Genomic DNA, 144,179 nt, shown 5'->3' with positions numbered 1-144,179 from the left:
CCCGCCTTACCCTCTCCCAAGGTGGCTTCCGCCAGCTCCCTCTCCCTGATGATGCCCTCCTCCCCTCCATATACCCCTCCTACCAACTTTGATCCTCCCTCCCTCTTCCTGTGTTTGCTCCTTTGGGCACCTTCCCACCTTTCTCTTCCTCTTCCCTCCCTCCGCCATTTCTCCCCACTCCTCCCCCGGGCTTCCCCTCCCCTGTCCCTCTCCTCCTCTCCCCATCACCTCAGCCATCCTTGTTCTCCCCTCTCCCCCACCTCACCCTTCTTCCCCTCTTGGCAGGTCGCCGGACTCGCAAACACTAAGTGGACATTCGCGCGCCGGAGATCACCGCCTTCTGTGTCTCGTGTGTGGCGTCGTGTTTAGTGTTCAGTGTTCACTGTCACACTCCATTGTTCATCAGTGCCATTGACATCTTCAGTATTTGTGCTTCGTGTCAACAGTTTGTAGTGTGGATTGTCATCGAGTGTGAACGGCTTCATGTTTTTTATGTTCATGTGTCTACTGTTTTTTTTCCAACTCATGTGTCTTCTCTGTTTTATCATTGTACTATCTTTGGCTGAAGAGCGGCGTATTGTGCTGCTGCCAGCCGACTTGTTATACGGGTATTAAAATCACAATAAAGAAAAAAAAAGTGTGATGCCTCAAATGCAATCGGACTCTTCGTTCACCTTTTAGCAGGATGGGGCTCCACCCCAGTTTCATCGTGAAGTTCATGGGTACCTGAACACGGAGCTGCCGCATTGATGGACCGGTCGTGCTACGGAAGGGGACAGCTGTTTCATGAAATGGCCTCCTCAATCAACAGATCTCAGCCCGTGTGACTTTTTTCTGTCGGGACACATTAAAGATTTGGTGCATGTACCGGCTCGTGATGTAGCAGAGCTCTGCGAGAGAACACGGGAAGCGACTGCCACAGTCGACGATGCCATCCTGGGAAGGGTATGGCAAGAATTCGAGTACCATATTGACGTCTGTCCGGTCACTCATGGTTCTCATATCGAATGTTTGTAAAAATAGACTTTCAGAGTTTCTCTTCAAAATGCAATTGTATGACATCTGTACAGTGTGTAGTTCTTGTGCAATAAATAATTGAAAGTGTTCCCGGACTTTATGTACACGCTGTATAGATGTAGACGTAGAATTATATCTGGATACGCAAAAAAAGGAATTAGATCTTGGATGGGGCTTCGCAGAGGCGTCGCTTGGTTTTCTTTCCTTTAAAAGTATTCATTTATTCAAATGTAATACTATAGTAGTCTACGAAAGTTTCCATTACAGAAATAACAAAATATCTAGCTCTGCAGTTAACTGCGAAATCAAATACTAGAGAGAATGTCTCTGTGGCTACGGCAGGCTCGGCTTGATACGTGTGGACACATTTCAGATAATCTGTCATGTTGTTGTGCAAAACGTGCCATTCTTTAATGCAAACATGTTTTATTGTCATTGGAACGGTACAATGTCCTACCTGAAGTGAAAATACGACAGTTCGTCTTTTGTTCGTATTTGCCAGGTATATGGAGAAACACCATTTACAACAGAATAAATGATTAATTAACTACTGTAATTTTCAAAGTATTTTGAATTTCCTTGCTTTACTGTTGCGGCTAATTTCGCGTCAGTTATTACTGGATGAAAATATCTATTTGATAAGTACTTACTGAAAGCTTCTTTGACCAGATCAAGAAGACAGTTAAACTGGGAAATATTTAACGTGAATAACTCACAAACCAGCGTCACCGTTTAATAAATGACGATTGATAAGTGTCGTAAGCGAAATTCTTATCAAACCTTTTCTCAAGGACAGGTTATGTTTCAACTTTTGTATTATGCAACTGGTAGAGTAGAATACCTTCGTCGCCGGCCGGAGTGGCCGTGCGTTTCTAGGCGCTACAGTCTGGAGCCGAGCGACCGCTACGGTCGCAGGTTCGAATCCTGCCTCGGGCATGGATGTGTGTGATGTCCTTAGGTTAGTTAGGTTTAATTAGTTCTAAGTTCTAGGCGACAGATGACCTCAGAAGTTAAGTCGCATAGTGCTCAGAGCCATTTGAACCAATACCTTCGTCCTCATTCCAGTAGTAAGTACAACAATAATTTGAAATCATTAAATTGAAAATGGTCACGACTGAGCTGCAAGCTATGGTACTTGGCCGTGAAGCTCTCAGGCAGAGCACGCGCATATAGAGTACTTTAACATCTATTTTCTCCATATTGCATTGAGATATGGCTTTCATTCCAATTTTAAACACAATTTCAATATATTCCGTTCGCAGAAACATATCACTTAAAACGAACGAAACGTAAAATAACCAACGACCACATTTTTCACTGCAAACGTTTCAAAATCTATGCTGCATAATACTTGGAAAGTAGGTACACAGGAACTATGACCAACATCGACAAAATAGATGCTTCAGCATCAAGCTATAATGTGAAACTATAAGATACGCAAATATCAACTTTTTGTGGCAATTAGTGTCTTCGAAATCATATGAGAAGTATTTTATAGTGAAAAAAAATGTACGATCCGAAATAAGTGCTTTTAATTTTATTAAAGAGGGAGAGAATCTCTACCGAAAAACTATCTGCAGGAGTTGAAGTAGTTGAGATTAATTTACATACAGTATTACATACAGCAAGAAACTCGGAAAACTCATTTTTCTCTTGTAGAGAATCAGCCGCTCTATGCGAACCGCTTCCAGAGTGGCTTCTACGCCGCTGAAATACTGTGCCAACCACCGTGGCTTAAACCGCATCGCCAGACACCTTCCTCTTTGGCTAGGCCTTTATCTACGATCATGCGTGTACTATGCTGTTAGCTTACCCCCATTCCCATTTCCTTAATTCATTATTAGACCTATTCTTGCATTAAGTATTTACAACCTCCTACTCTCCAATCCATGAGACCTTTTCCTCGTGCCGCCGAAATTTACCAAATCCTACTACATCTAACTTCAATCTATACATTCCCCTTTTTAATTTTTCTGACCTACCTGGAAGAATACGGGATCTAACACTCCACGCTCCGATCCGTATATTACAAGCTTGTTTTCCCTGACGATGAAAACCTGTTGAGCAGTCAACGCCCGGGAATCCAGATGAGCGACTGTTTTCCCTCCGAAATATTTTACCCGAGAGGATGAAGTCACCAATTAACCATACAGTAGAGCTGTATGCCGTCGGCATAATAACGGCTGCAGTTCTCCTTTGCTTTCAGCCGTTCGCAGTACCAGCATAGCAAGACCATTTTGGTTGATGTTACGGGACCACGTCAGTCAATCATCCTGGCTGTTGCCACTGTAACTACCGCAAAGGCTGCTAGCCTTCTTCAGGAGGCACACTTTTATCTGGCCTCACTACAGACCCCTCGTTGTGGTTGTACCTACGGTACGGCTACTTGTATATCTGAGGCACACAAGCCGCTCTTCCATGGCAACGTCTGTGGTACATGGCGTAATTTGTCCGTTATTTTTTCAATGTTTTTTATTCTCAGGATAATGTAGTAGAGGGAGACAAGTAGAGTTCCAGAAAAATTAATCGGAACATTAATCACGTAGATCGGCGTATCATCCTTTTCCTGACAGTTAATGCTTGTCTCGCGGTATGAGCAATAACCGTTACAGAAGACACAAATACAAATCTGCAGCTAAAATATCACTCTGTAGAGAATTCAACAAGTCTATTCCACTCTGACGATATGAACATTATGCAACACCCTGATATACAGGGTGGTCAGAAAATGTGTGAAATGCTTGTAGGGATGTTATAGGGCAGGTTGTACTGAGACATAAATGTTAGGAAAGAAATTCGATACGTTGCGCCGTTTCCGAGTTATTTATTATTGAAGTTAGCCAATCAGATCGTCGCGCGCGTAAATTCAAGTTTCAGCTAACGAGTCAAAGCACTCGTTGGGCAAGACCGCCCCTGGCAGGCCGCTTGAATGTGAGCGCGCGACGCTCCGATTGGCTAAATTCTATGCTAAATAACTCAGAAACGGAGCAACGTACCGAATTTCTTTCTTAATATTTACTTCTCAGTACAACCGGCTCTGTAACATCCCTACAAGCATTTCACACATTTTCTGACCCCCCCTGTATATAATAGGAACGGGGAGAACAAACAGAGTAATTCACGCGTCACTTACACCCAACGCCCTTTTTGCCCATTATATGGTATCATTAATGTACTCCATGCTCATCGCCAGCGAAAAAATTTTCTTAAAACTTTCCGGAATCATGTAGATGTTAGGTATGATGCCCCTCTAAAAGTTCGGTTGAGGTATTCCATGGCAGGATAATAGCTCTGATCCAGCTTTAGCCTAAAATTACGTATGCTGTTTAGGTTTATATGTTGGTAACGCCACGTAGCGCTCTATATGATAATCGCTGGCTGTGCTGTGTGCAGTCTGTGGCTGGTTGGACTCATTGTTGGAATAGTCGCTATTGTAGTGTTGGGCATTGGATGTGAACATCGCGTAGCGTTGGGCAGTTGGAGTTGAGCCGCCAGCAGTGGTGGATTTGGGGAGAGAGTTTTGAGCGGAGTTTTGAGCGGACGATCTGGACGTGTGTCCATCAGAAAAAGAACATTTGTTTAGTTGGATGTCACAAAATATATATATATATATATATATATATATATATATATATATATATATATATATATATATATATATAACGCTATTAAGGTAAATACATTGTTTGTTCTCTAGCAAAATCTTTCATTTGCTAACTATGCCTATCAGTAGTTAGTGCCTTCAGTAGTTAGAATCTTTTATTTAGCTGGCAGTATTCGCTCTCACTCTATTGCAGTATCTCGAGTCACAAAGATTTTTGTGAGATAAGAGATTCATGAAAGGTATAGGTTATTGTTAGTCAGGGCCATTATTTTGTAAGGATTATTGAAAGTCAAATTGCGTTGCGCTAAAATATTGTTTGTCAGTTTAGTGATGATCAGAATAAGTAAAGAAAAAACTGTGTGAGTACTTTGAGTTTTGCTCAGCTGTTTGAAAATCAAATAACGCAGAAGTTTAGCAGCACAGTTATACTTAATTTTTCTAAGGGGATGTTTCAGTAGGGTTACTGAAATTTGTAACAAGTTCGTCTCTCAAACTTTCTGTCAGAGTAATGAGATCTCTCGCTCCATGGTCGGTTTCTGAATTACGAATGATAATGAACGATGAAGACACTAAAAGTAGTAAATGAAACAAAATCAAACGCATTTTATTTATTAAGAATACACTATGCTCGGAAACACAGCGAAGCAAAACGTACACAAATTCAAAACCAGACACGCTAGCTCTGGTCTATGCAGTGAATCGAATCATCTGGAAAAGAAGCTGATCTGAAAGCAATCATGAGGACCTCTGTGAGCGCAGTACCCAAGTACAATCAGCGAAAGTCGTGAGGCTACTATTACACTAATGAGCGTATCAGCCATAGTATTTACTGACTTTGAGTACATTGTTCATGAAACGTTGACGGACGACATTACAACTTGTAACATCTACCACAAATATCTGTTATGTTCCTCAAATCGTAATATGACACCACCTGCATTAATCTGACATGCGGTGGGGAGAATTGGCCACTTTTTACGTTCTTGATGTCCACGAGGCTTTCGATAACTTTTATTTCGATGTATTACATTATGAAAATTAAATAGCTGAAGTTCTCCCACAGTGAAATACTGCGTGACGACATCTGCCTCATAAAAATAGTCATCGCGTTGTTTGTGGATCGGACAATTCGTGGTGGAAACATGTAATCTCTGGAGTCCCCAGGATTCAGTCCTTTGTCAGCACCTAGCAGACTCAGGCAGAAATGGAAGACAATCATTCCTAATTATCACGATGGCCCCAAACCTTGGTCTTATACTAAACCCAAAGTAGTCACAGGTTATCCTCCTAGCACACGGAAGGTTAATTAGCCGATATTTTTCTGAAACGATTCAATACTTCCTGACGGTATATAATAATACTATTAAAAATCTGAAAAAGGTCTAAGCATAAAATTGGTTTATCATCAGAACTGGGAAGAACAAGCAGTAACGTCGGGAAGAAAATATACGTGCAAGCATAGTATGTAGGAAAATATTTCTACCTGAAATAAACCAAATAATATTGCAATCTTTGTCATGCCTAATCATAACGACTGTGATGCACTTTAGCAAGGCTAAATTTGTGAAAACTGCAGAGATCTCGAGCTTGCCATGAGTGCTTGGGTAAGATACGTGTGTAGTAATCGGCTCTTTCATTAAATCAGTCCTTCTTGTGCTCAGTTAGAGTGGACGTGAGTGGATGTATGGCTTGATTTTAAAGCACTCTGTACTCTTCATGCAGTCACTTAGTCACTGGCGTACTCACTTCTCCTCCTCTCATATCAAGTACCAATAGCAAACAACAACTGGAATATCAGGGCGGATATGACAAGCATCTTGGCTGTACCTTTTCGTAATACTCCTTCTCCATCTCCTTCATTTCACCAATACGACTCTGGAACTCACTACCGTGAACCTGTATCTTACCAACAAGCAATCTTCGTTCAAGACGAAATTGCTTTTGTCAGCTATCATTGCCGTTGCTTTCCTCTCCACATACGGCTGCTGCTTCCCACACATATATTAATGAGCGCTATATCTATCATACTGTCCAGTCTGTGTATGCCTTCTAGTGTCTGTCTGTATTTCTGTTTTCTTTCTTGCATCTGATCTGCTAACCTTACGTATTTCTTGCTCCTCCAGCGAGTAGACGGCGTTCTGCACTTCGATTCCCCTTTTTTTTCATTTTGACATACATTACTTTTAGATGTCGTTACATTCCTTAAGACGGAACGGGGAATTGTTTAATACAGTAAAAATACGAGAGTACGAGTAACATTTCTTATACACCAAATACTTGCAGGTGTATCTAGCTACATTCTCCTATTGAACTTCTTCTTCCTCCTTTCCTTCTTCTTTATTATTGTTACTAATATTATTACTGGGCACTGTTCATGTACACTCATGTTCGGAAAGAAACGGAACACCTTGAACGATTAGTGATAGAACGTTCATATTCACAGGAAATGTACATAATATGTTCTGCATAAATGATTAGTCTCATAGCGGCCCCTTATTGTTAGAGGGCCAGCAGAACCGACACGCAAGATGGGTTGCTAACCGCCTTTCAGCAGCTCGGCGAGAAAACTCGCCAGCGGACAGAAACACTAAAAGACTTTCCAAATTAACACGGAACTACTTCACCAGACAACATGTGACCGTGTGCCACCAATCGGAACTCATATGACTGCTATTGCAGTCCGTCGACATGGCTTTACATGCACTCCTAGACCGTCAGACCGGCAGTGTTTACCAAGCGCTAGGAACAGCTGCGACCAGTAGTTAAGCCGGCCCTAGACTTGCATTCACTCGCCGTAGTCTTGTAGTAGCACATTGTATTTTTTAGAGTAGTTTTGGTCAGTATTTTCTTCCATTGTCTTTCTCCTTATCTGTTTTGCTATCACAAAGTTGGCTTTTTTTATTTTTTATTTTTGTTTGTTCTGAATTTAAAACTCAGTGTATACCAAGAAGGCATTTTTTTCTTTAATTGTAATAAAGTGTGTTCAAACTGACTGTAAGTTCTTCCTTGCCGACTGCAGGACACTACAACTAGCATTTCGGTCACCTCAGTCCAACATGTGCCCTGCTATGTAGTAGGCACAGCGTCCGCCATGGGAACAGGTAACTTATTCCACGCGTGATGGCATCGACGAGTATAAGGCACGAATGACGTCCTGGGTTACAGCCATCCACGGTGCATTCATTTGGTTCCAAATTTCATCTGTGGTGGTTGGCATTGGGTTACAGCGTTTCAGCCATTGTTTCACCATATGGTGACAATTCTGGTGATCTGGCGGGCCAGTGACACCAAGAAGATACGTGTTCGCGCAGAAACATGTGCTCGTGCGTTGTGTACCTAAAAAATGTGTCTGGGGTGTTGTGCAAGAACGGTACGGCTACGGGGCGCAGGATGTCATTCACGTGGGCCACAGCGCCCAAACTACGCACCACCAGTGATTTACGGTTATACCCAATAGTAACATACACCGTAAGGCCTTGAGTTGGTGCCGCATGTCTTGCGTAAATACAGTCACTGTGATGCCGCTCTCCCTGTCTGCGGCGAACTAATATGCGGTCATCATATTCCAAGAAACAAAACTTGGATGTGTCCTAAAACATTATCAGCTGCCATTCCTGTCCCTAGTGACGTCGTTCCGTACACCATTGCCGTCTAGCACGTTTCTGCACATTCGTCAAATGTAGACGTAGAAATGGACAACAGGCACGGAATCCATGCCGCAATAAACGGCAACGAACTGTCACCACTGATAGTGTACGATGTGTTACACTGTTCCATCAGAGAAGAGGAGGATGCAGATCAGTTCTGTTGTACCCAATGCCGGCCGAAGTGGCCGTGCGGTTAAAGGCGCTGCAGTCTGGAACCGCAAGACCGCTACGGTCGCAGGTTCGAATCCTGCCTCGGGCATGGCTGTTTGTGATGTCCTTAGGTTGGTTAGGTTTAACTAGTTCTAAGTTCTACGGGACTAATAACCTCAGCTGTTGAGTCCCATAGTGCTCAGAGCCATTTGAACCATTTTTTTCTGTTATACCATACGGATGAGGTGACGATCATCTCGGGGGTCTGTCTGCGTGGTGCGATGTGGCTTATTTCAGCGTGTTCTACGGCCTTTAGAGAACATTCTGTACACACCCCTTTCACTGAAGAAACACTTTGTCCCACACGAGCAGCAGTTTCCGAATGGCTGCATCACGTTCTCTCATACCAATAATTCGCCCTCTTTCAAAACCACTGATTTGACGGTACGATTCGCGCAGGTATCTGCCAGGCTTTCTGTACATCTGCGGAAGTCACAATTATCCATTATCTCCGTTTTATAATGACAACGAGAGCCGCCGGCACATTTTACCGGTGTGTGGTGTTGCGCCGCGATATCGATGTTGACGCTGAACTCGCGGGTTGATATCGTTGAAATGCTTATCACTTCTGCAGAACATGCTAATGTACGTGTCCTGTGAATATGAACGTCCTATCGGTAGTCATTTAAAGTGTTATGCTTTGTATAAACATGAGTGCACTATACACATAGTCATGTTGACTCACTAAGGATATCTGGTTACATATACACTGAAGAGCCAAAGAAACTAGTATACCTATGCGTATTCAAGTACAGAGATATATACACGAGCGAAATACGGTGCTGGTATCGGCAACGCCTATATAAGACAAGTGTCTGGCGCAGTTTTTAGATTAGTGACTGCTGCTATAATGACAAGTTATCAAGATTTAAGTGAGTTTGAAGGTGGTGTTATAGTCTGCGAACGAGCGATGGGACACAGAATCTCCGAGTTAGCGATGAAATGGGGATTTTGCGGCATAACCATTTAACGAGTGTACCGCGAATATCAGGTATCCGGTAAATCATGAAATCTCTGACATCGCTGCGGCCGGAAAAAGATCCTGCAAGAACCGGACCAAGGGAATTGTTCAACGTGACATAAGGGCGCCCTTCCGCAAATTGCTGCAGATTTCAATGCTGGGGTATAAACAAGTGTCAGCATGCGAACCATTCAATTAAACATCATCGATATGGGCTTCTGGAGCCGAAGGCCCACTTTTGTACCCTTCATGGCTGCACGGCACAAAGCTTTACGCCTTTCCTGGGCCCGTCGATACCAACATTGGACTCTTGATGACTAGAAACGTGTTGCCTGGTCGGACGAGTCTTGTTTCAAATTGTATCGAGCAGATGGATGTGTAGAACCTCATGAATCCTAAAACCCTGCATGTCAGCAGGGGACTTTACAAGCTGGTGGAGGCTCTGAAATGGTGTGGGGCGTCAGCAGTTGAAGAGAAATGGAACCCCTGATACGTCTAGATGCAACTCTGACAGGTGACACGTATGTAAGCATTGTGACTGAGCATCTGCATACATTCATGTCTATTGTGCATTCCGACTTACTTGGGCAATTACAGCAGGACAATGCGACGCCACACACGTCCAGAAATGCTAGAGAGTGGCTCCAGGATCACTCTTCTGAGTTTAAACACTTCCGCTGGCCAGCAAACGTCTCAAACATGAGCATATCTGGGATGCCTTTCACCTTGCTGTTCAGAAGATTTCTCCGCCCCCTCGTACTCTTATGGATTTATGAACAGGCCTACAGGATCCGTGGTGTCAGTTCCCTCCAGCACTACTTCAACCATTAGTTGAGTCCAAGTCACGTCGTGTTGCGGCACTTCTGCGTGCTCGAGAGAGCCCTACACGATTTTATGCAGGTGTAGCAGTGTCTTTGACTCTTCAGAGTAAGAGAGATTATGACGCTGTAATTGTGGCAAATAAAATAAATGTATAAATAAACAAGTGAATAAAATCTAGTCTGTCCTTTTCCTAGCGTATGAAGACGCGGACTCATACAATTCATGTCCTGTACCTACATCCAACTTACACTGTTGACTGTTTTAGTCACTAGCAGTTACGCCTCTTTTTATTTCTCCAAATTGTCCGCCTTTATACAGATTGAAACACTCACTTAAAAATACGTAGCACCTACAATATATCATCTTTTTAAATGGTTTCTCATTCGAAAGCGTTAGTCCTACTGCAATAGTTCCATTGGCACCTGCGCTGAATGCACTTGCTTTGAGCTGTACTCACTTGTCGCTGTGTTTGAGAACGTACCTTGCTGAACCATGCCCTTTTTTGCAGTGATCCTTCCGTCGCTGTACTGGAAATTCTAGCGCACACACCGTCCCCTTCGCGTAGTCCTCCGGTTCGCCAATAGCTCCTAAGGACCACGGGGTGAACCCTTTCGTCACTTATGTCCACCCGACTGTTACTCACTGTTGCCTCGTAAGGTAGATCCAGCATTACAGTTATTGAATGACACTGTAGGGGTTCCACTTCAGTAGTTTCGTAATCAGGAAGTGTTTCCTTGATTCTGTTTCGCGAGACTGGCCAATTTCGGTGTTACAAGCCATTCTCTGTACGATATTTGCCAATATGACGAAATAATCCGGTTATTATTAGCGGACGTGGCAGTTTCGAAAGCGCGAAAGTACATATAAAAGCCTTATTTAATTGACTGTTCAACCGAAATTTGTACAAAGGGCCTAGCAGTGTTCAGAAAGGATAGATGAAATACAGTTGGTGGCGGAACGCTTGCTGGTGTCAGAAGTTGTTTATCTTGTAGTGACACGGAAGTAGATAGTTCTTGTGAGAACTAGTTCCTTTTATCGACTCCTCGACTCAAATGATACGGTGGATGCATAGTTCAGAGAAGACATGAGTATCATTTCACACTGGTACTCCACCTATACGATTATAATTGGTGGTGACTACACTCTACTCTCGATATATGGGTGAAATTACATGTTTAAAGTCGGTGGCAGGCACAAAACGCGATCAGCAGTCGTACTGAATGTTTTCTCAGAAATTTATTTTGAACCTTTATTTCAGAAGAACTCTCGAAATTGACCTCCGAACCGGCGGAGGTTCGAGTCCTCCCTCGGGCATGGGTGTGTGTGTTTGTCCTTAGGATAATTTATGGTAAGTAGTGTGCAAGCTTAGTAACTCATGACCTTAGCAGTTCAGTCCCATAGGATTTCACACACATTTGTTTGTTTGACCTCCGAACAACAAATAATTCGGAGTATATACCGATCATCATGAGAGATACAGGGATTAGTGACCATAAAGTCACTGTAGCAAGACTGAGTATGGTAACAGCCAAATCAACCAAAAATAAACGCAAAAAGTATCTGTTTAAAAGATCGGATAAAAATTCCATTGACGCATTCCTGATAGACAGTCTCAACCCCTCCCATTGTGATCAAGTAAGCGTAGACCAGATGTTGTTTCAGTTTAAATAGCATTGACGTCAGTTGAGGGATATATACCAAATGAGTGAAAAAGGCGAACAATCCTGTCGGCGGAACATCTGCAAATGAGCAATACACTAGAGGTTGAAAATATATTTAGAGTTGTAAGGTTCTTTTATTTTGAACTCGACCAGTTTAGGGCTCTTAAACGCCCATCTTCAGAGTACTCTGCACTCGCTGGTAGCACATCGCTTCTTGCACTCATCCACCGCGACGTTCGTGGTCACAGCACCAAGTTACGACACCTGAGGATGGGCGTATAAGAGCCCGAGCCGGTCGAGTTCCAAACAAAAGAAACTTACAAGTGTAGTGGTATTTTCAACCTCTAGTAAAGGTAATAAGAAGTGGTAGTGATCCCCCATGATACAAAAAACAGGGCAGCAGGCAGTTGCAAACGACCGAGAAAAACATATCAAATCTAAAAGAGCGCCAAATCTCCAAGATTGTCGACTTTTTACAGAACCTCTGAATTTAGTGTGATCTTCAGCGCAAAATGCTTTTATCGGTTTCAGCACCAGAACTCTGGTCTCGAAAAAAATGGTTCAAATGGCTCTGAGGACTATGGGACTTAACATCTATGGTCATCAGTCCCCTAGACCTTAGAACTACTTAAACCTAAGTAACCTAAGGACATCACACAACACCCAATCATCAAGAGGCAGAGAAAATCCCTGACCCCGCCGGGAATCGAACCCGGGAACCCGGGCGCGGGAAGCGAGAACGCTACCGCACGACCACGAGCTGCGGACTCTGGTCTCGAAGTCTGGTAGGAAACCCTAAGCACACTAGCGGAAAGAGTCAGTCAATACTTCCTCTGCGCAATAGCTATGGTTATGTTACAAATGACAGTGCCAGTGAATGAGAGTCACTAAACACGGTTTCCGAAATTCCTTCACAAGAGAAGATGAAGTATGTAATCTAAAATGTGAATTAAGATCAACTGCCAACATCAGCAACTTAGACATCTTAGAGGCAATGAAGCAGGTTAAATCATTCAATAAAGGTAAGGCATCCGGTCCAGATTGTATACCATTTAGTTTCCTATCAGAATATGCTAATACAATAGCTCCATACTTATCGATCGTGTACAACCTTTCGTTCGTCGAAAGATCCGGGCCCAATGTTTCGAAAGTTGTACAGGACACAAGTGCTCAACAAAGGAAGTAGGAGTAATCCGCTAAGTTACGGGCCCACAGCGCTAATGTCGACTTGCAGTAGGATTTTCCAACATACATTGTGTTCGAGGAAAACGATTTATCGACAAATAGCCAACACGGATTCATTAAAATATCGTTCTTATGAAACACAACTAGCTCTTTATTCTCACGAAGGAATGAGAGCAGTCGACAGGGGATGTGAAATTCATTCCATAAGGATTTTGACACCGTTCCTCACAATCTGCTTCTAATCAAATTGCGTGCATATGGAGTGTCGTCTCGTTGTGTGAAAGGATTCGTAATTTGCTGTCATAAAGGTCACAGTTCGTAGTAACTGAAGGAAAGTCGAGTAAAACACAGGTAAGATCTGGCGTTCCACAAGGAAGTAGATATTATAGGCCCTCTTCTATTCCTTACCTGTATAAGCGCTTTAGGACACAATTCGAGCAGCCATCTTAGATTGTTGCACATGCTGCAATTCAGCGTCTGGTAAAGTCATCAGACAATCAAAACTAATTCCAAATCGTTTAGACGAGATAACTGTGGGGTGCAATAGGTAGAGGGACTTTAAATAACAGAAAGAGTAAAGTCATCCACATCAGTACTACAAGGAATCCATTAAATTTCGATTACATGATAAATCACAAAAATCTAATGGCTGTGAATTCAACTATGTACTTAGGAATTACAGTTACGAATAACTAGCGTGTAAGTCCTGTCGGTACCAATCCTTATCCTGGTGGCGGAGACAGTGAATGACCTCTTCATCGTCCTCAAAATATTTATCTTTAGTTTTGTTAACGTGTTGACATGTGCTTCTGAATTAATGGCGCCACACCAATGAGAATAACACCTTCACAGTCCCAGAACCCGATAATGATGATATTACCGGCGTAAGCAGTTGCTTTGAATTGAAGTGGGAATGGTGCCATTCCATCTAATGTTATTTCGTCTCGGGCTCAAAATGGTGGACCGAGGCTTCATCACCTGTCACAATCCGGGACAAGAAGGCCTCCCCCTCAGCCTCAAAATATTGCAACAAACCGAGACAAATGGTTTTTCTGTGCGATTTGTGATCCACTGTTAGACACCGCGGGACCTTTCTTGCTCACACTTTTGAACATCTAAGAGTGCGGACAGCTGCATTCACACTTTCTTTTCTGATTGACAGATGCAGCGCCAACTGCCGAATTGTCAAGCGTCTGTCCTCCGGAATGATAACGCTACCTCGATCCAACATGTCAGATCCGACCGCCGTGGATGGGTCTCCCCGACCGCTGCAAATCGTGGAGCTCCACCGAACGGCCTTCTGATGTGCTCAGCGACTAACTGTACTTCTGTCGACAGCAGATGTCCCATAGACTTTGCACAAGCGTTTGTGAATGTTCCTCACAGTTTCATTCTCTGCAGTGAGAAATTCACTGACGGCACTTTGCCTGTAAAGTACATCACCTACAGACACCACCTGAAATTGTCCTACTGCTACGCTGTCTATCAGAAGTGGCGGGAACTTGGCACCCTCGCTCAAGAGATTTCAAATAACATACACTATGTGATCAAAAGTATCCGGACACCTGGCTGAAAATGACTTAAAAGTTTGTGGCACCCTCCATCGGTACCGCTGAAATACAATTTGGTGTTGGCCCATCCTTGGGCTTAATTACAGCTTCCACTCTCGCAAGTATACTTCAGTAATGTGCTGGAAGGTTTCTAGGGGAACGGCAGCATATTCTTCACAGAGTGCTCCACTGGAGAGAGGTATAATTTTCGGTCGGTGAGGCCTGGCACGAAGTAGCCATTCCAAAACATCCCAAAGGTGTTCTATAAGTCAGGATTCCGTGCAGGACAATCCATTGCAGAGATGTTATTGTCATGTAACCAATCTGCCACAGGCAGTGCATTATGAACAGGTGCTCGAACATGTTGAAAGATGCAATCGACATCCCCAGTTGCTTTTCAGCAGTGGGAAGCAAGAAGGTGCTTAAAACATCTACGTGGAACTGTGATGTAATAGTGCCACACAAAGCAACAAGGGTTGCAAGCACGCTCCATGCAAAACACGACCACACGATAACGCCACCACCTTCGAATTTTACTGTTAGCACTACACACGATTGCAGATGACGTTCACCGGGCATTCGCCATAAACACAGTCTGCCATTGGATCGCCACATTGTGTACCGCGAGTCGCCACTCCACACAACGTTTTCCACTGTTCAATCGTATAATGTTCACCCTCCTTACGCCAAGCGAGGCGTCGTTTGGCATTTACCGGCGTGATGTGTGGCTTGTGAGCAGTCGCTCGACCATGAAATCCATGTTTTCTCACCTCTCGCCTAACTGTCGAAGTACTTGCAGTGGATCCTCATGCAGTTTGGAATTCCTGTGTGATGGTCTGGATAGATGTCTGCCTATTACACATTACGAACCTCTTCAACTGTCGGCGGTCTCTGTTAGTCAACAGAAGAGGTCGGTCTGCACGCTTTTGTGCTGTTCGTGTCCCTTCACGTTACCACTTCGCTGTCACATCGGAAACAGTGGACCTAGGGATGTTTAGAAGTGTGGAAATCCCTCTTACAGACGTGTGACACAAGTGACACACAATCACCTGAACACTTCCGATGTGCGTGATTTTCGAGGAGCACTCCATTCTGTTCTCTCACGATGTCTAATGAGAAATGAGGTCGCTAATATGGAGTACCTAGCTGTAGGTGGCAGTACAATGCATCTAACGTGAAAAACGTATGTTTTTGGGGGTGTCCAGATACTTTTGATCACATAGTGTATAAATAACGTTTCGGATTCTTAACATTGTTTCCGGCTGAGAAAAAAAATGCGGTGCATATTTTTCTGGACAACCCTCGTAGATAACGTTGGGGGGAAAGCAATCCACACACTGCGACATACTGCCAGAACACTTAAATGATGCAACATTTCTACTTAAGAGACTAGTTATACTACGTTTGTTCATCGTCTTCTGGAGCACAGCAGCGCGGTGTCCGATCAGCATCAGATAAGATTGACAGAAGACATCATAAAAGTTCAAAGAGGGGCAGCTAGTTTCGTATAACATCAAGTTTGCAATGGAGATGGAGAAAAAGAGCTAGCTTCCATTCCTGGACGTGTTGGTGCGGAGAAAAGTAAATGGCACGATGGATCACGCTGTGTGCCGTAAACAATCATACGTGGACGCAGCAGCAAACCAGTTACCGCCACGCTTCGCAACGTTCTGGACAGCATATCACGTTGGTCAGCAGAGCACGAGCCATACCAGTTTCAGACAACTAACTTGCAAAGATGTGCCACCTGCATTTTTCTTCCTGCAAAGTGGTTCCTGCGAAAGGAGTTTTACAGATCCTTACACCCGGCATATGTTAGACAATGCGAGGAGCAGGAAGAAAGTGAACAGCAAAGGGGAATGGTCATTTTTCCCTCATGTCGGCAGTGCATCCTTGAAAATAGGAAGATTGTTGGAGAAACATAACGGTAAATGCGTCTTCTGTCCGCCAAGAAAAATCAGAGCTCTTCTAGGCTCAATTAAGGACAGGTTTTCGTAAAATTTGCATAGGGGCTTAATTAAAAAGAAATAAAATGCAATAATTTTAGTAGCTGTGTGACCGGTTACGAAGTCTCGTAACCGGTTGGCCCTGACTAGTATTAGCACGCAATCTGACTGCATAAAATAAAAATAAAGAATGACAAGGAATTTCCATTAACACAATAGATTAATTAAGTCCCCCGCAACTTTAAAAGCTACGAAATAACAAAGCACAAGTGTAACTGTTCTGTGTGTGGTAGTGTGACTCAACGTACATGTATCTGGCTCGGTTCTTCTTCATGACGACGAGATATTTTAAACAGCATTTACAATGAACTAATTGAAAAACCAGAAATACTATAATTGCACATAGAAACCACAATTACAAGTCTAATACATGAACACGAGCCAGATGCTTCGTTGACTGTACCTGACCAAGAGGCATGGTCATTAAAGAAATCTGTAATACTTTTTTTTTACCTCAATATATATTGACGAAAAATACACTGTGATAATTGCAACATCTTCCATCCATACATTACACCAACCGAACAGCATCTACTCTCTCGCCCAACAGAACAACAACTGCACTCGACATCCTCTGAATTACTGCCCAGTGGACGCGGCGGATCCTTGTGGTAGCCGGAAGTCATACATTGGACAGACTTCTCACACCGTTAAAAACAGGTGCGTCGAACATCGATGACACCGAAGTTTCTACCACTTGTAGAAATCTGCAATGGGCGAGGATTGTCTCAGTACGGTCCACAGTGTAGACTACAAAAATACCAAAATTCTCTCGTCGATGGACAGCGTAATTAGAGAAGCAACGAAAACCTGCATCTCGACATATCTTGTGGAAAGAGATTCCTGCAGAGTACAGAATGGGATACAGCGCTGGCACTATTGAGTTCGCAGCAACCACAAAGAGAAACTACAGCATGAGCCATATGTGATGACGCTTCGGTGGCGAATTAAATATTTGGATGATGATGGCGAGGATGGTCAGACGCCAGCGCGGACGCGTATTTCGGAGGGCGGCTTCCGACAGCGGCAGCTGGGCAGCCTACGACAGCCTATGCGCGAGCGCCGAAGTCTTGGTTCATCGACCGATATTTGTCGTAGCTGCCCTTTCTGCTACTTGTAAGGGGTCCGCAGGCCCTTACTACTAAGTTTGCGCTCACACAGGTCGACAGGGCAACTATCGAGTAGTGTGTGTGCAGGTCGCGAGAGCTAGAGGGGGTTCACCGGAGTGCCGAGTGCTGCTTGGGTAGATTCCCGCGAGGCGGGAAGAACTGGGCGGAGAGCAGTTAGTGTTGAGATGTGCTGAAGTGAGGGTGTGGTAGGTTCCCGCGAGGCGGGCAGAGCTGTGCAGAAGCCAGCAGTTGAATTAATGCAAATTACCGGCAAAGGGAGTGGCCAGCGCCGTGGTTTAACCCCTTTGTGTTAGTATTATACGGGAAAGTAAGAAAGTTTAATTACAGAGTGATTTCAGTGATATTAAGTGCCGCTATTGAACTTCCGCGTCTACCGCGCCGGCATTACTTGGATTACAGTGATTGGATGTTGCGTGTGACGATTAAGAATAACTAAAGAAACCTGTGCTGAGATTAGCCATCATTAACAGTGTATTGACGAAGGCAGTGGCTGTCTCCTTATTTTGTGCTTTTGCTGAGAATATAGATCTTGTTTGTGAAACTGTGTTGTGTCCTTCTTACCACCAAACAGTACGTATTACCATATTTGCGAAGGACAATACGGAATGTAACATCCCCTGAGCAGTCCAACCCGATTGCCAGCCCATTAGGTACACGGTCACATTAATCAATTATCTAAATTTGGGCTGCTATTCAGATCCCGAACGAGCGGATAAATAAAAGGGTTCTGTTACACCCTGATTAGGACATCCTCACTGTGGGCCATCGAATTTGGCTCCTTTATGTCTCTACGTTTCCAGTGCAGCAGTGCTGCAGAGCCGCTGTGCTGTGGGGGAAGACTTTAAAGCAGCATCCAGACAACTGCGTTGCGTAACCCGTTGCTAACACAGCGCGGCTGCTGAAGGATTGGCTGCACTACAAGAGGCGACGCGCCGCGGAGATAGCCGCTGATCGCGTGGCAGTGGCGCCAGGCTGTGGCAGTCATGGAGGTTTCTCCTGGAGGCTTCTCCAATCCAGCAAAAATCGTGCGTGCGACACTGCTGAGCATTTCCCGCAACACACTGACGCTGAATATGACAAAAAAGTACCCCCAGATAATTTATGGAATTAACTGCTTCCAGTTGCTGACCTGCTATATTGTAGCTAAATGATAAGGGATCTTTCTTTCTATGTATTCGCAGCACATTACACTTGTCTACATTGAGATTCAATTGTCATTCCCTGTACCATGCGTCAATTCGCTGCAGATCCTCCTGCATTTCAGTACAATTTTCCATTGTTAAAACCTCTTGATATACCACAGCATCATCCGCAAAAAGCCTCAGTGCACTTCCGATGTCATCCACAAGGTCATTTATGTATATTGTGAATAGCAACGGTCCTACGACACTCCCCTGCGGCACACCTGAAATCACTCTTACTTCGGAAGACTTCTCTCCGTTGAGAATGATATACTGCGTTCTGTTATCTGGGAACAAATCCAACAAATGCGCAGTTTTTCAACCGAAATTGGGCGAGAAAGAAAAGTTGTTGCACTGCTTACTGAAAGACCCTCGTAGATCGAAACTGGACAAGAACTAGATTCTCCGATAAAAAACGGTTTCTTTTTCCTTCTATGCAGACTGATTCCGGATTGTACCGCATATTCAGCACATAACCATTTTTAAGGTGCTACGTTAATTTTTGTATCACTTTCAAAGTTATTTCCAGCATTGTTTTTATGCAAACAACGACACCAACTAAAGAAGCGAGGCAGTAAAAAAGGCGGTATTTGTCCACACGTGTTTTTTATTTTGATTGCAAACTTTTGAAAGCCCTAAAATTTTAAATCCGATGGGAACGACCAGGCGTGTTTGAAGAGACGATTAAATTCAGAAAATAAAAAACAAAATTACAGTTTAACACCCTTTCAGGCGTGAAATTGGACAGGGATAAGTTGAGAAACTGTCTCTGCTCTTTTCAGTTGCATAACCTTGGAATTATTATCGGTAACCGTAGAAGACCTAAATGTTGTAGGCATGACGGTGAATGGTTTCTAGCCTCTCCTGAATGCGAAATCTGAGCACTATCCACAGCGTCACATGACTTGATGGCAGATACACGGGGATATGCGACTGAAACGGAAGAAGCTTTGGCGGATATGGTGGAATAACAGCAATTTGTGTTCACTGAGACACTAGCATGTAAGCTAACATCCCATACTAATTTGTATGTTAAGAAGAAAATAGTTCTCGTCGTCTGAACGGGCGGTGCGAATTCACCAATTTATGAGAACTAAGGATTTCGCACGAGGTCAGATACTGCTGAAGAATGTAAACAGTGAGTGTCTGCTAGATTCTTTGAGTGCTTTCATAATTTTAGTATTTGATTTTCCTGATAGGGCACTGTGTTGCTAATGTACCACAACAACGATAACCAAATCAAATAAGCGATTGGCATCATCCTGGTGAACTATTCCTCCACGAGTTAAAGTTAGAAAATGAAATTCTTTTAAGAATAATGTCAAAAATATTTGCTAAAGCCCGTATTATAGTTCAGTATAAATATTAAGTAGAAAACCTTACAAAGATTTGTGTTGCATGGCATCGCTATGAGCGAACTCATTTCCCAGTTTGTGAAAGTCTCGTACTGAAATAACAACTTTTTGGCTGCTCGTACATTTTCAGGAGATTGATCTAAATAGAATTCATAAGTTGCAGAACTTGCTAAAGAATAACCCTGCGCTCGACGACACTTGCTTTAAAGATAGTTTTCGATGTTGCAACCTCAGTGAATATTATTGCTTTTATCGTAGTCGCTGCCACATGCGAAAGGTTGGGTCGTGTAACCCTTACTTTCACCGCTCAGGATAAATTTAAGTAGTGTTAAGAATAATAGTCACGTAAATGTCAGAAGGATTCTGTCATTACACTATAATGCGTTCTAGTGTTTTTATCTATTAACCCTACACTTACAAAGTAGTCACAATTTTCGGCATCCTATGACAACCAACAAAAATCTATTATATTAATTATTAGATCAACTTTTCTGGCGTATTGGTTTCTTTTACAATGTCTCACACACGTATGAAGCCATCACATGACATGCATCATTTCTGTGTTTACTACTGGAAAGCAACTGCCTGTGTGTGTGTGTGTGAGAGAGAGAGAGAGAGAGAGAGACAGAGAGAGAGAGACAGAGAGAGAGAGAGAGAGGGAGTAGGTGCTTTTATTAGGAAATTATTCAAGAAGATAATTATGGCAAAGAAGGAATTAAGATTAGATGGCATTTCATATTTTCATACAGCTAAAAAATTATAGAATATAAAACAAAATTTTGTCCGTTTTTAGGAGTTTAAAATGTACCCATCAACAATAGGTTGGAAGAACCGGGTCACACAGATAAAAACTGTGCAGCTGATGTACTAAATTAGTTGTATCTTCAGAGGTGTTTTTCAGAAGCGATAAGAAGGACCAGTTTCATACTGATGTGGGAGAGAAGTCTTATTTCTTTGATGCTTCAATAAAGATGAAGTTCAGAAATTTCTTTAATATAATTAATATTCTACACAGGATGCCGAAGACGCTCTTCGAAATTGTGACAAAATCTGTATTTCCCTATATTTATAAATTTAATAATTTTTCGCTTGAATGCCAGATTATACATGTCAGCTACTTTATTCGTTCTCTTAATTTAGTGGGTATAGTCACAATTTTCGGATTTGTAAGTGAGTCCTTAAATGAGAAGTTTCTACACAAAACCGTACCTGAATTTGAAGAAAAGTATTATTCGTTACTTCGTAGCTGGCCCACGTGGTCACCCTGTCGGTGTTGCCATGCTAATCACGAAAGTAAGTTACCATTCACTGTGCTTCATCATTTTATAGTCCGGAGAAACAAATGCTCTTGAACACCGTAAAAATAAGAATTTTTGGCGTACGAACATGTTGCCATCATTAGGTGCACTGTTGACGTGATTGCACATGGATACAGGGGCGCCTTTATCGCCAACCACCGACATTCTCCTACTCGTCTCAAGCGCTCTGTGGCGGGTGGGTATTCACCACGTCAGTGGTTCGTACCTGGGAATGGATCCAGGGACCAATGTGTGAGATCGTGATTTGGCTGCATCTAAATACTTTTCGTTATTTAGAGTTCCGTACCTCAGTCGATAAAAACGGAACCCTTACACTGTCACACTGATGTCCGTCTGTTCACCTGCTAAGACCCTTTTTGGTCAGGAATGGTTGGAGGCATCGAGTTTGAAATAGTCAAGCATTAAAATCTATGGTTCGTGGGCAGTGTAAAAAATTTAAGCCTCTACATCAATGTAATGAAAAGAGTGGCTATTTATGTTACATATTTTTGTACTCTCAAATTCAGATATATTAGCTATCTATGTACATAATTAAGTTTGTTGGGATCTCTCAGAGCTCAAGTCATACTCGCAGATGTCCGATTTTTTTTTTTTTATTATTACAGAATCACTCTGAGACTTTAAATTAATGCTAGTGCATGTTTATTGGTCTTGCATAGTGTCTCACGATGGAGTACATTCAGGATGTCAAATTAAACACCCTTCAGCCGTCTAGTTTCCAACCTTATTGTATTTGGCAACCAGTTTCAGTGTTTTACTGCGCCATCTTGAGGCCCCTGACCGACGTGTAGGAAGATTCCACCTCGGTTGTGATCAAAACAGGGGCCAGCAATAACGGTAGTAGCGCCGGCCGCGGTGGTCTCGCGGTTCTATGAGCGCAGTCCAGAACCGTGCGACTGCTACGGCCGCAGGTTCGAATCCTGCCTCGGGCATGGATGTGTGTGATGTCCTTGGGTTCGTTAGGTTTAGGTAGTTCTAAGTTCTAGGGGACTGATGACCACGGCAGTTGAGTCCCATAGTGCTCAGAGCCATTTGAACCATTTGAATAACGGTAGTAGTAGATTTTTGCTATAGCGACCATTCAACTATCATCTGCCGAGTCAGCAGAGGCTGGACTTGCTGCAAGTCAAATGCAGAAGTTTTACTTCCATGTGGCGACTGCTTCATAAATTTATGGAATGCTCTACCTTTCAGCCAATGAATACGAAGTTCAGTTATTATCTTTACATTTGATTGGACTCTACAGCACTCCGAATTTAATGCCGTCTTCTAAGGCAAAAACTCTTCTATCACTGGTAGAGGAGCCAAAACCCAAATTGAATTTGGAGTTGAAAAGTCTGGTAAGGATTTATTTTTTAATTTTGAGACCAGCTGCTGCTGAGTTTTTGTACAATTTTAAAACATTGTCTATATTTAATTCACAAGAGAGATACACTCCCTGGTTTTGGTTGCTATTGTAACGACACACTTTCTTTTACTTTCAACTTTGCAATCTTATGATCATCCCGTCTTTTAACTGTTATTCCTCTCCAAAATGCAATTGCTTTCGCAATAGTATTTAATCTTGCGTGTCCAATACCAAAGAGTTTCTGAAAAATGCAGCACGTATAGGAATTTTCTCATCCCCTGATTTCGCCTGCAACTTACAAAAATCCATTAACTTTGTGAAATAATAATGTTCTTTGTTTAGACTAGTGCGTTGGAACATTAACTCCAAGTGTTCCAGAGTCCGTTGGATCAATTCCTGTTTAGTATCGGTCCAAAGATACACTTCAGTAAGAAGAAAAATTAAAATGAAAAATAGGGCGAATTTGTACTAAATGCCCAATTTACATGATATTTTACTGTGACAGCTTTTGGTTTTACTTTGTCACTTTCTCCGCGAATGCACCGACGCTTTGGACTGCTTACATCCAGAAGATGTGATCTTCTTTGATCCTTGTGTTTTTTATTTGCTGTATAAAACACATTCTTTTGGTTCTACTTAGGACGTTTATTGGCACAGACCAGCAATTAAAACTGTCCTCTTTATGTTGCCGAGGAAGATCAAAATTCATTAAATGAGCATATCTAGGACAAAAAGAATTAGATAGCGCTACTTATCATCGCAATGTTTACTTATGAATGTTACAGAAACAAATTCTATTTTTCTAATAAGAAGGTATAAACAGAAGACCTACCTGATTTCACTTTCCACTTCTCTTTTTGATTTCTTCTTCATTATTTTCATTGTACCATGATCTTTATGCTCCCTACTACTGTCACACTTTCTCTTCTAAATCCATTGGAGAGATAGAGAAGATGGACCGGAGAGCAGCGTGCTTCGTTACAGGATCATTTAGTAATCGCGAAAGCGTTACGGAGATGATAGATAAACTCCAGTGGAAGACTCTGCAAGAGAGACGCTCAGTAGCTCGGTACGGGCTTTTGCTGAAATTTCGAGAACATACCTTCACCGAAGAGTCAAGCAGTATATTGCTCCCTCCTACGTATATCTCGCGAAGAGACCATGAGGATAAAATCAGAAAGATTAGAGCCCACACAGAGGCATACCGACAATCCTTCTTTCAACGAACAATACGAGACTGGAATATAAGGGAGAACCGATGGAGGTACTCAGGTACCCTCCGCCACACACCGTCAGGTGGCTTGCGGAGTATGGATGTAGATGTAGATGTAGATGTAGATGTAGATGTAGATACCGGGCAATATTCCCGTGACACTGCATGCCACAACACAGTTACAAACAACACAACAGGCAGTAACAATCATACAAGAAACAAAGACCGACACCACGTACTAAGACTCCAGTAATAACGTAACGTCGCTTGCGAGGAGAATGCTCGAAGGGCTTTTATCCCGAGGCTCCTACTCATCAACGACATACTGCATAGTGTTTAAAGTATACTGCACACAAGCAGTAATGTATTGTTCGTCTTAATATGTGTAGATAGAAGCACATTCTCTTCTCTCTTTAAGGCTGCAAAGAATTAATTTTCTACAGCAAATGTATTTTCTGTATGAAGTATGTATAAAACTAAAAATGTAATGTACGGTATTAAGTTATTTAAGGAATAATACACTGAAGTAGCAATGGACCACTCTTTTTCTACCAACAAATTTACAAACATAAGTGTATTTCTCATATAAAGCTAAAATTCATGTGTTCCATGCATCAAATGTTCATTCAGTTTTTAATCTGTATAATACCAGTTGTATGTATCTAAGGTATCATATAGAATATACTGCGACTACCAACAGTTGGACGAACACACAGCTGAAGAATATCACGTAGTATCCTGACTTGCAACACTCCCAGTAATATACAAATACACTCAAACACAGGAAACACATACAGCACAAATCATTTCAGATGAGAACAACTCGAGGTTATACCGAGACCTTCTCACCTGAAACAGATAGGAATAGGCCATTAGTAACCAACATGCTACATAGTCTATATCACACATTCAGATACAGTGTATCACTTCCCTCTACATATTGCAAATTACTTCCATCACACTCACTGTATCACATTTTTCTTTTTCTTTTTCTTTGACATTTGCATGTATAAATCACATTCTCATTAGCTAGGCACGAACAAATTGTATAGAACCATTTTAACATGTGTCAAGCAGTCAATTCGCTGTAGCCTAAGAGAAATTTTTATATTATGTTATTTATATTATTATTTTAAAAAAGCTTCAACAGCTGTATATCAATAACATTCTAATACTGAGAAGAGTTTGCCGTTGGATTCAGAAGCATCCGACCCGACTTACATTTCAAGGCGGTGGGTTACTCTGTACTGTTAATGAAATACACAAATAAATAAAATGAAATTCGCGCTTCAGCCCCTATAGTTTCATCAAGTTACGAAAGATGACAGCGCCACACGTAGTCTTCAAAATGGCGTCTGTAACGGAGGTGCGTTCCAAGCTGAGAGTTATCACTGAGTTTCTTTTGGGCGGGAAAGCAGAGCATCACAAGTATGTATGGGCGCTTGCAGAATGTTTACGGAGACCTAGTAGTGAACAAAAGGACGAGGAGTCGTTGAGTGAGGCGTCTGTCACCATCGCAAGAAGGTCGCACAGACCTGTGCAACTTGTGAAGCGTGCCGACACTCTCATTCGAAGTGATCGACGGATCTCAATCAAACATCTGGCTGCACAACTGGGCGTCAGTGTTAGTAGTGAATATACACTCATCTTCTAGCTGGGGTACTCAAAGGTATGTGTCCTTTTGGGTCCTTGTCGTCTAACAGAAGACCGTATAGAGTAAGGGAGAATCATCTGTGCGGAATTGCTTACATCGTCACAGACGATTAAATATGAGTTCATCACTTAGAACTGGAAACAAAACGCCTTCATTAAGTGGTGCCCCACTATCTCTCCTCCGTAGAAGAAGTTCAAAGCCGCTCTCTCAACCTGCAAAGCCATGGCAACGGCCTTCTGGAGTCTGAAGGGGTTACTCTGTTTGGCATCTTCCCTAATGGTGCGACTGTCAACTGTGAAGTTGTCAGCGTATTGTCATATCGCTGGCTTAGTTGTGGAGTATCTTTGGGGGCAGCCGCGTCTGTAGAGTCGAGCACGGGACACGGAACTGTTATGTTGTGTTCTGTGTAGCTCCGCATGTGAGACGCATTGTTGGTATGGAAATTGAAGTGTTGCTACAAATGCTATTACAGTAAAGTTATAAAATAAGCAAATGATTCAGACCAAAGTGCGTCAAGAAGTAATTTAAAAATGAGCAGTGCTGCTGAAAACGTGTTTGTGTACCCTCTCGTTGCGTGTCCTACCGTACAGTACCAATCATCCGCGCCGTGTTCGGTCTCCCAGAATGAACTAATGTAATCAGAAAAAAATTAGTTACCTCAAAAGAGTGCAGTCAAGTGGCAGTGTCTTGTTGCGAGCGTGAGAACATGCGTTCGGTCATCGCGTTCCACATTATCAACAATCAGCCGCGCCGCGACGGTTACGCGCACGCTTGTACAAGTGAGAACTGAATAGTTAATTCTATAATCAGTGTTATAAAATTACTAGTGTCATGCAGGACTGGTACCAAAAGAAATCTGTGTATGCGTGACGAGCGTAAGAACTTTAGTGCGATCATTCGGCTTCCGCATCATCAACAATCACCCGCGGCGTGTCGGTTACGCGTACGCTCGTCTGAGTGATGTTGTGGACTGGTAATCATTCATCAATTGGGATAAACACTTATGAATTAGAATAAAAACAGCACAACCTACGATTTTCTTTAATCGCCTCAGAATAGAGGGTGTTACAAAAAGGAAACATTCCTCACACACAAAGAAAGAAAATATGTTATGTGGACATGTGTCCGGAAACGCTTACTTTCCATGTTAGAGCTCATTTTATTACTTTTCTTCAAATTACATTAATCATGGAATGGAAACACACAGCAACAGAACGTACCAGCGTGACTTCAAACACTTTGTTACAGGAAATGTTCAAAATGTCCTCCGTTAGCGAGGATACATGCATCCACCCTCCGTCGCATGGAATACTTGATGCGGTGATGCAGCCGGGGAGAATGGCGTATTGTATCACAGCCGTCCACAATACGAGCAGGAAAAGTCTGTACATTTGGTACCGGGGTTGCGTAGACAAGAGCTTTCAGATGCCCCCCATAAATGAAAGTCAAGAGGGTTGAGGTCAGGAGAGCGTGGAGGCCATGGAATTGGTCCGCCTCTACCAATCCATCGGTCACCGAATCTGTTGTTGAGAAGCGTACGAACACTTCGACTGAAATGTGCAGGAGCTCCATCGTGCATGAACCACATGTTGTGTCGTACTTGTAAAGGCACATGTTCTAGCAGCACAGGTAGAATATCCCGTATGAAATCATGATAACGTGCTCCATTGAGCGTAGGTGGAAGAACATACTGACGAAACTAAAGTGAGCTCTAACATGGAAATTAAGCGTTTCCGGACAAATGTCCACATAACATATTTTCTTTATTTGTGTGTGAGGAATGTTTCCTGAAAGTTTGGCCGTACCTTTTTGTAACACCCTGTATAGTTGTTCATACCAGACGTCGAACGGTGTTGTGTTTCAACGTTGAGTGGCTGCCGTATATCCGCTTGCACATTTCGATAGATAATTTCAGGCAAGCCAGCAGCAGTGTGGAGCAGAACAGTACGACCGCAGTGTGGATTATCAGGTTCATGGTGTGGACAGGGCGCACGGTCAAGGAAACCAGAACTGAAAACAGTTTAAAGGTACCCCACCCAATTGTACTACCGGGCGGGTTACGAAGTGCATTGCACTACTCTCAGGAAACTGAAGAAACGATTTGACCGTGCTCGTTGCCACAAAAAAGCAAAGTTCATCTTCCGCCTCACACAAGTCTGCCCACCCGTGAGGAGCTCACAAAACCTCATTGGACTTTCCTTCCTCATCCATCCTACAGCATTCATGTCGTACTTTCTTACTGTATCTGTTTGGTCCAATGAGGGATGCACTCTATGGGAAGCTTATAACACTCCAGCTGCTACTGTTATACCATAACTTTAAAGTTGGAAGCAGGTCGTGAAATAACACTATCTTGTTTAAGCAACTATGGTATAAAGCGACAGAGCAGTGTTACCCTCTGAGAGGAATTTTGTTATGTTGACCGTGTTATTCCTAACGGAGGTGGCTTATCGGAAATGAAAGTCAGAATTACGTAAATATTTGAACAGTAACAAACGAAATTTTGCCTATCTGCACTGTTTAATGGATAAAGAAAACGGTCGCCAGCCTAACTAGGCAGGAGAATGATTAACATTCTCGTTCAAGCAAATAGTTATTAGTAATTTTAGTAGATAAACACAACCTATACTTTGTCACACGGGAGTGCAGTGAACTCTGACACATACATTTGTTTACGGTAAGATTGAAACTAGCAGTTGGAGCAGCACAAACTATTTGCAAAATTATAACAGGTACAGAAAAACACTATCACTTTCAGGGCTTACACAAACTCAGTGGTCTTTATAACACTACCATTAACATTCCCTCTAGGATCATAAATTGGACATAGGTTTAGGTTAAGTCTCTCTCAGTCAAATACTTTACTATTTGAAAGGAAAGTTAGTTGAAATTCACTGACAGCTTACTTATCACTGTTTTTCTAATAAATAGATTATGGTTTTCATAGAGATCTTTCCGTTATTTGTTATCTAGCATTAGCACACTAGACAAACTGTGGATCCTGTTATACTGTTAATATGCACTTATAATACACAAGAGAGACAAACACATAGTAATCATGAACATATAATTTCCTACTATGCAGTTTTCCACTTTTACTACCGTGAGACATAAAATTAACATTTATGTAAGATACTGACTCACTTTCTGCGATTAACAACAGGCTGTAATGTGATCATTTACTAAGCAAAACTTTATAAGCCTCAGTCTTGAGAAATTTTAATTTGAAGTTGGCAACAACACATTAATAAGCAGTTTTACTAGGAAAATTATTTCAGCACGCATCATTAACTTTAACTCACTCTCTTGCCACATTAACTTTACCTTTCTCTTTACTATGTTCAAGAGGCATTAATTAGAAAACTGGGTGTTGATGTACTTTCAGTAAGGACACTCGGTAATCACTTTAGTTCAAACGCAGAGGACCCTGAGAGGTGTTATGATAAGGAGAAAAATCAAGGTAGGTACATAAATTCAGATATAAATTACCTTATATTTCAGCACATTAGCACATCCATTAAGCTGATCCTTCACTGTACATCATTATAGTATTACGTTGCAATGATTGCGCAATGTGGTGGCAACTGCATGTTGGTAGGTGGAATTGCAGGCAGAATTGCTGGACTCTGTCATTTCTTGGTGGCGATGACAGATAGAAATTGCAGAATAATTCCAGCTATTTATCCATCCATCCGAGGCCTTGGAAAGAAGCAGGAAAAACCTCTCTCGGAACCAGCACAATATGCATCTTTTACATGGCAGTGCACGGACTCGTAACTCGTCCCCGACTCGTAGCTCGTCTCCGACCGATAGCTCGTCCCCGACTGACTATCAGTTCCACCTTTTCTACGTAGGCCAACCACAATTTGCGCGCGCTACACAGTTCCGTTCCCGAGGGGAACCACTACACCTTTTACATACAAACTGACTAAGAACCGTAAGTGAGGATCAGCAGTTTATATAACAGTAAACAATCATTTTAAACAAAACAGAACATTTGTACATATAGACATTTCTACCAAAAATTATTCACACAAAATTACAATCATATACAGTAAGTTTTGTTCCCTCCAAATGGGACAAAGTATATAAATTGCAGATACACTACTTTACATTGAACCAAAACATGACGTCAAAGTTTGTACAAAGAAAGGAGTATACAATTTTGTGTTATCTATTCAATCAAACGCATTTACAGAAGCACAGCAATGTAACATTAAAAGAAACAAAAGCAAAATAAATCCATAGAGTATTAGAGCTATGGTGTTACAAGCTGTAAGTGGATTATGGGGAAGTTTTTTATGCAGCAAGACATTTGCTCGACGTCGATCAACGCAAGCAAACAGGCCCTCTCAGTGAGGCGGAGCAAAGCCGTCGCCTTGAACGGATATTATGTTAAAAAGCAGGCTTTCGTACCCAAAAGAATTGGGAGTAATACGGCGTGTTGGAATCACGAATAATAAGAACTTGCTTTCGGAAAAAAGGGGAAAAAGTTGCATTACTTATTGAACGCCCTTCGGAATTATGAACTAGCGTGGAAAAGTTGTTCTATACGAACTAAGCTACCGATTATTATTAACACGAAGGGTATGGCTTATTATTCACAAATGTGCTAACAGAGGTTTGTGGGACAGCTTAAGTACGTAGAATAGCTTCCAGCTCGGTGCGAGAATGGCTGTTGGAACGTAGCTTGAGAACCGCCAGCTGCACGCACGGAGCACACTGCTGACATGCCATGAACAATCGCTGTGCGAACCACGGTCGGGCCGTTTGTCACTTTAGCCTGGACTCTGCGATCAGTGAGCTGCGCCAGAGAGCATTGTACTCTGCATCACAGATGGACCGATACGTCACGTGACTAAGAATTATCGAACGTCCGTCCATTATGTTTCCACGTATGTTTCGATCGTCATTATATAAATATTACTCGAAATCTCAGCTGGAATTTACGGATTGCATTAAGGAAAAGGTATTCCATGTTGAGTGAATATTATAAAGGCTCTACGTCGCTTTCGACAGCAGCCTGGTTTTTCTCTGAAAAATTACAGCACCCACTACAGCTTGCACTAAATAATGTAACACAGATTGTCAAAATGGTCTATTAAAAGTACCGAAACGTTAGTTTCCACGAACATAATGTTTCCTGGGGTGTAAAAGAGAGTTTCAAGGTTTAATTCTCTCCTATCTGAAACTTCCTAGCAGCTTAAAACCATGTGGCGAACCTGATATCTTTGACATTCGCAAGCAAATGTTCCACTTTATCATGGTTAGCTGCAGACCTCATTGATACTAATATTAACTATCAGTGAAATCAACATTATCTGTGTTATTACATTTTTAATGATTGACCACTTGCCTCGGTCTTAGATTATGTTGAGATTGCCGAGATGGAACAAAACCTTTATATACATGTGTGGTTTCCGCTTACAGCGCTAGAGATGAAACATGGAACATTTCCGGCGAGATCAGCAAACAGCGTTCTCACCTGAAAATGGCGGCGAAGTGCGCAACAGAAGACGACTGCATGATCCGGCTGTACACCCGACAAGAGTAACACCAATGTGACTTTGTTTGTCTATGTGTATGTTGCGCACAACTTTTCATCTAGCCATGGAGTAGGTGTCGAGTGTACAGGGTCGGAATTTAGAGAACTGGTACTAGGTAGAACAGAAATGAATACGAAATATAACTGCGGAAAGAAAGTAGGGGTAACGGGAAGAGAAAAGGAACACTTCTTAGTAACACGGATCAGAAAACAGTGTTAAGGAGTTGTTAAAGAAGTAATGTTGCCATTCAGAGAGGCTCTGTGGTTAATGTTGAAAACCGTGTGTGATGATATTACATCGTAAAAGTCTTACTGAGTGGTGCATCAGAATTTACTTGGTTATCATTGGAAAGAATCCATTATTACACTGATATTAGTTAAAATAGTATTGTAACAATATTGTAGTGAGAGCGAACTGGAACTGTTAGGTTTGGAATGCCTGGGAAACTGTTATTTTATTTCTGCATTTCATTCATTCTTATGTACTGAATGTCAAACAACACATATTATTTATTGTAACTTAAACAAATAATAAACAAATAGACTTTCAGTATAAATAAGGACATAGGGTGGTTACAGGACAGATGGTGGCAGTTCTTAACCTTATCGTGTCTGCCCTTGCATTAATGTGGGGTCCTGCCCACTTGTCTCGTACAGGTGGCTAAGCGACGCTATCAACAATTCAAGCAAATCACATTAATAATTTTTATTACAATAAAGAAGATTGACCCGTGTGGAGTTGATAGTCTCCCATCGGGCGCCTCCCCAGGTGGCGGATAGGGGAATGCTCTCCAGATATGGAGGGTACCGGGGAAATAAAATACCCGGGGTGGACCAAAACTATCAACCTGAAATCCACTAACGTCTGCCTGGTATCCAGCGGTTGGGGGTCAGCGTCTGTTCGCCTAGATGGTGCGGCTGCAGCAACCTTCTTGATCTCAACAATCAAGTCGTATTCCTCGTGATCTTTCCTCGGAAGGAACACCACCAAGTTAGTTTTCAACTTGAAAACCAAACATGATGATAACACAAGGAATGAATCCACTACCCCGGGCACCAGTCGCAAGGCTGGCTTTACCTGGTCATCGGATTCCGGGGGACCAGGAGCATCATGTTACGCCTAAGGTTGAGAACCAGACGACGTCCAAATTACTACACACAAAACAAAGACACTTCATCGGTACACTTAATACTAATACTCTTTTCAAACTGGGCAAGATCAAACAACTTACAGACGTGCTGCAAAAATTCCAGATCAAAATCCTTGCAATCCAGGAAACACGATTTACGGATGAAAACCATTTTGATACGGACAACTACAGGATCTACAAAGGAAAACCAGCAGTTAAAACTAATGAGAAAGGACTCAAACAGTTTGGCACAGCATTTGCAGTCCACAAATCTATCAGAGACTCTGTCATTGACTTCCAGTCTGCCTCAGAACGTATATCAACGCTCTCCGTCAAATCGGCCAACAAAGCATATACCTTGATCAACGCACACGCACCCACAAATAACTATAACAAGAAGAACCGCCAGAAAGTGGATGACTTCTGGAATGACCTTGAAGAGACGACAAACAAAATTGCCAAACACCATGTAATAATCTTGTTAGGCGACTTTAACGCACAATTAGGTAAAGAGAAAAAATACAGGAAAATCACCGGAATCCATACAGCTCACAAGAGAACTAACAAGAATGGGGAAAGATTGATAAACTTTTGCGAAAATTTCGGCCTCATAATTATGTCAACACAATTCAAAAAACCCAACAAGAAACTGTATACTTGGAAGTCGCCCAACACAATGTTGGGTGAATTCCAGATAGATCATGTGGCCATCTCCAAGAGTAACACAGCAGAAATTCTGAATGTGAAAACGAGAAGAGGATTTTTTGACTCAGACCACCATCTCCTACAGATAAAGACCAGATTACAACCCAATAGAAAAAAGCCAAAACTAAACAAAGTGCTGAGACCAGACCCCGAATACATAAAACTCAACAAGGAAAACATCTTACAGGAAATTAGTCAGACAAACACCACAAACTGGACAGAACTTGTGGACGTCCTCAAATCCACGATGAAATTGGGTCAACCCCCAAGAAGGAGAAAACACAGGTGGTGGAATGTAATATGTGACCAAGCAATAGAAGAAAGGACCAATGCCTGGAAAAACTTCAATAGTCACAAAACATCAGAAAAATGGCAACAATTTCTAGTAATCCAAAAACAAACATCGAAAACTATTCGGAGGGAAAAAAGAAATTATGACAAACGGCGACTAGATGAGATAGAACAAGATTTTAAGAAGAACAACACCAGGAATTTTTATAAGACGTTTAAAGAACATATTGCAGGATACCAGCCACCCAATCTTTGTTTCAAGAAACCGGATGGTTCACTAGAAACTAACACAAAGAATAACTGCCAAATCCTCGCAGACTATTTCAACAAACTTCTCAACTGCGAAAGACCTACAGAGGATATTCACTACGAGACGTCTACACCAAATCCTGACGCTAAACCGCCAACCATCAACGAAATAGTAGAAATTATCAAGACTCTGAAAAACAATAGAGCCCCAGGAGAAGATGGAATTATTGCAGAACTATGGAAACTAAATGACGAAAGATTAACAGGAAAAATTCACAAAATCATATTAAACATTTGGGAAACAGAACAGATCCCTTCTGAATGGAAATGCGCACTCATCCATCCACTCCACAAAAAAGGGGACAAAACTGAACCAAATAATTACAGGGGTATCTCACTCGTACCGGTCACATATAAAATCCTATCAAAAGTTCTCATGAATAGATTAGAAGAACAAGCTGACCCACAAATAGGAGAATACCAGGCTGGTTTTCGCAAGGGACGATCATGCATAGAGCAGATCTGGAATCTGAAAATGATTCTCCAGATGAGAAACACCCGAAACACAGTGGTTACTTTTGTAGATTTTAAAAAGGCCTACGACTCAATAGACAGAGTAGCGCTCTGCAAGACACTGGAAGAATTCAGCATTGACAGAAAGACAAGAGCAATCATTCGGGAAACATTAACTGACACAATCTCCAAGGTTAAATTTATGGGGGATATCTCGGAACCATTTGAAATCCAAACTGGAGTGCGACAGGGTGACGGACTTTCACCATTACTCTTTAATATCATTCTTGAAAAAATTATCAGGACATGGGAAAAAGGAAGTCAAAGGAATCCAAATTGGCATTAGAAAAGATAATAGATTCAATGTGAAGTGTTTAGCTTTTGCAGATGACCTTGCAATCCTCACAAATAATAGAAAAGAAGCTACTAACGCCATAGAGAAATTACACGAAATTGCACAAAGAACCGGCCTGCAAATCTCATATGAGAAAACCCAGTACATAGAAAGAGTGCCACAAGACAAATTGCCTATTGTGACAACCCATGGGAAAATTGTACAAGTACCACATTTTAAGTACCTGGGAGAAATCATCCAGCCATCAGGGATCAACCTAAAGGCCAATGAGGAAAGAATAAAAAAACTACAGAAAGCATATAAACTCACGTGGAACTATTATAACAAAAAGTCCATATCCATTAACGCAAAATTGAGGCACTACAACACCGTCGTACTTCCGGAGGCACTGTATGCATCTGAAACAACACAAATAGGTGGGCAAACTAAAATCAAAGAAATAGAGAAACAAGAAAGGAAAATTCTCAGGAAAATTTTTGGCCCGATACAAGAGCAAGGAATCTGGAAGAAGAGACCAACATCAGAATTATATAAATACACAGACAAGATTACAGATACAATAAGGAAAAGAAGAATGCAGTTCTACGGACATATCCACAGGATGAATGAAAACAGAATTTCAAAGCGAATTCTTAAAGTCATCAACTCAGGCAGGGGAAAAACAAGATGGATAAAAGAAGTTGAAGAGGACCTCAGACAAGCACGCATAACAGTAAATTATGCAGAAAATAGAACTGAATTCAGGAACATCATCAAAAAACATAAATTTGACACCACAACACAGAAGAGAACAGGATGCAAATGGACAGCGGAGCGAAAGAAACAACACAGTGAACACATGAAGAAAATTTGGGCTCAGAAAAAACATAAACAATCATCATAAAGGAATTCAAGTTCAAACGCTCTCTTAAATGGGAATAATCGAAAATAATAATAATAATAATAAAGAAGATTGACGGTACTTAACTTAGTATTACAAGAACGTGTCGTAAGCGATGGGTGACATGCGCACAGTCAGCATCCGTGCAAGCAAGGATGTGGATCGCTAATAACTGCTACCGTAGTGGTCTCCTAGTGCCCGTCTTCCGACTGTTCTGGTCCGTTAGTGCCTGTGTAGTACTGTGCGACCGAGGCTGGCACGAGCGGCACTTGCATTCTCTTCTTGTGGAGGCCGCTCCTGTTGTGGTGCTGTCCTAGTCAGCGAGCTACTGACTGGCGTCGTCTCACAGCCTTCTCTGCTGTTTTCGTGCCGGCGCTTGTGGTTATGCTGTAACAATTAGCTCCACCAGCAAACTGAACTGATTCCGAGTGGGTTATTTACACTGTGAGACAGCTAATGTCCGCTGGAACAAGGGCAGTAGTGGACATTGAAGTTTACAATTGCTAACTTCACGCCAAAGAAGGAAAAAAATGACCCAGTTAAATTGTTACCAAACATTATTCAAGTGTAAAATTTGTAGCTTTATGATAATCCATAAAGGATATGTGAAACAAAATGCAACCGAATTGTTTGTCTCTTTGAGAAGTCAATTATTCTTTTCCTTCAGTTATTTACTTCGATCCTGTTTCGTCTTATAGTATACGAGCTTCTTGCGTGTTGACATGGAGAAAGCGTGTCACCCAGTAACTAATCAACCATCTGGCCATTTGCCATGACTTCGTCAGAACTGTGTATAATTGCTGTAAATACCTGCGAGTTACAGACCGCCGAAGGGGGACGCCAGTATGTTCCTGTATGGTGTTACCAGCAGCCACTTTGGCTGCAGTCAAAAGTTATACTGTGGCTGAAGTGACTTCCGACGAACACGAAAAATTAATCTTCATATAATGTCTTTCATTTTTACCGCTATTGCAGTGTGTCCACTTCTGACAGGGATGATACGAGCGTGGGAAGCTGTGGGATGGATTCTCAAGTACCTGAGAAAAGAGGGGTTGGAAGCGGTGGTGGGGGGGGGGGGGGGGAAGGAGACGACCTCAAAGTCAAGAACGCTTTGTCAACAGGCACGTAAATATAGTGCGCCACACAATTGAAGAGTCACTTTTTCGAAACCCAGTGACTGTCTCCCTGTGCTACTCAGATGTTTAATATTTGGCTCGAAGGTGCCTACAACCTTCCTCTGTAACGGGAATAATGCGTGGTTCTCTGCGACGTCAACGTCGGGCTCCGTGACGCTTCAAACATAAAGATGTCATCGCATGCGAAGAAATGGTCCGGGCTCGGAAGTTCATGTGAGGTGTAATGTTGGCTGATAATAATTTCACATTGGCAGAAAAATTCTACATCTACATCTACATTTATACTCCGCAAGCCACCCAACGGTGTGTGGCGGAGGGCACTTTACGTGCCACTGTCATTACCTCCCTTTCCTGTTCCAGTCGCGTATGGTTCGCGGGAAGAACGACTGTCTGAAAGCCTCCGTGCGTGCTCTAATCTCTCTAATTTTACATTCGTGATCTCCTCGGGAGGTATAAGTAGGGGGAAGCAATATATTCGATACCTCACCCAGAAACGCACCCTCTCGAAAACTGGCGAGCAAGCTACACCGCGATGCAGAGCGCCTCTCTTGCAGAGTCTGCCACTTGAGTTTATTAAACATCTCCGTAACGCTATCACGATTACCAAATAACCCTGTGACGAAACGCGCCGCTCTTCTTTGGATCTTCTCTATCTCCTCCGTCAACCCGATCTGGTACGGATCCCACACTGATGAGCAATACTCAAGTATTGGTTGAACGAGTGTTTTGTAAGCCACCTCCTTTGTTGATGGACTACATTTTCTAAGCACTCTCCCAATGAATCTCAACCTGGTACCCGCCTTACCAACAATTAATTTTATATGATCATTCCACTTCAAATCGTTCCGCACGCATACTCCCAGATATTTTACAGAAGTAACTGCTACCAGTGTTTGTTCCGCTATCATATAATCATACAATAAAGGATCCTTCTTTCTATGTATTCGCAATACATTACACTTGTCTATGTTAAGGGACAGTTGCCACTCCCTGCACCAAGTGCCTATCCGCTGCAGATCTTCCTGCATTTCGCTACAATTTTCTAATGCTGCAACTTCTCTGTATACTACAGCATTATCCGCGAAAAGCCGCATGGAACTTCCGACACTATCTACTAGGTCATTTACATATATTGTGAAAAGCAATGGTCCCATAACACTCCCCTGTGGCACGCCAGAGGTTACTTTAACGTCTGTAGACGTCTCTCCATTGATAACAACATGCTGTGTTCTGTTTGCTAAAAACTCTTCAATCCAGCCACACAGCTGCTCTGATATTCCGTTCATCCGAACAGTGAACGTGTCACATGATGCGAAGGTCCTCGCAACCCTTCTTACTCACATTTCGTTCCTTCTTCTAACTTCTCTGCTTGTAGGAGGTCAGAACGGCGACGCCTGACGCTGAGGTCGTGCACTTTCGTGTGAGTGGCCGAAGAAAACATTGCAGACATCCCTCAAAACTCCATCGCAGAGGTGTCAAGGGAAGGGATGAAGTGTGGGTAAGAAGAAGTGTGTTACGAACTCGTCCACGGTGGCGACGGGCAGGACTGTGGTGAAATATGGTGCCGATGTGGCATCACTAACCCACCATACACGTCACATGTGCTTCTGAGTTGTGGCCTCTTCTATCACACATGTCGGCAGCTTGTTGTTTGAAGCGTCGCCAATCCAAGGGTGAGGTTGCAGACCGCCACTCCTTTGCACCATTACAGAAAAGTTTGTAGTCTCCTTTGAGGGAAATTTTAAACTATTGCGTCGCAATGGGAGACCACTACGAGTTTTCAAAAAAGTAATCCTTTCACTGTGTCATACACTGTAGTCACCTTTAGCAGAGCACTCTGATGCTAGCAGCCCAGGACGCAGAAAAGTCTAGGTCGCAGCGAATGATGTATACGACAGCAATTGGAGGCAGCAGGAATGTACAGGAGTGGCCCCTAGTTTAACTCAGTACCCCCACCACTTCCCCCTCCTCGACAGTTCCAGTCTAAACGCCAGAACCTTAACGAATAGCTGAGTCATGCAGATAAGTAACTTTACGTAGTTGATGACGCTCATCTTTGACGCTGTTGTGTTGGAGCATTTGGCCGATGCCTGCTGTGGAAGCTGAGCCAGTCGAATGCACAGTGGCAAAGGAATGCTGCTTCCATCTGAGCTCTGAGCATTAACATTCGTTCTAGCCGGGTGCGTTATGAAAGCGGTTAGGCTCTCGTCACATGATAGACCGTGGAAACGCCGTATTCCGCTACGTCAGAATGTAACAGTGCTGGGTGCTGAGCCAGTGATACTGCAGCACATAGCTGCTGCATTACGTCACTGTCTGGCACGTAAACCCCTTGGCTGATTGCGAAGCGCTGCCTAAATCTGCATAAAAATGTTCACGAACTGCTTTTGACGAATGCTGGATTATGGGCAGTAGTAATGTGTTCGACTTCGCAAACGCACAATCGTAATGTTCCCAGACTCGAATTCAGAAGTTGTAAGATAATTTAGAACCCGATGAATTATTAATCTAAGGATCCCCACGAGTGCCTTTGTACCCAAGGTACCTTGTGCTCAGTGTCACCTGACACCTACCTCCTTACCTGTACGTACTAGAGAGTATTCTGGTTAATTATCTGCTCCCACCCTCACCGCCTCAGCGGCAGCTCAGTTACAAGCAACGTAGATAACCAACTTATTACTCGTTTACGCCATTGTACCGCACTCACTATGGCGTGTCATGTCTTGACTTCCACGTCAATTTCTTCATCTCTGACACATGAGTGCTCCTGCCACTATCCACGAAACATCTCACTCTCTTTGCAATGTTCCACAAGTTATATTTTTACTTACATCTTCAATGTGATATTAATTACAATTATGCACACGTTCATAAGCAGTATGACTCTTGTTCTGGTAATAGATATTGATATAATTCGTTCATTACCTATTAACTCATACATTCTTTTATCCAAGTTCTTAATTCTACTTTCAGTTTCCGTTGGGAGATGTTACGACACCTCTCACTCTCTCTCTGTTTCTCTTTACTTAAGATCACATCTACCTTTAATCTAGAGCTGTGTATTAATGTACCTCTCCAGGTAAATCACTCCTTATCTTAGTAATTCGTTTTAACTCATCGCAATATTTTTTACTTAAAATATTACTTCTTCGTTTGTGACATTTCACTGCTCATTTTTCCTTGCTTTTGACATCGCCCTTAAGTCTTTTCTTTCTGCACATAAGAAATGAAGAAGTTCTCCAGAGAATCAGGAGAGGATCAAATGTATTGACTACCAGACCCAAGTAAAGTACATCCATAGTACTAGAGGAAGCAACAGAGAACAGAAGCGTATTGGAAATCAAAGATAAGCATATGTCCAACAAATAATCTAGATCACTGAGTGCTACTCTGAGATAAGGAGGATGACAGCCACACTAAACGAACCAGAAGACTAATAACCGAGGCACTTAACTATCTACTAAGAAACTCATTGCGTTGCTAGCAGTTCCACCGCATTTTTAAAAGGGTTTGCTAGCGCAGTAAAGCAGTCACTTCGTCATACACAGAAATCGTATCCCTCCTTTCACACAATTTACGTTTTTGTGCATCTTCTAATTTCTTAGTGAAAAAATAACAAAGAAATCCTAGGAATACAAATGTCCACAGGCCTGTCTTTTTCCAAGTATTATTCAGCTACGAGGGCTATCCACAAAGTACATTACGTTTTGGAATTAAAAATAAATAAAGTATTGGAATTTTTTTTATTATACACAGATGAAAGCCACACTTAAATACTACTTTTCTACATAGTTGCCATTTAAATTAAGGTACTTATCGTAGCGATGGACGAGCTTGGAAATTCCTTCGTCGTCAAATTCGGCCGCCTGCGCCTTCAACCAAGTGGTTACCTCTTTTGGGACAGAAAAGGTGTGATTTTGTGGATTTCCTGGAAAGAGGCACTACAATAAACTCTCAAAGGTATTGCCAAACTCTGCACAACCTCAGAAGAGCAATACACAACAAGCGCAGGGGAAAGTTGGGCTCAAAGGTCTTGCTGATTCACGACAACGCCCGGGCCCACACGGCAAATGCCACTCGTGAAGTTCTCGAATCTTTTAAGCGGGAGTTGTTTCCTCATCCGCCGTACAGTCCCGACCTGGCACCGAGCGACTTCCACTTATTCCCAGCAATGAAGAAGTGGTTGGCTATGCAGCGTTTTGATGACGACGCACAGCTTCAAGAAGAGGTAACCACGTGGTTGAAGGCGCAGGCGGCCGAATTTTACGACGGGGGAATTTCCAAGATCGTCCATCGCTACGATAAGTGCCTTAATTTAAATGGCAACTATGTAGAAAGGTAGTATTTAAGTGTGGCTTTCATCTGTACATAATAAAAAAAATTTCCAATACTTTACTTATTTTTAATTCCAAAACGTAATGTACTTTGTGGATAGCCCTCGTAAATTGCTGTTTAGCCTCTAATCGCCTCTATTCTACAACGACACGTTACACGCTCTAACAAATTTTGCTTTTTTATTTACTTACTTATTATTATTTTTTTCTTTCATCTGCTATATCGATGAAAAATGATATCATTTCGACTTGTTTCGTCACACAGCGGTATTGTATCTACGACGACTGCAGCTCAGTCTGGCCTTCAAACGTCAGCAGAAGGCTATCAAGATCACATGCATGAGTACTCATAACGTCACAAGCCACGATTAACCTCTCTGTAACGTGACAAATTCTGCCTTCCTTGTCAACGAGGCCGTCATCATCCATCATAGCCACCTGTTCAACCCCCCTCCCTCCGACCCGCTCCTTCTCCCTTCAGCTACCCTCACCGCCAAAAACGGCCAGTATTTTACACACCATTAGAAGGAGACCGCCAATCACAGTATAGTATATCAGCGAGTATTTAAATGTGGTAGCCAATCAGAACGTCGCTGCCAAATTATGTGAGATTCTTGTATAGTGCGTAAAAGTTACGGCAATTTCAAAGATAACGGCGTAAAAGAACGTCAAGTTTAAGGATATTTATCTCAAAATTCCTTAAACTGGCATAACAAACATACACGCACACGCACGGATGCACATGCCTGTATTTGTGAGGGGTAATGAAGGTGAATTAGCAGTCTGGCTGCAGTTCCGTCTAGGTTACCACCATCCTGCCATGGAGCCAAATGATGTCATTTCACACTGTGACCACCATTATCCTCGAATACCCACCTTTCTCCTTGGTTGAGCCGAGATCCCATTGGGTAGTGACCATTCTCCTCCAGAGGGGGGGGGGGGGGGGTGAAGGGGACAGGGGTCTATGATGATCCTCTTACAAGGTTACTATTACGCAGGGTGACCACAAATCAAGAAATAGATGAATGACAACTGCGTCTCTGACGTGCAACAACAACGATGAAACTTATGCAACCAATTTTAGCTTCTATTACGTTCCACCTGAAACGTCCCCTTTGAACAATTATACAAGACTGTGCTTACACTGACACACAATATTTCGCTACAATATTTTTAGCGCAACGCAATCTGACTTTCAATAATCCCTACAAAAGAATGGCCCTGACTAACATTAAACTATACCTTTCACAAATCACTTACCTCACAAAAATCTTCGCTACTCAAGCTAATGCAATACAGCGAGCGCCACTACTGCCAGCTAAATAAAAGATTCAAACTACTGAAGGCACTAACTACTGACAGGCATAGTTAGCAAATGAAAGATTTTAATAGAGAACAAACAATGTATTTACCTTAATAATGTTGAAAACTCATAATATACATAGCAGTTCATGACATCCAAATTTTAAAAATTTCAAAACTCCGCCATCTCTCTCCCCACATCCACCACTGCTGGCGGCTCACCACCAACTACCCAACGCTACGCGCTGTTCACATCCAGCTGCCGCTGCCCAACACTACAATGGCAGAGAACAATGCAAACTAGCCACAGACTGCACACAGCACAGTCAGTGATTTTCATAGAGAGCGCTACGTAACGTTGCCAATAAGAAAACATAAACAGCCTACTTACATAGCCCCCACTCTCCCCACAAAAAATTTTACAAATTGTTTTGGGCACTGGCCAATTATGATATGAAAAAATTTTTCATGATTACAATAACAAAGATATCAAATGCACACACTTATTGATACAATGTTGGTCAAAAGGTAAAATTTTCTCACAGTCAATAAAGACAGTCCTGATCATTCATCATAGTAAAATTACAGTTTTTTTTTTTTTTCAAAGTCTGAGCAGTAAAAGAAAATGCACACAGAAGTAGTGGATTTCCATGCTGTCTTGAAGAAGTAGTGTTGTCCTTCCAACGAAAAGACAGTGCTGACTCTTGAAATGCAGACAGGTATTGGTCCACAACAGAGCAAACCCACAGCAGAGTCAGTCGAAATTTTGAAGAGTATTGGTAGGTAGGTCATCACAGAGCAGACCCACTGTAGTCCTGGTAGAGATTACGGTATTGGTGGGCCACCAGAGGTGCAGACCCACTGCAGTCCTTGTAGAAATAATGGTATTGGTGGGTCATCAAAGATGCAGACCCACTATAGTCCTTGTAGAGATGGCCAGCAGCCATCTGTTGTGACTGTGCAGGTGCACAATCCCCATTGAAGAGTCTTGCGGATAATATAGCAAGTCCATAACCACTACTTGTGCACTCACAAAGTTTTTGGGATTGTCCTTAGAACCAGCAATGCTGTTATCCAGTCCCTTGCTGAATTATTAACACACGTGCAAACACTATCAGTCCCTACTTCTCACATATTGTCCATGTACTTTGACCAACAGAAACGTGTGTAGTGAAATGGAACTTACAAGTTACTTAATTTGATGACCTGGTGTCAATTACAATTTTATAACATAAGAATACAATTACAAAGGTACAAAATACATCATTAAAGAACATAACAATACAGAGAACATTTGTAGTACAGGCTTTACAAAAGAATCGAAATAACATACGTCAGTGTTACAGGAATTATGACATGAGTAAATACATAAAAGATCAGAATAACTTTCGAAAGATCAACTTCACATGTGAGCATTAAAACAAAACAGAATAAATAATGTCTAAACATCTTTACAAAGAAAATAACATATTATCAGAAAAATTCTACAACATAGCTCTTATTAGCTAAACACAATAAAGACAGGAAAAACACAAATACACAAGGGTACACAAACACGTAGAGGGATGACACAAAAGGAAAGGACAGGGTTTGTTTTACTGCAGTATTTTGCATGGAGATCTCCCTTCGTTCATCATTATTCCCAAAAAGTCCTATCTATACCTGCTTTCTGTACTTTTTTCGTTTAACTTCTCAATGCATTTCTTCCAATTCATCGCAACTCATTCTCTTATATAGTCTACCCCCTCTTAAGCTAACTTAAATCTACTGAGCTCATATGCTAAACTAAGGGACGAGGCAATGCAGCAGCACAAAACAAATAACACAAACAGCAATGACAAAAAAATGGACATTGGCAAATCAATTGCAATATTACGACTAATATAAGGCAATGAGCAGCAAACAAGAAAAATAAATCAGTAGTAAACTGGCTTAGCAGAGTAACACAAAGTCAAATTCAGTAACACTATGCCTGGCAAACATCAGCAGCAATGCAAAAACTTATATCTAAACATGACATAGTTCAAGCAGAAAAAATATTACACTAAAAATGGCCATGTCTAATACCTATGTCACATCTTAACACTAGAGTGATGCATCACGAGAACTTACCTTAGCAGATAAGTTACTAAATCGTAAAGAAATTATTTATGCAATTCCTGTGAAGGGAAATGTCTATTTATGTGCCCTCGTTTTCTTGGAAGTAGATCATAAATTTCTTATTGACTGGATCTGTAGGCATAAATTAACTACATTAGTATATATATTAAATTTTATTTTAACCAATGCTGCAGTGCAGCTAGAAACTAGATATTAAAGAAAATAAGCAAATATGTGCAAAGGACGGCATGAAACATCATTCATTAGCCATATGGCATTTCATAAGGCGGTAAAAATTCTCTCAATTCTCGAGAAAGACGCTTGTCATAGTCAGGTGTGCAGATGTAAGTATCTTTCCATGTAATGAGCGTGTCGTATTTTCGGTGCTTTCTACAAAGGAATGTCAATAGCGAGGATAATGGCCTTTTTTTTTTCTCTCCACCTAATGGCTTTCTTCTGTCAGACGACTACCTCTCAGCTGGGCGCCCAAAACGCATTACGTCAAGGTCACTTACCTTTCTAACTGAAATATTTACAACAGCAGTTTCCACTACAGTGACAGTCTCATATAAAAATATTTTCACAGGTTGAGAATTTGCGTTACAAATGTGTAGAAAATAAAATCCTTTAAATATAACAGTGTCCAAAAAATTTTCGCCGGCATTGTGATACATTCACGCTTTTACACACATTTCATAACTCTTAAAGTATGATTCTTGGTTTCCAACATCCTTTTCATAAATCAGAGTCCCTAACCACTACTCATTATTCCTTACCTTATTACACATATAAATATTCGTCGACACTTCTTCAGTATTTCATCATAATAAATACATATCATAATAAACATTCCTCATATAGCATCAGCTTATTGATCATAAACATACCTCAACAGCAAAATACACATGGTCGTCATAATAATAACATCGTAACACCTCAGTCAAATCTCAAAATCGTCGTAGCTTCCTCCAATAATATCAAAACCTAAAGAAAATTCTCTGCTCATTTCAATAGTGTCATCTACCTCAAATGTACTTTAAAATCATGCTCCCTTACCAAATACATCATTCAAAGCTCTCATAGTATCACAATGGTTCCGAAAAAAAAATATGAACAGTTCACACAGTGCAAACAAAATACAATTTCATAAGTGTGAAATTATCCACCTGTGTAATTGCGTAAACATCTGTCACTGATGTAGAAAAAAAAATGTTTGTTTCTCTGTTAAATAATCAGGTAGCTGTGTATTTTGTGTTGGAGAAATATGGTACCGATGTGTAAAGTTGTATAAGCAAATACCATATCAGCTAGGGCTCCTTGTGCTCACCAAACACATGGTACACAAAGTAAGCATGTACCCCCCTGAGGATTAATGTAATTATACACTCAGGTGTGACAGATTACAGCAATGGAATGAAATGTATCACGGAAAACCCTTGTATCATTGCACTTCAAATATCTTAAAAAAATAAAAGTTTTAAGTGCGAAATTAATCACTCAAATACGTGTACTGTAGCGCTAAACTGTGCGTCATGTTGTAAGATAATCTCTGTGGAAGTGTCGTAGTTATCGTCCTCCGAAAACTAAGTTCTGCAGAAGCCAATGTACATACCTCATGATACACCAAATTTCAAGTAAACCAAAATGCTGCATTAAAATCTCATTAGCAGTACTGGTAAATGTTCTAAGTATGTGAGCCTTATAGTCGTTACGTAATCGTGCAGCTAACAAGCAAGAATGTACAAATAACAACATTGTGTTGTCTGTTCACTATAACAATGCATTCATAATTTCTGTTGAAATAAGTTCTCTTGGTTCTTGACTGGATATTTAACCTCAAACATTGTTGCATGTCAACAGTTTCTCAGTGTGACAAGCATACTAGTAATGCAAAGTGAAAAGTTATATGGCAAAGACTAAGTTAAACAGCAGAATATCATTCAATTAACGGTTTTACATGTGAAATGTGGTGTAAACCTTTACTCTTCCTAGTACACAGACTTTCAACTGAAAAGCAATTGTCATGTTTTATACGTCGGTAAGGAATGCTAAATCTTTTCTCAAGGTTAGCGTCTGTGTTATTTTTCTCTGAGCCAGCCGGCGCAGGTGGCTGCCTGCAGTGCGAGTCATTGTCTGTTCCTTTATTGGCGCGTGTCGTTATTGGGATTAGGAGACCTAACTTCTACAAATTCACGTTGTCGAAAGTGCCCTGCTCTCTTTGAATCCCGCCAGTTCTGATGAAATTCAGGTCTGTCGTTATGATTAACTCGTCTGTCGTCATGTCAGTAGATTTCATAATTTCTTTCTTGTCGGTCATGTGGTGGAGAATTTCTTCCTGAATCGTAACTGCGCGAACTGTTGCGTCTGAAGTTATTCTGTCTCCCTTGATAATAATTGTTTTGGTTCCCATATTGTCTGTTTCTAAGGTAATCTCTGTCATATTCATTACTACGAAAATGCGATCTTTCTCTGTAACCATTGTTACTGTGACAGTGGTTGTCATATGGGTGGTGTCTGTTTTGTTCACGATTTGCGTTGTAAGAATAGTCTTGTCGTGTCCAGTTATTATTTCTGTCGTCACGGAATTGTGACGGATGTGACCTGTAGTGATTGTTTTCCTGTTTTCGCATCCCGCGACTGTCTGTGTCAATTTCTAATTCTTGTAAGAGTCCCTGAAAAGCTTCGATGTCGTCTTTGCAACGTCCTGCCAAAATCATATGTCGTAAATGTTCAGGTAATTTGATTAGGCAAATGCGGATGCGTTCTGAGGGGCTGTATGGGTTTGAAAGATACTGATTCTTATGCAACATGTCTTCAAAATATTTCATAAGACTAGAAAATTTAGATTGTTCGAAACGTTTCATCATTATGATGCTATGTTTTACTCGGTCTTGTGTGGCTTGAGACCAATATGCTAAGAGGAAGGCATGGTAAAACTCTCCTTCACTGTGGCAATCGTGAATGACCGACCGCATTCTTACAGCTGGTTCATTCTTTAAGTAGCCACACATAAATTCTAATCTGTGCTCTAATGACCAGTTGGGAGGAAAACAATGAGAGAATTGATGAAGCCACGCTTGTGGATGAATGTCGTTGCCGGAATTCTTAAATGTTTTGAATTTACGTGTAGTAAAGAACAGCTTATAGTCAAAATCATCATGTCGGCGAGTCGCTTGTCGGTCATTATAACGTCGTTTCGGTGGTTCCATCTCAAAATTCGGTGTGCCTTGCCAATTTCTTTCATAATTTCCGAAGTGTCCTGTGTTATTATTTTGTGGTTGTTCCGTATTTCTAAGTCCCTCTTCCCGTATTGGAGCGCGAGAGGCCTCTGAAATACGTAATTCTTGTATTACCTGAGTCAGCTAATCTTGTACTTCCCGGATTTCTCTTTGGTGTTGCGTATTAATTTGATTCTGATTTTGTTTGAATTTCCTAATTTGTTTGCACTCTTCTGTGTCATTAAAGACTACCGGTTTTGTTTCGTTCAGATTATCATCTACCTTCGTAGATAAGTTAGTGAACTGTTCCGAAAGTTCGGCTACTTTCTCCGATAGTGAACACATTTCCTCAGTGTGTTTTTCTGAACCAAGTTTCAGAGTGTCCATTTGTGTTGAAATCGAATCTACTGTGTCCTTTAAGTTTTCTTGAGTTTTTGCAAGTTGCGTAACCGAATCGGTAGATGCAACTGAGTCAATTTTAGCCGACAAGGTCTCATGATTTTAATGAACAATGGTTTGCAGTTCTTTTATGGCTGCTTCGTGATTCTGTAATGCATTTTCATGCCGCGAAAAAATAGGTTGAAAATGCTCACAAATTTGTGTTTTTACGTCATTACAGACTTTTTGACATTTCGATTCAATGTTATGTAACTCAGTAGTTAAATCTTCACGTGTTTGTTCAAGTGTGGTGTCTAACTTCCGAAGATTTTGTTCCATTGCGTCTAACTGTTGCTGTGTTTGTCTCTGGTGTTGATCCATTGTATCTAACTTTTGAAGATTTTGTTCCATTGTGTCTAACTTTTGTAGCTTTTGCTGTGTTTGACTCTGATTTTGTTCCATTGTGTCTAACTGTTGCTGTGTTTGTCTCTCATTTTGTTTCATTTGTTGCATTAATTGCAAAAATAATGTATTAGTGTCTGGAATCTGTTCCTCTATGCTTTTCGACAGTGCATTTGCACCGGCAACATTCTCATTTTGACAAGCAGAAAATGTGTCTTGACTTATTTGAGAAAACGGTGAGGACCCAAAACCTGAATCTACAGTATTTGCGAGATTGTTTCCTGTCATTTCGGATTCCTGAGGCGAGCTGTTGCCGACCGATCGATCGATAATGCTTCCCTGTTCACTAATTGTTTCACTGTGTACACCATTATTTGCAACCCGCTCCATTTCCCTATGCGCAATTACCGAATTACTACTTTGAACATTAGTTAATTCATTACTCTGCGGCGCTAACACACTGCTTTCGTCTTCACTGTCATTTCTCAGTTTACTTTGGAGCCTAGTATTACGTTTTTCACACGCCATAATTGTCACAATATTTCACACGATAACACAGAAAAGCACAATTTGAAGAGCAAAATAAAATAACATAGCAATGGAAATAATGTCTACCTAATTGCAAGCGCAGCTGCGAAATACTTGGTGCAAATCTACATGCATGCCACAACTGTTTTACTGTACAACAGTGAAATACTACAACTACAATGGAAATTCTCTCTATAATTACGCGCTGGCTATAAACAAAAGCTACACTAATCATACAAACTACAAGAAAAAAATCAGAAGATTCCAGTGAGGTATCCTCGGCTAAGGGTCGCCATATGAAACGTCCCCTTAGAAAAATTATACTTGACTGTCCTTAAACTGACACACAATATTTCGCTACAATATTTTTAGCGCAACGCAATCTGACTTTCAATAATCCCTACAAAAGAATGGCCCTGACTAACATTAAACTATACCTTTCACAAATCACTTACCTCACAAAAATCTTCGCTACTCAAGCTACTGCAATACAGCGAGCGCCACTACTGCCAGCTAAATAAAAGATTCAAACTACTGAAGGCACTAACTACTGATAGGCATAGTTAGCAAATGAAAGATTTTAATAGAGAACAAACAATGTATTTACCTTAATAATGTTGAAAACTCATAATATACATAGCAGTTCATGACATCCAAATTTTAAAAATTTCAAAACTCCGCCATCTCTCTCCCCACATCCACCACTGCTGGCGGCTCACCACCAACTACGCAACGCTACGCGCTGTTCACATCCAGCTGCCGCTGCCCAACACTACAATGGCAGAGAACAATGCAAACTAGCCACAGACTGCACACAGCACAGTCAGTGATTTTCATAGAGAGCGCTACGTAACGTTGCCAATAAGAAAACATAAACAGCCTACTTACACACCGTACTGACTCAGTAGTCAAAAAATCTTCCCAGTAAATATTATCCAGTAGCTGAACACTATTCTGTGATAGAAAAAACGTTTTCCACTCTTTAAATGATGCGTAATAATCCTAGACGCTCTCATCTCAGCCACCAAAACATTCGTCCGCCTCTGCTGCAATGCGTTAGCGTCCATCATGAGGAAACATTGCATTATAAATTCCTTATGCGTCCAGTCTGCGGTACTAATACTGATCCTGCGATTCGGACCACATTTTCACTTCTTCTCGGAAACTGAATAAGATCCCTAGTTCTCGATTTCCAGGACTAATACGAAGATCACACAGACTGGTTGATCTACCTGTAAACTGACGTTGTCTGTGATCCATGAAGTTCTGCACATCCATGCTCCACTTGTCTAGTATTGGCAGTGCCGTACTGATGCAAGCAGATGAATCTAACCTTGGATGTGTAAGCAATATGAATAGAGGGGACATCTATTTTTTTTGTCTCCTTTGATGACTTCATATTGCATTGAAACTGAAGCAGCAGAGTGGCGTTCTTATTTTACGTTCCCGTTCGAATCCAAAGGTGATTTAGGTGATTTCCGCGCTAGTAGAAGACTTTTTCATGTCATGAGGTAGTTCAAGCTCACTCTTTTCATATATCCACATCCATCAGCCCACACAACGAAACTAGAAAACTGGGAAAACAAGGTAAATTTCGCTCACAACCCCGTTTCGTCTAAATAGTGACTTTTGGACAAAAGGCAGGCAGGCCCTAGCAGAAAAATCAGAACTACTTACTGCGCAGTGGATGACATCGCAAACCACGCACTGTATCTGGATGTAAGCGAACTCTTAATTAAAAGAGACACAATCGATCCTTCAAATGTTTTCCTGCGTAATTGACTAGCAAATACTTTCGATTTATGTCGACTGCTGTAACGCTTATTGTTATCCCGATGCATAACCCACCATCCTCTATGGTTTAATCACAATGATGGTTGTTGTAATACACACATCATCTCCTGCATGAGGTCTTGTCAATCAGCTAATGCCGTCCCACTGCTGTGTTATCCTCTGCCAACGACATTGCTGGATGTCATCATGGGGAGGCCTTCAAGTCTACATATAGACTTCACATGCTGCAGTACAGTGAATGGCGGAGGGTGCCACATGTCAAGTGCTTCATATGGACGATAGCGAATTCCCGTCCCATTCCATTTGAGAACGTAACTAGAATCATGAGAGCCTATATGATTCGGCGTTGATCCAAATTCTTCTCATCGCCGCGTTATGATATACATAACAAGAAACAGCAGAATGATTGTTCAGTTTTCCTCAAATACCGTTTTTCTAAATTGATGCAGTAGTGTTGCATAATCACCAGCGTATCGAAGACTTCTTCCTAAGTTCTTTGAAAATCTCGGTTATATTTTCAATTGGCTGTACTGACCTTGAGGATCTTACCTTTGCACCTCTGAATTAATTGCATGTAAGTAATACCGATCTGTAATTCAGAGTATATGAGCCATAAATCCTTTCTCACACGTGTGTTATTTCGCAAACGTGTGTTATTATCCAGTGAGGTGGGATTATTCGTTTGCAGGTGTGTTTAAAAGACATGTCGAATACTTTGAAAAGTGGTTGTACTCATCGAAACGATAAATATAAGTCGAATAACATGGATTCAGAAACGCATACTTTCTGAGATAAGTTCAGTAAACATGGGTCCGGAAATGCGTACTTTCTGCGATAAACAGAGGCGTTCAACGTACGTGACATCCATTCATAAGAATCCACCGTTCCTCCTTACGCCGTAAGGAATGACGTACTCTTTGAAATATGCCCGGTTGTTGTACCTGCGGGCACGCACTGAAGACGCGATCCTGTAGTGTCCGCGCATCGTTGATTGGCGTAGCGTAGACCAGTCCCTCCAAATGTCCCGTAATAGAAAGGCTAGGGGATTGAGGTATGGGGAACAAGCAGGCCAATATGTGCCTTTCCCCCCTCTCCCGACCAATTCAGCTGTCCTGAAAAGTCAGCGTCAGGTGTTCGCGCACTGAGGTAAGTGTGCTGGTGCGCCAACATGCAAGTACCAAATTTGTATTCGTTGCTGCACTGGCACAGCCTCCTGCAAGGTAGGCAATCCAATAATGAAAAAGTCCAAATAATGCACACCAGTTAATCTTTTTGGAAGCACATATGGCCCTATTATTCTATCAACAGATATGGCTGCCCATATGTTGATTGAAAATCGGTGTTTAAGCGCTCTTTCCTGAGTTTCTTGGGCATTTACATTTGCCCATACACGCTGGTTATGGAAATTGATAACACCATCTCTTGTACACCCCGCCTTCACAGTAAATAAAATCCTGGATGTGAACAGTGGATCTGCAGCACATTTTTGCAACAGCCATTAACAGAACTGTGGGCTACCATTATGATCCTGTGGCCTTAGGGCCTGTATCCACTGTAGGTGATGTGGGTATGCAATTGTTTATGAAGTACCCCCAAAGTAAAAGACTGTGACATGCTTATCTTGGTGTTAATCTTCGCACCATAGTCTGAGGGGTTTATTCCACCAAACGTAGCACATGCTGTTCCATGTCAAGCATGTGAACTGTGCGGGGTCTTCCACTTCTGAGGTGCATGGGTACCTGTATCTCTCAGAGGCCGGTAAAGTCTGTGGATATTTCTCAGCATCGAGGTCAAGGGTTCGCAGGATATATCCATTTCCTAAACCATAGAAGAATATCATATCAGCATTTTCATTGTTGAGTAGTAGGCTTCCATTGCTAACAAGTTGTAGCAGCACCACCGTTTAGGATAGGGAAAGTTAGTTTTGTGCAATATTCGGAGTACAAGTTACAGCTAGTGTAACCTCCCAACAGAAAAAATTTTAGTAAAGAATAATAATAATAATAATATGATTCTAATTTTTGTGTAACCTCAGAACAAAATGGGTTCCCCTTTATAATCTCCCTACAGAAATTCATTCACATTTAACCTCCACACAAAATTTGTTTCCCATTTAATGTACCCACAAAACTCTTTTCTCATTTAATGTAAGCTCGAAACAGAAAAATTCCTAAACCTCGTAATAAAAAAAAATAAATTCAGTAACCTGGTCAATTTTGGACGACAGCAGTGCTGGGTCATGGCCCTGTAAGATCATTCTGAATAAATATCAAAAATTCTTACCTCAATAAAGTCGCCAACTATCTGCTCTTACAATAGCTTTTTCCGGCACAGCTCTGTGCAACGCTGGCCTATACATTTCTCATTTATGAAAGGAAGCAACAATCGGATTGATCATGGATTGGAGAAATTAGTAAATTCTTTAAGTTGAAATGAATGCTTGTTAGAAATTACTTTATATGACAAAGATTATTATTAGGACATTTTTAAAAGATTTACATGGGAGTTCACATAACATTACTAGATATGCGCGAGGCTGCTTTTACCTTATACTATAGCGCTCAGGCTCCGCCATCGGTGCACCACGACCGGCCCAACCAACACGATACACCAGACTGCTCGCTAGCAACAACTTACTCCTACACAGTTCCTACTGCATACAACACTGCTCTTTGGTCTCAGATTCTCTTATAGCTTACATATCGCAGGCAGCGCGTGAGCAATTACATCTGCTCGAGTTCGCTAGCAACAAATTCCTTAATCATTTAATCATGGACCTCTTACATAACCCTCCACTGGGGGGGGAGGGGGGGGGCAAAAATTTGGCAGCGATGGTGAGTCAATTGGACTTGCCATGAGCAACAAATTTTTCTATAATCTACTTAATTAACTAAGTTTACAGTCACAGAGTATATATATATATATATATATATATATATATATATATATATATATATGTGTGTGTGTGTGTGTGTGTGTGTGTGTGTGTGCAGAACATGAAATTGAGTGCACATGCACTGAGTACAGAACATATCAAGAAATGACAAAATGTATATGCAATGAGTACAAAAGATATTAACAAATGACAAAGTACACACGCACTGTGTAAGTCTTTAGCATTTTTACATAACATATCATGAAGTGAAATAAAGTGCACACGCACTGAATACAAAATATATTAACAAATGACATAAAGTGCACACGCACTGTAGAAGTCTTTAGCATTTTTACATAACATATCATGGAGTGAAATAAAGAGCACACGCACTGTAGAAGTCTTTAGCATTTTTACATATCATGGAGTGAAATAAAGTGCACACGCACTGTAGAAGTCTTTAGCATTTTTACATAACATATCATGGAGTGAAATAAAGTGAACACACACTGTAGAAGTCTTTAGCATATTTAGGACAACTGATCTTGCTAACAAATAAAATGAAGTGCACACTCACTGTATATGTCTTTATCATTTTACAAGAATTTAACCTCACTGTATAAGTCTTTACCATTTTACAAGAGCTAGGAAAGGAATGTGGAGGATTGCATCATGGTTGTAGCACAGTGGGTTGCACGTAGCTGCACTGAAAGTCCATATCTTTCTACAGAAGCACAACACCAAGTGAGACAATCTGAAGTTCTCTTCCTGAAGTATTTATCAGTGTAGCCAAGACACTGAAATGTTGTATTAATATTGCATATTATCATTTTGGTAGTACATTAGGTACACCAAACAGTGGGACCATAATAACATCTCCATTGTTCAAGGTGGTGGACAGCATGATGTTTCAACACCACACTCTTTCATCAACGTAGAATTAGTGCAAAAACCAAATATGGTGCTCCATGATCATAAGGATGGACAGGACAAACGGATATTGCAGTAATTTCTGGTAATTAGGTCAGAAGGTGAAGGACATTAAGTCCTATGCTAGTCATCATTGAGAATTACACTAGTCTATCAACCGATTTGAGTAATTGGTGGCACTCATCGCCTAGTTACTAAACATTTCTGTACTATGTATGAAGTATTACAGAATAATGTTCATAAGTCATCTGATTACAGTGAACATTGGGACTCATTGGCCAGTTACAAACCATTTTCATGCATTATTCAAAAGTGATCACTCAAAACAAGAGTTAATTAATGGCATACCATTTACATAGTTCATCTAGTTATAGTAATCATTGGCACTCATTGGTCAGTTACAAACCATCAGAAGTCATTCAAAACAGGAGCTAATGAGTGTAGCATCAAGCTACTGGTATTTCATATATAATAGCATGTAAGTGACATAATACAAATTTAAACTAAAAGAAACAGTGGCATTCATTGGCCAGTTACTAAACATATAGCAAGTATTGAATATTACAAAACATTTTTCATCAATCAAGTGACATACGACACATTTAAAATAATTATTGGCACTCATTGGCCAGTTACAAACCATCAGAAGTCATCATTCAAAATGAGAGTTAATTATTAGCATAGCATTTATAGAGTATAACAAAAATATTATTTACAGAAATTATTGGCCTAGCATTTATGCATTGTTATAAAACATCATTCAGTATTACTCAGAACTCATCATTCAAGTGACATATCACATATTTAAAATGTAACACTCTATAACTATTACTCAAGGTCTGCGATTAGAAGACATCATTCAGTATTACTCAGAACTCTCTTAAACTGGTAGCATCATTTGGGACTGGTAATACATTTTTTTTTTGTGCTAGCAATGGATTGCGTTGGGATCGATAATTAATTGCTGGGGCATCACAATATTTGCTTTTGACTTATTGCTGCAAATAAGGATTAGTAACGTCATTCGTCATGAGTCAGCTGTAGCAAGGTTATGAAACAAGTAGAGTATATGTGATCACATTCATGAATGACACACACAAATGGGTAAAAAAGTGAAAGTACTAGAACAGGTTTAATGACTAACTGCTTATAGCACATTAATTTCATGAATAACTTCTCCTAGAAAAAATACAAAATGGATTATTAAGCTGAAAGAAGAAACGCATATTATGCTGAAAACTAGTGAACTTTGAATTAACAGGTAATGAAACGTGTACTCAATATGTATGTACTCTAGCTGCCCTTTCCATAACATTCAGTCATTATACAATGCGACATAAGACATACTGTCTAAACGAACTGCAACAAATACTTAAATAACTACATAGCATTTCTTAACTAACAGTAAATATATAAACTTCATCATTATCCTCATCTGCAAAGAAAAACTTAAAAGTGGTTCGTTAAGTGGCCATATAAAATTTATCACCATCATCACCTGCAAAGAAAAACGTAAAAGTGGTTCGTTAAGTGGCCATATAAAATTTATCACTATCATCACCTGCAAAGAAAAACTTCATTATTCATATCACCATAACTTCATTACTATCATCACCTGCAAAGAAAAACTTCATTATTCATAGTACCATATTCTTCATCACTATTCATCATCATTCATTATCATCTGCAAAAAGACACTTCATTATTCATATTACCATTTACTTCATACAACTATTCATAGTATAGAGTTTCTTATTTCTAGCACATTTCATTACTAAAACTAAGCTGTGTAGTTCTGTCTGACAGCCTGCATCAATCGCCTCGTATTCTGAAAGAAAAATAATTAGTTAAGACTGCTATCATACGATGTGTATAGTATATCATTGTTAGTGTTTGTTAATTCTGATCCATTTACTCTTCGTGACGAGGTATTGCATCTTCTTTCGTTCATTCCCAAAGTGAAATTCCCATTTCATAGTAATCCACTGTGGTTTGTTTAATTTATTTCTTTTACACGTTATTGCTTTCTGAAAATGTTGAATAGGGATTAAAATTTTGCATTTCAATCATATACCCATTAAATTTAAACTGGTTTCTAGTGATTTAATTAAGCATACAGCATAGCATGGCAGAAAATGTATTATGTCAAAAACATAGACAGTGTTCAGGTGCAAAAATGTACACAGAGTATCATAATGTAGTAGCAAAAAAAAAATATGTAAAATAGTCACGATGTTCAGATATCATGTGGCAAAATGTCAAAGTCAACTGGTGTTTGTTACATCTTAAACATTTCATAGTGCATACAGACAAAACAGGAAAACCATCATACATACACGAAAAAAATGAAAAATGTACACGGTCTGATGTGTAACGACAAGAAAAGCGACCTGCTAACCTTACCTTGCCGGGCACTTGCCAAGAAAAACTATGATAATCATCAGTAAGTAGTCACATAAATATAATTGCTTAAGTGGTCATAAAATGTGTAAGTTTATCTGGAAATATGTGCACGGTCTGATGTGTAACGACAAGAAAAGCGACCTGCTAACCTTACCTTGCCGGGCACTTGCCAAGAAAAAAATACGATAATCATCAGTAAGTAGTCACATAAATAGAATTGCATAAGTGGTCACATAAAAATCAGGAAATGGCATTACAGTGTGATAAATCATAAAGTATGTTCATTCAATAAAGGGTTTAATATTGGAGACATGGTGATTGCCTTTACTTTTTCTGGTTCTCAAAGTTTCGACGTGTACAACATTGGGGTGAGGAATGCTGCGAATTCGATATGGCCCTGCGTATAGAAGCTCAAATTTACTACACCTACTCTTTCCTCTGTTGGTTAATAATGTGTGCGTAATAATATCTTCTGTCCAATCTGAAAGTCACGGCGTGTACAAACCTTTTTCTGCTGTCTTCTCCGGCGCTCTGCGGCACGTTTCATGTCGTTCAGCGCAATGTCAATTATTTCATGGTGTCATAGTCGACGAGATGTAGGAAAGGTTACTAATTCTTTAATTTTGTTAGGTGGTTCAACATTTTTTAGTATAACAGTCGGAGATAGCATAGTAGATTGATTTGGTATCGAGTTAATTACATCCTGGAATGAGAGTATGTGTGTGTCCCAATCAATATGTCTTTTATGGCAGTATATTCTACATAGGTTACCCATTTCTTTCATTAGTCGCTCACAAGGGTTCGAAGAAGCATGATACTTGGATATATAGATCGGAGAAATGTTTCTAGCTCGTAAAATACGTGTCCATATAGCAGATCGAAACTGTGGTCCATTGTCGGAAATTACTTTCAATACATGCCCTACATGGAATGGAAAATGTTTTATAAATGCTTTCGAAACAGATTTAGCAGTAGCTTTGCGTAACGGAGTGAAGGTAACAAATTTTGAAGTGAGTTCAACAGCGACAAAGATGTAGCAAAAACCTCTATTAGTTCTGGGAATCGGACCAAAAATGTCTACAGCGGCCATGTGTCTCAATTTAACGGGTATAATGGGATGTAACGGAGGAATATGTTAAGTCGTGTCTGATTTAGCTTTCTGGCAGATTTTACATGACGCTAAAACTCGTCGAATACGTTTCTCCATATTGCCAAAATAACAGCTCTGTCTCAGTATAAGAAAACATTTTCTGGCTCCATAATGTGCGTAACTTAAAAGAGTATACCAAATTAATTTGTTAACGAGCTCGTCAGGAATGCATAGTAACCATTTGTTGCTGCCAGGGCGAGAGCGGTGAAACAGAATATTATTGCGTACAGTGTAATGGTTTCTGATGGTAACATTATTCCTATCTTGCCAAAGGTGTTTAATTTCTTTCCATACGTTGTCTTTACTCTGCTCTTGCGCTATGTCTCGTAATGACGACGAAATGAAATTTTCAAATGCAACTTGTTGAATATACATGACGCTGAAATTTGCTTTGCAGAAGCTGGTTGCGATGTCTTGCTGATTGTTGCTGAGAGAACGGGATAGTGCGTCTGCTACAATATTTTGTGTACCGGGAATGTGAACAATTGAAAAACTAAATTCCTGTAAATAAAGTTTCCATCTGCTTAACCTGTCGTGTGTAGATTTAGCGGAAAGTAAAATCTGTATAGCTCTATGATCTGTGTAAATGGTCGTATGTCTTCCATAAAGAAAATGCCGAAATCTCGTAAATGCCCATACAACACATAATGTTTCAAGTTCTGTAACAGAATAATTGCGTTCAGCAGGTGACAGAATGCGACTCGCAAAGGCGATGTTTTTAATTGCTGTAGTACCATCTTCTTCAATTTCCTGAAAAATGTGTACGCCTAAAGCGGTTTTAGAACTGTCGGTGGTAATGGAAAAATTTCTAGTAAGACCTGGATGTGATAAAAGTGGTGCATTCAACAAAGCTTCTTTCAGGTTCACTAATTCAGAATGTGCTTGGCTATCCCAGGACCAAATAGTGTTTCTACCCGTCAATTGACATAATCTAGGGGTGTCTAAAGCAGAGTAATGAATAAATTTACGAAAAAAGTTAATTAAACCCAAAAGGCTGCGTAGTTATTTCTTCGTCGTAGGAGCAGTAATGTCACGTAAAGCTTGAAGTTTTTCCGGGTCAGGCGCAATCCCTTCTGCTGAAATTACATGTCAAAGAAATTTTGTAAAAGTTTTGCCAAAGTGCGATTTACTGAGATTAACTGCGAGTCCTCGTGCACGAAAAGTTCGTAACAGTTGTTCAAGAATCAGATTGTGTTCAGACCAGTTAGCTTCTGCAATAAGAATGTCTACATACGTTGTGATCCTGTCTTTAAGTTCTGTCGGGAGTATAGTATTCAAACCGCGAATAAATGCTGCTGAAGAAATAGTTAAACTGAACGGTAATTTACAAAATTGATAACAGTCACCAAAACAGAAAAAAGCCGTGTACTTTCTGCAGTCCGGATGGAGCTGAATTTGCCAAAATCCCGATTTCCAATCTAATGTGCAATAAATGGCAGTACCATGAAATTTCTGTAGAAGTTCTTATAGTGTTTGGGGGCGAACTATTTCATTAATAATAATGTCGTTGATGGACGCGAATCAAGTACGAGACGAAGTGAACCATCCTTTTTCTTAACAATATGGAGTGGGTTTATGCACGGACTAACTGCCGGTTCAATAATACCTTGGTCAAGCATAGCTTGTAATTCTTTCTTAACTTGTTCTGTGTGAATGTACGGAATGGGATAATCTTTGGCTTTAAACGTGTCGTGCTGTTAAACTTGAAATTCATACATAAAACCAGACATAGTACCAGGGACGTTGTCAAAAACTGGAGCTTGCTGTAAAAGAATTTTGCGTAGCTCTGAACGTTCGTCATCTGTATTTGCACTGCTCTGTTTAACTTTATCAGAAATCATTTGCATAACGTCATAGTCGGCTTCGTCTGGAGTATTATAGTTGTGTATGTACGTATCTGTGAACAATGTGGAATGACAGTCTATGTTACGTGATGCGGAAATGACCTCTGTACGATTAATTGTTTGTTCTTCTACAGATAAAGAGTGCTGAAATTCTAAAGCCAGTTGTACATTTTCATCGTTTAAAACTAAATAGGAGTTTTGAAAGTCAATAATTGCGTCGTGTTGTACCAGAAAATTCGTACCTAAAATAATGTCTGTTGTCAATAAGGGAACAATCCAAAAATTTGAGTGAAACGTATGACCTGCAATACAAAACTATAAGTGTGTTTGTAATTTTACATCTACTCCTTTACCGGATACTGCTCCTTTTACTTTAGTTTTGCCTAATGGTAACGTAGGATAGGTATTCTCTTTGTTACATTCGTTGAAAGTTTCCTCATTTATAACTGACATAGGTGACCCAGAATCGATTACTGCTGAAAATTTGGATGATCCAATCTTTACTTCAGTGACAGGGTGTGAAATGGTTTTTTTGAATAACTGGTCTTTCCTGCAAAAGAGTGTCTCGGATGTCGTCAAAAGTAATAACATTTTCGTGAACAAGATTCTGCGTGTCAAAAGTATTGCTTGCGTTGCTGGAAGATGCAACCTGTATTGTATCTAGTCAAATTCTATCTGACGTGCTATTATTTGCGGGAGGATGTTGTGGCATTTCGACTATTTGTACTGTTCTGTTATTTCTTCCTGACGTATTACGTTCGGGATGATATCTACTATATGGTTCATTCATGATAATCTGTTGTTGCGGATGATTTTGTTGCTGGTAAGACCGACTGTTATTAAACGTACGCTGAAAATTGTGCTCATTACTTTTACGTCTGTCATGATTGTCATTTCTATACGGTGCATTGCGATATGAGTTGAAATTGTGTGTTTTCTGTACGTACTGATTTCCTTGTTGCTGTGCGTTACTATTTGGTGTGGCCGACGCTATACGTGTAGGAGGCGAAACATTAAAGCTTGGTTGACCTTGCACATTACATTGTTGGTTAGGTATGCTAACCGGCTGGTTTTGTTGTTGTTGCTGAGAAAAACCTCTATTGTTGCCAAAATGCGTCTGCGATAGCTGAAAATTTTGTACATACTGATGATTACAATTCTGTCCGTTATTAAAATTACGCTGGTATTTCTTGTCATTTCAAGAGTGTCTAATGAAAACTGTCACTTTCGGTAAAACTTGTCATATCAGGTTTTCATTACTTATTCCTAATCCTAGATAGATCGATAGCTGAAGAGCTGTTTTGATAGATATAAAGGATAGTAAAAGAGAAGGCAGCAGTGCAGAAAACTAAAGATGAAATAGCACTACTACGGCTCCGGGCCCTGTGAACGCTACGGCTCATATTCATCGAAGCGTAATGAATCCCCTGTGGTCAATTACGCGCTGCAAATAAATTTTAGTTTCTGCGTTACAGGCAATGCCGGTGAAAATTCAAAAGCAAATTGTTGTATCCAGTCCAATTCTATTTTCTGCACTACAGGCCAAGCTGATAAAAATACAAAAGCAAATTGTCGCATCCAGTCCAAAGCGTGACTTTGTTTTCTGTCATTATTAAATACTTTAAAATTTCTCACGGATAGAAAGTGCTTGTAATAAAAATTATCGTCTCTCTATGTCTGAACAGGTTCAGGATTGTATGATAATCTGTTTGTCTGTGACTGTTCGGAATCTAACTCACGTACTCTCTGTAAATTACCTAAAATGTACTGGCTGTGTGAGTCTGACAAATGTTCGCAAAGTGGCGTATGCTGTGATGTGTTAAAGGCTGAAATATTTTTCATCTCCGTCACCTCTTGCTGTAAAGATGACAATTTTCTACGTAATGTATTATTGGACGAATCTATCTAACTGATCGTTTGCTGTAAATTTTGGAATTCGGGTGTTTGATTAAACGAAACAGGTGACGTATCGTCTGATTTAGTGTCATTATTACTTTCGATAACGTCAACACAACTGGCCAATTCATCATATTTTTCAGTCAGTGCTTTTACCTGATCATCGTTTTTAGCATCACAAGCATTAATTTGTTTTTGTATTTCACGTGTGATTTTGTTCAATTTTTTAACGTCTGCTTTGATGGCATCGGGATCCTGTATTAGTTCTAATTGTTCAAGTCTGTCGGTCACTGTCTGAAAGTCTACTGTGTGTGTGTCTGTTTTTGTTTTAAGATCAGAGATTTCATCATGTAATTCGGTGTTCAACTGTTTGATAGAATTAATTTCGTCTGATACTGTAGCAATATTGTTGTCTACGTATGTTTTTGCTTTCGTAAACAATTTACGCTTATCTTCCTGCCTCTGTGCAGTAATTGTTTCCATGACTTGTCGCTTTACTTTATTCTATTCCTGTGTAAATTTACGGTAACGCGTTTCACTGTTTTGTAGGTGGTGATTAAAACGTTCGTCAATTTCGCTGTTCTGTTGGTCAAATTTCGCGTCTACTTTCGCATCCAGTGTGCGTGAAAGTTCTGCTGACATTAATTTAAACTCGTCGCGTAACTGTGTTGAGTCTTCAGAACATTGTTTAGCGACTGCACTAATTTCGTCTCTAAGTATTTTAGTTGTGGCTGCACGTGTATTACTTAATTCTTGAGCCTCAGATCTAATTTCTTCACTACTGCTCCTAGCACAAGCCTTAATTTCCTCACGTAATTGTTCTTTAGTATCATTGCGCGGCAACGGCTGTAATCTGTTGACTAAGTTGTTTGTTCTGTTCATTAAGTTGTTTGAAATTGTTGTCTTGTTTATCATTAAGTTGTTTGGAATTGCTGTCTAGTTTTTCATTCAACTGTTTGGAATTGTTGTCTAGTTTTTCAAAAGTTGTTTGTAATTGTTGTCTAGTTCTTTCTTAGACTGTTTGAGATTTTCATTAATTTGTTTATTCGATTCAGTAACTTGTAGCAATAATGCCATAAATTGATCCAAGCCAAAATTAGCGACTCTATTTTCTATGCTGTGTAATGGTGTATTTGCATTTGTCGCGTTTTGTATAACCATTTGGTCATTCTCTGATTCTTGGACAGGTTCGCCAATTGAATGTGCATTGTTAGTCACTACCTCGGAATCAAATAAATCTGACGTATTTTGACTACATTGTTCATCTTCGTGAGAAAAATTTATCTGTTCACAATTCAAACTTTGGAAACCGGGTGTGCCAAACTGGGCAGCGTTCATTCTATTGGAACGAGCCGCGTCATCAATTGTTAAATTTACTGTGGACATAATTGAATTTGGTTGCCCATCATTAGGATATAACTCAATACTAGTGATCGGCAGGCACTGATTATCTGTAATTAGGGGATTATCACTATTAGACTGAGTGTCGCTAGTATTATCTGTCAAACTATTCGAGTCATCTATTTCACTCATTGCACATCGCGATGTACTGTTAGCAGTTTTTCGCAGCATTTTTCACAAATCAAAATTAAGCACAAAATGAATCAGTCAAAGCAAAAATGGAACAAACACAATTACAACAAAGAGCAATAAATTGCGGATGATCTGTGAAAGAAAGAGTGACAAATTAGTAAATGCGTTGCGCCAGATGCAAACTACATTTAAGTAAATAAGAGCAGATATATGACTACTTCTCAGAAATTCACAAAAAAATACGATCCTGGCAGGGTCGCTAGTGTAACCTCCCCACAGAAAAAATTTTAGTGAATAATAATAATATGATTCTAATTTTTGTGTAACCTCAGAACAAAATTGGTTCCCATTTATAACCTCCCTACAGAAATTCATTCACATTTAACTTCCACACAAAATTTGTTTCCCGTTTAATGTACCCACAAAATTCTTTTCGCATTTAATGTAAGCTCGAAACAGAAAAATTCCTAAACCTCGTAATAAAAAAAAAAATAAATTCAGTAACCTGGTAAATTTTGGACGACAGCAGTACTGCGTCATGGCCCTGTAAGATCATTCTGAATAAAAAGCAAAAATTCTTACCTCAATAAAGTCGCCAACTATCTGCTATTACAATAGCTTATTCCGGCACAGCTCTGTGCAATGCTGGTCTATACATTTCTCATTTATGAAAGGAAGGAACTGATTTTTCTTTTGCAACAATCGGAATGATCATGGATTGGAGAAATTAGTAAATTCTTTAAATTGAAATGAATGCTTGTTAGAAATTACTTTATTTGACAAAGATTATTATTAGGACATTTTTAAAAGATTTACATGGGAGTTCACATAACATTACTAGATATGCGCGAGGCTGCTTTTACCTTATACTATAACGCTCAGGCTCCGCCATCGGTGCACCACGACCGGCCCAGCCAACACGATACACCAGACTGATCGCTATCAACAACTTACTCCTACACAGTTCCTACTGCATACAAAACTGCTCTTTGGTCTCAGATTCTCTTATAGCTTACATATCGCAGGCAGCGTGTGAGCAATTACATCTGCTCGAGTGTGCTAGCAACAAATTCCTTAATCATGGACCTCTTACACCAGGTGCGGACTGGGTTGCAGTGAGTTATGCATACCAACAGTTGCGAAGCAGAATAGAGGCCACAAGGCCGTCAAATAGTTGAAAGAGTACATACAGCGGTTTTACATGTCGCAAATCACAGGCAGAAGGGTCCAACTGACCAAACTGGCATGTTATGAGTACGTGACGTGAAGCAGCGTGTATGGCAAAACAGAGGCGCACAGCCAGCTATAAATAGGTGTGGGTTTCTAACGAAATTCATTCAGGTGTGCAGCTCTCCTGGACGTCGGGGCGTGTCACACCATCAGCTACATGCAGCAGCAGATGGAGCGCCGGAATTACAGGTTACAGCGGGTCGTTGGTTCGACCCTCTGAGGCTGACACGGGGTCTGTAACTTGCCAGTGGCGGGCCATTCCATGGATCGCTACTGCAGAGAGTCGTCCTGGCTTCCAACACACGCCAGAGGTATCCCATGGTGAGGGCCGTAGATTCGGACTCCGGATGGTGGGTGCTTGTTGTTGACGCGATCTCAGCCATGCGGCGAGAAGCAAGCAGCTGGCCACCTGCGGCTCACACTGATCGGTGCTGAGTCGGTAGGGACGCAGACTGGTGAGTCGACTGCCAGCATCCTGACAATGCTGCAACTTTGCTCCCATACAAAGGCGACACACAGTGTGTGCACGGGTCACTGAGGCAGCCATTCCGCGCTAAGCCATTTTGCTGACAGTGAAGTGGTGTCCTCAGCATTATGGGACCCAGTGACGCAGACTGAGGGGTAATGGCACTGCATTTGGAAACAATAATCCACTTGGAAAGCTCGGACGAGTCTTAATACGGTGCATTCTACGTCTTCCTGCTACATTTGGTCATCTTGATACTTTCGGTGGCAGAAGATGCCATTAGAAAGTGATGGAAGAGAGAAAATATAAATATACTTCACCATTTGTACATACAACCAGCGCAATAACAGTAAACACCAAGTGGATCTGCATTTGTAAAGACACCATGATACACATGCAATGTTGACAGTGCTGTACAATAAGGTACACAAACAGTGCAGAAACTGAAGTAGATTTAATCATACAACTGACTGCAGACCACCAAACGGTAGGTAGGTTACTGTATGTAAGACATCAAGATACCCTGCTAAGACATTTGACGGAGCGCTAATTAAACGACTGTGCTAGTATCTGCAACCAAGCATCGCACAGCCCTACCTATAAACACGTGTTTATCTCGGACAGGGTGTATTCTGGACTCTTCTTTATTGGACTTATTTTTTTGTTTCGATGAGTATCCGAAACTTTTTTCTTGAACACTCTGTGTAAGCTAGAAGTGAAGTTCATTGCACATCATATGTGATGTAAAATCTCCCAAGAAGTCCAGTAGGGCCTGGTTTTTTGTTCGCTCGTTGTTTAATGTCTGTTTGTCTTGCTGTTACACTCAGTCATGCTATAGTAACAGTATCATGGAAAGGGTATAACGCTACTCATCTTTCCCATAATTGTTCCGATAGCGAAAATCTGAAATCAGTCTACAAATTTAACTGTGAACATCTATTGCCACAGCTGCACTAAAGGGGAAAAATTCAAACCATCAAGAAAGAGTTTTGCGACATAAACGAAAGTAGGGGGGAGTATTACTGCACCCGAAAGATGATGTCTATTCAGATTTCACGCCATTCGCATAATAGTGGAGTCACTATGAGGGAGCAGATCAGGTTTGTTTTAAAAGCTGTAACGGTCATGAGTTACCTTTGAGACTGGACGTGGTGAGTTGATGATACAAATCTAGTACTTCCAGGACTGCTCTGAGCCAGGAGCCCTGTATCATGAATTCCACTGACCCCAAATTAAATCCATTTGCTACGTCAGTCGTGTCAAGCGAGAGCTCATTGGTGGGGAAGGGTAGAGATCAGTTGTGTTTTATGACAAAAGCTGTTTCTGCCTCGGTACCAGTGATGGGCCGCGTGTTGATTAGAAGGAGGCCTGTTGAGGGCTTGCAATCAACCCGTTTGCGTGCTAGACACACTGGACCTCCATCTGGGGTTTGGTTTCGTATGCCAGCAGGACCACTGACTGCAGATTTGTACGTCAGTCTAGTGATTCGACCTGTTTTGCTGCCATTCAAAATGGTTCAAATGGCTCTGAGCACTATGGGACTCAACTGCTGTGGTTATCAGTCCCCTAGAACTTAGAACTACTTAAACCTAACTAACCTAAGGACATCACACACACCCATGCCCGAGGCAGGATTCGAACCTGCGACCGTAGCAGTCCCACGGTTCCGGACTGCGCGCCTAGAACCGCGAGACCACCGCGGCCGGCGCTGCCATTCATGTACAACGTTACAACAGGTGCTTTGTGACTGGATAACGCTCGCCCAAGTACCACTGTTGTAACCAAACGTGGTCTACCGAGTGTCGACAAGTTGCGTCTGCCTGCTGTATCAGCAGATGTTTCTCAGTAAGGTACGTCATCGGAGAACAACTGCAGGGTCATCCACGAACAACACTAATCGTCCGCGTATTGACCGAGAAAGTGCAACATGCATGGAACTCGATACCACAAACTGACATCCGGTACAACACATTTCGTGCAGGTTTGCTTTCTAGCATTCAATATTCTGGCGATTACACAGGTTATTAATGTAGCAGTATTTCACATTTGCAATGGCTTAACTCGCGCTTGTATTAACCTGTGATCTTGCAATTTTAATCACTTAAATGTGTTATCAAGACAAATGTATTCCTCAAGTTTCATTGTTTTACATTAATTCCTTTTTATTGTTAGGATTTTTGTTCTCGTCAATGTATACTGAATATAACCACAGTACAGAAGATGAAAACATTGAATATAAAAAGAGTGGATTAAAATTTAAATACAGTGAATGTAAAATCACTGTATGTAAAAATATTATACAAAAATGTAAAAATCATTGAGTGAAAAATCACTACAAAAATTAAAATTGTTTTTCAACTTAGGCTATTTATTATTTTACTTTTCTCCGTTTCCTCATTTAGGTATTATTTGCGATTCATACAAGAAAGGTAAACATGAAATTAGCGAGTTGAAGTGAATCGTGACTCTTAACAGTCTGGTTGTGATTGAGTTTTCAGACATCTCTTCTCGCTGAGACGAAAGGAGATACATCTTCATCCTTAACTGGCGCCCAGCCTCCTCAAGCTCTCTCTCTCTTACTCTCCTAACAACTGGCTGCACAGACGTCCATAACAAGTTTCTTCAGCAGTGTGTTACGCATGATTCAGATCGAGGCCAGAATGAGGGCAAGAGAAAAACGGAGATACCTGCAAGAAGATCAAATCTCAACAGATGTGGAAACTGATCCCAAATAATAGGCCTTTGTGAAAGACGAACAATAACAAATTATTGATGGAAATAAATGTGGATAAACACAGAGAAAAACAGGATAGGTCTTTTGCTATCCAACTGTAGAAAACTTTCATCTCTGAAGCAAACAGCGTTCGTGGGTATGGCTAACATATGAGCATTTTTTGCCGGCCTTTGTGGGCGAGCGGTTCTAGCCGCTTCAGTCCGGAGCCGCGCGACTGTTACGGTCGCAGGTTCGAATCCTGCCTCGGGCATGGATGTGTGTGATGTTCTTAGGTTAGTTAGGTTTCAGCAGTTCTAAGTTCTAGGGAACTGATGACCGCTGCGCGGGATTAGCCGGGCGCTCTAAGGCGCTGGAGTTATGGACTGTGCGGCTGGTCCCGCCCAAGGTTCGAGTCCTCCCTCGGGCATGGGTGTGTATGTTTGTCCTTAGGATAATTTAGGTTAAGTAGTGTGTAAGCTTAGGGACTGATGACCTTAGCAGTTAAGTCCCATAAGATTTCACACATTTGAACATTTGACTGATGACGTCAGACGTTAAGTCCCATAGTGCTCAGAGCCATTTGAACAATTATGAGCATTATGGGCGTCTTGTCGGGGAGTTATCGCTTGATATTTGCTTAGCTTACTATATTTTATTTGTTATTGCTCGCTTTTTTTGTTAGACCTGAGGATTGTGATTAGTCACTGGAAGCATCAACTGGGCCCAAATATTTTGCTATCGAGGTGGAAAAAATTAAACACATGTTACGAGATTTTAAAGTCCAGAAGATAGGAAAGATGGTTTGACATGTGTTGCCACAGCAGACGTCACATTCGAGAAAATAGTGGATGACGGCAAGTTGCAGGTCACGCGGCAAAAGCTAAAATGACGTTTGCATTTTCACCAACACCTTTCATAGTACGCAGTTTGCCTCTTTCCGAAGTGCTCTGGTGTATGAATTTCTATAAGTGGCCGCCTTTGTCAAACCATCTCATTTACTTCGAAACGAACCTACGTCATTTTGCTTCTTTTTACAGTGACGTCACGTGCTACGTGCACCGTGCGGCTAGGAGCTGTTGCAAGCCACTGGCGAAATAAAATAAACATATGTGGCGCTGAACGATTTAAGCAGCTGTAGCGTTTGACGTACAGTGCTCTGCTGGTGGGCGGAATTACGCAAACAGTGTTGAGCAAATATACCTTTTTCTTGTAAAATTGTCTTTGATCACAGTGGGACTGGGAGCCTACAAAGGAAGAGAACATGTGGGCGGTGGGATGTACAGAGCAGGAGTGGTGACATGCCTCTGAATCTGTACAAGAGGAAAATAGTTTTGCCTAAAAAGGTCGCTGAGTGCTTCCTCACTATAGGCACACAGTTTATATGAAAAAGTGAATACACGCCACTTAGTACTTTCGCTGTGCCGCTTTTTAAAACAGTACTTGGCCTTACTCTACTCGACAAAATTCCAAGTTCCGTTATACATAGTTGGTGGAAAATTTCTTGCATGATATATTTCATTCGTTTATTGAAGTTACTGAATCTAAGAAACTGAAAAAAGTAGTGATTATTCCAGATGGGTAAAGGGCCTGTTGCATTGTAGGGTTATTGTAATTATACATGTACCCACTTGAATTTATACACACACTATTTCCAGGTAGAGAGCCACCTCTTAGCAGTGAATATTTCTAGCAGCACGATATTTTGGATCAGAAATGTTTGTGAGACAGGTGTTCGTGAAATGCGTATTTTTCACAACAAGCGACCGCCTGTCGCATAGAGGTTGGTGCTGCAACACTGAAATATAATTCGTAATCATCTGTGAGGCTTCCATGGCAGAGTTATAAACTGTTTACACCGTGTGACCGGTTGTCTAGGAAGGAGAGTTACTCATTGAAGGACATAACAGAGAGGCATTTAACGATAGCGGAGCAGAATGAAATGTTTTGAATGCGGAACGAATGTAAAGAGAAACGTTTCGCAAGATGCACAAGTTATCTACCGTTGTAGGTACCCTATCAGAGATGTGTTGTTGAAGTGCCAGACTGTTGATCAGAATTCTAAGGATAGTCATTTGATTAAGTAAAAATCAAAGACCTCCACGTCTTTTCGTTAATAGAAATGCGCTCCCAGTGATGTGTGAACATTTAGGTACAAGACTGAAATACTACATTCTTCTATTCATTATTGCTTCACCGGCGAAGATCCTACTACGGTTCCCCCTATCGATTGCCGAACGAAAATCAAGAAACGATGTAGAAAGTGAAAGCAGAGCAGAAAATCAACTGAAATCGGCAAACAGACAATTTAAGATCACGTTTCTCGCTCGCACACTAGGAAAATGGTCCAGAGTGAATACTCTTCTCCGCATAAATCGATATGTTTTCATATGATACAGAGCTCGTCATACTTGTCTGGGAGAGTCAAAGGGCTTTTCATGCCGGCGCCCAGATTAATACCGCGTCACTTGACTTTCGGAAGGCTTTCGATACAAGTCCGCACGAGGGTGCGGAATATTTGACTACCTTTGAGAATTACCTGCAGAATTTTTAGCAAATAAAACACAGGATGCCATTCTTAACTGAGATAAATAATTATACTTGAAATTAACTTCTAACGTACCCCGTAAGGGTGTTCTCGGAAGATGCTTTTGTGTACTCGTATACACAAATCTCAACGCTAGATAATTGTAGCGAAACATAAGAAAATGTAACATACTGCACATACACAGATGAAAAGACATTATTGTTTGCTTACACGATTGAGAAACAATAATAGTAAATAGTACCTTCCACCAAATATCTGTGAGCATGCGTACGGAACGATTTTAAGTGTGACGACCACATAAAACAAGCACATCTACATCTACTTGATTACTCTGCTATTCACAATTAAGTGCCTGGAAGAGGCTTCATCGAACCACTATTACACTAATTCTCGAACAGCGTGAGGGGAAAACAAACCCTTCAATCCTTCAGGGTAAGGTCTGGATTATTTTCTTTTATTTATGTTGATCATTTCTTCCTGTGTAGGTGAGGGCCAACAAACTATTTTCACACTCTGAGGAGAAAATTGGTGATTAAAATTTCATGAGAAAGTCCTGCCACAGGGAAATACGCATTTGTTTTAAATGACTGTCACCCTAGTTCGGCTATCAAGCAACAAGAAAGGCAGGTACCAGAATGAGACTGAATTGAAGAAATTCAGGAAGTGTAATTCAGCCATGTGAGCGGAACGTTACTAAACATTAATTCGATCGTTACTTGAGAATCGTCTTGTCAGTCTGTGAGCCGTATCAAGGAAGAGTGATAAAGTAAGTCTAGAAGATTCAAAGAAAAGCGGCACGTCTCAACACAGGTTCATTTAGTAAGCGTGGAAGTACCACGCAGATGCTCCTTCAAATCCAGTGGCAGACGCTACAGGAGAGGTGATCTGCTTCGTTGTGTGGTCTAGTGTTAAAATTCAAAAACCATTCACTCTTTTGAGAGGTAAATAATTAGCCTCCACAACAATATGGGTTTGTGGTAGCGTCTTTATGCAAAACAATTTTGTTGTTTATTTATTTCCAAACTAGTTTCAGCGACAAATGTGTCTATCATCAGTGAGTTCTTTGATTCAAATACATTGAGATAGCGCATACTTATAAAACGTCGTATAACATTATTACCAGTGTACGGTTTGGTTCCAAATATTGTTTTCTGTTAATAATTTCTTAATATCTTATTTATTATACGTCTTAGCACGGTTGTAGTCTGTTGCTGCAGTTTCCGGCATATTTTCTGTGGCTTTTTTTTTCTTTCTTTTTTTTTTTGTGGCCGTTCTTGCGTGGCAAACACTATGTCACCTGCAAGTCAATGTGTGGCTGTTAGTAAACAAATACAAAATAGTGAACTTAGTATGACAGCGTTATACAATTGGGATTGTGGTAGTGTTGCTGTGAACTGGGTTGTTACGTAGTTTGTCATGTACTCACGTTCGTTGGACAGCTTGCAGCTGCTTTTAGACACAGCAAACTAAATTTCGCACTTTGATCATAACCCAAAGCATTGCTGTTCACGCGAGTTGCGAGAAATGTATAACATATTGCAAAAAAGGAATGACAGTTGTATCGGGAGCTATGACGACTTCTGTTCCTTAGTTATGTCTGTGTGTAGTTTCGTGTGTGTGGGTTTTCCTGTACTGTGTCATGTGTCTCAGAGCGTTAAAGAGTGTGTTCTTGCGAAGTGTTGTGTTTTCGTTCATTACGTATTTTCCCTTCCAGTGAACCTTTTTGTATGTAATAATTTTCTTCTGTTGTTAGTTTTCGGTACGAACTGCTGTTGTGTTTTGGATATGTAAGCACTTTCGGTATTAGTGCGGTTGTGGTTTTTGTTCGTTATGTGTTCTGCGAGAGTGGAACATGTGCTGTCAGTCTTTAGAGCTCATATATGCTCTGTTTACCTTGTTCTGAAATTTCTATTTTTTTGTCCTATGTATTCGGCTTGACAGGAGTTACATAAGAGCTGGTATATTCCAATATTGCTTAATTTGTCTGAGGTTCTTTTGCCTGACCTTAGCCTTTGTTGAACTGTATTGTTTGTTCTTATAGTTACTGGCACACACAATTCAATTTTTTTTCTATGCAAATACTGACTAGTGGAAGAGTTTCGAGATAAAAATTTTTATATTGCTTCCTCCTACAAAGATGTTGGGAAACAAGCAAGACGATCCGTTCATGTGGCGGCCTACGAACAATCGCTCTGCCCGCAGTCGATTCACGACTGGAACAGGAAATGGGGTAAGAGACTGTCATACAAGAAGTGCTCCGTGCCGCGCACCAGAAAGTGACTTACACAGAATGGATGTAGATGTAGATTCAACAAACAGCTGTATATGACTACCAACAAAAACGCCATGTATTCATGATTCCTGCAATATCAGTGCTTAGATTCTGAAAACACAACCTTCAGCGTTGGTCACCATAGACTTCAGGTATAAAGAGTCACACTCATTTTGCTAACACCCTTGTCAAAGAGGGCGGAAGAGCGGTCAGACGTCCATGGCACATTACCACTTGAATGGGAAATTGACTCTAATGGCTGAAGATTTAGTAAGCATTAATAGAATGAGCTTGCATAATGCAGTGGAAATCAGTACTGTGAAGAGACGTAATTTGTACCAACACTAAATGAGGTCTACACTTGAGAGAGCATCATGGAGGTCTGTTAACTGACCAAATACTCCGTGTTTGTCCCGTTATAGGATCTACAGGAAGGCGCTAGGAGAAAATGATTACCAAGAAATGAATATCATTCCACGAGACGAATCATTGACCTTCCCGAACCTGAATATATAGACAGGGTTAACGGAGGAATGTAGAGGGTCAAAAAAGATACAGCAGCAGTCATGGAAGTAAAATGGAGTGTAGATTAGTATTTTTGGCCACAAGAGTATTAAGTGACTTCAATAGCAGAATGGAGGCTGAAGTCAGAATAATGACTTTGTGAAATGGTGGGATGCTGAAGAACTGAAGAGTGATAAGATGCATTTTACATTTGTTGAGGCTGTACATACAGCGATAAGGAATACCGTAACATGCAGCAAAGGTCATGGGAATGAACAGCCTTAAACTGGGCCATTACAGAAGTTAAACAAATGCCAGTAGAAGGAAGGTAACTGCGGAGAAGACTTGAGTAAGAGAAGAAATAGTTTAGTTGTTCGATGGGGGAAAAAATACAGAAATATTCAGGGAAAGAAAGGTATACAGCAATGGAAGTCAAGATTAAAATTAATAAAATATTCAAGGAAGCCAACGCCAAATGGCTGCCGGAAAAGTGCTACCTTGAAATCAAAAGACCCCACGGGGCAGGGGATGGGGTTAGGCAACGAGACGACCCTCAGAAAACGATGTGTAATGCTTAAATTGATCTTATTTCAGGGAATAAATATCTAATAACGAACAACTGGAGAAGAGTGTTCTACGGAAGTGAGTGATAAAGAGTGGAATATCAGGAAAGTAACCGAAGCACTTGAGATATTGTGTTCCAGAAGGTTGCTGAAAATCTAGTGCATCGATAACAAAAACGAGGAAATACTCCGCATATTTGACGTTCATCACGTGACACTGAAGACTGAAGTCGGACACAGAGACATGCGTCAACAGACTAGTAGCAAGACGACTGCCTGCAGAAAGCTAGAGTTTTCGGTTCTCTTCCTGACATATATTTTCTATCAGCATTTTACATTATTCAAAAATGCAAGCAGAAAGTTCGCAGGTTTTATATACATCTTTACTGCAGATGCAGCAAAGGTAGTATAGTCATTGATCTAGGAGCTACAGGAAAAACCTGAGAAGTATACTGATTTCGAAGTGTTAAGAATAATACTGCTGCTTTCGCGAAACGTATCGTGGCTCTAATTTCTGTGTATTTGAACACATTTCACATGTAGGTAAAGCAGTTGCTTTTCTCTTCCGTGTAGCAAAAGACATATCCTCAGTCACAGGGGCATCCAGACAATTGTATCGAACTGAATTGATTCATGAATTAATGAAGTGATTTTAGTTTCTCTATGTATTAGAAGCAACTCATAAGTTATGTCACTTAATGTAGCTACTTGTTAAAATCCGACTTGTTTTGTACGTACTGTACAATTTTAATCTCTACAGTACAAGAAGGGCAGGTGTTTTCTTTATATGTGTAGCCCATACAGTAATTCGGCATGAACTCTACACCGACTTTAAATATCGCGAAAGACTGAAATCGTGTGTTTTACACCGCTCTTGTCCTTTTCATAGGTATATTGTTTGACCAAGACCCAATTCATTTCTATGATCTATGTGTGCCCCGCCACACACAAATAACATGTGTGCTTATGTAAAATACGGCAACATTTTGTTTAACATTGGATGAACAATTACTTAGGCCTGCTCGACGGAAGCGTCTTTGTAATTGTTTTCGAAGATGGTGTCAGCTAACAAATAAGATTAAATGCTTACACATACAATGTTTTTTAATTTCAACTGCAATCAACAATTAAATAGTTTTACTGTCAAAGACAGTAGAATATTCATTAAATGACTACACAAGTTTGATAAGATATGAGTCACTCATGCTGCACTCAGCTGCTGGGTTATTGTGGAGACCAGGATGTTCTGACAGATTTTTTCACAATGAAAAGGTTATAATGTACACTCCTGGAAATGGAAAAAAGAACACATTGACACCGGTGTGTCAGACCCACCATACTTGCTCCGGACACTGCGAGAGGGCTGTACAAGCAATGATCACACGCACGGCACAGCGGACACACCAGGAACCGCGGTGTTGGCCGTCGAATGGCGCTAGCTGCGCAGCATTTGTGCACCGCCGCCGTCAGTGTCAGCCAGTTTGCCGTGGCATACGGAGCTCCATCGCAGTCTTTAACACTGGTAGCATGCCGCGACAGCGTGGACGTGAACCGTATGTGCAGTTGACGGACTTTGAGCGAGGGCGTATAGTGGGCATGCGGGAGGCCGGGTGGACGTACCGCCGAATTGCTCAACACGTGGGGCGTGAGGTCTCCACAGTACATCGATGTTGTCGCCAGTGGTCGGCGGAAGGTGCACGTGCCCGTCGACCTGGGACCGGACCGCAGCGACGCACGGATGCACGCCAAGACCGTAGGATCCTACGCAGTGCCGTAGGGGACCGCACCGCCACTTCCCAGCAAATTAGGGACACTGTTGCTCCTGGGGTATCGGCGAGGACCATTCGCAACCGTCTCCATGAAGCTGGGCTACGGTTCCGCACACCGTTAGGCCGTCTTCCGCTCACGCCCCAACATCGTGCAGCCCGCCTCCAGTGGTGTCGCGACAGGCGTGAATGGAGGGACGAATGGAGACGTGTCGTCTTCAGCGATGAGAGTCGCTTCTGCCTTGGTGCCAATGATGGTCGTATGCGTGTTTGGCGCCGTGCAGGTGAGCGCCACAATCAGGACTGCATTCGACCGAGGCACACAGGGCCAACACCCGGCATCATGGTGTGGGGAGCGATCTCCTACACTGGCCGTACACCACTGGTGATCGTCGAGGGGACACTGAATAGTGCACGGTACATCCAAACCGTCATCGAACCCATCGTTCTACCATTCCTAGACCGGCAAGGGAACTTGCTGTTCCAACAGGACAATGCACGTCCGCATGTATCCCGTGCCACCCAACGTGCTCTAGAAGGTGTAAGTCAATTACCCTGGCCAGCAAGATCTCCGGATCTGTCCCCCATTGAGCATGTTTGGGACTGGATGAAGCGTCGTCTCACGCGGTCTGCACGTCCAGCACGAACGCTGGTCCAACTGAGGTGCCAGGTGGAAATGGCGTGGCAAGCCGTTCCACAGGACTACATCCAGCATCTCTACGATCGTCTCCATGGGAGAACAGCAGCCTGCATTGCTGCGAAAGGTGGATATACACTGTACTAGTGCCGACATTGTGCATGCTCTGTTGCCTGTGTCTATGTGCCTGTGGTTCTGTCAGTGTAATCATGTGATGTATCTGACCCCAGGAATGTGTCAATAAAGTTTCCCCTTCCTGGGACAATGAATTCACGGTGTTCTTATTTCAATTTCCAGGAGTGTATATAAACAAAACAGAGATGCAGATGTGCAGCTTTCAGGAAGAACAGCTACAGTGGTATGCTATCATATTAGATTTTATTAATTTCAAGGTTTACTGTGAACATATTCAGTCATTGTAAATTATTAACTTTTGTTATTTGTAATATATGTAAAATATTATTGTTTCACAGGAAACACCTTAGTTTTCTTGGAGCACTGAAGTATTCAGATTTGCTATGGAAGTGTTACTTATTATTGAATTTCTAAGAGTTGTAAGTAGCCATATTTCAGACTGGTGCCAGTTAATGGTATATCTTTTGCATTCTGGTCATGTGAGCAATGCTGTCCAGACTCTACTTGCTTTGGGATTAGACACATCCAGCAACGTGTTGATTGCGTTTGTACCTGAGCTCTCGTGGGGTGACTCGAGTGGCCTCCTCGGCCCGTACACACGTACCCAGTCAAGCAAACAAATTCATTTCTCCTCAATAATATCGCTATACGACGAATAGCTCACCTAAATAGGTGCAACGTTAGGGTGAGGACCGTTAGATGTTGAGTGATCAGTATGATGGACAAGGAGAAGCTGCATAGTTACGTGAGAAAGTGACCTGATTGTGAGTCTCTATTTGCCTATATGGTCGAATCGTGAAATATGCACATTTTTAAGGCATTCAGATATGACAGTACCTTGATGTTGGACTGACTTCAAACCTGACCGCAGGCATACTCATCGTCTTGGTTGTGGTCAAACGCGTGTGACCACCACAAAAAATATCGCCATACTTTACACCAAGTACTTTATAAGGGCTCACGTTCGCACCTGCCATCTGAGAACCAGTACTATCATCAACATTCCAGGTAATCTCGCACCATTCGTCGGTGCTAGGATCATCGGACTATGGAATTACTATCCCATGCCATTGACACCAAAGCACAGTCCATTGCATTTGCAGTGGTGCCCTGACAAGAAAGCATAGGCTGCTAATCAATGATCTCATATTCTGTTCAGTGATGCAGGACTGTCCTGCAGCGAACGACATCAGGCCACGTCTGGTAGTGACTGAGCGAACTCTGAGGGCACAACCGTAAGTTACAGACATCTTGCGTCCCCATGTGCTACCTCTTACATGAGAATATCGCGGTGGCAGTTTTCAACAGGATAAAGCTCTTACACACATGGAATGCCTCTATGTTCTGTATGCGTGATGTTAAGATGCTGCTGTGGTCAGCAAGATCCTCATGTATGTCCGTGATAGGTGTGTAGAACGCGCTTGGATGCCAACTATGTCCCAGTAACTACTTTCATCACACCAGTAATCGGTTACAACATCTGAGGGCGAGCTAGCCACAGGAGATGGTAGAGCAGCATTATCACACCGTTCACAACTGGGTAAATGCATGCATCCAGACCAGAGGAGGGTGTAACGTCTTAATAATAAGTGGACTCATACTTCCAAGTCCTTTGTAAAGTTGACTCCATATTGTATTCACTGAAATAACATCAGATACTGTCTTTATCCATTAAGATTCACTTCGTGTCCTATCCTCCTTCTGGGTACTTGATTCTTTTGCCAGGTAGTGTACATACTGTTTGATAATAGAAAGATGTTTCACTCCTAGGTACTAGACCCTTTTGTCAGGCAGTTTATAAATGATAAAATGTATTTTATCCAGACACAGTGGGTATTGCAGCTGCACCGACTGCCTCCCATCAGGCAAAAGTTCTTAACTTATTCACGTACCACTAATGTAGTTCTCCTTGCCCATTATCCTAATTACTCGCAGAGTTTGGAGAGATTGTTGGCCGTCCACAGACACACACACACACACACACACACACACACACACACACACACACACATAAGTATGAGTGGCAAATGTTGCATGGGACAATGGGGGCCATAATATGACTTTGGATTCTTATTGTTAGGTGAGATCGCTTCATAAAAATGGTTCAAATGGCTCTGAGCACTATGCGACTTAACTTCTGTGGTCATCAGTCGCCTAGAACATAGAACTAATTAAACCTAACTAACCTAAGGACATCACACACATCCATCCCCGAGGCAGGATTCGAACCTGCGACCGTAGCGGTCGCTCGGCTCCAGACAGTAGCGCCTAGAACCGCACCGCCACTCCAGCCGGTCGCTTCATAGATAGGTACGTTGTTGTTGTTGTGGTCTTCAGTCTTGAGACTGGTTTGATGCAGCCCTCCACGCCACTCTATCCTGTGCAAGCTTCTTCATCTCCCAGTACCTACTGCAACCCACATCCTTTTGAATCTGCTGAGTGTACTGATCTCTTGGTCTCCCTCTACGATTTTTACCCTCAACGCTGCCCTCCAATACTAATTTGGTGATTCCTTGATGCCTCAGAACATGTCCTACCAACCGATCCCTTCTTCTAGTCAAGTTGTGCCACAAAATTCTCTTCTCCCCAATCCTGTTCGACACCTCCTCTTTACTTATGCGATCTACCCATCTAATCTACAGCATTCTTCTGTAGCACCACATTTCGAAAGCTTCTATTCTCTTCTTGTCCAAACTAGTTATTGTCCATGTTTCACTTCCATACATGGCCACACTCCGTGATATGAAGGTCAACTTGGTTTTGTTTTGTTTTTTTGTTGTTTTTTTTTTTTAAATGGGATGCTATAGTTCGTAACTTACTTTATGATATCGGCTATCGAGATGAATCCAATGATGTGTAGCAGTAAGGTCTTTGAAGGTCAAAGAAGGTAAAAGGTGGCATGAACGTCCATTCACAGACGGAGTTCGAAGTGATGACTATTGGTATCAGTGCAGTGCTGCAGTCTTCTTATCATGGATTGACTGGTATTTGTTATCGCTTCGGCACATTCGAAGCACATGCTCTGACAATTCTCTCTCGTATATCGTGCAAGTAGTAAATATTCGGCGAATACAGCGTATCTATCTAAGGTGCCATTAACATGTAAACACCATTCACCGGTTTCGCAGTACAACACTTATAGGAACGGCAAGACTAGTATCGTCGAATCAAGCGAATGTGAATCATGTATTCCTTCGAAGAACAAGTCGATATGTTTCTCATTTACGGATACCGTGATGCAAGGGCAGAAGCACAAGTTGATGGGGATCTGCCTTCTGTTTTAGCTAATGATGAGACGTGTGTGTCTATGGTTTTTAAGTTTTGTGATATGTCTGGACTCTGGCCTAACCTTTTAGGCTGGAGGTTTTAGTGTATTGCAGAGTGGCTGACTCCTCCCCTTTTTTCCTTGCGGTCAGCCAGCCACTTCCATCTGCTACATTGTTTTAGCTCCCTCTATCATTTTCTTCCTGTGTTGTCCATGTTTTACTGCTGACACCCTGCTTCATCCCACGCTTCGGTGTGGGTGAGCACATATTTTTCAACGATTGTTACCCGTGTTTTATGTTCCGTTTTATATTCCTGTTCTGGGATTTTTCTTGACACCCGTCTCACTATGTTACTGAACGGGCGCTGAAGACCTTGCTGTCGTGCGCCTACAAAACCCCTCTACTACTACTACTCTCATTTACGGAGAATGCCAACGAAATACAGTGAGAGCTAGAGACTTATACGCTGAAAGATGTCCTCAACGTTCTCACCCAACACATCGTACATTTAAATGTGTGTATGATAAATTGAGAACAACTGGATCTTTAATGAATCGGAAACATCCGGCAAAGGAAAGTTACTACCGAGGAAACGGAAATTGGTACTCTTACCACTATGGTTCGAGAACCTAGTGTTAGTTCGCGTCGTAACGGAAGGGAATCTGGCATCAGCCGCAGTAGTGCTGTTCGTGTTCTGCATTGCCACAAATTATCATCCTTACCATATCAGTCTCCACCAATAATTCACTGGTACGGATTGTATGCGTCGCATCGAATTCTACCGATGGGCTCAATTTCAGATTCAGAGGAATGACACTTTCATTTATTTCACGACGCTACATTCATGAACCATGGAAATGTTAATAGGCATAAAATGCATTATTGGGCAACTGAAAATCCATGTTGGCTGCGGCAAGTTGCACACCAAAACAGTAGTCCGTGAATGTATGGTGTGGGATTCTGAAGGACAGAATTATAGGCCCCTCTTTCATCGAAGGAATTCTTAATGGTAGGAAGTAAACCACATTCCTGCGAGGAACATTAGGTCTGTTATTGGAAGAAATACATTTAGGAACGAGGAACAGAATGTGGTGTCAACACGATGGGTGTCCGGCACATTTTTCGCTGATGGCTAGAAATGAGTTGCAGAGACAATTCCCAAATCCTTGGATTGGACGCGGAGGAGATGTGTCGTGGCCGGCTCGTTTTCCAGACTTGACACCTCTGGATTTTTTCTTGTCGGTATTCGTAAAAGACATTGTTTATAAAGAGGTTCCAACTACACTGGAAGGTATGCGAGAGAGAATTTTCAGAGCATGTGCTTCGATAAGTGCCGAAGTGATACGGAATACCACTCAGTCCATGATAAGAAGATTGCAGCACTGCATTGATATCAATGGTCTTCACTTCGAACAACTTCTGTAAATGAACGTTCATGCCACCTTTTTGACCTTCGTTGACTTTCAAAGACCTTACTGTTACAAAACATTGAATTCGTCTCGATAGCTGCTATCAGGGAATAAGTTACAAACTGTAGTATCCCATTAAAAAAAAAAGAAAAAGAAAAAAAAGTTTACCTTCATACCTCTGAAGCGACCCCAACTAGCAACAAAAACCCAACCTCTGTCCGAGAGAACAGACACCATTTTCATCCAGAAGCTGTTATGAATTAAGACACACAGGGACTACAGACATTGGCTGCGAGCGGGCATTGTCTGAAATCAATGTGAAAAGTTGAATATTTGTACCGGACAGGGATGTCTAAAGACTAGAAAGTTTGTAAGGGAGTTGCAGGGCAAGTTTTGCTGAGAAATACCTGTTAAAAGAAAAAAATTATACGTTGCGCCGTTTCCGAGTCAGTTAGTTTTGAAGTTAATCTGGATATTGATCGATCAAATTTAAGTGGCACGTGAAGTATTATGACCCTCCTCTTTCTCTGACACAGCTGAGGTTTTGAGAGTAGCGCGTCATTTGAAACACTTAAATTAAATAACAGTTATCTAACAGATGCAGACAACAACATTCACGAGAGGAAAACACTTGATTTGATTGTGGTTAAGTGATCCTACTATCGCACACGGTTCGTGCTTCGCAGAGAAAGCAATGTTCAATACAAGGTGTCGTATGTGAATATTGGACCTTTTCTTTACCACCAACGATTAAAAATAGTACAGTGGTGCCTGTGTCTGACTGGTATTCAAGATCGACAACGTCATTCTCTGGTGGCCAATGAACGAATCATTCTCAACATAGCTTATTTATCCTCACAATTCGTAGCCGTCTTCACTTTTACAGCAGTTGAATATTCTACAAAGCAGGGAGTGAATACGTATGAATGTTAAAATTCGAGATGAGGAAAATGTTCTATCAATGATAACAGTGGAATAGGTCACATACAAGTTTTATCTTATTTAAAGGTAGCGGAAAGAGTAATTATACGAGCGAACATTTACAGAATAACTCAGCTCTGCAGCGCAGAAGATGGAAGACAAGATGGATGTGAGATAGAGCTCAAAAATCAGTAAATGTGCAATTATACATTTTGTTTTGACAGACGAATACCGCATGTCTCTGAGTATCTAGAAAGTTTGATCTGAAATACAGATCGCTTGTATCTTTCTTAGGATGTCTACATTTTTCTATAATGATTAAGCGAGATTTGTGTATAAGTAATTAAAGAAGGAATGGGGCACATACGCACTATAGTTAAGCTCTACCCTTAATATCAATAAGAAAAACATGAATAATTTGCAAAGACACATATCACCCGCCAGCTGCCACTACCTTCAGTTGATAGGTTAGAACACAGCGCAAGAGAGTACTCAGCCTTCGGCTCAGGTTGTATGCTTAGTATCGTCCCTTGTCCAACACTTATATCGCTCTCTTGTTCGGTTTTACTAAACCGAACGAAGAAGACATTTGGCGACACCTTCTCTGTTGGTCAGCTTCAATTTGCGGGTGCAGTGGCGTGACTAGGTTGGGTTGGGTTGTTTGGGGTAGGAGACCAGACAGGAAGGTCATCGGTCTCATCGGATTAGGGAAGGACGGGAAAGGAAGTTGGCCGTGCCTTTTCAAAGGAACAACCCCAGCATTTGCCTGGAGTGAGTTAGGGAAATGACGAAAAATCTAAATCAGGATGGCCGGACGCGGGACTGAACCATCGTCCTCCCGAACCCGAGTCCACTGTGCTAGCCGCTGTGCCACCTCGCTCGGTGGCTGACTGGATAATGTCAGTGCTGACTAACTCCGAAACGGCGCAATGTATAGATTCTGTTATTCTGAAGAATCATTTCTCAGAAAAGACGACACTAGTGTTACAATAAACCCCATTAGAGAGATTTTATTAATGGTGGTTTTGAAACAACTGTTAAATGATTCTCTGCAATATTGACTTTCCCCAAACTTTGAGAAAACACATTTTATTCAGTTCTCTAAAACGAATAGTGTCATACCAACACTTAAAGTAGCATATGAACAGGCATCATTAGAGAGCGTAGAATTGTTTCAGTTCTTGGGTTGAATATTGGTAAGAACTCTTTATGCAAGAAGCATAATAGTGAGCTGCTCAAACCATAGGCTTCTCCATCTTCTGCTCCTCGTATAACTGCTAGTATTGGAAACAAATTGTAGTGACGTGAACTCAAGCCGTGGCCAGACGTCAAAACCCGGGTGCATGCCGACACCCGCAAGCTCTGAACTTACGTCACGCCACTGGCTCTGCAACTGCGATTCGAGCACTGGTGCAGCTTCGCTATTTCGAGACATTTAAATGGTACTTGGCAAGTCGCGTACGTTTACCTCAGCAGCTACAAGACCTGCAGTGCCGTCTATAAAACATGACGGTCTGACCTTGCTGAGCATCTCGCCTCGGGCTTCAAACTGACCTCCGCTGTGAGCTACTTTGTGGTCTGAGGCTCCCAGCGTCCATCTGCCATCTGGCCGGAACCGCCAGCCGGCGGTCCTCCCACACCATGGATGGGTCGGGGGTCGAGCCAACGTCTCTCCAGCCCCAAGACCCCGAGGCCCACCAGCATCAGCCACAGCCCTCCCATCTCCGACCCAGGAGTGGACCGCAGGCAATGCAGCCTTCTACCGCTGGGCCTGGTGTTCGTTCGTAGCGACTGCAGTTACGGGAGCAGGAGCGCTGCCTCCTGAGGCGGCTGAACGATGCGCTGCCAGCAAGGTCGTTGCCGAGCTGCATTGACCAAGTGCTGAGAGAGTGCATCGTCCGGCCTGGGATTGCGACTCCAACACAATCGCCCAGGATCCTGAAAACCAGACCAAAATTTTAAAATTGCTCCAATATGGCCATAATTGGGTGTAAGTATCTTCTTACCTTTCTGACAATGATTTTTATATCAAAATTGAAACATTAGAAATGACGGGTTCAGTATGGTGTAACGAATCTGGATAAAATTAATAAAGTGGATAATACAGACTTTTAGTGAATATTTATAACATGAATGGTAAATTTTATTGTAAAACTGTCTCTATTGTTGTCTGTATTACAGAAAATATACGCTATGTGATCAAAAGTATCCGAACACCCACAAAACCTATGTTATGCATCTTAGGTGCATTGTGCTGCCCCCTACTGCCAGCTACTCCATATCGGCGACCTCAGTAGTCATTAGACATCATGAGAGAGCAGAATGGGGCGCTCCGCTGAACTCACGAACTTCGAACGTGGTCAGGTGGTTGGGTGTCACTAACGTCACACGTCTGTACGCGAGAATTCCTCAGTCGTAAGAAATTCCTAGATCCACTGTTCCCGACGTGATAGTGAAGTGGAAAAGTGAAGGGACACATACAGCACAAAAGGGTACTGACCGACCTCGTCTGTTGGTTCAGATGGCTCTAAGCACTATGAGACTTAACAACTGAGGTCATCAGTCCCGTAGACTTGGAACTGGTTAAACTTAACTAACCTAAGGACATAACACACATCCGTGCCCGAGGCAGAATTCGAACCTGCGACCGTAGCAACAGTGAAGTTCCGGACTGAAGCGCCTAGGACCGCTCGGCCACAGCGGCAGGTGTAGTGGAACGAAATTGAAGCGTCAAGCATCCACCAGTGTCAGCCCAGTTTGCAGATGAATATAAGTTTAACTTAGTTTTGTTTATGTATTTTTTTAATATTTGTAACGGTTGTGAATTGTCTAAAGTTTTGTATTTATTTTTTATGTTTCATGTACGGAGAGGGCGGCGCAACGAACGGAGACAGCATCTTCGCTGCCGGGACCAGAGAGAAAATTGCTGGCCACTATACGTCGCGGGTCGACAGCCAAAGAGCAACAGAAGATCCTGAAACCGAGTTGTTGCGTTGTGCTTCTAAAAATTGAAAATTAAGAATTTGTAATGTTTCTACAACAATGACGTCATAGAAAGTTTAATCATGTTGTAAATGTTCAGTTCTGTCTTGCCAAGGCTCAGGTTCATGTCTATATGTAGGAAGATAATAATCTAGTGGATGCTACTAATGTTTAAATACGTGTTCCGAGAATTTATTGATGAAGAATTATGTTACATAATTTATTTGACAAGATTATTAATTTTTGACATCGTCCATCGCGAGTTTGAATCTCGAAAGTTTATTCAGTGTGGTTCTAATAATTATTAAAGCAGATCACTTGCATTAATATAATTTCTGAGGAGAAACAAACGACATCTAAATTGAAAAAAGTTTGCGCAAAACAAATGGGACTGAGTGACGTAATTCTGCGCATACGACACAAATGATGATGTTTTAAATTACAGTTTCGTTCAAGAACCATTCAGAGACAATTTTAAAAATAATTTAAATAATTTTGAAGTGTTTTGTAACTGACGCAGGTGACGAAGTCTGCACATGGTCATATGTCAAAAGAAAATAATTTATACAAAACTTACGTCGTTACACTACACAGGCTACTGACAGAGGCCGCCGACAGAGGGTCGTAATGTGTAATAGGCAGACATGTATCCTGACCATCACACAGGAATTCCCGACTGCGTCAGGATCCACTGCAAGTACTATGAGAGTTAGACGGGAGGTGAAAAAACTTGGATTTAATGGTCGAGCGGCTGCTCATAAGCCACACACCACGCCGGTAAATGTCAAACGACGCCTCGCTTCATGCAGGGAGCGTAAACATTGGACGACTGAACAGTGGAAAAACGATGTGAGCCGCGCGGAGTGGCCGCGCGGTTAGAGGCGCTATGTCACTGATTGCGAGGCTCCTCCCACCGGAGGTTCGAGTCCTCCCTCGGGCATGGGCGTGTGTGTTGTTCTTAGCATCGGTTAGTTTTAGTTAATTTACGTAGTATGTAACCCTAGGGACTGATGACCTCTGCAATTTGGTCCCATAAGAACTGACACACATTTGAACATTTGAAAACGTTGTGTGGAGTGACGAATCTCAGTACACAATGTGGCGATCTGATGGCAGGGTGTGGATATGGCGAATGCCCGGTGATCGTCATCTGCCAGCGTGAGTAGTACCAGCAGTAAAATTCAGATGTACGACCTGTGGCGGAGTGGTTACACGACAATAACATCCCTGTAATCGACTGGCCTGCCCAGTCTCTCTCTTCGCACTTAATTTCCTCATCTTGAGGAAGGTAAGGAGGAGTCTGTTGTTGTTAGACCTTTACTGCACTTTGGATGGATTGAAAGCATGCTGGGACGTTTAGGAATAGCTGAAATGGTTGTGGATGGTTAGGTATACTGATGTTGCCAGTCAGAGACAGGCGGTAGGTTGAATGGATAATAGCAATGCGTCAGCTGGGGTCCTTTACTTGACTGGCCGTCTTGTCGCCTAGGACTGCCAGTCAACGACTGACAGGGCGAGTGGTTGACGATAATGATGATGATGATGATGGGTGTCCGGCGGGGTAAGGAGGAGAGCCTTCTAAGTCCTCCTGGCGTCAGGGTGCATCTTCTTGTCCTTATTCTTCTTCTTGGATGTATCTGCTTGTGACACTTCGGGATCTGGCACGTCCTCCCAGCTGGCGGCTTCGGAGTCTTCAGCGGTACTCGCCCCTTGTTATTTCCTTGCATTCTAGGCTTGCTCTATCGAGGCGACGAGAACTTCCCACTCAACAGGAGTGAGAGGAGGGCGGGCGTTGCAACACCAGAGTGTGTCCAAATGGATTGGCACTACTTTCTGCAGCTGCGTCTTGTAGAGGGGGCACCGAGCCTCGTCCGTGATGACATGGGTTGCCTTCGTCTTCGCCGCGACGGCTGTCTGTACGGCTGCGTCTTGTGTTACTACCCCCATGACTTTCTGTATTACTACAGGCTCCACGGGGGCAGCAGTCTGCGTGTCGGCGTCCTTCTTCTGTACTGCGGTGAGGGGGGTGGAGGGGCTGGCTGGCCACTGCGTCACGAAGACTGTACACCACCTGCACAGCCTCCGCCAATTCGGCTTGGAGTGCTGCCCTCTCTTCCGCGATTGCGGCTTTGACGGCAGCAATTTCTTCGTCGGCGGCGGCGCGGACCCTGGCACACGCCTCGCTGATGGCTTCCGGTGGAATAGCCGCGTCATCGACCATCCCGGATCCGCCGGAGGCAGAACGTGGCGAGGATGCCAAGGCCGCGGTGGTGTCCGCCATCTTGGTGCTCTTGCGTCTCCGTCTTGATTTCTCACTGCGTCTCCGGTTCTTAATATAACTGCAACCTCGGTAATTTGCTGCGTGAACACCACCTCAACTGGCGCAGCAGCGTGTGGCGTCCTTCTTCGTAGAGTGGCGCGAATCGTGTGCTTACGCTCACCGAAGGCATACCACTGGGTTCCAGCAGTACTTGGCAACGTGGCTAAGTTTCTGGCAGCAGTAGCACTGCTCCTTCCGCTCCATCGTCTTCTTCTTCTTGCGTCCCCCATCTTCTGAGCGGTTTTAGGTGCTAGTCTGGAAGCGCGCGACCACTACGGTCGCAGGTTCGAATCCTGCCACGGGCATGAATTTCTGTGATGTGCTTAGGTTACTTAGGTTTAAGTAGTTCTAAGTTGTAGGGGACTGATGACCTCAGAAGTTAAGACCCATAGTGCTCAGAGCTATTTTCTTCTGATGCGCCGAACACGAGGCCCAGCAACTGCAGCAGGGCGGCCTTGCATCCCTTTCCACGTCGTCCAAACATGCTGGGGAGTGACAGCGAAGGTAGTAAGCGAGCGCTTGGCATGCAGCGATCCGCTCACCTCTGCTGCCTGAGCGGGATGGCCTGCCCAGAGTCCTCACCTGAATCCTATATAACACCTTTGGGATGTTTTGGAACGCACACTTCGGGCCAGGCCTCACCGACCGACATCGATACCTCTCCTCAGTGCACCACTCCGTGAAGAATGGGCTCCCATTCCACCAGAAACCTTCCAGCACTTGACTGAACGTATACCTGTGAGAGTGGAAGCTGTCATCATGGCTAAGGGTACGCCTACACGATATTGAATTCCAGCATTATCGGTGGAGGGCGCCACGAACTTGTAAGTCATTTTCAGCCAGGTATCCGGATACTTTTGATCACATGGTGTATATTATTTATTAGTTTTCTAAATCTTCTTCTTCTCGCGCTTCTTGTTCCTTACCTTAATTTCCTCCTTCATCTTTGCTTACAGACATTTGTAACTTCTACATCATCCACATTATCTGATTCCTTGTAATCTTCTGCAGAAGGTACCAAGTGGGCAACAGCTTCCAACAATAAGGTTCTCGCTTTTCTAGGAGATGGTTTCCGCAAAGAAGAAACACGGGGATCGATTGCTGCCACAAATCTCTGTCGCTATTCTCCATATTTTTCACGCGTGAACACTTTCAGGCAAAACTTAGGCAATAGTGCCTTATTAACTTTTTTTGTTGATTGCGTGCATTTCCCGACAGCTGACCTATTGGTAGAAGTGTAGACTGATTTACGTTTGGTCCCTGGGTCAACAAGTCTATGAACTCCTGTTGACATATTGTACTCTTTGCCAAAATACCTGGCTGTTAAGTGGCGTAGCTTCGAAAATTTTCTACGTCATTTTTTATTTCCTCTGTGTAAATAACGGCATTTTACCACTGTCGCTTATAAAATTGGCCAAAGCGGGAGTTGCGACTAGTAGTTAGATTTTAAGGCTGATTCAGGAAGATAACAGTACACTCTTAAGGACAGAATGAAACGGAGGCGAAATGTAGTGTAATATAAAACGTAAACCTTTCATGGCTTGCTTTGCTTGCAATCTGGTAGGAAGTCAATTAAAAAAATCCACTTGTTAGTTAAAGGTTAAATAATGATGTAAGTGTTCATAATTAAGTACATACCTTCTGGAGTAGCTTCCATACAAAAAAATTCTGTCTGATTTCCCTGAAGAAAAATATCTCTTCCGAACGGCGCAGTACTTTTACAGCTCGACTCGCGACTCACAAATGAATGCCATGTTGGACCTGAAATTCAACCTTGGAAAGAAGCAGCCCGCTGGTATTGAGACCAGAATTCAGTAGTCCCAACATCACTCTAGTCAACCTGTTGTTGTTGTTGTGGTCTTCAGTTCAGAGACTGGTTTGATGCAGCTCTCCATGCTACTCTATCCTGCACAAGCTTCTTCATCTCCCAGTACCTACTGAAACCTACATCCTTCTGAATCTGTTCAGTGTATTCATCTCTTGGTCTTCCTCTACGATTTTTAACCTCCGCACTGCCCTCCAATACTAAATTGGTAATCCCTTGATGCCTCAGAATATGTCCTACCAACCGATCCCTTCTACTACTCAAGTTGTGCAACAAATTTCTCTTCTCTCCAATTCTATTCAATACCTCCACATTAGTTATGTGATCTACCCATCTAATTTTCAGCATTCTTCTGTAGCACCACATTTCGAAAGCTTCTATTCTCTTTTTGTCTAAACTATTTATCATCCACGTTTCACTTCCATACATGGCTACACTCCATACAAATACTTTCAGAAACGACTTCCTGACATTTAAATCTATATCGATGTTAACAAATTTCTCTTCTTCAGAAATGCTTTGATCGTCATTGCCAGTCTACATTTTATATCCTCTCTTCTTCGACCATCATCAGTTATTTTGTTCCCCAAATAGCAAAACTCCTTTACTACTTTAAGCGTCCCATTTCCTACTCTAATTCCCGCAGCATCACCCGATTTAATTCGAATACATTCCATTATCCTCCTTTTGCTTTTGTTGGTGTTCATCTTATATCCTCCTTTAGAGACACTGTCCATTCCGTTCAGCTGTTCTTCCACGTCCTTTGCTGTCTCTGATAGAATTACAATGTCATCGGCGAACCTCAAAGTTTCTATTTCTTCTCCAGGGATTTTAATACCTACTCCGAATTTTTCTTTTGTTTCCTTCGCTGCTTGCTCGATATACAGATTGAATAACATCGGGGAGAGGCTACAACCCTGTATCACTCCCTTCCCAACCACTGCTTCCCTTTCATCTCCCTCGACTCTTATAACTGCCATCTGGTTTCTGTACAAATTGTAAATAGCCTTTCGCTCCCTGTATTTTAACCCTGCCACCTTCAGAATTTGAAAGAGAGTATTCCAGTCAAAATTGTCAAAAGTTTTCTCTAAGTATGTAAATGCTAGAAACGTAGGTTTTCCTTTCCTTAATCAATTTTCTAAGATAAGTCGTAAGGTCAGTATTGCCTCACGTGTTCCAACATTTCTACGGAATCCAAACTGATCTTCCCCGAGGTCGGCTTCTACCAGTTTTTCCATTCGTCTCTAAAGTCAACCTATTGAACGACATTTCTTCTTTTCTTCTTTTTTGATTTATGCCCACTTTTTCGTGATTCTACCCCAATGTGCGCCCCCGCCACCGCCGACGGCCTTGTGTGGATGCTGTAACGACGCCTGTCCAACCTTAAAGTCAATAAATTATTGGTCGACACCCACTCTTCATCTCCACCTGCGAACCACTGGCCCACTCCCAGCCCACCCCCTCTGCAGACTCAACCTCTCAACACAGAGGGCGTGCTGAAACCTTTTTATGTGGAAACACTTAAAAGCTTCTAAATGAAAGAAATAACTTCTTCATTCTACATCTTTATCCTTCGTGTATACATAGTTATTTCACAACGTAGTCACTCTAGCGATGAACACATTTCTTCTAATCAGGACCATTTTATTGATACTGTCACTTGGGAATGTTCGTTGATCCAGCCACATCGACATTACTGTTTGCACCGCTTAACCAAATCCCGGTGTAGTTCATCGCTTAGAGATGAAGTGCTGATTGCAAAAGCGAAGAGAGTATTTGGTTTCATCTGCAGTCTCGTTCTGGGTACCTGATCAAGAGAGTAGGTATTTCAAATGTACCTACACAATATACGTTTCAAAATGAAAGTAGTCATAAATAATCCATCGTTATTTGAGAGATACAGTTGTGTCTATATTTACACTAGGAGAAAAAGTGATCTTCAAAACCCATTATTGAAACCGTCAGTGGCACTGAATGGTGTTCAGTGTGCATCAACAAAAATATTTCTTTGTTTCCCAATAACACACACTTTCTCACTGGTAATAAAGATTTTATTTAAAAAAGGTAGACTGTAAAAAATTAGTTTCAGTTGTCGTAGCATATGTAGAACTAATAAGTAATATGTAGAATAGTGTTCAAGCTAATTGTGTATACATAACCTGTAAACTGACTCGTTCCAAATAATTAGATAAAAAAATTCATTAGAAGGTTGTATGGAGCATGTAACCAAGTAATAAATAATGTATTGAAACAATCCATTCGTAGTTTTGATGCCTACTCTCTGTTTGCATTAGGTTTGGTAGTATCTGTAATGTTAAGAAAACTTTATTACATAATCCAGACCTCAACTAAAGTCATCAATAGTCACCCATTTCATGGCAATTTATTACCAAAAGGTGTCATGAACTAGGAGGAACCACCTTGTATGCAGAACCATGTTTTTCACAGTAGTGTGACGCATGTCCAGAAATAAAGAATACCCGATTCACAGGTTTGAATCAAACACATTCTTTGGAAGAAGTAGCCTTTGTTTGTAACGCATTTTGTGAGAGTGGGACTGAGATTCCTTGGATTTATCAACCTTTAGTGATTGCTTATATTTATGACAGTAAAATTGTTAGATGATTTTTTTTTCCAGATCTCCCTTAGTTTGAACAATCTCAGATATGTTACAAATAATTATCGCTCTAAAATTAAAAAAAATAGCTTTAACTTACTCCAAGAAAATTCAGAATAATGGAATTAAGATGTTAACTTTACACATTTAGCAATTATTAAGGCAGCAAACGTCCTGAGCTACTAGCAGCTCCCTGAATTCGTGAAAAAATTTCTTGTTATTTGGTCTTCAGTCCTGAGACTGGGGCCGGCCGAAGTGGCCGTGCGGTTAAAGGCGCTGCAGTCTGGAACCGCAAGACCGCTACGGTCGCAGGTTCGAATCCTGCCTCGGGCATGGATGTTTGTGATGTCCTTAGGTTAGTTAGGTTTAACTAGTTCTAAGTTCTAGGGGACTAATGACCTCAGCAGTTGAGTCCCATAGTGCTCAGAGCCATTTGAACCATTTGAACCTGAGACTGGTTTGATGCAGCTCTCCATGCTACTCTGTCCTGTGCAAGTTTCTTCATCTCCCAGTACCTACTGCAACCTACATCCTTCTGAATCTGCTTAGTGCATTCACCTCTTGGTCTCCCTTTACGATTTTTGCCCTCCGCGCTGCCCTCCAGTACTAAATTGGTTATCCCTTAATGCCTCAGAACATGTCCTACAAACCGATCCCTTCTTCTAGTCAAGTTGTGCCACAAACTACTCTTCTACCCATTTCTATTCAATACCTCCACATTAGTTATGTGATGTACCAATCTAATGTTCAGCATTCTTCTGTAGCACCACATTTGAAAAGCTTCTATTCTCTTCTTGTCCAAACTATTTATCGTCCACGTTTCATTTCCATACATGGCTACACTCCATACAAATACTTTCAGAAACGACTTCCTGACACTTAAATCTATACTCAATGTTAAAAAATTTGTCTTCTTCATAAACGCTTTCCTTGCCATTGCCAGTCTACATTTCATATCCTCTCTACTTCGACCATCATCAGTTATTTTGCTTCCAAAATAGCAAAACTCCTTTACTACTTTAAGTGTATCATTTCCTCATCTCATTTCCGCAACATCACCCGATTTAATTCGACTACATTCCATTATCCTCGTGATGCTTTTGCTGATGTTCCTCTTATATCTTCCTTTCAAGACACTGTCCACTTCTTTCAGCTGCTCTTCCAAGTCCTTTGCTGTCACTGACAGAATTACAATGTCATCGGCGAACCTTAAAATTTTTAATTCTTCTCCATGGATTTTAATACCTACTCCGAGTTTTTCTTTTGTTTCCTTTATTGCTTGCTCAATATACAGATTGAATAACATCGGGGATAGGCTACAACCCTGTCTCACTCCCTTCCCAACCACTGCTTCCCTTTCATACCCCTCGACTCTTATAACTGCCATCTGGTTCCTGTACAAATTGTAAATAGCCTTTTGCTCCCTGTATTTTACCTCTGACACCTTCAGAATTTGAAAGAGAGTATTCCAGTCGACGTTATCAAAAGCTTTCTCTAAGTCTACAATTGCTTGAAACATAGGTTTGTCTTTCCTTAATCTATTTTCTAAGATACGTCGTAGGGTCAGTATTTCTTCACGTGTTCCAACATTTCTATGGAATCCTAACTGAACTTCCCCGAGGTCGACATCTACCAGTTTCTCCACTCTTCTGTTAGGAATTCGTGTTAGTATTTTGCAGCCGTGGCTTTTTAAACTGATAGTTTAATTTTCACATCTGTCAACACCTGCTTTCTTTGGGATTGGAATTATTATATTCTTCTTGAAGTCTGGGGATATTTCGCCTGTCTCATACATCTTGCTCACTAGATGGTAGCGTTCTGTGAGGCCTGGCTCTCCCAAGGCTGTCAGTAGTTCTAATGGAATGTTGTCTACTCCCGGGGCCTTGTTTCGACTTAGATCTCTCAGTGCTCTGTCGAACTCTTCACGCAGTATCATATCACCTGATTCATCTTCATCTACATTCTCTTCCATTTCTATAATATTGTCGTCAAGAACATCGCCGTTGTATAGACCCTCCTTATACTCCTTCCACTTTTCTGTAAATCTCATTTTTGAGACGTTTGTATTCCTTTTTGCGTGCTTCATTTACTGCATTTTTATATTGTCTCCTTTCATCAATTAAATTTAATATCTCTTCTGTTACCCATGGATCTCTATTAGCCTTTGTCTTTTTACCTACTTGATTCTCTGCTACTTTCACTATTTCATCTCTCAAAGCTACCGATTCCTCTTCTACTCTATTTCTTTCCCCCATCCTTTCAATCGTTCCCTAATGCTCTCCCTGAAGCTCTTTACAACCTCTGGTTCTTTCAGTTTATCCAGGTCCCATCTCCTCAAATTCCCACCTTTTTGCAGTTTCTTCAATTTTAATCTACAGTTCATAACCAATAGATTGTGGTCAGAGTCCACATCTGCCCCTGGAAATGTCTTACAATTTAAAACCTGGATCCTAAATCTCTGTCTTAACATTATATAATCTATCTGAAACCGATCAGTATCTCCAGGCTTTTTCCATGTATACAACCTTATTTTATGATTTTTGAACCAAGTGTTAGCTATGCTCTGTGCAAAATTCTACCAGACGGCTTCCTCTTTCATTTCCTACCCCCAATCCATATTCACCTACTATGTTTCATTCTCTCCCTTTTCCTACTACCGAATTCCAGTCACCCATGAGAATTAAATTTTCGCCTCCCTTCACTACCTGAATAATTTCTTTTATCTCATCATATTTTTCATCAATTTCTTCGTCATCTGCGGAGCTAGTTGGCATATAGACTTGTACTACTGTGGTAGGCGTGGGCTTCGTATCTATCTTGGCCACAATAATGCGTTCACTATGCTGTTTGTAGTAGCTAACCCGCATACCTATTTTCCTATTATTATCAAACCTACTCCTGCATTACCCCTATTTGATTTTGTGTTTATAACCATGTAGTCACCTGACCAGAAGTCTTGTTCCTCCTGCCACCGAACTTCACTAATTCCCGCTATATTAACTTTAACCTACCCATTTCCCTTTATAAATTTTCTAATCTACCTGCCCGATTAAAGGATCTGACATTCCACCCTCTGATCTGTAGAAGGTCAGTTTTCTTTCTCCTGATAACAACGTCCTCCTGCGTAGTCCCCGCTCGGAGATCCGATTGGGGAACTATTTTACCTCCCGAATATTTTACCGAAGAGGACACCATCATCGTTTAACCATACAGTAAAGCTGCATGCCCTCGGGAAAAATTACTACTATAGTTTCCCCTTGCTTTCAGCCATTCGCAGTACCAGCACAGCAAGACCGTTTCGGTTTGTGTTACAAGGCCAGATCAGTCAATCATCCAGACTGTTGCCCCTGCATCTACTGAAAAGGCTGCTGCCGCTCTTCAGGAACGACACTTTTGTCTGGCCTCCCAACAGATACCCCTCCGTTGTTGTTGCACCTACAGTACAGCTGTCTGTATCGCTGAGGCACGCAAGCCTCCTCACCAACGGCAAGGTCCATGGTTCATGTGGAGGAGGTTCTTATTCACCACATAATCAGTCATGACTGAGGGACGTCCACTCCTTTGTTCGCCACGAACATTCGTTCTACCAGTTTGAATCTCGTTACTTCACGTTTGTAGAGTAATCACATACCCATAAACGGTTATGGTTTCGTTAAGAATCTTACTTTTATGCTTTCCTCTTTGCGGTGGGAAACCAGATAACCCTCCTCATCCCGCGCTGGTGAGATTCGAGATACACACTCTGGTTTCAACACTGCAGTATAATTCAGGTTTTAGCCGACTGAGGCAAAAAACTTTCCCGAAAAAGAAAACCCTTTGAATATCAGACGCTTTGTACATTACTTTCTGTTCATCCTCCGAATTCAACAACGTTCGTTGCAAAGGTATATTGAACATTACAGCACATGACGACCTCTCGTTGCAACTCCCACCCGAAACTGGGGAAGTCATCATTTGTGCCTTGGTTCGATTATATGTGTGCCTTACGGAGGTAAGAAGTTCACAGTGACTACTGTATTAATGGCATTCACACGTGTACGTTTCCATCCATATTGCGCAAGCCACACGACGGTCAGTGTGGAACGTAACTCATGGTACTTCGTCCGTTGCCTGCAGGTTGATCATTCTATCTTAGCTCTACGTCAGTTCTTGAATAACCTGGTGTTATTACTAAGAGATCAACTATAAGGGTTACAACGTGGGATATACACTCCTGGAAATTGAAATAAGAACACCGTGAATTCATTGTCCCAGGAAGGGGAAACTTTATTGACACATTCCTGGGGTCAGATACATCACATGATCACACTGACAGAACCACAGGCACGTAGACACAGGCAACAGAGCATGCACAATGTCGGCACTAGTACAGTGTATATCCACCTTTCGAAGCAATGCAGGCTGCTATTCTCCCATGGAGACGATCGTAGAGATGATGGATGTAGTCCTGTGGAACGGCTTGCCATGCCATTTCCACCTGGCGCCTCAGTTGGACCAGCGTTCGTGCTGGACGTGCAGACCGCGTGAGACGACGCTTCATCCAGTCCCAAACATGCTCAATGGGGGACAGATCCGGAGATCTTGCCGGCCAGGGTAGTTGACTTACACCTTCTAGAGCACGTTGGGTGGCACGGGATACATGCGGACGTGCATTGTCCTGTTGGAACAGCAAGTTCCCTGGCCGGTCTAGGAATGGTAGAACGATGGGTTCGATGACGGTTTGGATGTACTGTGCACTATTCAGTGTCCCCTCGACGATCACCAGTGGTGTACGGCCAGTGTAGGAGATCGCTCCCCACACCATGATGCCGGGTGTTGGCCCTGTGTGCCTCGGTCGTATGCAGTCCTGATTGTGGCGCTCACCTGCACGGCGCCAAACACGCATACGACCATCACTGGCACCAAGGCAGAAGCGACTCTCATCGCTGAAGACGACACGTCTCCATTCGTCCCTCCATTCACGCCTGTCGCGACACCACTGGAGGCGGGCTGCACGATGTTGGGGCGTGAGCGGAAGACGGCCTAACGGTGTGCGGGACCATAGCCCAGCTTCATGGAGACGGTTGCGAATGGTCCTCGCCGATACCCCAGGAGCAACAGTGTCCCTAATTTGCTGGGAAGTGGCGGTGCGGTCCCCTACGGCACTGCGTAGGATCCTACGGTCTTGGCGTGCATCCGTGCGTCGCTGCGGTCCGGTCCCAGGTCGAAGGGCACGTGCACCTTCCGCCGACCACTGGCGACAACATCGATGTACTGTGGAGACCTCACGCCCCACGTGTTGACCAATTCGGCGGTACGTCCACCCGGCCTCCCGCATGCCCACTATACGCCCTCGCTCAAAGTCCGTCAACTGCACATACGGTTCACGTCCACGCTGTCGCGGCATGCTACCAGTGTTAAAGACTGCGGTGGAGCTCCGTATGCCACGGCAAACTGGCTGACACTGACGGCGGCGGTGCAAAAATGCTGCGCAGCTAGCGCCATTCGACGGCCAACACCGCGGTTCCTGGTGTGTCCGCTGTGCCGTGCATGTGATCATTGCTTGTACAGCCCTCTCGCAGTGTCCGGAGCAAGTATGGTTGGTCTGACACACCGGTGTCAATGTGTTCTTTTTTCCATTTCCAGGAGTGTATTTAGATCGTTGCTCAAGTGTTGTGAGAGCGGCTCAGTAACTGCATCACATCCTTGAAGTGTGAAACACACATAGTGCTTACTATTCTATTTCCTTAGCAATTCATAACTATTTTTATAATCATCCTAGTGTTCGTATGCCTCTTACACCTAGTAAAACTGACAGTCAACAGTGTTCTTCGAAGGCGTCTTTCATGACTGTTTTAATAGTAAGCGTATATTGAGCCTCTTAACCTATTATGGGCTTAGGACTTCAGCAACTGTATTCTTAGCGGAGCGAAAGGAAGGAACCATAATTAATTGTGAGGTTCATACACGTGCACGACACGTGCACGTGACGTTAATAACACTCGTGATGATAGTCACCGACAGAATACTAGGAAAGAAATAAACCTAGATTTGGAGCAGTTGGGAGTCGTAAGCGTAGCTCAGTGTATGTTGATTCTGACTGAAGCTGCTGATAGTGGACATTTGAATTTATCACACAGAAAACTTCACGGAAGGAATTAGCCTGCTGACAATCAGCTTGTCCTCATTTACTTATACTTTTTTTAAAAAGTAATGTACACAACTTTTGCTCAGTAGAGAAGTTCTACATCACTGCGCTCATTGAGACTATGATCCGTGGAACGTGTAATCAGTTATTGCTACAAGTTAGTTCCTCCCTGCCAGATGCATGCCCACATCGTCGGGAAAGATATTCGTTCCCTTTGAATCATATTTCTGACGTTGAAAGTAGGATTTACTGAAATAGGTTCCTCGTTTTAACTCCTTTCACAGCACTTTCTGGCATATATATTCTGGCATTACGCACACAATGCGACGTTTTTATGGGCTCTGAAATCACCGTCTGCTGCTGAACTTGTCGATAAAGGCATCTCACGAAAACGATCACTTACTCTATATGCAAAAATAGTTTCTGCTTTCGCACGAAGCATATGTTCAATGCATATTAAGCCTACAGTTTTCATGCATTAAAATAGTTGCTTGCGCCAAGGGAAGTACTGGTTCTTTTATGGTATTAGAATCAACACTCATTTGGCGGGATTATGTGAATCGAAATGGGGAACAACTTGGTGCAGTCGAGTTCCAACTACTGGAATTGAAAGTTCACAAACTCGTTTCTTATACTGGGTTTTATTTGATAAGAATTACAAAGGGTTTTCATTTTGGAAGTAACAATGAGATTGTTAATTAAATTGGGTGTATCTGTTGGTCAATACATAACGTATTCCAACAACGTACCAATCGAGGGTACGATTTTATACTCAAACACTCCGATATCTAACATGAAAGGCCACTAAATTCGATAAAACCTTAATTTTATCGTAGTAACTACGTTCTTGATCCCTACAATTTATAAAGTACTCATTGATCGCTCAGGACAGATCACACATAGCTTTCTCGAAACTCGTACCTAGGTTGCACATTTGCAGCTGGAGTCCGTAAGCCAGTTCAGCGGAATATCATACAAAATACACTTACATAGCTGCAGAACTACGAAAAGTAAAATGAGAGCTGAGGGTTTATTGAAGAAGTTCACATTAACCGTGGTCAGGTTTTTAAGATAGTGCCCGACCTAAATGTAGCCACCAATCACATCAGCATCTCGTACAGTTAGCGTGTGAATAATTGGGAAGCACTTGTGTAAGGAACTGCTGAGTTAATATGACCTCTCTTGAGTATGTAAATGATCTCATACACATCCCAAGCTGTGTTATTGTCAGATACACGGTGCAAAAACCTACGTTTATAGTGGTCGGAAACCACAAGTGAAACGTCATTGAGAATCTGTATCTGGTCTGGAGATACGCTCATATTGCCGAGTGGTTAGTAAAACTGCTTACATTAAGGGGGAATTTCGTGTATGAATCCCGATTGGGCACAGATTCCCTACATCTAAGCATTCTATACTAACATACATTCCTGTCACTGCGCCTTCACTGACTTCATTACCGTCCATCACTTCATTCTATTTCAGAATATATAATTAATTCCCGTCATGAAGTACTTCATTCTATGTTAGCTCCATAATCTTTGAAAGTAAAGGAAATGTTATCACGGTGAGGTTTAATGCCACTCGTCACCTCAATTTGCGAATTCGTCCATAAGCTGGTCGCTACATAAGATATAACAACCAGCCCCTTGCTGCCAGATACATCTCTTGCATCTCAACATCAGTTGTAGATAAGACACATACTTTTGTAAAGGTGCCTGGTTTCAGAGTCACAGCTCTACGACTGGGCAGTCGATATAATTATTTCGGGAGCCTTGGAACCCTAGGTCACGAACACACTCCAGGTCAGTGTCTTAGACTATCCAGCCACAACGTCCTGGTACGGTCTCCACCTTTATCAGTGAGCCAGGATATCGCCACTTCTGCTGCTACGTGACGCCATCGGCTTTCCGTGCCGGTGAGAGGTCGCCTTTGAGGTCGCACGGTGGAGCGCTTAACAGTGGAAATTTCTCACCATTGAAAAGCTGAAACTTTAGAAGGTGCGCTCCAACACACGACGTCTCAAAAATCCTTAGGTACGTGTTAGAGAAAAGACAAAGAACGTTCGCTCCAGTTTCGCAAACCAGCACGACTTTCGGTATAAGGAGCAGCGTAATAAGTCTGTCGCTTGCTTCTTGACCATTCAAAGACGTTTATAATAACAAATTAATACAAAATACAGTTACAATAGTATAAGGGGTAAAATAACTGACATCATAAAATTACACGAGTCATACCTGAAGCTCTGAGTAAAAACGCAAAATAAAATGTGCATCAGTATGTAACCGTGTAACACTATTTTTAGTGATCAAGGACGACATCCCGAGAGAACTGTGCTGTGATCGATGACGTCATTTCAAATGCAGATACAGCAGCTGCAAAGTGACATTATGTACGCAAATACCATTTCACTCGACTTCAGAATCGACAGGAGAAATTCGAAAGAGACTGACAGGTATTTTATAATGACTTAAGTGTTCATAAATGGAAAGATGCAGCTTCATGTCAACAGATGAGTACAATCAATTATTACGGTTCTAAAAATGGAAAGTTTAATAATGAAATAAACAGAGTCCACTGAATTTGGGCCTGTTAAATTTGATTGGTGCGTCACACGGGAGATTTCTTATTCAAAGTATGCTATATGATAAACCGCTAACATATTATCGGAGCACCTGCGCTCCGTTGTTGCCGTATTTTATATTTTCCTCCAAGTTTTGTACTGCTTTGTTGGTTTACAGTGAGATCGAATGTTCATTTGTCAACTTTTGTCTTTGTGGCAGGGGTGATGTGTGTCAATTGCGCACAGTAATGACATAAGCTTGTTTCAGCCTGCAGAAAAAACCTGAGCCGATCGCGCAGGTGATAAATGAAATGACGTTCTGTACAAGACACTGAAACAACAAGTGTGATACGTGCATAAATAATTTATTCGGAGACGAAGAGACTTGAACAGTATAGAGAAATATTGAGAGCTTCATGAGATCAGCTCTGACTGAAGACCACCACAACAAGAAGGACAACAAGAACAGGAGAAAGCAGAAGTGCAATCGTTTCTGACGTATACTAACATTTACTGAGAAAAAAAGAGAAGTAACTTTTCAGGTAATGGTGGCATCAAAAGGAAAACCTGCTGTACATGTTAGTGCAGCATCTTCAGTCAGAAGTAACGGCTGCAACAGAAGTGTTCTTCTCATGATCATCTCTGGCTAAATGAGTATGCACAGGGTCAGGAACGGAAAGTGTGAAACTGATCGCAAAATATAAGAGGAAGTCCACCTCATCACTTACCCTGCTCTGTGATATAGTTGCTCCAATGAAAGTTCTGACTTACAAGGTGCGTCTGAAAAACTCGATGCATGGTATCAGAAATAACAGTAAACAAGAATTTCAAACAAAATAGCTTCACTGGCATTCAAAGCAATCACCATTACGTACGACACACTTCTCACCCCGGTTTTAAAGCTGCTGGAAAATATTTGAAAACGCTTCCCGTGGAGTCGCTAGAAGAACGATAGTTACTGAATATTTGTAGCATTACATGGGATAAAATCTAGTGCTACCAATACGATCCGGGGCCTAAGTAACAGTCAATGGTGAGTAGTTGCAGGAATGTCTCAGCCTATCGATGTCAGAGAAGGCTTGCAATGTTATATGTGGCCAAAAAGGAGGTCAAAGCCATTTAGGAATGTGCTGAGTCCTGGTAAGAGTCTGCCTGTGGACGAGGAACTGAGCGGACTGTCTGCTAGAGCGGAATGGTGAACAGCCAGACTGCATACAGCATCATGGGAGCCGCGATCGCTGTGCAGCGATGGCCATGTCAAGCTCCAGGCAACAATCGTGGGCTGTCTGTTTCCCTTTCTCGCTGAGTTGTACGGAATACGGTGCCCTGGTTAATGGTGTGCATGTCACTTTCAGATTAGAGCGTTTAAGGAGGTGTCTGTATTACGTTAGTGTGGTTCTCAGCTGTGCTTGCAGGAGGATAAATTGTTGCCATGCCAGTGATCGCTGGAATTGTCTGTTTGCAGTGCTTCTCCGTGGGTTCTGTTCTGGTAGAGGCTGTATAGTCTGTTTCCCTCTTTAGTGCTGTGGTATGGTAGACGTGACATTTACGTAAAGTGTGAGTTACCATTGTTTGAACGTAGCTGTTTCGCCCACGTTATCGGTGATCAATATTTGAGTGATATTGTTTGGCAGCTATTGTTGCTGATCCGTGTACGAACGACTTTGTTCTAAGCTGTCATTGTGGTTTGTTACGATCAGATTCTGATGATACTGGTCCTCCGGGTACGAAACTCCTTCCTGATGCGATTTAGGGGCAGGGTGACACATTTTTTGTGTACTTTAATGAGGTTAAGGCCACCTTTGGACGAAGGTAAGGTTAAGGTATCGAATTGAACTTTGAAAATGTGCCCCCTAAAAAGAAACCAACATAACGCTTGTTGTATACTCTTGGCTAGATGGTCGGAGATTGGAAGAATTTGCGCCAAATAATTCATCTTGCTCGTAATGGCGATCTCGATGGTCTTAACTATCTGTAGTATGTTCAAGGCACGGTCGGAGTGAAGTATCAAAGCAGCACGTAATTTATTAAGCATGTGTGACCAGTTCTTCGTCAGGAATTTGTCTGGTTTGGCCTCAAAGGTAACACCGAGGGTTGTGTGATAATCCCTGACCTTGCACCAGGTAACGTGGGATATGTCTCCGATACTGCCACCGATCTGCAAAGCTGTGGTTTTAGTTCTATTTAGTATTGCTCCTGAAAGAAATGTGAATGTTTGTAAAAGAGTTTCCGCTGACAGAAGTTGTTGCGATGATGACACAGTTACGCATATATCGTCAGCATACGCAATGCATGGGATAGTGACAGACTTGACGCTAAGCCCGATCCCGCTGTGCGCTAAGTTGTTCAGTAGCGGGTCTACTGCAATGGTGTACAAAATCATTGACACAGGATATCCTTGGCGGATGGATTGCTCAATGGAAACTTCTTTTGTACAATGACCATTAATGAGAATCCGTGAAGAGGCGTTTGTAGTGAGTTTGCGAATAATTCTATGAGATGAGGTCCAAATCCTAGTTTCTTCATGCTTTTAAAGATGAAGTCGTGACGTACACGGTCATAAGCCTTCTCAAAATCTAGAATGATCAGAGCGCCCTGTCCTTTGGTTTCAGCATATGAACAGATGATGTCCCTCAAATCGCAGGCAGCTGAGATTGCACTTCGGCCTTGCACTGCACTGTACTGGTAACTGCCTAAAACCTTGTACATAACGGTTTACATCCTTAGCTTAATCGATCTGGTGATGATTTTGAAATCGGCATTCAGGAGTGTGATGGGTCGCATGTTTTCGACCTTGTTGCTGTTCCCTTTTTTCGGTAAGGGCAGAGTGATACCTTCCGTAAATGCCTTGGGTATGACTTCCAGGTACCAGAGTTCATTCGCTATCTCGAGGAGTGTCGGATCGAGGAGGTTCCAGTAACGCTGGTATAACTCCGCGCTGACACCGTCGGATCCTGGTGATTTCCCTTTCTTTGCACTGAGGACCGCCAGTCGGATTTCGTCCTCTGTGAAAAGAGATTCCAGATTTGTATTATCCTGTTGTCACAAGCGACAGCTCAAGGTCCTAAGAAAATCGTCGCGCGAGTGTTCATCAACGGATTGCTTCTTGTAAAGTTGACTATAATAGTCGTAGACGTGCGAGATGATGTCACGTCGCTTCGTGATGGCATTCTCAGCGTCATCAACGACGGCTTCAATCAACATAGCTTTACAACGTTTCGTCGTTCTCAGGATGTGGTACAGAGGCCCGTTCTTCGGCGGCAACGTCCTTGGAGTGGGCTCGCACGATGATGCCTTGCATTCGTTGGCGTTGTATCGCCGTGATTTTCGCTTTATATCGTTTGATCTTTACGTCGATATCGCGAGAAGGGTTGTTAGTGCGACTGTACAGTTCTCTCAAACAGCGATAATAAAACTCAATAGTCTGTTTCTGCCAAAAGCGTTTTTGTCGGGCGTAGCTCATGAGGGTGAGGCGTAATTTTGGCTCAGCACACTGAATCCACCACTGTAGAACGCTAGCGAAACGACGTCGGTGCCGCTGGAGCTGTTGCCACGTTATGTTCACCTCCTCTTCAAGTTGGGCATCCTGCAGAAGGGTGACATTCAATTTCCAGTAGCCTTTCCCACGATACATTTGCTGGCGTTGTAGGTTAAGGTAACACTGATATGAACCATGGTCGGAGATGTTGACAGGAGCTATGTCACAGTTCACAGTGTGTCGTTGGAGGGCATCGGACACATAAATCCTATCCAGCCGACTGGCAGAATGACTGGTTACGTAGGTGTACGCTAACCGTTCACCGTACAGTTGTTCCCATGTATCGTGAAGACGCATGCCATGAATTAAATGTTCAAGTTCGATACATCTGTTCGTGTTAGGAGTTTGGTCTCTGACGTTAAGCACACAATTGAAGTCACCACCAAGGATAAGATGTGCACGATAAGTTCTAAGAAGAACGGGAACCTCGTTTTTATAAAATTTTGAACGATCTCTCTTATGAGTGCTACCAGAGGGGGCGTACACGTTAACAATCTGCACACCATTCACTCGAAGAGAAATGCCACGACCACTAGGCAGCCTCTGCACGTCCGTAAAGGGTATACCGTCGTGCAGAAGTATGGCAGTGCCTACAGCATCCTGGAGATTGATGTTATCAATAAGAACGTAACCGGGCACTTCTAAGACTGTGACTACCTCCTGTAGGAGGACAATGTCAACGCTGGCACCATACAAGAAATCAGTTATCGAACGGAGTTTCACCGCACTTTGAATTCTATTGACGTTAAGTGTGGTAACGTTGTAGGTTTGGCTATCGTACATGATGGTTCAAAGGACAATGAACTCTGAGTGTTGGATCGTCCTTCTCGACGGCTTTGAGCAAAAACTCGTCGGGAACGTCAGGAGTACGAAACGAAATGTCAAAACCAATAACGGGTCAGGGAGTGGAAATGTCGCAGCGCGATGGTTATACGCGAGAGCAGCTACTGCTGCATCTCCTCGTTCTGCTGCCACCACGGCTCACTGCTGTCGGGGTGCTTCGCGGTGCGCGCGCCGCCCTGCCCGCCACCGCCGGCTGAGTCTGTCAACGTGGTCGCGTCCGCCTGGCCACCACGCGGGGCTGCGACTGACGTCACCGAGTTCCTGCGGGAGCGCTGCTGCAGCTGCTCGCTGCTCTGCTCGCTCTTCCTCTTAGCCGTTACGGTGCTCTGTTCCCTCTCAGCGCTCAGTAGTGCCTTCAGGTGTTTGGTTTGTTCACGGATGCGGTCTTGCCTCGCGGTGTCCTCGCAGCGCACGGAGCAGGAATATTGAGGTTCAGTCTCGCTGCCACTTTCTGACATGTGTGCGGGTCTCAAATCATCCGACTTTTCCTCTTTGCTACTATTCCCTTTGCTTCTCCTTCGGCGGCCTTTCTTCGTTTCTGCTGCAGTCTCTACCGATACGGGTGGTTCAGGCAAACTGATCTGCACACGCTCCTGTATGTCACACGGCTTAGTTGCAGAGGTGGCTGGCTCATCGTTGGTATCCAGAGGTGAGGATGACGGTGCCGAATCGCGTCCGTCCTACCGCGAATGTCTTTGGCACTGCATTCCACCTGAACTGGCATCTCCGCCTCGCTAACACGTTCCGGCCGCCGGGTTGGTGGTACAGTCCCCGCGACTACCTCACTCAATAGCGGAACAAGCTTTTCATTACCGTCTGCAGGACTTTCCCGTGGAAGTTGAAATGGACGTCGACGTGTGCAGTTCATCCGCAGATGTTCTGTTGAATGGCAGATCGAACAGGTAGGGGGTTGTTCAATGTAAGTTACCTGTGCACGACAGCCGCCAATGGCAACATACGAAGGTATATGCTTTTTTAAGTCTTCACGTACACTTCGCACCCCGTTGTTAACTTGGTAGCGATATGCACTCGACCACTTCTCATTTGTAACCGACAAAACGTCGGCCGGTGTGGCCGAGCCGGTCTAGGCGTTACAGTCCGGATCCGCGCGACCGCTATGGTCGCAGGTTCGAATCCTGCCTCGGACATGGATGTGTGTGATGTCCTTAGGTTAGTTAGGTTTAAGTAGTTCTAAGTTCTAGGGGACTGATGACCTCAGCAGTTGAGTCCCATAGTGCTCAGAGCCATTTTGAACTGACAAAACAGCGGCGTACAGTGACAGAGAACGTGCAGTTAGGTCATTAGGGCACTCAGGTGGCACATTAAGGACCCTGACGGTTCTCACTCCGTATCCCGAAGGCACGATTTAGACATTACTAATACCGCCATCATTATGACGAAATGATCTCACACCAGCATGCTCCTCAACGAATTTCTCGTGTCACTCGAAATAAATTTGATAAATAACGAGAACTGCACAAAGTCTAACTGGAACCTGTCGACTATATCTTCAGGCAATTTGAAATCCTTAAAGATCCACTCATGAATTTCAAACGCCGTCGGTCGCAAGGCAGCGCGACCGAAAACACACTGAACGCTGTTCGCTCTGTTAATTGTCGACATCTTACTTACAACAGTTATACAGAAACAAACGTTAAGAGCGCTCGTACACGCTGCTCAGCTCTCCATCTCAGCACTGCTCGCTACGTAAACACTGGCCGACGCTACCGCCCGTCACCGCGCGATGTGCACTGGACCACTAAGCCGTCTGAACTTAGTGGTCATCACGGGCTACCCAGTACGCCTCCCCTCATACCCTCAAATTCAGCAGTTGCTGAGCATTGCATTGAAACCAAAAACAAAGTGAAATACGGATACACAAAAAGTCTGCAAAAGACTCTGTATATAAAGACGCTCGTTAACAAGGGTAATGGCCGGCCGAAGTGGTCGTGCGGTTAAAGGCGCTGCAGTCTGGAACCGCAAGACCGCTACGGTCGCAGGTTCGAATCCTGCCTCGGGCATGGATGTTTGTGATGTCCTTAGGTTAGTTAGGTTTAACTAGTTCTAAGTTCTAGGGGACTAATGACCTCAGCAGTTGAGTCCCATAGTGCTCAGAGCCATTTGAACCATTTAACAAGGGTAATGGATTTCAACTTAGTCAAGAGTGAGCTCCGGCTTTAAAAATTCTTGAAACTCAGCGGAAATGGAACACCGAGCACGGTAAAGGCGGAGCAGACTGAGGACCCTCACTCGATTTTCCAGCGCGAGCTACCCCCACAGCCGAGCCAGCGCATCGCGCGGTCCACACACAGGGTAAGTGGAGGGGGGGAGTCGACCGGTAGATACATCGCACCAGCCGGTCTAGGACATCAGTCAGCAGGAGTAAGCTGACTGATGATGGCACGTTGTACAGCCGAAAATTCGTTCTACAGCGGTCAGCCAGCCCGGCCACATCCAACCAAAATTAATTCAGTTTTACGTCCATTATTAACATTTAGCGATACCGCTAAAGCAACTACTAGTTATTATGGATACGAAATGAGTCCCAGTTTCGAGCGAATGGTAGCTTTGAACAACTATGTCAGTGAAAATACACTCCTGGAAATGGAAAAAAGAACACATTGACACCGGTGTGTCAGACCCACCATACTTGCTCCGGACACTGCGAGAGGGCTGTACAAGCAATGATCACACGTACGGCACAGCGGACACACCAGGAACCGCGGTGTTGGCCGTCGAATGGCGCTATCTGCGCAGCATTTGGCATCGCCGCCGTCAGTGTCAGCCAGTTTGCCGTGGCATACGGAGCTCCATCGCAGTCTTTAACACTGGTAGCATGCCGCGACAGCGTGGACGTGAACCGTATGTGCAGTTGTCGGACTTTGAGCGAGGGCGTATAGTGGGCATGCGGGAGGCCGGGTGGACGTACCGCCGAATTGCTCAACACGTGGGGCGTGAGGTCTCCACAGTACATCGATGTTGTCTCCAGTGGTCGGCGGAAGGTGCACGTGCCCGTCGACCTGGGACCGGACCGCAGCGACGCACGGATGCACGCCAAGACCGTAGGATCCTACGCAGTGCCGTAGGGGACCGCACCGCCACTTCACAGCAAATTAGGGACACTGTTGCTCCTGGGGTATCGGCGAGCACCATTCGCAACCGTCTCCATGAAGCTGGGCTACGGTCCCGCACACCGTTAGGCCGTCTTCCGCTCACGCCCCAACATCGTGCAGCCCGCCTCCAGTGGTGTCGCGACAGGCGTGAATGGAGGGACGAATGGACACGTGTCGTCTTCAGCGATGGGAGTCGCTTCTGCCTTGGTGCCAATGATGGTCGTATGCGTGTTTGGCGCCGTGCAGGTGAGCGCCACAATCAGGACTGCATACGACCGAGGCACACAGGGCCAACACCCGGCATCTTGGGGTGGGGAGCGATCTCCTACACTGGCCGTACACCACTGGTGATCGTCGAGGGGACACTGAATAGTGCACGGTACATCCAAACTGTCATCGAACCCGTCGTTCTACCATTCCTAGACCGGGAAGGGAACTTGCTGTTCCAACAGGACAATGCACGTCCGCATGTATCCCGTGCCACCCAACGTGCTCTAGAATGTGTAAGTCAACTACCCTGGCCAGCAAGATCTCCGGATCTGTCCCCCATTGAGCATGTTTGGGACTGGATGAAGCGTCGTCTCACGCGGTCTGCACGTCCAGCACGAACGCTGGTCCAACTGAGGCGCCAGGTGGAAATGGCATGGCAAGCCGTTCCACAGGACTACATCCAGCATCTCTACGATCGTCTCCATGGGAGAATAGCAGCCTGCATTGCTGCGAAAGGTGGATATACACTGTACTAGTGCCGACATTGTGCATGCTCTGTTGCCTGTGTCTATGTGCCTGTGGTTCTGTCAGTATGATCATGTGATGTATCTGACCCCAGGAATGTGTCAATAAAGTTTCCCCTTCCTGGGACAATGAATTCACGGTGTTCTTATTTCAATTTCCAGGAGTGTATCAGTACAAAATACGATCGCGTTGATTAATCTTGTCTGTTTACCGAGGTGCTGTCTATGAAACATACGTACCTGTCGTGCTGCAAATACGCTTTCTGCTGGAGCTTCAGGTGGGGGTGTACATTTCTCCTGCCGTCTAGCGAGGTACGATTTGTGCAATTTTCAACACTCTTTATACAAATATTAGCAGTGTGCTTCAGCAGCCAAAATTGTGACATTGTGTTTCCTCTGGTGCATTCCTCACGTGTAAAAAATTTCAGAACAGGTTTAGAAATGTCGGACAGGACCGTTCTCTTGGCAGTTTATAACATAGTGTTTTCAGAAAGCCTATGAGAAAATAATGCAATGTGTTGTTTCATCTTGCAGCTTGGTTGTAATTGCCATGGATCACTATGAAAGCGATGAAAGGAGGGTGGAATCGATGACAAGATACCATCCGGGAAACATGCTATGTAATCTTTGAAATCGTTTTGATAATCTTCTCTCACTAGAGGAAGATATCTAGTCATAATTATGCACCGAAAAAGCATACCTTGGATTCGATATCAAAGGGTTCCCCATCTAATTTACAAGTTATGAGAAATATGACCGGTTTTCTTCAAATAACCATGTAGTAAATCTTTTAATTCTTAATAAATGAAAAGCACCAGTTTGCTTTTGTTCTACAGTATTACTTTTATTGTTAACCGGCTTTCGGCTTACAAGGACATCTTGAGACATTTACTGAGTATGATCACCAAAGAAGTTAAATGTTTGCAAACAACATTGCAAGAGAAGTAACACGTCTAGACTGAAGTAGAAACATACAGTAAGTAACATCTTTGACAGTGTGAGGGTAATGCAACGGAAAAGTAGAAATTGAACGGTACATAAATAACAATAGAGCAAACAGGAAAACCTTTAACACAAAATAGGAATAACATGTCCACATAACAGTTTCTATTAATCAACAAAACCAATAAAATAAAATAAAATTAGTACTAGACAAAGTTACATCAGGAGCTACGAAACACGGAGAGTGATAAACAAACCAATCAAAAGAAGAGACAATTATCAATGTAACTACAGAATACAGAAGGAATTTAAGCAATATCAATAAGATAAATAAAAAAAATATATGCAAGAAAATGAAGGTGTTTGAGGGAACCTACAGTAAATGCAATCGTTGAGGGTGTGATGATACTGCTTTTTGACAATAACATTATAATCAAAACCGTGGCTGTGTAACAGTTTACATTAAATAAATGAACGAAGTAAAATATGAACAATATTTGATGAGACAACTACAAGGGGTGTTAAACATGGACAGTAATACAAGTACCAGTTAAAAGAAATCCTTAACTATTGAAACTACAGTCTATATGGAATACAAAGACTACTTCAACATAACAAAAGAACTTAATGAATGCAGGAAAATGGCAATATGTAGGAAGAGATAGTGTGGGAAGTACTGAACAACAGAGGTGATTATATGAACTTTAGGAGAGGGGAAGTGTTGAGCTGTGTCTGGTCATTTAGCATTAAATCTGAACTGTGAGAAAGATGTTTGTTAATTTCCAGGGCTTCCAGCAGGTTGAGTTTATGGCCTTTTGTTTGCTAGGTGAAGTACACTGGACTCTGGTAGTTCTGACCTTCACTTAGTACATGCTCAGCAAAGAACTGGATCTTATCTTTGCTGTTAATACCACACTGGGCTGCCGAGTTCCTGACATAGTGGGAAAGCCTATACTTGCAGGATATCAATGCTTTGACTACAATCTGTGATACCTCACTTAGAAATTGTAGTGCACACCATTTCTTGCAGACTGTGGATGGCGAAGCAGCTGAGGCATAGAGGAGGGGAATAATTTTAAGTTTTTGTTTTCTGTGCAAGATGTGGTCAATAAGAATTGGATTGTAGCCGTTGGCTGTGGAAATAAATATTTTTGTATCGAACTCTGATTTAAAATCATCTCAGGACTTGGGGATGGGTATGAGACGGTGTACCATTGAGTGGAAAGCTGCATGTTTGTGAGCTATGGGGTGTTGTGAGCAAGAAGGTATTACTATGTCTGTAGTTGTAGTTTTTCTGTAAATTTTGAAACAATGTGTGTGTGTACTGATGTCAATGGTGAGATCTAAGAAGTTTATGGATTTGTTGTGAACTGGATATTTTTATGTTGACTGTTTAGATTTTTCAAAAATGTTTTGAGTTGTCTTATAGTACAAGTCCACATACACAGGACATCATCTACATATCTAAACCAGTATTTGATATTTGCACTCAAAGATTCTGTTTTTAGAAAATTTTGTTCAAAATGGTCCATAAATATTTCAGCCAACAGTGGACTAAGAGGGAAACCCATAGCTAAGCCATCTAATTGTTTATAAAGTGTCCCCTGGAACTGGCTGGCTCTGAGCACTATGGGACTCAACTGCTGAGGTCATTAGTCCCCTAGAACTTAGAACTAGTTAAACCTAACTAAGCTAAGGACATCACAAACATTCATGCCCGAGGCAGGATTCGCACCTGCGACCGTAGCGGTCTTGCGGTTCCAGACTGCAGCGCCTTTAACCGCACGGCCACTTCAGCCGGCCCCTGGAACTGGAAATAGTTCTGTGCCAGGCATGTCTGCGTGACCAGTTTCAAGTCATTCAATTCCACGGGATTGACATTAGACTTGTGCATCAGCTCTGTCAGAATATCAATGCATTCTACGACTGGTATGTTAGAAAACAAACTGCTGACATCAATGGATACTAATTTATCACGGTGTGAGGCACATATACCTTTTAACTTATTTACTAGGTCCATGGAGTTTGAAATACCATGGTTCGGTCTCAATTTAGTCTTGCTCTTATTTAGGACATCCAGTTTACTAGCTAGTTTGTAAGAAGGAGCAGTGAATGATGATACAACTGGACGAATAGGAATATCTTGTTTATGCACTTTAGGGAGCCCATACATTCTAGGAGTCACTGGGTTCATATTAGTTAACAGTTTTGCTTCTAACTCAGGGAAAATGCTTTTGCCTGAATTGATTGCATATTTAACATCTTCTTAGAACAGTTTAGTCGGGTCTTTGGGAAGGACCTGGAAGCCTGTGGTATTCAGGAAGACATTAACTTTATCCACATAATCACATTTGTTCAAAAGCACAACACTGCTGCCTTTATCAGATTTTGTGGCAATGATACCTTGGTGTTGTAATTCCTGTTTTAAGGAGTTGAGGGTGTGAAAGTCAATAGACCGTGGGATGTTACACACGAATTTGGTTTCGTTCTTTAGTGCATTGGCAACTACATATTTTGCAGTGGTGTCCTTCGTTAGAGCATATTCAATATCTACTTTCATAACATCCAGTTGTTTTTCAAATGGAGGGTGGGGAGGGGCATATTTGAAACCTTTCTCAAACACTTTTTGTTCATTTAGAGACATAACCAAGTTCGATAAGTTAATTACGCGTTGCGAAAAACTTTGTTTACAGTTTGAGGTTAGAGGTACACTCACCTTTCTAATCATAGATAATTTTTTGTTCAGCCGCAAAAATACGTCGCGAATAAGATCTTCTCTATCGATAACGTCAAACTCACACGGGTGTAACTTTGATGTGATTGCCATATATACCACTTTTAGGTGTGTACACACGACATCACGAACGCGTGTTGCTTTGCTACGGATCAGTGCCTAGACTTCCTGGAAGTCTTTGATAAATTGCGTTACTGAAACTGTAATTCTGTGCGGGTTGCCTTTGTGCTTACGAAACTAACGCATTCATCAATGAAGCAGCTGTCTTGTTGTTATGTTCTTCCAGAACATCTGCCACCCATCATTATCCAACACTGGAATAACACCTGTTCGTTGAACGTCGCACGCCGGTTTATGTATTCAGCTGCATGAATTTCGTAAATAAGGCTCGCAGCCTTGAATTCGGTAGCATAAAATAGGCTTAACCACTAACCCTGACCACTCTTCCGGTAGCTTTGCAGAGAGCAGGGCACGGTTCAGGCTACTTGCTGTCATTGCAATCTTCAGACAAAGTGTGAGTATTCCACATAAAATTTAAATGCCATCTTATATCGTGTTTCATGTGACAACAGGACTGGAGCAAGGGTGAGACACGTGATTCGTGTTGTGGTTGTTCAGAGTTCGAATCGCCGTCATGGCATTATGTTTCGCCGTCCCTTAAATTAACTGAATGGACGATAATCAAACAACCGCTAGAAGTGGCGCAGTGGTTAGCACACTGGACTCACAGTTGAAAGGACAACGGTTCAAATCCGCATTCGGCCGTCAAAATTTATCGTATCAGTGATTTTCCTAGATCGCTCAAGGCAAATTCAGGAAAGATTCCTTCGAAAGGGCACCACCTATTTTCTTTCCCATTCTGGCAGCAATCCGAGCTCGGGTTCTGGCTCTAATGATCTCAATGTCGACGGGACGTTAAATCCTAATCTTCTCTTCTTTTTCTATTTTAATCAAACAGGTCGGAGACGTTTTCTCGCGTCGTTCTTTTCACATTCAGTAAGTTCTTCGTCCGTAAATATCCTCAGCTGACAAACAAAAAATAAATGTTTTCGCAGGTATTTCACTTTTTCCGACTGCGTTGTTCATAGCAGACGCTGATGGAAAATATGTGCTGTCATCACTATCTATTTTTATTTTATATTTATTATCTGTACCGTTATGAAGAGCATACATAACTTCATGACTTAAATTTACTTATAACAAAACATCTTTTCAAGAGAGAGTAAAACTGTGAAATAGATGTAAATGAAAATGACACATTGTATTGTATAAAAATTGTCAGTCGGACGTATAACACCTTGAATTAGTTAGCTTTGGCGTATATCGACCACTAATATCCAGTCGCTACCATTAACCTAAGAACAGAGACATATCTATTTCCTTTTCATTGTTCCTCGTAATGCTACGGTCTGTTTGATGTTTTGGAAAAGCACAGAAACAGAAGCAGAAATAACAGTTTCATTCTTCCGTGGATCACTTTTACGAGACTATTGTACATGTCTTGGTAATGATGCAAAAAAAAAAAAAAATAAAATAAAGTTCATTTATACGTGAATTCACATACTTATCGGTCTAGTTTGACAGGGATGGCACATGGCATTATGGTAGGAACCATCCAGGCTGAAGTAATTTAGGGAAGTCATGGGAAATCTAAATCAGGATGACTGTTTGGAGACTATAACCTCCGTCCTCCCGCAAAAAGCCCCAGTTTACTTAAAACAGCAGAATTATGTTCAGTTTAGCCATAGTGTAAAATACTTTTTTTGCGAATAAGTTATTTAGTTATGTAAAAAGCTAGGCTACACAAATCATTCCATATACGTTGTCAGCTAACTTCAGGATAATGACGATGATCTTTGATTTCCATTTTATGGACTGAATAGTGCCCGCCCGTGCATAGGCACTGGGGAACTGCAGCAGTCGCTATTTGTACTTTATATCGTCGATAAGATTGATATACTGAAGCATTTTTTCTCTAAACCTTTCGTTATAACTTAGCAGTATACACTGAGTAATTGGATAGCGATATCCACTTACAAACATGGTGGTAGTATCGCGTACACAAGGGGTATGAGGGCAGTTCATTGGCGGAGCTGTCATTTTTGCTCAGGTGATTAGTGTGAAAAGGTGTCTGATGTGATTATGGCCTCACGACGGGAATTAACAAACTTCGTATGCATAATGGTAGTTAGAGCTAGACATGCAGGACGTTCCATTTCGGAAATGGTTATGGAATTCAGCATTCTGGTACCCATAGTATCAGGAGTGTGATAAGAATACCAAATTTCCGGCATTACCTCTCATCACGGACAACGCAGTGGCCAACGGCCTTCACTTAACAACCAGGAGCAGCGGCGATTGCGTACAGTTGTCAATGTTAACAGACAAACAACACTGCGTGTGGACGTATGACGTACGACTAACATATCCATTTGGGCAGTGTTGCGATATCAGCACGCCCGTCGCAAGTGCCTCTACTAACAAGACGACATTGGCCGTAGCGGCTCTCCTGGGCTCGTGGCCACATTCGCTGGACCCAAGACGACTGGAAAAGCGAGGTTCTGTCAGATGAGTCCCGATTTTAGTCGGTAAGAGCTGATGGTAGGGTTCGAGTTTACAGATGCCACGAATTCAAGGACTCAAGTCGTCAGAAAGGCACTGTGCAAGCTGCTGTTCGCTCCATAGTGGTGTGGGCTGTATTTATCTAGATTGGACTGGTCCTCTGGTCCAACTGAACCTACCGTTGGCTGGAAATGGTTATGTTCGGCTAGTTGTAGACCATTTGCAGCCATTCATGTGTTTCATGTTCCAAAACATGTCACCGAGTTACTGTTCTTTGCGACTGGTTTGAAGAACATTCTGGAGAATTCGAGTACCGGCATATGAAGGTGACTGTCAAACGATTCTACTGCGGCCAAAATACATTGCGCGTAAGGACCACAAAGATAAGATACGAGAAATAAGGCCTCATACGGAGGCATACAGACAGTCGTTGGTCCATCGCTCTGTCTGCGAACTGAACAAGAAAGGAAGTGACTAGTAGTGATACAGGGTACCCACCGCCATGCACCGTACGTGGCTTACGGAGTATCTAAGTAGGTATAGATGTAGAATTATGTGATCACCACAGAACTCTGACATGAATCCCGTCGAACATTTATGGAATATGATCGAGAGGTTACTTCCTGTACAAAATTCTGCTCCGGCAACTTTCGCAGTTATGGATGGCTATAAGGGCAGCATTGGTCAATATTTCTGCAGGGGAATTTTATTTGTTGAGTCCATGCCACGTCGAGTTGCAGCACTACACCCGGCAAAAGAAGATCCGACACGTTATTAGGAAGTAACCCAATGATTTCTATCGCCAATGTAAAATACTGAAGCTTAATGTCAGTAGCCATCTACCAGTTCATGATAAATATACAAAGATCTTTGGACTGAACTGTGCGTTTCAGAGTTCCATCGGCATGCTGTCCGGCTATTGTTCGCGTAAGCAATAGGAAGCAGCGCTCGAGGCTGCAAGGTGAGAGCACTATGGTTGAAGTGGCTCTGAACAGAATGCGACTTAACTTCTGAGGTTATCAGTAGCCTAGAACTTAGAAGTAATTAAACCTAACTAACCTAAGGACATCACACACATCCCAGCCCCGAGGCAGGGTTCGAACCTGCGACCGTAGCGGTCGCTCGGTTCCAGACTGTAGCGCCTAGAACCGCACGGCCACTCCGGCCGGCTGAGAGCACTATCCTTCGTATGTTGCTGAGCCTGGCGTGCTTACTGCTGGTGGCAGGTGGTTCCTTTTTGGTTACTCTGCATTTGTTGTGTTTAAAACCCGTCTACCATATAGCCGAATGTGATAAGTGGTAGAGTAAGGTTATTATAATGCTCCCAGCTCTTTGATTCATATTTATTCGTTTCTTAAAGAAATCTTTAAGCGTGACCTTGCATCCACAGGAAGTAAGTTCTATAACCTTTAATTGTACCTCAACAACTTGGATTTTCGCAGCTGTCTCTCCCAGAGAAAGTTGCATTTCAGAAAAGGGGTTGTTCAACACCTGATATTCTCATGCCTCAGTCGGGCATAGGCAACAACAAAAAATACACCGTCGGAAAAAAACTGCAACACCTAGAAGTAATTAGTGTATTGAAATCTCGAGAATACAATTTTCTAGGTAACATATTTAATTGATTAATATTGCAAGATAACAGGTTAACGTAAGCCATTGCAAATGTGAAATGCTGGTGCTTTAATAAGCGGTGTAACTGCCAGAAGACTGATGCAAATATGCAAATGTGCATGCGTTGTCTTGCACAGGTGCCGGATATCGCGTTTGTGGACTGGAGCTCCATGCCTGTCGCACATGTGCTCGATTGGAGACATGTAAGAGCCGTATGTGGGCGACCGTTATCCTGTTAGAAAACGCCCGCTTTAACCCTGTTCATGAAAGACAGCGCAATAGGTCGAATCATCAGACTGAAGTGCAAATTTACAGTCAGGATGAGTTTGATAACCACGAGAATGCTCCTGCTGTCATATGAAATCGCCCCCCAGACAATAGCTCCAGGTGGAGATCCAGTGTATCAGGAACGCACACAGGTTCATTGTAGATCCTCGGATGATCTTCTTCCAACCATCACACGGCCATCACTGGCACCGAGACAGAACCAGCTTTCATCAGAAAATGCAGCAAACCTCCACCCTGCCAATAAATGAGCTCTGACTTGGAACCACTAAAGTCGCAAATGGTGGTGGTTTGGGGTTAGTGGAATGCATGATACAGGACTTATGGCTGGGCGCCGTTCTTGAAATAACCAATTTGTAACAGTTCGTTGTGTCGCTGTTGTGCCAACTGCTGCTCAAATTTCTGCAACAGATGCAGTACGATGCGACAGAACCTTACGTCGAACACGGTCTTCCCTCTTGGCATTACCATTTGTCCGTCCGGAGCATGGTCTTCTTGCGACAACGCATTCTCGGGACTCCCACTGCCAGCAATCATGTTAAGCGGCTACATTTCTGCCAAGCCTTTCTGCAGTATCGCTGAAGGAACAGCCAGCTCATTGTAGCCATTTTACACGACCTCGTTCAAACTCAGTGAGATGTTGATAATGGCGTATTTGTCTTCTTAAAGGCATTCTTGCCTAACATCAACCCGCGACGTCCTTAAATGTAACTAACATTCACGACCTTTACAGCGTGTATTTAAAGCAAACCTGATTCACATCTTCATAGTGGCGCTACTATCGCCACTCTTATGCGACTGTTGCGAAATGTGAATAGACATCATATTTCAGAAGTAGAAACACGCCTACCATCTTTCGGTTATGTAGCACAATTCTTCGGGTTTTGCGACTTTTTTCTGTCTGTGCATATTCGGAGCTTTACTTGTGAATGGTACTAACGGGAAACTGGACTTGTGCCTGTGAAGATAGGGTACATGATTTTGCTTTCCTTGTTTGAGATATGGTGATGTTGTAAATTGGGCCAAAGACAGTTTTAGAAATATAAAAAAATTAAAGAAAAAGCTATAACGCTTGATAACTCAACGAATCACTTTAGTAGTGGAGTTTCATTGTCATTCTTAGACAGTAACTATTAAGGAGAAAGTTAGTAAGTCATGCAGATTTTCAATCAACGAGCATAATATATAGCTTAAAAAGTACTGTGAAATTTTGTCCACAATAATGGACTGCATTTTCTTTTGCAGAAACTTTTAAACCCCCTTGTTTAGACATGACGAAAATGGCTATTCAGTAGTCCAGATATCAATAAATTTTTCATTTAAACTTGGTTCAGATTAGGGGAATCGTTTGGAAATCAGTACTATCTCCAGCGGTCTTTCTAACACCATTCAGAATGAGAGACTTGACTGCCTGCTACAAATGTATCACGAGAAGATAAGGACGGACATTAGAAAAGCTTCCTTTGTAGCTATCGTAGCTAAAGACACAAGAAATGATTCGGAACCCAGTGAAATGCTCCTACGGTATGCATCGAACAGAGAAATATTTGAAGGTTTTTGGAGATTCTTTATTCCAAATAACTGTAAATGTCACATCATAACGTATCTTTTGAACAATTGGACATAATCCTTCAAGGAAATGGACAAAACCTGCTAGCTCAACAGTTTCTGGTTCTTCAAATCTCACGAAAGGTTTAAAAAGCTGGACTTTAAACCAAATATAATCTTTTTATAGTAACGCACATTTCACGCAACTCTTATGCAAATCAATATTATTTAATAATGAAACATGCAGTAAGTATTACACGACGAAACTCAAGAATTTTCTTCCCTAACACTCTGGGTATTCCATAATTTTTCGCGACATCACAGCAATTTCTCTCCATTCTCAGAAACCATATGGACGTCAGAGTGTCACTCTTATCCCTTACAAGGTGGAACTTCAACATACAGAGCTCATGAAATTCAGTCGATATCAAACACACATCAAATCGTTGCAGAAGCAATAGAAATTTTAATATACCTGTATGATTAGAGCTTTTCCATGAGATTATACCTCATCAAAAAATAATTTTGATTCAAACGCAATCTCGAGGTATTTGTGTGTTTATAGTTGAAGGGCTTATTTCAATAGTGGTACAAGTCCATTTTTGTTCATTCTGAGATACGGAGTCCTAAAGTTAAATGAGCGCTGAAAAATCTGCAGTTGAGATACCAGAAATAGTCAAGTATATTTCTAATATCTTAACTGCAGATATTTCAGTGCTCATTTAACTTTAGCAGTCTGTATCTCAGAATGAACAAAAATGGACTTGTACTACTATTGAAATAAGCGCTTCGGTTAATGTACAACAGATTTAGAAATTGTTCTTTTAACATTAAGAAACTCAAAGTACTGTAGGAATTCTTCAGAGAGACCCATGGCGGAAGCTAACAAACCGTGTGTCTGTATATGTACTGATATAATGGACAGATATTCAGCCACAATACACAACATAGCTTCTACTTTGCTTAACAAGAACTAATTCACTATTGCAAGACAGAACACCCAACAGATAGTACAGACCAGTGAAGCATAACCCATGATTGATAAAGAAGACTTTCAAACTGCACCAAATATATTCTATTGTAGATCTGATATTCATGATAATGGAAATTAGTTGAGCTGTCGAAAATGATCTAGATTATGTTCTTAGTGAAACTACGAAACTGATAAAATTCCTCTTACAGTTCCCATGAAAACATCAGAGACAGAACGTTACTTTTCAACGCCGTAATGAATCAAAACTTATCTAAGAAGCACTATGAATTCGGAAAGACTAAATGCGCTTAAAGTGCTTTCAATAGAAAAATGTTTCCTCAGTTGTAATCAAGAGATCAAAGAGAAAAGTATTGGTTTCTTCGCGTAAATTGAAACAAGAAGAGTGAATTTAATTTTTAAATGAACAGAGCAAGCTTGAATTGTAAGAAATTAGGTTTAACTAAGTAAAAAAGTTTGATTTTGTTATTTTAGGATTTTATCAAGGTCTTGAAGAGATTTTCTATTTATATGTTAGTTTCCCTCTACACAGTTTAAAAACGATGGCAAAAAATTTTCTGGTGCAGCATCTCCACTAATTTTAGGTACGAGCAGTCACTGGTACTGAAACAAGCCGTTTTTCTGCACATAAAAATTTTAGTGAGCATCCCTTGGTAATGAGCGAGATGTTGAACTCAATAGAAGGTAAGACCCTAGTATTATCAATTCCATTGCTTTGTAGTAAAGTTTTACAGAAGTAGGAAGTACAATGCCAAATTTCTGAAATGAGGGAGATGTTTCTTGCCAGTGTTACTTTATTTACCAAATCTTTATACCGTGTTGTCAATGTAACCCTTCACTATAGAGACTGCAATATTTAACAGGTTGTTTTTAAATAAGTTCGTTTAAATAATTTTAGTACAACTTTTATCGGTGACAAAATGTTTGTTTTTAATTTATGTTAATTCTCTCATGTTAAGGGGGAAGGACGTCAAACGGGCCGACTTGGAGCAAGAGAGGCACCACTGAACATTTTAATTTCCACTGTCTATACGTTTACAAATAAATTCATAAAACCTTGTCAGCATGACTAGGAAGGATTCAGAATTCACACTCTTAGCAGTGGAAGTTCGAAAACATACGAAATAACTTTTTCTTTACATGTGAAATTTCTTCATTTTTTTTCACTTACCAATGGCAGCATTTGTTGCTGTAGGTACACGTTTCTTCATAAGTAAGAGAGATTCTTCGATGAATTTTGCACAGTTTACAAACCATACTTAAAGGTGTATGAAACTCTAGGTTATTCCAAATCTATGAAAAACTATGGTAAAAACTGAGGTAATTAACTATAAAGTTTGTGGTTTTTCTAAACATGAAGTTAAATATAACAGTTAATTCGTTTTTTCATAAATTAAATAAATTCTAGAGTTTCATCGAAGAATCTGTCTAACTTATGAAGAAAAGTGTACCTATAATAAGAAATGTAGCCATTAGTAAGTGAAAAAACGATGAAATTTCGTACTTAAAGAAATTTATTTTGTTATGTTTTCGAACTTCCACTGCAATGGGTGTGAATCCTGAATCCTTCCTGGTGATGCTGCCAAAGTTTTAGGAATTTATTTGTAAAAGTATAGACACTGGAAATTAAAATGCCCTGTGATGCCTCTCCTGCTCGAAGTCGGCCCGTTAGATGTCCTAACCCCCTTAAAAGCAACTTTAGATCTTGCTTGTTCAACTGTAATGGACTCCGCTGTATGTATACTAATTATGAAGATTATTTTTCACGTACATAGCTAATTGTCAGATGTATTTTTATTGAGTACTTGTAATCCCCAATGTTTTCAACAGAAATAACTCAGAAAGGAAATGTTGTGTAATATTTATTTGCTCACACAGACATGTCGCACGCCTGAAGATGTTACCTTCTTCTTCATAGGAATGAGCAGAGTCACGCTTTCTGTTTCAGACCACTGCGCGATCTCACATTCCCAGAGATGATGACCATGACGTTAACCCTTCTGCTGCTGCCGTTACTTATGGCTGAGAGCGCTCTGGCCTGTACGCTGCCTGAACCATCCACCGAGAACTTCAACATCTCCACAGTGAGTCACGTTCTGTTACAGTTCGGTTGTGGAAGGTTCTTGTTGTACGACTTTCGAGTGATCTAGTGGTCACTAACGCTTTGTCATTTGATGCATGTATTACTCGTCTTGTAATATTTCACCGCCCGTACATGTTGCACTCTCACTGTTGTATCTCTTAAATATACAGCTGTATAAGACAAGATTCGCATTCAAACTGTTCGTTTCCCACAACTATATACATTGACTAAAATAACTTGCTAGTTAAGTAGAATTGTGCAGACGGAGTAAGTACAGTCCGCCACTCTGGATAAATTCGTAGTAGATAGGGTGTCTTAAGAGATATGGTCAGTTTTCCGGACAATGACAGGAACGATCACTCGAAGCAAAAAAGTCTGTTAAACAGTGCTACCTATGATCATTTTTTCATCTCTGATACTATGAAACAAATCTCTCCTACTGCAAGCTCTTTGCTTACCATATCTATGGAGGAAGGTAGTATGGACCAAAAATGTCTAATAAACATGGACTGTAGAATGCAATGACCATTTGATGAGTAGATGTGTTACACAGTAGCAAAGATGAAGTAGTGCTCATAGCTCTTAAGGTATTCATCTTAGAGCCCATGCTTACTAGACTTTTTTGTTTCGAACAATCGTTGCTGTCACATCCCTGAAAACTGACCATGCGTTCTGGGGCACTCTGTCCACGTAATGTTCTCTTACTTCTGTTCTTCAAGAAATAACTCAGGATTTGTATATATGAGATGAGCAACGTTCTGTCATAATTTATCACTCTCTTACTTACTGATTTCACAGGGAAGTAGTAACTTACAAATACTTCTGTTGTGTAACGGAAACCGGCGTAGATCATAGCGGCACATTTGGAGACCGACTGAAGAACACAGAGAGCACATTTTATCAGATTTCGGGCAGTCAGTAGGTGCGCTCGTGATCGTTTTCGAGTCCGATGTGTTGGATACTGTTTATTTTTAGGACTTCAGCGTCTAGTGTGTAAATCATAACTGATTATAAGCTTCTGGCCCTTACATCACAGCTCTGGTTTCGTTAAGAGCCTTGTAAATGTGTCTGATTTTTTTTCGAGTCATTGCCGGAAGTTTTCGCACCTATCCTATCATGTTGTCCCTTCTCACAGTAACTCCTTTTCATGTATTCATTTCCCCACTGATTCTGTGAAGAAGTCCCATCAGTCAAATCTTAACACTCGACTCATTCTCAAGCGTTTTTTGTAACTCCAGTTCTGAAACGCTTGGATTCTCATTTGTCCCGACTTTTCCAAGACTGACTTGAACATAACGATTTTATCCCTACGTACAGCATCAGAATGATCTTGCTCAGTTTAGGGCTAACATACGATACTACTAAACTTCTTTTCGTGAAGAATGATCTCTTTATCTGTGATAGTCTGCATCTTACCTCCTCTGTACTTCATCTTTCGTGTATTTCTTTCATTCCAAGGTAGCAGGTTTTCTTCATTTCGTTTCCTCAGTTGTTACCAGTGTGATGTTACGTTTGAAGCCAATCTCACTGATGCTGCTTCTCAGTACCTATGACGTTCTTTAGAATACTTTGAACCCAGATTTTTTACTCAGCAGTCTGTTCATTCCAATAATTATGCCTGTAATACTTTCTAATTTTCACGGAGGATAACAAAATCAACTGCGAATCTTATCACTTCAGTCTTCTCATCCATGAATTTTATTCCACTTCTGAGTAAATCTGTTATTTTGTTTCGTGACACGATTCTCGCAGCAGCACCGTCTCCCAGCGAAGTGTTTCAGAAAGTACCTGACTGCCGTCTTCATTTAGGCAAGTGTTCATGGTTAGTTTCACTGTCTCGTATTCAGAACTTTGGCATTGATATCTGACTTTCAACAGTTACATATTCCACTGAGAAAGAAAAAATTCATTACTGGTAACACTGTTCACGCCTCTGGAAATACAGTTACATCTACATCTACATCTATACTCCGCGAGCCACCTTACGGTGTGTGGCGGAGGGTACTTATTGTACCACTATCTGATCCCCCCTTCCCTGTTCCATTCACGAATTGTGCGTGGGAAGAACGACTGCTTGTAAGTCTCCGTATTTGCTCTAATTTCTCGGATCTTTTCGTTGTGATCATTACGCGAGATATATGTGGGCGGTAGTAATATGTTGCCCATCTCTTCCCGGAATGTGCTCTCTCGTAATTTCGATAATAAACCTCTCCGTATTGCGTAACGCCTTTCTTGAAGTGTCCGCCACTGGAGCTTGTTCAGCATCTCCGTAACGCTCTCGCGCTGACTAAATGTCCCCATGACGAATCGCGCTGCTTTTCGCTGGATCATGTCTATCTCTTCTATTAATCCAACCTGGTAAGGGTCCCATACTGATGAGCAATACTCAAGAATCGGAAGAACAAGCGTTTTGTAAGCTACTTCTTTCGTCGATGAGTCACATTTTCTTAGAATTCTTCCTATGAATCTCAACCTGGCGCCTGCTTTTCCCACTATTTGTTTTATGTGATCATTCCACTTCAGATCGCTCCGGATAGTAACTCCTAAGTATTTTACGGTCGTTACCGCTTCCAATGATTTACCACCTATGGCATAATCGTACTGGAATGGATTTCTGCCCCTATGTAAGCGCATTATATTACATTTATCTACGTTTAGGGAAAGCTGCCAGCTGTCGCACCATTCATTAATCCTCTGCAGGTCTTCCTGGAGTACGTACGAGTCTTCTGATGTTGCTACTTTCTTGTAGACAACCGTGTCATCTGCAAATAGCCTCACGGAGCTACCGATGTTGTCAACTAAGTCATTTATGTATATTGTAAACAATAAAGGTCCTATCACGCTTCCTTGCGGTACTCCCGAAATTACCTCTACATCTGCAGATTTTGAACCGTTAAGAATGACATGTTGTGTTCTTTCTTCTAGGAAATCCTGAATCCAATCACAAACCTGGTCCGATATTCCGTAAGCTCGTATTTTTTTCACTAAACGTAAGTGCGGAACCGTATCAAATGCCTTCCTGAAGTCCAGGAATACGGCATCAATCTGCTCGCCAGTGTCTACGGCACTGTGAATTTCTTGGGCAAATAGGGCGAGCTGAGTTTCACATGATCTCTGTTTGCGGAATCCATGTTGGTTATGATGAAGGAGATTTGTATTATCTAAGAACGTCATAATACGAGAACACAAAACATGTTCCATTATTCTACAACAGATTGACGTAAGCGAAATAGGCCTATAATTATTCGCATCTGATTTATGACCCTTCTAGAAAATGGGAACGACCTGCGCTTTCTTCCAGTCGCTAGGTACTTTACGTTCTTCCAGAGATCTACGATAAATTGCTGATAGAAAGGGGGCAAGTTCTTTAGCATAATCACTGTAGAATCTTAAGGGTATCTCGTCTGGTCCGGATGCTTTTCCGCTACTAAGTGATAGCAGTTGTTTTTCAATTCCGATATCGTTTATTTCAATATTTTCCATTTTGGCGTCCGTGCGACGGCTGAAGTCAGGGACCGTGTTACGATTTTCTGCAGTGAAACAGTTTCGGAACACTGAATTCAGTATTTCTGCCTTTCTTCGGTCGTCCTCTGTTTCGGTGCCATCGTGGTCAACGAGTGACTGAATAGGGGATTTAGATCCGCTTACCGATTTTACATATGACCAAAACTTTTTAGGGTTCTTGTTTAGATTGTTTGCCAATGTTTTATGTTCGAATTCGTTGAATGCTTCTCTCATTGCTCTCTTTACGCTCTTTTTCGCTTCGTTCAGCTTTTCCTTATCAGCTATGATTCGACTACTCTTAAACCTATGATGAAGCTTTCTTTGTTTCCGTAGTACCTTTCGTACATGATTGTTATACCACGGTGGATCTTTCCCCTCGCTTTGGACCTTAGTCGGTACGAACTTATCTAAGGCGTACTGGACGATGTTTCTGAATTTTTTCCATTTTTGTTCCACATCCTCTTCCTCAGAAATGAACGTTTGATGGTGGTCACTCAGATATTCTGCGATTTGTGCCCTATCACTCTTGTTAAGCAAATATATTTTCCTTCCTTTCTTGGCATTTCTTATTACACTTGTAGTCATTGATGCAACCACTGACTTATGATCACTGATACCCTCTTCTACATTCACGGAGTCGAAAAGTTCCGGTCTATTTGTTGCTATGAGGTCTAAAACGTTAGCTTCACGAGTTGGTTCTCTAACTATCTGCTCGAAGTAATTCTCGGACAAGGCAGTCAGGATAATGTCACAAGAGTCTCTCTGTCCCTGGCTCCAGTTCTGATTGTGTGACTATCCCATTCTATACCTGGTAGATTGAAGTCTCCCCCTATTACAATAGTATGATCACGAAACTTCTTCACGACGTTCTGCAGGTTCTCTCTGAGGCGCTCAACTACTACGGTTGCTGATGCAGGTGGTCTATAGAAGCATCCGACTATCATATCTGACCCACCTTTGATACTTAACTTAACCCAGATTATTTCACATTCGCATTCGCTAATACACTGGATATTATTGAATTCTTTACTGCTATAAATACTCCTCCACCATTGGCGTTTATCCTATCCTTGCGGTATATATTCCATTCTGTGTCTAGGATTTCGTTACTGTTCACTTCCGGTTTTAACCAACTTTCCGTTCCTAATACTATATGCGCACTATTTCCTTCAATAAGAGATACTAATTCAGGAACCTTGCCCTGGATACTCCTGCAATTTACCAATATTACGTTAACTTTTCCTGTTTTTGGTCTCTGAGGACGGACGTTCTTTATCAACGATGATAATGTTCTCTCTGGTAAGCCGTCAGGTATTTTATCGTTTCGCCCAAGGGGGGGTCCCTCTAACCTAAAAAACCCCCGTGTGCACGCCACACGTACTCTGCTACCCTAGTAGCTGCTTCCGGTGTGTAGTGCACGCCTGACCTGTCTAGGGGGGCCCTACAGTTCTCCAGCCAATAACGGAGGTCGATGAATTTGCAACCATTATAGTCGCAGAGTCGTCTGAGCCTCTGGTTTAGACCCTCCACACGGCTCCAAACCAGAGGACCGCGATCGACTCTGGGCACTATGCTGCAGATATTAAGCTCAGCTTGCACTCCGCGTGCGATGCTGGTTGTCTTCACCAAATCAGCCAGCCGCCGGAAGGAACCAAGGATGGCCTCAGAACCCAAGCGGCAGGCGTTATTCGTTCCGACATGTGCTACTATCTGCAGCCGGTCACACCCAGTGCGTTCAATAGCTGCCGGAAGGGCCTCCTCCACATTACGGACGAGACCCCCGGCAAGTACACCGAGTGCACACTGGCATTCTTCCCCGACCTACCCGCTATTTTCCTGAGGGGCTCCATAACCCGCCTAACGTTGGAGCTCCCTATAACTAACAGGCCCGCCCTCTGTGACTGTCGGGACCTTGCCGGAGAATCGGCCACTGCCCAACAGGCGAGGCATCCTGTGGTGGCTCGGAAACGATGTCATCACCACTAGGAAGCACCCCGTACCTGTTGGAAAGGGGTAAGGCAGCTGCCACGCGGCCAGATCCCACCTTCGCCTTTCGGCCAGGCACGCGCGAGCCCACCACTGTCCGCCATTCACCCTGGAGTGATGGCTGACCGGTAAGATGCTCACTGCCGGAAGACGCAGCGACATCAGGGGTTCCATGTGATTCCAAGGCCACCGAAGTAGGCATAGGTCTCACCACAGTTGCCCCAACGCCACTACGAGCCGACGCCTGCGCCTCGAGCTCGATGAGCCTAACAGACAAAGCCTCCACCTGCCCCCGAAGAGTGGCCAATTCTCCTTGCGTCCGCTCACAACAACCACAGTCCCTACACATGACTATGTTTACCCTACTCTATACGGTGACAAATTCCCAAGATAATCTTCTGATGAGCTACTCTGATAATCAAGAAACACTCACTGAAATACGAGACGCGAAAACTACGCTAGGTTTTCCCAGAAAAACTATTTAAAGGTTAAGTGCAGCAAATAAGTACAAAAACGCTTTATACAAACAGTACTCGCTGCTGCTGGTGCTCTCGCTCTCGCTGTCACAAGACAACTGCTGATTCAAGTGACTAGTGGCTAACGGCCGCGAAACAAACAAAAGACGGTTTTAGGGCGCTTTCTGTTCTAAACGATCAAGAAAACACTAAGAAATCTAACACGAAAACTACGTAAAGTTTTATCAAGAACTGTTAGTTACTATGCAGAGCAGATAAACACAAATAGAATCCCTTCCTTAGTGGAAGGTCGTAAACAAAATGCAAAATAAACGCTTTATACAAACAGTACTCGCTGCTGCTGGTGCTCTCGCTATTGCTGTCACAAGACAACTGCTGATTCAAGTGACTAGTGGCTAACGGCCGCGAAACAAACAAAAGACGGTTTTAGGGCGCTTTCTGTTCTAAACGATCAAGAAAACACTAAGAAATCTAACACGAAAACTACGTAAAGTTTTATCAAGAACTGTTAGTTACTATGCAGAGCAGATAAACACAAATAGAATCCCTTCCTTAGTGGAAGGTCGTAAACAAAATGCAAAATAAACGCTTTATACAAACAGTACTCGCTGCTGCTGGTGCTCTCGCTCTGGCTGTCACAAGACATTATAGATATATAATGCAGAATGAAGAAATGAATGAAAATTTGTGCCAGTGTGAGGATTCGAACCGTTTCCGACTCACAGGGCAGATGCGCTAACAGCTGCGTCACCCTGGCGTTGCACCACTGCACAGTTTACCCTGGTACGCTTGCCGCCTCATTCCAAAATCCATTTCGCGTCTCGGACCTGTTGGTATTCCATTTAAACTCGAACATCAATGTAGAGGCCCTTCAACTGTAGTGGAATAGCTCCTCAGGACCGGAAGGGGTGGGTAACCCTGCCTTAAACCCAGGCATAGATATTTTAAACAAGTAAAATTATGTTTTAAAAGAGACCTTTGCAAGTCTCAAACTTCTATGACGTATACATGCTGACTGAAGCAAGAAACGAAAATCTGTAACTAATTTTGTTTAAAGCACCTGTGCGTAGGTTCCTGCCAGGCTCCCCTAATACGTCAGACGCTGAGGTGATATTCCATTACAGTTGGAGACCATCTGCAATGCTGTTCAAGTCTAGGGGGAACACCAAGTCGGTTGAGGCATGAATGGGATTTTGGGCTGAGGAAGGAAGTACGCTATGGGAGTCAGTGCATTTGTCCAGAGCCACTACGCCAAGGTGACATAGTTGTTAGTGCGTTTGCCTAGTGATCAAGGGACCTGGGTTCGAATCGTGGCCTTGGACAAATTTTCATTCGTATCTTCAGTCTACATACATACATCATACATATTAGAGACATGAGAAGGTCTCTGGAACCATATAGTTTAATTTAAATGGATCATTGTTCTTTGTGTTATGCTTTGCATGAAAGTTTCTACTGGTCGTTACAGGTTGTTGTAGACCAACTTCACTCGAACAGAATTACCAGACATGCTTCTTATTTATGGGGAGGCACGATGCAACAGCCGTAGCGCAAGGTACCTGTTTGCGGAGACTATAATCATGTAACATTTGGAAACATGATGGCTGTGTTCGTGAAGCAGGATCCCTTAGACGAGACTCTGTGTAAACTGTTCAGTTTGTGGAAGCAGGTTTACACCAAACTGAGGCACTCCAGCACCAGCACACGATTCGAAACTAATTCTTAACACACACATTCAAATATACATTAAGTGAGCTGAAGACATTATCAGCAACATATCTAAAACATTATCGGTCACACTGTAGATTGAACACCGTCTCTGAACATCTCAAACCTCGTTCTTCTGCAGAATTACAACAAATTAATTTCCAATGTTATCTCTTTTGTCACGATTGTCTTTCCGCAGGCGCACAAGACCTGGTACGAGCAGTACCGCTACCCCATGCTGGCTATGGACCTCCAGGGTTGTCTGACCATCACGCAGGATCCAGGAAAAAGTAACGACACGATGCGCCTTAAGGGTTACTTCAGCCACAATTCTTTGTAAGTCACTTGACACTTACCTACAGCCTGATATTTCCTTGAATCAAACAGTCTAGTCTAGTCTAAGCATTTGTGACTACCAACCTGAAGCGTCCCATTGACAGCACACAGGGGCAGTCGCAGACTAACACAGCCAAGTTGTGTCTAATCGAATCCTCAGTTGGCCACTCTCAGCCGTACGAAAATTTCTCCCAGAAACAGTTTAGTTATAGACTGACTGTATTCCCGCATTTAAATATTTTAAATGAGGAGTATTTTATTTTTTAATTTTTAGCTTGATTGGTTTGTGCTGGAAGATTTTTCTACACATAAATAAAAGTTTGGTATCACCTCGGTTCCGAGAGTTCCGGAACCTATACAGAAAACTGGAACATAGATCAACATAAACATCATTTCCGCCCTTTTTATAGCTCATGAAACCCGCACATTGCATGTTGTACCACCATACAGCGAGGCCTTCCGAGGTAGTGATCCAGATTGCTGTACACACCGGTACCTGTAATACCCAGTAGCACGACTTCTTGCATTGATGCATGCCTGTATTCGTCATGGCACACTATCCACAACCTCGTCAATGGACTGTTGATCCAGGATTGTCCCACTCCTCAACGGCGATTCGGCGTAGATCGCTCAGAATGGATGGTGGCTCACGTTGTCCATAAACAGGCCTTTCCCATCTATTCCAGGAATGTTCGATAGGATTCAAGTCTGGAGCACATGCTAGTCACTCTAGTCCGGCGATGTCGCTATCCTGAAGGATGTCATTCATAGAATGTGCATGATGGGGGCGCGAATTGTCGTTCATGAGGACGAATGCCTCGCCAGTATGCTGCCGATATGGTTGCACTATCGGTCGGAGGATGGCATTCACGTATCGTGCACCCGTTACGGGGCCTTCTACGACCACGAGCGGCATACGTTGGCCCCACATAATGCCACGTTCACTCCGAGATGCCTGGACATTTCCCTTGTTGGGAGCCCTCCCTGGCACAAAGTAACAATGCGGACGATATCGAACCGCGGTATTGACCATCTAGGCATAGTTGAACTACAGACAACAGTAGCTGTGTACGTCCTTCCTGGTTGAATAACTGGAACTGATCGGCTGTCGGACACCCTCCGTCTAATAGGCGCTACTCGTGCGTGGTTTTTTACGTCTTTGGGCGGGTTTAGTGACATCTCCGAACAGTTAAAGGGACTGTGTCTGTGATACAATGTCCACGGTCAACGTCTATCTTCAGGAGTTCTGGGAAGCAGGCTGATGCAAAACTTTTTTATATATATATATCAAAAGCTTCCAGCTTTGTATATGGAAGCTGAGTGCTATTCTTGAACCTTAGAGTACGTACAGATCATAGGTTTAGGGTATGTCTAGGGAATTACCATTAATTTTACTACACAGTGCTGTATATACCGAATATAGACAACCAATACCTTCATACTATACGTATACTTACAGGTTTCCAGTGACAGCTAGTGCGACACTCAAAGGGAATCAGTTGCAAACTTCATACGATGGCATATGTGAGTAAATTTTCGTTTCTCATCTCGAATGATAGCAATAACATAGAGCATAAATCAGAGTTATGTATCAGTTGCCAATAAATGCACGTAAGATGACAGTATGATATTACCCGCTCTTCCAATTTTTCTAACCTGTTGACTGTGGAGAGGAAAACAATATATTTCTGTTTGCTAAACTCGTTTCCGTTTGCACAATTTTCAGTTGGTTGGATGATCAGCGGACGCAGAAACATCGTGTACATTAACGACGACTTCTACATTGACCACTATTGTATGTTGGGAACAGGTAAGCAGCTGTGAAGCGAAATTGTTACTAAAAAATAAGTGATTTGCTAATCGCTGTATTAAATTGTGATAACTACAAAGAACTGAAGCTTGTTGAGCGAACATCTCGTACTGATTGTACTTTAGAAATGTACCATCATTAGCAACGTGAGCTATTCGTCCATCTTCAGTAACTGCAGCTATGCGCCACCAGATTATTTATTGTTGAGTACTGATGGGAGATTATCGATAATCTCATTAAATTTGATACTATTAGTGGTACTTCAAAGTTGATTCACTAGAACTAATTTAATCATATATGATTTATTCCGAATGACTGCAAATTTTGCTGTGTTGTCTTTACAGCGCGTCTCTTTTTAATGACTCGATCTTAACCTTCACTGAGCAGTGGTTACGGCGTGGAAGCGTTGTAACAAGTGTGTTTGGTAAGGCCGATCGTAAAATCAGGTTTTTCTTGGTGGGGTGGGGGGTGGGGGGGTGGGGGGGTGGGGGGTGGGGGTCTTGGTGCTTGATTACTAAGTAAGCTAGGAACACCGGGTAAAAAGGTTTTGGTTTATCTCGGACCATTAGCCATTTTTACAGCTAATCCAATATCTGTCTTACTGTCGCTGTGTTACTGTAAATAAAACATGATTTCACCGACGAAGCGCAGTTGGCGTCCGGGCAAGTTCTGTGAATAGATTAATTCCTTTTGCAAAGGATTTCAATTGGGCTGAAATTAATGTGCGACTAATGGCACCAGTTATTTGCTGCATGCATTTCATAGTCTGTCTTCATTTACTGTGCTTACCCCCTACAGCTCGCTCTAGTACCATGGGAGGTATACCCTGAAATCTTAACAGGTATCCTATCGTCCTGTCCCATGTTATTGACAGTGTTTTCCACATAATCCTTTCCTCGCCGATTTTGAGCAGAACCTCCTTATTGCTTACCTTAACAGTCCACGCAGTTATAAATATTTGTTTGCAGCACCACATCTCGAATGCTTCGATTTTATTCTGTTTTTTTTTTCATCTGTTCATAATTCACTATCATACAATGCTGTGCTCTACGACTGTGTTTATTCCATATTCCAATACCCCATGTCTATTAGATTTTCATCTCCCTTATGTACTGAATATACCCATTCAATATCCTTATATAGTTTCTCTATTTCTTCTTCACCTGCTTGTGACTTCGTCATGTATACTTGAGCTATTGTTGTCAGTGTTGGTTTGTTGTAGGTTATGATGAGAAGAACCCAATAACTGAACCGTTCACAGTAATACAATCTCTGTCCTACCTTCTCTTTCATACCCCCGTTATAACATTATCTGTTGCTACTGATATTACCCTATACTTGTTTGACCATAAATTCCTGTCTTATTTTCGCTTCACTTCACTATATCTATGTTGAGACACTGAATTTTCCTCGTGAGGTTTTCTGGCTTCCCTTCTACATTCAAACTAAGCTCCTGCCATTCGATTCCTCGACTTTTAGAATGCTATCCTTTCCTTGTCTGTTCATGTTTTCTCACGGTCACGCCCCCTTCACAGCATCCTCTGGAGATCTGCATGTGGGACTAGCCCAGAAACTTTTGCCAATGTACAGATCATCATGGCACTTTTTTAGCTACAGGCCATTTGTTCTGTAGATTTACATTGTGTCTTAATGCAGGCGTTTCCATTCCCTTTAGCATCTTAATGCCGTCATCATTGCTGATTCTTCCACCAGTTAGGTGCAGTCTGCTACCCAAGATCAAGGGAGTGCCCTGAACTTCTGTCCATCCATCCGCCCATTTTTTTGAAAGGGCCTTTGGCAGAACGAGGGTGACTCACTGCACAAGCCTTTGGACGCCATTGCTGATGATTTTTGTTTAAGATTCAGATAGTGGTGAGGTCAGAACCCAGAACCGACGATGCCTTAATTGCAAGTCAAGGATGATACCCATTGACTACGGATCTACCTGGTCAGCATTAAAGATGTAGAAGATGGGAACTAGCTGGCAACTTCAAAGTCACTTAAATAAATATAGCATGACATATTTGCAATTTTTTAATATGTAACCTTACTTTAACTCCGCAGGGAGCTGTATTAGCTGCAAGGTGTTGGCACACCTGATCGTATGACCAAAATCCTGTAGTAGATTCGTCAGAGATAGTAAACAACATATAATACCATATGGCTAGAGAAAAATTATGCAATAGCTAAAAAAAATTTGGTTGCAGATGAGGGGGGGGCCAAAATTTCTGAGAGTGTATTTGTTACTTGGGGGGAGGGGGGAGGAGGGAGCTGTAACAACTTTTGATATCTTGATGGAGAGGGGGTTTGATTCTCGAAGCGGGCATTTATCCTCCACTGCCATCCCCTGTGACACGTCTACAGAAGTGTGAGACAAGAAATAGACCCAAATTTGTGTGTCTAGAGAGTGTGATACATCAACAACAGGAGGTATGAAAGGGTGGGGGTGCAGCTATAACAGGAAATATCGCAGGGTGGGGATGCACACATCCTAAACACGTTGCGTCATATTGCACGACATGACAAATGCCATGTTAGATGACAAGATGACATGTGTAATGTTGTACGGCATGACGTCGTGTATCATTTTACTTTACTTGGCATGAAGCATTATATTACATGAAATGGTTACTAATCTCAACAGCTGATATGTCAATACGTTTTAATTTAAATATCTTTGAATCTGACAGGTAATTCGAAAAACTGTTTCCCTTCTGTTACTCCTCCCAGGACATATTCGCCGTTTTTGTGCTATGGTTTTCCAGTCTAGTAAATCATGTTCAACCACTCGTCGTACGCGTAATATATCACATTCCACTTGGTATCATGCTTGGTTCATTAAAGTGAGTTGGACTCCGGTTGGTACTTTAAGTTAAACTGATGTGTATCTATGGAAACAAAACGGTATGTGATGCTATCACGAACTACGGTATTCGAGGACGCCAAAAACTAGAAAACACTATTAAAATTTTCCTTTGGAGTTTGCAAGTGGAAGTTAACGATACCCATCACTTACACCAGTACTACAGAGAGAACATGTTTACTGTTATCTGTACAGTATTGTACACAGCTTCTAAAATGGTAGTGGCAGCATAATCAGCGTAGGGGGTCCTTTCCTCCCTTATCACTGCGACAGTTCCACAAATCACTGCAAGCTGCGATGACTCAGGCTGATTCGTTACTGCCTGCAACCCATCGAACAGTGTTAGTGCAGGCCATTAGAGCAATACACGTATGTGTGAATGTAGAACACATCAGGAGTCCTAACATCTGCGTATGGCGTAAAAATGTTCAGAGGTGTGTGAATTCCTAAGGGACAAAACTGCCGAGCGCTTCAAGTCCCAAGACTTACACACTACGTAAGATAACTTAAACTGTCGTATGCTAAGACCAACATACACACCCATTCCCGAAGGAGGACTCGAACCTCCGACAGGAGGGGCCGTGCAATCCGTGACATGGCGCCTCTAACCACGAGGCCACTCAGAGTCTTGCGTAACCTGTAGGTAAACAGCTGAGGCTGGACTTGTCTTTTTTCGGTGGAAGATCATCGTGCATCACGGATAATCAGTCCAAATAACCTTTTACTGTCCTCCAAGAATCCACTCGCATAATTACAGCTTAGTACTCACTACTGCTTCCACATATGTCATAATTTTTATCGTACTTTCCTAATCTCTATTCCATGTTCGTTGGCTGGTAGAATACGACTCAGCTACGACAAACCCTGTCAAGTTTAAGTTTTCCCATAAGACGGAATATTCGAACATGATTAGGCTTAGAAAAAGTCAGCCCTTTGATTAATCTACTGTTTTATTTTCACATGTTGGTTAATCGAGCTAACATTTAACTGAAATACAATACTTTCCTAATTTTCATGCTTCTCTAAGGTTTTCAAATGCATTTGATAATAATTTCCCTAAAAATTTCAACGTAGCTCAAATATTTGCCACAGTTCTCTTACTGTACCTCAACGAAAACGTACCCTTGTTATAGGAAATGTTTTTCTAAAGAATATTATGAGATAAATTTACAGAGAAGCTGAGATTAAATTCAAAACACAACTCAACACCTCGCTGAATGCAGTAGTGATGATGTACTGTAGACCTGCTGCTATTACCTCATGTTAAGCTCGCATAATCATAATGCACCAGGAGAATGCTCAATTCCTATCACAGCCTTGTATATTATGACGAATTCTAAATTTCGTCCTTTCAGAAATTCTTTCACGTAACTGTAATACACCTTAATAGGCGTTCATTGTTCTGAAAGTAGATATATCTGTTGCAGAGGTGTCAACAATTTTCACTGCAGACAAGTCTCCAAGCGACGAAGTAATGAAACAGGTATGGGAAGTCGTGGCCAACCATACTGAAGTCGACAAGTCACGATACTTGAGGATCTTCTGCTAATTAATAAAACAAAAAATGTTAAACGCTTTGCTGGTTCCTCATTTCACCATAAATGATGAATATTTGTTACAATAAATTTCTTCTTGAAGATTGTTTCGTTTGTGTGTTTTATTTCTCTTTACCGTTCCTGTAAAGAAAGTATTGCGGGATATTTATTTTTGTCTCAGTAGTGCTATATATTTTAGTTTCTGTCTATTCTTGTACTGTAAGAATGCGTTATAATGCTCCCTGTTTTATGATTAAGTGACATCTTAATGAAATCCTTTGCGTGTATTTTGCTACCCTATTTATTTTTATACTCATTTTTTACTCCAAATATCCGGAGAAAAGTTAATTAGCTAACGGCGAATTACAAAAAAAAAAAAAAAAAAAATACGATTGTGGTTTAAAGTCCGAAGTGGGCGTGATCCTCATATTAAATCCTCCTGCAAATTCAAAAATGGTTCAAATGGCTCTGAGCACTATGGGACTTAACAGCTGTGGTCATCAGTCTCCTAGACTTGGAACTACTTAAACCTAACTAACCCAAGGACATCACACACAACCATGCCCGAGGCAGGATTCGAACCTGCGACCGTAGCAGTCGCACGGTTCCGGACTGCGCGCCTAGAACCGCGAGACCACTGCGGCCGGCCCCCCTGCACATATCACAGATACTTATATGATATCCCATCGAACTTACCAACATACACCCTTGTAATAGATCAAATTTCTTTCGTAGTATAAAATTATCATTTTCGGAAGCTTTCTGGAGCACAGCGATCCGTATAAATGATAAAAAGAATAATGCTGAATTCTCCTCATATTGCTTCAGAGGACGCGTCAGAGCCTTACACTTCCACAAATACTTTGTAAATCTGTTAATCACCCCTAACATAGGATATTTCGCTCCAGCTATTCTCTTTTCTTTGTTACTTCAAACGTGTGTTATCTTCTAAAATACATAAAACCCGTCAAAATTTTCAGTGTTACCTCTGCGAAAACGTTGAAACAGCAGAAAATTGCAGTATGATGACCTTTTGTTTTTGTCATACGTGGAACTGAAACATTCGAGGTTGTCATTGTAGAATATGTTTGGTTCCGCAAAACATTTTCAGTTTTATGAGTATAATAGACCTCGAAACTTCTGTTATGTTGCTTATTAAACGAACAGAGACAGATATTTAAAGTTGAAATGTAGGTTGATATTGACGAGTAAATTGGAGATAAAGGGGAAAAGCGATTTGGGTTAAACGAGGCAGCTATCGGTTGCGCAAATCAATAAAATCTGGTTTCACTGGATGATTAAAGGCATGCAAGAGCAGACTCAACCATAATTAAATATAACAAACTATTCCTAATAACTTACGTATATGCAGCCCAGTGACGTATCTGACAGTCAATATTGGTATGGCATTAAATCTGTACCTCTGTTTTTGAACAGCGAAAGAGCTGAATTCCAAGTATAATGTAAGCCGAGGGTTTCGTCAGATTTGCTCAGCTGTTATAAGCCTGTGAGACGTTTGTGCTCAGTACACCAGTCCTCGACGTCGTGATAGTCTGGTCAATTTGCCACATCACAAGGAGTATGAGGGACATCAGACTTACACAAATCAAGGTCGCCCTTTCAGTTAATAAAAGGGACCTACTCTTAGTGGTCGAAAACCACATTTGCCGGCTGGAGTGGCCGGACGGTTCTAGGCGCTTCAGTCTGGAATCGAGCGACCGCTACGGTCGCAGGTTCGAATCCTGCCTCGGGCATGGATGTGTGTGATGTCCTTAGGTTAGTTAGGTTTAAGTAGTTCGAAGTTCTAGGGGACTTATGACCTTAGAAGTTAAGTCCCGTAGTGCTCAGAGCCATTTTTGAAAATCACATTTCACATAATTTTTCCGCAGAATACGACCAATCCTCTTGAAAATGCTACCCACGTAAGGTAAATGGGCTGTAGACTATGGTGGAATCTCGTTATTAACATCACTTAGCCGATTCACGGTTAGTCGATAGCACAATGCGAGTCTGATACGTTTTTCTGACGAAACGTGACAGCGAGGTGACTAACACATCTACGAGCCATAATAACACTGTTTGCCTTGACCACAGTATTTTATTGACTTTATTACACCTTACACCTTTTCGCCTTACACATTTTTCACAGGATCCAAAAAATATCATATTGTCATTTGGATCACAAGCAGCAGAATGAATCTGTTCAATATAAGCAGTACGTAGCATTTATGTAACATGTATCAACGTACAAATTTTGTGAGTCTGAAAAGACGTAGGACCTAGGAAGCAAAGGACGAAGTACCCTTTCACCTGAACTAGATGGTGACAAGTAGCAACCTTAAGACACAGATAAGGGAGAGCTGGCTTCCTATAAACGGGATGCCCAACGTACCATCAACATTCTTCCTGACCGACAAATCAGGCAGCTATCCTTTTCCACCTTCATCGTGAAGCAAATATTGCAGTGGATTGAATTTGGTTGTGCCAAAAAGGATCATAGGTTTAGGGTAAGACGAGGGAGTAAACATTAATTCTACTGCACAGTGCCGTATATACCGAATGCAGTCAACTAATACCTTCATACTATACTTCCACTTACACCTGAAAACTAGAGGGCACGTTTCTCGAAGTCTTCCATATGCAGGTCAGCAATAAGACCTGATAACGTGCTCCCTATTGATTCTGACAACCGTTAAGGCAATATCAGTCTCCAACATGAATGAACGCAAAACAGCCGTCTCAGCTGCTATTACAGAATATTGCCTTGACAGCAGTCACCCTGTGGTACATCACAACACGGGGATTCTGGTATGCAATTTCAGCTTTTGGGACAGAGTTATTAAGGACGTTATTGGGATTATATTAGCGAGTGACCTTATCAATATAAATGGAGGTTTTTGGGTAAGTTATGCTTGGAATCTTGCTCTCTCCCTGATGAATAAACGGAAGGACTGTGTTAATGCTCCCTAAACATTGGTTATCAATATTCGCTACTGGTAACTTCTGACATTGCTGATTTTTGCTGTGTGGCGGCGCTAGTAGCTACGGTCTATGTCTGTATCTACGTGTATGTGTGTGTATGTGTGTGTGTGTGTGTGTGTGTGCGTGTGTGCGCGTATTATCTTTCGGAATACGCCCTGCACACGTGATTTTAAATTCGCTTGCACAGTGCATTCTCGTTGCATTTACGTCTCAAATATTATAGGGTGTGTACCTCTCGCAATATCGGCTGCTGTCGAAAAAGTCAACCTGTAGCATTTCCGTAAGTTATCTGAAGATTTTGTACGGAAGAATAAATTCTAACTCACAAATCTAAAACTGTTGGCAATTTCTAAATTTCCGCCAATGTTTCCTCGAGGTAAGTAAAGGAAGTCCAAATTAGAAAACTGCAATCACTAACCTTTCTTAAAAATCTGTTTATTTAATTGATTAAGTTTCAGGCTCACCTTTAGATAGTTCACGTGGAACTAACGTGTTTACTTTCGTAGCATAGCGACGGTATCGACGGTTTCGTAATTGGTTTCCACCTGCCAGCTTCTGTTATGAACGCTAGTTGACCGCAGTTCACTTACATTTCATTATGAATATAAACAGTATACCGATCATCAAAAGAAGTCTGCCAGCATGCATCATGTACTGTACAGGTGAGCAACGTGTAATTTACACGTGCATCTTTTGAAGATCAGCATGAAGGCGTTCGAAAACTAATTAATGAACAAAAAACGAATATTTAAAAAAAGTGAATGGGTGCAGTTTTCTGTATGTAAGTATATTCAATTCACACCCAAGGATTGGTTAACTATCATAGTGTATAAGATTAAACAGTATAAAAGCGCTGGCTTTCGTGGATAGATTGGTTACTTAAAAGTTTTCTGTTTATACTACTGCATCATAGTGTAAAAAACTGTACTGGAAGAAGCAACCTTTCGGTTTCGGTTTCAATTGCCTCCATCTGTATCTACTGGTGTGCGTTATCTGTGCAGTCACTGATATAAGTTCATATTAAACGGAATCGGTTTAGAAGGAGTTCTAGATCCATTGAAATCATGGTCTCACATTTTATTTTTAGGCTTATTAATAAGGAATACATTTCGATATAACAGCTCTTGCGATGTAGTTGCGCAACACTACACATTTTGCTAAAGGAAAGAAACAATATCCAGGCCAAGGAAGTTAGAATGAAAGGGAGATGGCGTTCTTTATGCCGAGCATACACGTCAGTCGAAGCCTGACCGCTGTAATGGTTAGCCTTAGAAGTCTGTTGCTTGGTTAAAGCCCTTATTAAATCTATCCGCTTAGAATTAATGCACTGAATTGACAGTTTTGACTATGTACTTTGAAGCAACATACCTTCCTGAATCAATACTCATCACCAGACAGTTTAAAACTTAAATTTTTAACGCCAACTATCACTTGTCAGGCATGGTGTACATCACGGCAAAAGAACCGAATGCCTTATTCCTATTTTAAGTGAAATCAAAGAACTGCAATACGAGCCCTACAGGAAGGCTCGACGATATGGCTTCGCCTTTTCGGTCCAAGGATGTCTACTTATATTTTAAGCTCCTTGATCCAGGCAGTTAGTAACCCAAGATCAGCAATATCTTTGCTCGTGGGTGTGTTCGTCCACCCAGGTTTACATAAATGAAATACGTAGAACTTAGTCCGTGACACCAATGTCTGAGGATGGTGTGAAATAATTAGAGGCGAGGCTGGAAACCATCTCAACAAAATCGTCTGCTTTGTTGAATAGGTAAAATGCTGTCTATCGTTATAGGTATTGTTATTTGACCTTAACTGAAATATATCGATTTTCAGCAACCTGAATACCGACTGGTATACTTTAAGTACAAAATTTGAATCGTACAAATAAGGTAACATTTAACATGCATTATTGATACCAATAATAGTTTTGAAAAATTCATGAACCGACTGGTAAATTTTTCTCTCAGAACATTTAACATTATTGTCAAGCATCACATAGTTCCACACATGATTCTCTACAGAATGACTAACAAATGCTGAAAGTATAAATCACAAAAAGAACACAACTCAGTATTTGGAGGATGGTGAAATTTCTAACAAGAAAGTTCTGCGAAATAAATATTGTAAAAGGCAGCCTCCCTGCTCAAATATGGAAGCAACTAAGATATTTTACAAACGCATTCAACGTAATTCATAGTTTTGTAAATAGTTTGTGTTTTTGTCTTGAGAATATTTATAGCTGGCGTTCATGAGCCAGAAACTTGCCATACAAATTACAAGCGTCCCAAAATTCTATAAGGAGTTGTAGGAGTGTAAAGGCATAGTTCAAGATTTATTAAATCGCTGTCAATATCTTGATTAGCCAACCGGCTGAGTACTGTCAGGATAATAGTCATTTAACTCCAAGTTCCTTTATAACATCAGTGACATTATGTTAGCTTTAGTGAAGTAATATATGAAGAAAACCATGTATAGAGAAAATAGAGAGCGGTGTGAAAGTCTAAGAACATACATTTGGATCCCTCTGACCCATTACCGATTAACTGCGACTCTTATGGTTTAAATTGTGTTGGCAGCACTTGACCATTCAGCAACAGTAGTGTAGGTTGGCAAATGATTAAAAGAAAATATTCACGAATTCAGAGCTGATACTCTGGGTAGCTTGAACTGCACTGAAGAAACAGCACATATACAGACAGGGTGATTCAAAAAGAATACCATAACTTTAAAAATGTGTATCTAATGAAAGAAACATAATATAATCTTCTGTTATACATCATTACAAAGAGTATTTAAAAAGGTTTTTTTTTCACTCAAAAACAAGTTCAGAGATGTTCAATATGGCCCCCTCCAGACACTCGAGCAATATCAACCCGATACTCCAACTCGTTCCACACTCTCTGTAGCATATCAGGCGTAACAGTTTGGATAGCTGCTGTTATTTCTCGTTTCAAATCATCAATGGTGGCTGGGAGAGGTGGCCGAAACACCATATCCTTAACATACCCCCATAAGAAAAAATCGCAGGGGGTAAGATCAGGGCTTCTTGGAGGCCAGTGATGAAGTGCTCTGTCACGGGCTGCCTGGCGGCCGATCCATCGCCTCGGGTAGTTGACGTTCAGGTAGTTACAGACAGATAAGTGCCAATGTGGTGGCGCTCCATCCTGCTGAAATATGAATTGTTGTGCTTCTTGTTCGAGCTGAGGGAACAGCCAATTCTGTAACATCTCCAGATACTGTAGTCCAGTTACAGTAGCACCTATGAAGAAAAAGGGACCAAAAACTTTATTGGCTGAAATGGCACAGGAAACGTTCACCTTAGGCGAGTCACGTTCATACTGAGTTGTTTCCCGTGGATTCTCAGTGCCCCATATACAGACATTGTGACGGTTGACTTCCCGTTAGTGTGGAAAGTTGCATCATCACTAAACACAATCTTTGAAACGAAAGATTCATCTGTTTCCATTTGAGCAAGGATAAAATCACAGAAATCGATTCTTTTAATCTTATCAGCTGCAGATAGTGCTTGAACCAATTTCATACGATAAGGTTTCATAACTAACCTTTTTCGTAGGACTATCCATACAGTTGATTGTGGAATTTGCAGCTCTCTGCTAGCTCTGCGAGTCGATTTTCCTGGGCTGCGAACAAATGCTTGCTGGATGCGTGCTACATTTTCATCACTCGTTCTCGGCCGTCCAGAACTTTTCCCTTTGCACAAACACCCATTCTCTGTAAACTGTTTATACCAACGTTTAATACACCGCCTATCAGGAGGTTTAACACCATACTTCGTTCGAAATGCACGCTGAACAACTGTCGTCGATTCACTTCTGCCATACTCAATAACACAAAAAGCTTTCTGTTGAGCGGTCGCCATCTTAGCATCAACTGACGCTGACGCCCAGTCAACAGCGCCTCAAGCGAACAAATGTACAACTAAATGAAACTTTATAGCTCCCTTAATTCGCCGACAGATAGTGCTTAGCTCTGCCTTTTGTCGTTGCAGAGTTTTAATTCCGAAAGTTGTGGTATTCTTTTTGAATCACCCTGTATATGGCATTTTTATATGACTTATCGAAGATGGAAAAGAGAAGTATCACATCATCAACAGCTGGCTTCAGCAATTTATAATATATAGCAGAATGAATATAGGATTTAACGGTAACAGTATGCCGTCTCTGGCAAACTTTGCACTTACGCCTCCTTCCCGACCCTGAGAACTGATATCATCATCCTTTTCAGTGATGTGAAGCTTGTCGTCGTTAATGACCTCGAATTCATGATGTTATCTTCCTTATCAGTCATTCGATCACTTTTACCAGTGGACGCGCCCTTGTTGTCTCCAGCCAATAACAATGCAGTATTAAAATTCCAAGATTTTATTCTGACAGAATGTAACTTTGCGGTGTTACTTGAAAATGGCCATAAGGCCGAAACTGCAATAGTAACAATAAATATTTTATACAGTCGCGGCGACTATGATGTCTTTTAAGAAATTGGGGGAATAGTTTATTTGAGTCAGTGAAATGAAATTTGTGGCTAGGGCTCCCGTCAGGTAGGCCAGTCGCCTGGTGCAAGAAAATTTTGAACAGCTCTTCATTGCAACCAGTCAGACGGTAGTATTTAAATGACGTGTAAAAGTGATGTTGAATTACGTTATTTCCTATATACACATCAAGTCATGCTCCTTCACTCACTCCCAGTTCTAATCTCCAACCAGTCCAAAAACACAAGATGATAGAAAGAGACAAATTGTTTGCTTTATACTCCCTACCCTCTTCTCTGTCCAACTAATCATTTTGTCAAAGTTACACATCATGTATCTACATATAGATCTCTGGCATTATATTAAATAAATTCCGAAGTCAACAAACATATACATTACATTTGTACAAGCACATATCGCAATACGTAATATGAGGATATGCTGAAAAGTAATGCCAGCAAATAAATTTTTAATACAGAAATTGTTAAGGCGCTCCGGAAAGGTTAATAGTCATGCAATGCTCAAAATTTACTTTTTTTACATTTTAAAAAGCTACAGACGTACTCTTTCAATTGATATATAGTTCAATTGATATGTATTTAAACTGATATTCAGTTCAATTGATATATATACAGGATGTTACAAAAAAGTACGGCCAAACTTTCAGGAAACAATCCTCACACACAAAGAAAGAAAATATGTTATGTGGTCACGTGTCCGGAAACGCTTACTTTTCATGTTAGAGCTCATTTTATTACTTCTCTTCAAATCACATTAATCATGGAATGGAATCACACAGCAACAGAACGTACCAGCGTGACTTCAAACACTTTGTTACAGGAAATGTTCAAAATGCCTCCGTTAGCAAGGATACATGCATCCACCCTCCGTCACATCGAATCCCTGATGCAGCCCTGGAGAATGGCGTATTGTATCACAGCCGTCCACAATATGAGCACGAAGAGCCTCTACATTTGGTACCGGGGTTGCATAGACAAGAGCTTTCAAATGCCCCCATCAATGAAAGTCAAGAGGGTTGAGGTCAGGAGAGCGTGGAGGCTATAGAATTGGTCCACCTCTACCAATCCATCGGTCACCGAATCTGTTGTTGAGAAGCGTACTTGCACTTCGACTGAAATATGCAGGAGCTCCATCGTGCATGAACCACATGTTGTGTCGTACTTGTAAAGGCACATGTTCTAGCAGCACAGGTAGAGTATCCCATATGAAATCATGATAACGTGCTTCATTTAGCGTAGGTGGAAGAACATACTGGCGAAACTAAA

At 41.9% G+C, this 144,179-nt stretch overlaps 1 protein-coding gene and 1 long non-coding RNA gene across 2 annotated transcripts; one reads left to right on the top strand and one right to left on the bottom strand.

Annotated features, from left to right (window-relative positions):
* Positions 1-67,446: 67,446 nt before the first annotated feature.
* Positions 67,447-112,170, bottom strand: LOC126199141 (uncharacterized). Its single transcript, XR_007540124.1, has 3 exons — positions 112,102-112,170; positions 83,336-83,719; positions 67,447-67,737 (listed from the first exon to the last, which is right to left on the bottom strand). It is a non-coding gene; the product is annotated as an uncharacterized LOC126199141 (long non-coding RNA).
* Positions 112,171-112,537: 367 nt separating this feature from the next.
* Positions 112,538-135,526, top strand: LOC126199200 (uncharacterized). The gene is made up of 6 exons (XM_049935979.1): positions 112,538-112,633; positions 121,068-121,203; positions 129,075-129,211; positions 130,671-130,735; positions 130,938-131,021; positions 135,312-135,526. Exons 2-6 carry the CDS (start codon positions 121,096-121,098, stop codon positions 135,431-135,433), a joined length of 516 nt encoding a protein of 171 aa, XP_049791936.1. The 5' UTR covers positions 112,538-112,633; positions 121,068-121,095; the 3' UTR covers positions 135,434-135,526.
* Positions 135,527-144,179: the final 8,653 nt, after the last annotated feature.

This window comes from Schistocerca nitens, chromosome 8, assembly GCF_023898315.1.
Source record: "Schistocerca nitens isolate TAMUIC-IGC-003100 chromosome 8, iqSchNite1.1, whole genome shotgun sequence".
NCBI lineage: Eukaryota > Metazoa > Arthropoda > Insecta > Orthoptera > Acrididae > Schistocerca > Schistocerca nitens.
This window is presented reverse-complemented; position numbering and strand designations above follow the sequence as displayed.

Coding starts and splice junctions, on each gene's coding strand:
- LOC126199200 (XM_049935979.1), top strand. CDS start 121,096: ATGATGACCATGACGTTAACCCTTCTGCTGCTGCCGTTACTTATGGCT. Junction 129,212..130,670: donor TACTTCAGCCACAATTCTTT/GTAAGTCACTTG, acceptor GTATACTTACAG/GTTTCCAGTGACAGCTAGTG. Junction 131,022..135,311: donor CTATTGTATGTTGGGAACAG/GTAAGCAGCTGT, acceptor TATCTGTTGCAG/AGGTGTCAACAATTTTCACT.